The 144179-nt window shown below is 39.5% G+C and overlaps 3 protein-coding genes across 3 annotated transcripts; 2 read left to right on the forward strand and 1 right to left on the reverse strand.

The window, feature by feature from the left end:
- The first annotated feature begins 2454 nt into the window (after nucleotides 1-2454).
- On the forward strand, nucleotides 2455-7227 carry LOC131696398 (uncharacterized). Its single transcript, XM_058984943.1, has one exon. It carries the CDS (start codon nucleotides 2455-2457, stop codon nucleotides 7225-7227), a length of 4773 nt encoding a protein of 1590 aa, XP_058840926.1.
- Nucleotides 7228-13880: 6653 nt separating this feature from the next.
- On the reverse strand, nucleotides 13881-15092 carry LOC131696399 (homeobox protein 2-like). Its single transcript, XM_058984944.1, has one exon. It carries the CDS (start codon nucleotides 15090-15092, stop codon nucleotides 13881-13883), a length of 1212 nt encoding a protein of 403 aa, XP_058840927.1.
- Nucleotides 15093-51134: 36042 nt separating this feature from the next.
- Nucleotides 51135-113649, forward strand: LOC131696400 (uncharacterized). The gene is made up of 2 exons (XM_058984945.1): nucleotides 51135-53494; nucleotides 113433-113649. The coding sequence occupies exons 1-2, from the start codon at nucleotides 51135-51137 to the stop codon at nucleotides 113647-113649; spliced, it is 2577 nt and encodes an 858-aa protein (XP_058840928.1).
- The last annotated feature ends 30530 nt before the right edge of the window (nucleotides 113650-144179 follow it).

Here is a 144179-nt window from a genome sequence, read left to right on the forward strand (position 1 = left end):
CAGGTTTCTCTGATTCTGACCATTTCTTGTATTCTATTTTATTATCACTGTTTTGCAACCTTCCTTCTGATTGCACTTTTTCCATGTCTTCAATTTTATACTTGTATTTGACGTTCTTAAATTTTTTTTTATTATATCCCATATTTTGTACTACAATCTTCTTGACTTGTAATAAAAAAAGTCCCGTTTCCTGGCTTTATATCTTCTGTCATTTTAAATTGTTTATTTCGACAGGCACTGCTTATTTTATTTTAAACTTCTCATTTTTTCCTGAATTAACATTCTTTTTTTTCTTGAATAAGACATCGTGTCTCCGTATTATATGTTACTCTTCCTTCTGTATTCCGTTCTTTATTTTTTTCTTTCGTTTCGTTGTTCGTAGGCATGATTATTCTTGGTTCCTATTTTAGTATAGCGTATTATAGCGAACTTTTCGTCATGTATTCCATAACTCAATTATTTTTGAATGCTGACTAGTATATACATATTGATTTAATAGCTATTTGTCTCTATATTTAGAGTAGTTTAATAAGGTGAATATGTACATATGTATTTACCATTAGGTACCGTATTCTTAGGTCTATGTTTCGGTTTATCGTTGATATCCTTTTTCTCTCGTCTTCTTTTTCATTGTATTGTAATATTTGAGGTGTTTCTAATCCGCGGTTTGTCGGAAGCTTGTACCTTCTTGTGTACATGTGTAAGTTTATTATTCGTTCCGAAAATTTTCGCAGTTATATCCACGTCACTACACTGCGGTTCCGCAGTTTTTTCCTTGTCTGGCAGTATCGACCGGGGTTCTAGATACTCGTGTTCCTCTTCGTGAATGTCGACTTCCCTGACTCGCGGAGTTGCTGTGCTGACGTTTCTCCTTTTATTTGTTGCTTCTCTGGTGCCGGAAGGTGTTCCCGCGTTTTGGTCCCAACGGACCTTCTTCTTCAATGCAGTTACCTCCTGCGCGCTTTCCGATAGTGTTGCAGGATTACTGTTTACCGGAACCGTATTTGTACTACTGTTTCGCCCGGTATCGCTTACTGTACATGTAGTGCTGTTTCCGCGCTCGGCTCGCACTGGAACAGGGGAAGATATCTCCAGCTATCCGATCCTCTCCTCACCGCTTTCGGGGCTCCTCCTTTCCTGGGTCATAGTAGTCATAACGGTCATTGGTATTGGTTGCGATATCATGAATCGCGGGGGGCGTCGTTCTTCACTCCTGTTCTCTCTGTTCGTTATCGTTTTCTTATACCGTCCTACAGTGCGGGGGCAGCATGTTATTTTACCACGTAGGCAACACACCCCCATGGCTGTCACCCCGACACAAATGGTGGCTAGTGTATTCCAACCCACCCAAGGGTGTTCTAACGGTGCGTATATTAAATTCTCCAACGTGGTTCTATCCGCTGTTAGGTCTTTGACGTCCACCCCTAAGTCGAACAGGCGCTTGTTGTCCAGGAATGAGTATATTTTGTTGTCCTTGCCTAATGTTGGGATAGTCTCTTTATTCCATTGTTCTAACATGGGCAGTCGGAAATCCGACCTGCAATTTACGAGGTTGGCCTTTAGTCCGAAATCGATCACTTCTATATGTACGATTCTTACATCGTCTGTGGTTACCACCATTCCCGGCACCACATGCACCGTGCCCGTTCCTAGTACCGACATGCTGGTGTAATTTCCTCCGTAGCTAATTGTTCGGGCCGTCACGTCACGTCACGAATGAAAATTTTGTGTATAACTTTTAAACACAGCCTGCCTAGATAATATGGCAACACGCACCGCTGCGCCACGTCAGCGTAACAAACGCAACGCAAACGAAGCGCGCGAAAGGGAAGAAAAATGCTACCTGTCTTGGAGAATAAAGGGCATAAGGTATCGTACTTTCGTCGTGTGAAGACATGCAGTCGAAGATTAGCTATTTGAGTGAAGTGAATTAAAACAAAGTTAATCATGTAAATAGACGGAAATACATTATTAAAACTAAACGCAAGTGTTTCTATCCGGTTTCCGAATTACGTGGTGGAAAGTTCGCGGAGTTCGTCGGTTCGCCTATAGTCACCAAGTTACAGTCCACTCTCGAACATAATTTTGGTCCATCGAACCGAATCTGAGGTTGTGAAGTGCTCCGACGGCTCCGACTGTTACGGAACCGGAAGAAAATCAGCATAGTGAAAAGTGGTTACGCAAAACGTGGTTTGGAAAATGGCCGCCATATTGGAATAGTACCAGCGCCATTTTGTTATGAGCTTGCAGACTGGTGTGCGGTAGCCATTTATAGTGTTTTTGTGAGTGTTGAAAAAGCAAGCATTGAGCGCTCTGAGAAACAAAGTGGATTTCTTCGTGCTTTCGATTTGACCATCTGTGCCTTTGAGTTACCGGTTGCGTGAGCATAGACTTGGCTGTGTTCCCAACCATCGTCGAGCATAGGGCTTGACCTGATGTGGTGTTTACGGTGGCATGTCGAAAAGAAGTGATCCAAAGCATAAAGAAGCAACGAAATTTGGAGCTAGTTCTGCACTTGGGCAGTCTACTCTAGATTTTTCGACTCCTCGCATCAAGAAGAAAAAGAAGAAGGTTAAGTTGACGGAGAAGTTGGTCTCCGGAGAGAACATGGATAAGCTCGTCCACCGCCGTGGCGTAGCCAAAGGTAAGGTTACTCGTATCCTCCATACTATATGCCCCGATGAACAGGAAGTGGCTCAGCTGACAGAAACTGAGGTTAAGGTGTATCTGCGGAAATTAGAAGCAGCTCAAAAGGATTACAACGATGTTCACGAGCGAATAATGGAACTAACGGCGGTCGAGGACTACGAGCAACATGACCAGCAGTATGAAGAGTTCGACATCCTGTACGATAATGTTTCTATTATGTTGGAGGAACAGCTCACCAGGATCAACGCAACCGCGGCGGCTGCTGCTGCTACCACAGAGCTCACAAGGAATGGCAATAACCAGCAAGCACCAGTTGTGATTCACCAACCGCTTCGCATGCCGATTCCCACATTCGATGGTCGGTACGAAAGCTGGCCAAAGTTCAAGGCCATGTTCAAGGACCTCGTGGACAGAGGTCCAGATCCACCAGCTGTCAAGCTATACCATCTGGAAAAAGCTCTGGTCGGTAGTGCAGCTGGTCTTATTGATGCAAAAACAATCAATGAGGGCAACTATGCCCATGCGTGGCAAATCCTGGAAGAGCGGTACGAGAACAAGCGTCATGCCATAGATTCCCACATTCACGGTTTGCTGAATCTTAAGCGCATGATTAAGAAGAGTCATTTGGAGCTACGCAATCTGGTGGATGAATGCAGCAAACATGTCGAAGGGCTGAAATTTCTTGAACGACAGTTCGAAGGTGTTGGAGAGGATTTCGTGATTCAGCTTTTGGCCGTAGCGTTGCACTCTGACGTTCGTCATCTGTGGGAGTCATCGGTTAATCATGGAGAGCTCCCCGAATACAAAAAAATGCTGGCGTTCCTGAAGGAACAGACTTTCATTCTGGAGAGAATTGAAATCAGCTACCAGAAGGCTACAATTCCCGTTAAATCTGTTTATGCACCTAGCAAACCGCCGGGTCAAAAGGTACATGCAACGGTTTCGTCGAGCGAGACGGAAATAAAGTGCGATTTCTGCGGTAAGGTACACGCAAATCATAACTGCGCTGATTTCAAATCTCTACCGGTTCCGCAAAGATTGGTGAAGGTACGTGAGAGAAACGTTTGCTTCAACTGCCTAAGAAGAGGCCATCGAAGTATCGACTGTTCGTCGGACAAATCGTGCCAGAAGTGCAAGCGTCGGCACCATAGCCTGTTGCACGCAGAGGACAAACCTAAGGTGGCTCCGGAACCACCTGTAATAGAGCAAGAGAATGCACCATCAGCAACGGTTCCGACAGTAGCAACATGCAACAACTTGGCTACTCATTCGCAGCAAGTGCTGTTGCTCACGGCGGTAGTGGATGTTTTTGATAAAAACTACAAGCCCCACCCGTGTAGAATATTATTGGACAGTGGTTCCCAAGTAAATTTGATTTCACGTTCAGCGGCTGATCTGCTGGGATTGATGCTGAATGCTTCAAAGGTCACGTTGTTCGGAGTCAATAGCGCGAAAATAGAATCCGCTAGTGATTGTGTGGTGCATCTGTCTTCAAGGTACGCTGATTTCCACGCAAAAATCAAATGCCTTGTCACCGACAAGGTCACTGCAGATCTCCCTACGTCGGCTATGAACAGTGCATTAGAGATTCCCGTTGGTGTTCAATTGGCTGACCCGAAGTTCTTGCATCCTAGCAAAGTGGATATGCTCTTGGGTAACGAATGGTTCCTGAAGTTGTTGCTACCTGGTGAGATTATGTTGGCTGAGGGTCTACCCATTTTGCGCGAGACCCAATTTGGCTGGGTTGTTGGTGGCGTATATAATGATGGTGCGGCATCAGATGGAGCAGTTCACTCGCATACAATCACGATGGACGATTTAAGCCAGTCCATTCAACGGTTTTGGGAAGTCGAAGATGTTGCTAGTGCTGATAAATCGTGCAATGATGAGGATGAGTGTGAAGAGCATTTTAAGGTTACCCATCGTAGAGATGCGTCCGGGCGATACATAGTCCAGCTGCCTCTGAAGGAGTCCGTCAGCGAGCTGGGAGATTCTAGGTCGATGGCATTAAAAAGGTTCCATGGATTGGAACGAAAATTGTTACGGTATTCGGACTTGATGAAGCAGTACCAGGAATTTATGGACGAGTACGAGAGTCTTGGCCACTGTGAAGAAGTTGATGTAAACAAGGATCCAGTAGACACCATTAAGTGGTACTTACCACATCATGCTGTTCTGCGACCTTCAAATACCACTACTAAGTGTCGTGTAGTGTTCGATGCGTCCGCTAAGGTATCTGGTCGATCGCTCAACGACGTAATGAGGATTGGTGCTATCATCCAGAGCGATTTACAGTCCATTTCACTTCGATTCCGTATTCCGCTTCATGTGTTGGCTACTGATGTGAACAAAATGTATAGGCAAGTCTTAGTCGATCGGCGGCATACGCCGCTATCTCGTATATTCTGGAGGAAAAATCCTTCCGATCCCCTTCGCGTCCTAGAGCTGACAACTGTCACCTACGGCACGGCTTCTGCCCCGTTTTTAGCAACGCGGGCACTCTTGCAGCTGGCTATCGACGAAAGCTCCAAGTACCCGCTAGCTGCAGATATAGTGAAGAACAGTTTTTATGTCGATAACGCGTTGTTCGGATTCAACAAGTTGGATGAAGCAAGTGAAGCTCAGGTGCAGTTGATTCATCTCCTTCAGGCTGGTGGATTTCATTTGCACAAATGGGCATCAAACAATCCGATACTGCTGGAGCGTATTCCGGAAAAGGACCGGGACGAACTGGTCAGTATTGATGAAAGCGGAACAAGTGAGGTGATCAAAACATTAGGGCTAATGTGGAACCCTGCTTTGGACGTTCTCCAGTACATCTCCCTTCCAGTAGTGAGTGAAAAGGACGTAACCAAGCGACAAGCGCTCTCACTGGTATCGAGAATGTTTGATCCGTTGGGACTTGTGGCACCAGTTATCGTTGTCGGCAAACTTCTAATGAAGAATATCTGGAAAGAAGAAGTGGAATGGGATGAAGAGCTCACGGGTGATTTGAGGAAGAAATTTGATTATTTTTTTAGTGCATTGTGTGGTATTACACGCCTTCGCATCCCTCGTCATGTGATGGTGACTGGAGCTGCTGCTTTCGAGCTTCATGGATTTGGTGACGCAAGTATGGAGGCATACGGGGCTTGCGTGTATATCAGGTCAATCGTGTCTGGTCAAGCTACGGTAGTACGGTTGCTGTGTGCCAAGTCGAAGATTATTCCGAAGACAGTGTTGACCATTCCAAGAAAGGAGCTTCTAGCTGCGCTTTTGCTGCACAGATTGGTGAGTGCAGTGATTTCAGCATTAGAACTGTCTTTTCGTGACATTACACTATGGTCGGATAGTCAAGTGGTGCTAGCATGGCTTGCTAAGAATCCGGACCATTTAGAAGTTTTTGTACGCAATCGAATTAGTGAAATTACTGCGACAGGAATGAAATTCAAATGGAAATATGTTCACACGCTGGATAATCCGGCCGATGTAGTGTCACGCGGTCAAACTGCTGATGGTCTTGAGAACAACGACCTTTGGTGGAATGGACCGTTGTTCCTGCGCAATGAAGAATATCAGGTAGTTGATCCAGAACCGCTGTCCGATGACGATGTACCTGAGTTGCGGCGATCCACTATTGTTTCTACAACAATGAAATCGGAGCCGTTACCGATTTTCCAGAAGTTCGAGTCCTTCAGGAAGCTCCAGCGAATCCTTGCCTACGTCTTACGATTTTGCTGGAACGCGAAGGAAAAGGTGAAGAAGAAGCGAATCATACAGCCGTTCCCAACTGTGTTTGAAATGCGCCACTCCTTGAAGGTGATTGTACGGGTGGTTCAATTGCAACATTTTGGTAAGGAAGCAGCCATCATTGAGTCCGGTGAGTACTGCAAGAGATTTTCTATGTTGAACCCTTTTATGGACGATGGAATGATTCGTGTCGGCGGGCGTCTTCGGCATTCAAATCTGCCGTACGGCGTGAAGCATCAGTGGGTCTTACCAAAGGATGATGTGATTGTGAAACGATTAATTGAAGCTGTACATCGTGAGAACCTACACATTGGACCGTCGGCTCTTCTAGCCCAGCTTCGTCGTCACTTTTGGATTTTGGGAGCTCGCTCTGCTGTACGTAAGGTGACAAGAAATTGCGTGCGGTGTTTCAAATTAAAACCTCCGTGTGCAAGCCAATTCATGGGTGACCTGCCGTTAGCAAGATGCGACAAAGCTCCCGCTTTCACCAAGGTGGGCGTCGACTTTGCAGGTCCAATGTTAATTAAGCAGACTGGTAGAAAGGTAGCACCTGTAAAGGGATATGTGAGCGTATTTGTGTGTTTGGTTACTAAGGGAATTCACCTGGAGCTGGTTGAAGACCTGTCTGCTGATGCATTTATTGCCGCATTGTTGCGATTTGTCTCTCGTCGTGGCGTCCCTGAGCAAATATTTTCCGATAACGGGACAAACTTTATCGGAGCCCGAAACGACTTAATCGAACTGCACCGCCTTTTCAAGGATCGAACCACCAATTTGAAATTAGAAGAATTCTGTCAATCCCGACAGATTGAATGGAAAATGATTCCTCCAAATGCACCACACATGTGAGGAATTTGGGAGGCAGGGGTTAAAAGCATGAAGGCAATCTTGAAAAGAAATTTGAATTCATGCCTACTTACAATGTCTGAATTTTCGACATTACTCTGCCAGATTGAGGCTCAGCTCAATTCTCGGCCATTATATGCGTCCTCCGACGACCCATCAGAGCTTGAACCCTTGACTCCGGGACATTTCATGATCGACAGACCTTTAGTTGCTATTCCGGAGCCAAGCTACGACGGAATTCCTGTTAGTCGGCTTTCCAGGTGGCAGTATGTCCAGCATTTGCGTGAGGAGTTCTGGAAACGCTGGTCTCTAGAATATCTGCAGGAGATGCAGATACGACAAAAATGGAACAAGAGAAAGGAGAACATTAAAGCTGGAATGGTGGTAATCATTCGAGACGACAACTTACCACCGCAGCATTGGAAACTAGGAAGAGTAGAAAAAACTTACTCAGGATCGGATGGATTGATCCGTGTTGTCGATGTCCGAACCAGGGTTGGTATGTTGAAGCGCCCAATTCACAAGCTGGCTCCTTTACCTATATTGGACAACCAGCTTCTCGCGGGGGAGGATGTTCGGGCCGTTTAAACGTCACGAATGAAAATTTTGTGTATAACTTTTAAACACAGCCTGCCTAGATAATATGGCAACACGCACCGCTGCGCCACGTCAGCGTAACAAACGCAACGCAAACGAAGCGCGCGAAAGGGAAGAAAAATGCTACCTGTCTTGGAGAATAAAGGGCATAAGGTATCGTACTTTCGTCGTGTGAAGACATGCAGTCGAAGATTAGCTATTTGAGTGAAGTGAATTAAAACAAAGTTAATCATGTAAATAGACGGAAATACATTATTAAAACTAAACGCAAGTGTTTCTATCCGGTTTCCGAATTACGTGGTGGAAAGTTCGCGGAGTTCGTCGGTTCGCCTATAGTCACCAAGTTACAGTCCACTCTCGAACACTAATATTGACTTTGGTGGTTGTAGGGGCCGTATACAGCCATACGTTGGGTTTTTCTGTTTCAAACCACATTGTGTGGTCAAGTTTGATGATGCGCTGGTCACAGGCGCCCTGATTGTTTTTGTACAATAAATTGGTTAGGCATTCGCCCCCATGCTCTAAGTTCTTCTCTAAATCCGGTATGCTGCATAGCCGCAGACTACGAGTCTTCACGCATTTTTCGTATGTCTGCGTGTCTATGACGTATCCCCATTTCCTGGTGCGCTCGATTAATATGATGTTTTCACGCAGATGCACGAAAGTCACTACGTGGTCCCTAAGATGGGGAGTTACAAACCCTCTGGATACCTCGAAGGTAACTTGTTTAACTACCGGTATCTTGAAGTTTAGGTCGATCTAGCCGCCTTTGCCCACCGCTCGCGACAACTTCATAAGTTGAAATATTTCGGGGATTATGTCCCCATTCGTCCCTCGTGGGAGCGAGATCCCTTTTGGTAACAGATCTTTTTGCGTTTCTAGTTTCGCTAGTAACTCGTTAGGTTCTATTAGTTCTAGTATTACATCGGCCATATTGCCTTCGTTCAGTAGCACTTTCACAACTAATGCTTGTCTGTGTCGTAGTTTAGTGTTTATGTTTTGAATCAAAAACCCGATTTCGATTATTTCGGCCTCTAGGGCCAGTATTTATTTGATGCCGTTTGAGTACTCCTGCCCCTTTCTGACTTGGTTTTTAACCCTTAAATGCGCAATGTTGTTTTAAAACAACATTGTAAAAACCATCTCAAATTATTATTATCGTAGCAACGTATTAAAACCGTGAGACAATTTACAGAGAATTTGATAAAAATTGGTTTGCGCCTTTAAGGGATAAGTTCGTCGAACTTGTTGTTGATGGATACCGTCTTCTGATCGATGGTCAGCATCGAGTAGTTGACGTATTCGTACATAGAAGTAATTACTGTTGTTTGGTGGCTTGACAGCTGTTTCAGTTTCTCCTCGTTCCCACGTAGTTTGTCCATATTTTCATCGACTCGTGTCCTATCGGCTGAGTCCATAACGCTTAACACATTCCAAATCCCTCTTGGATGTCTTTGGGGGAAGAATGACGCAGTAAAATCCTCTAACTCTTTGTTACGAAGGTTCTCTGCTTTAAGCCCGTCACTTAGGGGTTTACATGAACTCCTCCCTAGTCCCTCAGTGAGGTTCCCGCAGATTAACTGATATGCTGCCGTGGCCTTATCCACGTTTATTCGCCCTATTGATATATCTCGTGTGTCTACACTCACCCTCATGCTGTAGTATCCTTGGGTGATGAGCGCATCACCGATTCTCTCAAGGATGACCTTAGACGTCCCGCTCCCTCCAGCCAGGCATAACATCAATAGTAGTACCAGCATTCTGCAAGTAAACAGTTATACATCATCAGTCATCGTTGAGTGTCGTATAGTTAGCTGCGTATGTGTACGATGACCCTTAATTGTGCTTTGCTCCCTACCTCTTAATCTGAATATTTTTTTAGTCGGTTATTGTGAACCTTTTCTAACCTGTTTCCATCTTTGACCACGGTCGTGTGCTCACTCGGGAGTTCAACGACTTCGTATGGTCCTCTCCAAAGAGGTTGCAATTTTTGTCCGGTACCTGCGGGGTTGGCTTTAACTAACACCAAATCGCCCCACATAGGTTGCCATGCGTTCGTGTTTCTATCGTACAATTCTTTCCTTTTTTGTTTCGATAGAATTAGATTTTCGCGTGCTTGAGTATGCATGTTCTTGAATGTAGATCGCATCTCATTCACGTAATCCTCATAATATACGCCCTCATTGTCCCATTTGTAAACTAAATTAGGGATGTTGGCGCTTTTGCCAAATACTAATTCAAATGGTTTGAAACCTGTTGATGAATTAGTTGTTGTATTATATTCAAACGCAAAGAAGGGTAAAAAATTGATCCCAAGTTTTCGGATCGCTTCCTACGTATTGTCGCAAATAGATTTTCAGTTCTCTATTTGACCTTTCCACCAAATTTGCTTGTGAATGATAAGTACTTGATGTAATTTTCTTTATTTTTAAAATTCTGCAGACGTTTTTCATTAGGGAGCTTACAAAATTAGTCCCATTATCTGTTTGCGCGACCGTTGCGCTTTCTTGATTTTCCATCGGTGCTGCAATCAAGTATCTTGTTAGGTCGTCTTGCATAACTAGACCGTATTTGTTACCCCAATCGGATTCTGGTAATACCACAATGTCCATATATAACTTTTCAAATGGTTCGGACGATGTGGTTGTTATTTTCATTGGAATTTTGTTGGATCGTCCAATCTTGTTCTTTTGGCACGAATCACATTGTTTGACGTAGTTCTCTACATCTCGTCGCATATTTTCCACTCGAATAGTGGACTTATGCGTTTCAACATTCTTTTACTGCCGACATGTCCGCCCAGCGGAGAATCATGAAACTCTCTTTCTCTTTCTTCTACTGGTACATGCATTCGGTCTTTTTCTGGCGCAAAGAGGGTGAATACCTTATTAAATTTTCCTGCTATAAATCGTAGGATGTTTGTTTCTGGTGGCGTTTGTATGTTTCTAAAGGAGATAATTTGAATATTCTTATCTTCTTTCATGTGTTCGGGACAGTTCCCGAACGCGTCAACTAATCCTTGGAAAAATACTTTTGTATCAGCTCTTGATCGGCTTGACCCATTTAGAATCATACCCCATATTTTTCTGTTTGGGATGGCAAATATTCTACCATTTAAAAAATCTTTCAACCCATGAGGGAGATCGACCAATTCGCTCAGCTCTTTATAGGCTGACCTACTATTAACGATAACGAATGTGGCGTCTGTTTCGCTCTCGTCGATCTTACTTTTTGAAAACTTTAATAGTTTGAAATCTATACGTCCCTGCTCTAGATCATTTTCAAAATCTTCGTGTGTGATTGTTACTTCTAGATCATCTTTTTCGTCCCATTCCTGTGTCCTTGAATAGCCCAAATCTTCCCGATGTGTCTGTAATCTGTCTCGTGGTCTTTGTTTCGTTTTGCTTGTCTATTTGTTTGGCAAGTTTTTTGTCTTCTTCTTGCTGTTGTTGCAATTTCTGTTGCCGTGTGACTACAGCGACCGTGCGAGATTTTTCATCTACCTCAGCATCAGGATTAAGTCTTGATAGAAAATCTGCTACAACATTATCTTTTCCTTGTTTGTAGCGTATGTCCATTTCCAACCCTTGGAGCTTTAAACGAAGTCGTGTCAGGGTGGGTGATGTTTCCTTTAATTTCCAAATAGAGATTAAAGATCTATGATCTGTGTAGACGATAAATTTCTGATTAAAAATAAAATGTTTAAATCTATTCACTGACCATACAATTGCGAGTAATTCTTTCTCTATCGTATGGTATCTTCTTTCTGCACCTACCAGACCTCTGCTCGTATAGGCTATGGGTCTATCGGAGGACTTTTCATTAGAGAGTACTGCACCAATGGCATACTCGCTTGCATCTGTTGTGATCACAAACGTATCTTTGTAGTTCGGTCTTACCAACAGAGTATTTGAAGTTAAAAAATCTTTCAATTCTTCGAATGCTTTCTGACATTCCTCAGTCCAAATAAATTTTACATTTTTCTTTAGCAGATCGTTCAATGGTTTGCGTTTTTCTGCTATTTGTGGTATGAATTTACCATTAAAATTAACCGTTCCTAAAAACGAACGGACTCCTTTAACTGTTTTTGGCACAGTCATTTCTTTGATGATAATATAAAGTTCTTCCATCGGCCGAATGCCTTCTGAATCAATTGCATGTCGGAGATATTTAATTTCGGTTCTTAAGATTTGGCATTTTCCTGCCTCAATTTTCAAATTGTGTCGGCGCATAGCCTTCAAAACTTTTATGAGGTTTTCATTGTGCTCCTCAATGGTCGACCCGTAAATGATAATATCGTTTAGGTAAACGATAGCTTTCACATTTTCAATTTCTTGTAATATTGTGTCATCAACTTCTGAAATGTTGATGGACTATTTCTAAGGCCCATAGGCATTCTTGTTAATTCAAAATGCCCTTTTGGGGTGGAAAAGGCTGTCTTAGCCGCATCTTTTGGATTGATCGGGACTTGGTAAAATCCAGATTTCAAGTCCAATGTTGAAAAATATTTTGATCCTCCGAGATTGTCGAGTATTTCGTCGATCAGCGGAATTGGATATACGAATGGTTTCGTTACCAAATTCAATGCTCTAAAGTCGACCACGATTCTATACTTTTTGTTCCCGTTTTCATCGTCCTTTTTGGCACGCACAATACCGGTGCATTCCATGGGCTTTTACTAGGTTTTATAACGCCTTGCTTCAGTATTTCATCGATTTCAGCACTTATATGTTTTTTTGTTGCTTCGGGGAATCTATATTGCCTTTTATTTATTGGCAAGTTCGATGTTGTCTCTATTTCATGGATTGCCGCATCTGTGATTGTTAGATGGTCTCCCTTTTGGTAGAACACATCGCTATATCCCGCCATTATTGATTCAATGGCTGCGAAATCTCCCCCTTTTAAATGGCTTAGATTGAGAATCTCGAATAACTTCTCGGTCCGTTCGCTACCACGTAACTTGTATTTCTGATTATCAACGAGGCTGTAGTCTTGGTTATCGTCGAGATTTTCTGGGAATTGTTCCTCCCGACCATAGTAGAGCTCTTCGAGGTATTCATCATTACGGTTGATCATACCGGTGCTTTTAAGCTCAAAATTATTGCTTCCTTCCGTGGTTTCGGGTCCATATTCGAAGATCATACTTTTTCCAGCTCCGTTTCTACTATTGTATAAGATCTCTGCGTTGGCTATAATCGGTTCCGTCTGGCATCCTTTTTCGTTTATTTTCGTCGTGTTCTGGACTCCTTCCTCTGCGAGGGTTGGGCGCGCTTTAGTTTCGCATGCCTTTTTCGATAGTCCTGTGAAGTTTTGTACTATGTCAAATCCTGTATTTCTTGGTTTGCTGGTCTCCCCTCCATTGTCCTTCGCGAGTGAGAGTGTGTTCTCGCTCAGGTACTGTTGCACACTCGGCCGCGGCTCTGCTTCTGGTGCGAATGTTATGGGGTTTTCTTGCATTAGCAGACGCCCTCCTTGGTTGTCGATGGCTATCACGTGTCTGTTTATGAATTCCATGCCGAGGATTCCGTCGAATCCCAGCTCCTCCACCACGTCGAATTTTATTTTAATCTTGCGGCTCTTTATGGTAAAGTCCGCCTCTGTAGTCCCTAGGCTTACTCGGGCGATGTTCATTACTCCCGAGTATTGTATCTTTTCTTCTATGTTGATCTTTGCGGTGGCTATTGTCTCTGCGCCCTTCCTACTTATTAAATTGGAGCTTGCTCCCGTGTCTATAAGGAATCTTGCCCGCGTACCTGGTTCGGACGCACTTTCCAGTTCAATTTCGTATGCATTGAACCAATTCCTAGTTATCTTATGGTCTATGATCCCTTCGTTGTCCTCTTGTTTATTGCGCATTGCGACAACTAAATTGTCGAGCGCTTTAATGTGCATTTTCGTAATATTACCTTTCATATTCATGCTGGCTAAGCGTTGATCGATTTTTGTCAGTTGATTTTGTAATGTGCTTATTGCTGTTTTTGTGCCGAAGGTTCCGGCTTCCTTTGGGAGGTATAGTTCGCTGGGAACTCGGCTATCTGTCAGCCCGAGCTCCCGCATCTTCAGTTTTTTCGGTTATCGTAGTGCTGTTTTCTTTGTCGATAATCGCCATACTGTCCGCTACCCTGATATCCCCGCTGTGGGCTTCTGTCCTGATCTCTAAAGTTGTTTCTGTTTCCCGGCGTCTGCGTCGATGGCTGGTGGAATCTGTCGTGGTCACCGAGGACCGCGTTCTGCCGCGTCCTGCCATAGTCTTGGTTACTCCCGTTTCTGTCGTTGTGCCTGTTAGTATTTCCTCGGATCTCGTCGTTCGTGTATCTATTGTGTCCAACTTGTCGTCTGTCGTGGTAATCGTTTCCCCGTCCAGGTGAATACTCGCGATTCTCGTTACGTGCGTATCTATTATATCCGCTTTGTTGTCTGTCGTTATAATCATTTCTACGCTCAAGAGAATATTCACGATCCCTACTATTCGCGTATCTGTTATATTCGCCTTGCGGCCTATCGTTGTATTCGTCTCTACGCCTAGGTGAGTATTCACGATTACCGTTGCCCGAGTTTCTCGATCTCCCAAAGTTGTTATTGGAGTTTCTGTTACTGAATCTGTTTTGCTCTGAACCGTTTCTGAAGTCCCTGTCGGGACCGTTTCTATTGTCGAATCTTCTTTGCGTTGCGGGAGGTCCCGGATTTCGGTTGTTGTAACCTCTTGTTTGGCCACTTTCGGCCTCCGAATATATCGCGAAGTGGTTATAATTCCCGGGTCTGTTGCCTCGGACCTCTCTACGCGGGCTCTGCCCTAGTCGGCATGATTTCAAGCGTTGTTCTATGTTTTCCAACCGCTCGCACTCCGCACATTCCTCTTTCAGGAACTGTATTAAATCCTTAAACGGTATCCTCTGGTTCCTTGCGGATTGTTTCAGATTTGGGCTTGTTAAACCCCCTATAAAGTGTATTTTGAGCGTCCTCTCCGCGAAGGATACCTGGTCGCCGTTGTTTCCCAGTTGAATTTGTAATTCGTCGATACATTCCTGATCCTGTATTCGTGGTTCTTTATCTGCGTAATTTTCAAAGGATTCATTGTGTCTTTGCTCCAGGGTCTCTATTTTCTGCGAGATTTCCTCTACGGTTGTCCTTTTACTAAATTGACCCCTCAATTTCTGGAGCATTTCCGCCCATGTCTCCGCTTTTACTCGGTTGATGAATGTGGCCGCCTTGCCTTTTAGTGTCATCAATACTATATTTAAAAGTGGTTTTTGGTTTGCGTCTGGTGGCATTTCGTCGGCGAAGTGGCTGACTTGGACCAGGAACGGCTCTAGTTCGTCCACCGATCCAAAAAATTCTGGGATTCATTGTATCGCTATTTGCATCGGGAAGCGGTACGCCTCCACGTTTCTCTGATTCCCCTGCATGATCTCTTCGTCTACACTTACTGTCTCACTTCTACTTTCTGACAAACTCCTTTGTGTTTTTAGTCCGGTGTGTTTTTTTGGTTTTCCGTCGTCCAGAGGTTTGTCTTCTTCCGATGGTTCCGCACTTCCGCCTTCTGACACGCTTCTCTGCGCTTTGAGACCTGTTTTACCTGTCTGTTCGGAAATCACGGTTTCGTCAAGGATCTTTATTGCCGCTCCGTACTTGTTCCTTACTATTTCCAATTGGTCGATTAGTGTATTCTAATCATCGAGTCCTACTCGATTTTCGTAGCTTGCTACCAAGCTCTCAAATTCTATGTATGCTTCCTTTAACGTCTGTTTTTTCGTTAAAATGCCTTGGAGCGTTCTTGATTTCGTTTTGTTTTTGTACAAATTGTCGTATTCCCGTAAAATGTAGTCATTAATTTCCTCGATTCTGCTCAACATTTGCCTTTCCTACCGGATAACCGCCGCCGTTGCTCCGGCGTTTCTCCTGGTTCTCCGTGGTGTCCGCCAGTTTCACTTAACTTAATTCGACTTTTTTTTTATTAATTTCGTTTATTTGATAGGCACAAATGCGTTAGCTTGGCGGTGCCAAATTCTTTTGTTTTTACATTTTGGATATTTTAAAACTAGGAGGTTACAATGTTGAAATATTTTTTTTAAAAGAGAAAAATTTTACAACTATCTTAAGACTAGAAATAAGATTCTATATACAAGAGAGGGGGCAAAAGATTTTTTTAATGAAAAAATTTTAAAACAAGGAATTCAATAGTAATAATTTTTAGGAAATATTTACAGTTATCTTAAAACTAACAATATAGTTTGGCACACAAAAGGGGGAACAAATATTTATGAGAAAATTCGCAGGTGTTTTAAGACTAGGGATACAATTCTATTTACAAGATGGGGGACAATAGTTTTAACAAAGAGGTAAAATTACAACTATCTTAAAACTAGGAATACAGAATACAAATTTGAACTTTTTTACCGGAGACTTATGCTTGGTCAAGATATTCAGAGGGGGGCTGTAGAACTTAATTCGACTTTGACAAGCACCCTACAATTCGTGTGCCGGCTTGACTATTTTATTCGCGGTCAGTGTTGTGCACACTTGACCTTAAACTTGTTATGCCTTTTTGAATACCAGGCATCCAACGTCGCCCAAGTACGGCCGAGTTTTCGTTGGTTTACAAACAACTAACGTAAACGAGTTACTTCCATGGTCTATTCTGCGGTCCTCAAAAACATTTAACCCTGTTCAGTTTGCGAAACCCACCCATTGTCAGGGTCAGCAAAATAAAATATTTCATAGCCGTTTGCTATGCCGTTGCCGTTGATCGGCTTGCTTTGTATGCCAACCTGGAGCGATGGTGGTGAACTTGACCTACGCCAACCGTCTCTGATTCAAGTCCAATTGTACTACCCCTAGTGGTGACAAATTTGGATTGAATTTTTGTGCCGTTTATACTGGCGGTGACCTTCGAGCTCAAGTCTACTGCGTATCTCGTACGCTTTTATTTGTTTATTAATTCGTTAAAAGCAAACACAAACACATATAGTGCTGTGTGCATCATATAAGCGGCATCAAACCTCTGACCGTTTGTTTAGAAAACAACTGCATTGCTTGCGATGGTTTTCATCGTCGCAATGGACAAATTAAGTTGGACAGCTACTTTTTGCGTGTCACCTACAATGTGCTGCTCCGGGTCATGATACCCTGGTAGCGCTTTCAGTGGATCTTTAATCAGTGATCTTTATATCCTTAAGGAGGGTCGGTATTAATAAAACAAACTGACCTGATAGCTTGGACTCGCCATTTCTATCGGTCTGTTAGTGTTAGTATAACAAATTTGTCATCGAGTTAGTTTTGTCATCAATCTGAAAGTTAGTGATTATTTGCTTGAATAATTACTTTAAACCCCGTATATTAGGGTTACCAAATGGGCTGAAAGCGAAATAAGGACATTTTGAATTTTGACCGAGACTAACAAATTTTACTAATCTTTGACTAAATGTGTTTGGTTGAGTGGTGTTAAGAAAAGATTTCCAATATTTTTTTAGAACAGCGCTTTTTTTCCTTCTGGGGCCTAAGAAACTATGCAAAATATTAGGTCGTGGCATACCGTGTTACATTTGAAATTTGTATGGATATTATTGCGAAAAATCCTATATTTTTCATCTTCATTTCCAAAAATTGTCCAACTCTATTGATTAAAGTCCATGAAGTTACTAAGAAATTTGCCGACTGTGCTAAAAAGTGATAGCTGTTTGAAATTCGATGGTTCGAATTAGAGGACAAATCTTTTTTTTCTGTCTGCGCTCAACAAGATGAGAAACATGAAAAGTATTAGTTTGTAACTTTTCTTCAGGCAATAAAATTTTTGGATGAACTAAACTTTTTGAATCATTAATATGAACATAACAAATCAAAAGACTCTAAGGAAGTGAACAACTAAAATGGCGAGTAAAATGTTTCATTCGCTTGAGTGAATTTAATCTAATTGATTTCAAAAATAACATAGATTGAGATTAAAACTAAGGACATTTGAAGTAAAACTAAGGACGCTTTCCCAAATCATCGAAATTAAGGACATGTCCTTTAAAATAAGGACGGTTGGTAACCCTTCGTATATAGCACCCCTATCCTATTTGTATTGAACTGACACAAGTCAACATCTCAGCGGGCGCACAATTCATGAGCCCCACTGACAGTTCAAATTGTTCCGCTTGTCTCGCTCGAAGCTCGATTTTCGCTAGCCAGATTCCGTACGGTATGACTCAATTTTATTAGATATTTGGTAAAAAGCGAGAATATTGGATAGCTAATTGAAGAAATAAAGTAGAAATGGTTCACTTACCCTGTGCCGTGCAATTCTGTTGCTTCCTCCTTTCCAATTGTGAAAATTCAATTCATTCAATCAGCAGTATTTGCATGGGGAGAGAACTTTTCGATTTCAACTTCAGATCACAAGTAACTTCTAAATCTCTTATGAACTGGTTCACTACTTTATCTTCGTTGGTTATGTTAAATTCGCATCACTCGCCACTCCATATTCCGTTAACTAGCGAACTAGTAAAGATTCAATTCAAATCGACACAAGATTCACAGATAAATATCCAACGGAGGATCACCTCGTACGCACCAGCTGGTTTACTATCTTTAATAACTGAAACCGATATAACTACACTTTCACTTTCTCACTGTTAGGCTCCAGCCAGAAATGTTCGCATCCCACCGCTGTCACCACATGAAATGTATTGTTTTCCACAGTTATCCAAGTAACTAGTTAAATGATCTTGTAAATTATAGCTGTTATACTGAGCCTTATGCGGTATCACATTAAATCTGTTCGTACTTAGACATGCATGGCTTAACCTTTGAGACAAACGTATATTACTGGTAGGATCAACCAGAACAAAAACGCGCCACCGTTCTGGATGTGTTCTCCTTATCCTCAGAGCAGTTGAAGGAATAATTCTTCACAGTTACCTTTTCCAACACAGTTTTATTATAATCCTGAAATACTACCGTACCAGCGCCCAAATCACTTTCGCTTCAGAATATTTCGCTTCAGAATAGTAATCTTCGCTCAGAATAATTCCGTTTTAAAACCCTGATTGGCTGAGTACCGACTAACTTACTAATTACCGACTGACCGGCACGCGCACGCCTGCTATCCGTGCGAACACTAACTGACTTATTACGACTGACTTCTTAACTCTGGTTTAAAAGACTTTTTAACAACGCGGGTTTAGATCACTTTCGTGCATCTCTGAGAGAAATGCACGAAGTTTTTGAAAGCATTTCTAAAGCTCTCTCTAGAACTGTCGGTCGCTGGCCGATTCAATTTAAAACAATGGACTGCTCCATGTCCCTGCTTGTTATTAAACATTGCCTCCGCGTATACAAGGCGCAGCGTTAATGAAACTTACTTAGCTTAAGGCTAATTCTTTATGATGCAACTTAACTCATGGAATCGAGCATCCAAGAGATTGTCAAATGATGATTGAATATTACCGGGATTGAAACCGGAGGAAATTAGGGACTCTGCAATAGTTTTTTAGGAAATATTTACAGGTATCTTAAAACTAATAATATAGTTTGGTACACAAAAGGGGGAACAAATATTTATGAAAAATTTCAGAAGTGTTTTAAAACTAGGGATACAATTTTATTTACAAGATGGGGACAATAGTTTTAACAAAGAGTAAAAATTACAACTATCTTAAAACTTGGAATACGGAATACAAATTTGATTTTTTATCGGAGACTTATGCTGGGTCATTTCCAAAATCGGTGTAGAAGTCGTTGTATCAAGGACAGGGGAGAGAAGACGTAGATGGTGACCGGCGAGAAGAGCAAAACTTGCAACTTTCGGGCAAACGGGAGATCAGCGAAACAAATTAGCGCCTCAGTCTAGTAGGTCGGATTGGCGGATGGTATTCTTCGGACCCGCGGAGAATCCTTCAAAAGTCATCGGACCTCGAGTCGCTCTCGCTTCAGTTTCCGTAATGGTAAGGGCGACTGGGGTTACATAGTGGCAGTCTGGAGCTGATCGGTTCCACAAAGCAGGAGGAAACTTCTAAAAACGAGAAATTAAAAGAGAGAGGCTAAATTGGGATATTTATCGTTTTTATGAAAGTATAAATAAGGGAAATATAGGGAAAATCACGATTTGCCAGCATATCTCGGACTGGAACATTGGGTGGTCTACCTCGGGCCCGAAGGGAATCCTTTAACTGAGACCTGGCGTCCAAATACCCGGCGCATACCCAGACAACGTGCTCGATGTCGTGATAGCCCTCGCCACAAGCGCACAGACTACTCTCCGCAAGCCCAATACGCCACAAATGCGCATTTAAGGTGTAGTGGTTGGACATAAGTCGGGACATTACACGAATAAAATCCCGACCCAAGGCTTCGTTGATACCTTTGGGATAATCGAATGTAGTCATCGTCCAAGTTCACCATTGCTCCACTGTTGAGTGTCCTCTGACGACAAATACTAAAAAATTCGTTGAAGCAGATTGGTCTTTCGTATATGTCACCATTTAATGCGCCCACCTTTGCTAATGAGTCGGCCTTTTCATTGCCCGGGATAGAGCAATGAAAGGGGACCCAAACAAAGGTAATCTGATAAGATTTTTCAGATAACGTACCCAAGGACTCCCGTATCTTCCCCAGAAAATAAGGGAATTGCTTTTTAGGCTTCACCGCACGAAGAGCCTCGATAGAGCTGAGCCTGTCCGAAATGATGAAGTAGTGATCTGTGGGCTGTGTCGATCATCCCAAGGGTGTACTGAATTGAAGCTAACTCTGCGACGTAAACGAAGCTGTTAATGATCCCGCTTCAATCATTGAGCTTGAATGAAGCGGTGATAGTATTGTTGAAGATACCGAAGCCAGTGGACCCATCGAGATTTGATCCGTCAGTGTAAAACATTTTGTCACAGTCGACTTCTCGGAATTTATCATAAAATATATTGGGGATCACTTGCGGGCGTATATGGTCCGGGATTCCACGAATCTCTTCCTTCATGGATGTGTCGAAGAATACAGTAGAATCAGAAGTATCTAGGAAACGAACACGGTTGGGAGTATATGAAGAAGGATTAATGCTCTGTGCCATGTAGTCGAAGTACAAGGACATAAATCGGGTTTGAGAATTAAGCTCGACGAGCCTCTCGAAGTTTTCAATCACCAACGGGTTCAGAATGTCGCATCGGATGAGCAATCGATATGAGAGTTGCCAGAATCGATTTTTTAGCGAAGAACGCCCGCCAGCACTTCGAGACTCATCGTATGGGTCGAGTGCATGCAACCCAAGGCAATGCGCAAGCAACGATACTGGATTCTCTCCAGTTTGATGAAGTGTATGTTCGCAGCGGAGCGGAAACAGAAACACCCGTACTCCATCACCGACAATATTATTGTTGGGTATAACCTGATCAGGTCTCCTGGGTGGGCACCCCACCATGTTCCAGTTATTGTCCGGAGAAAATTGATCCTTTGTTGGCATTTATGTTTCAGATACCTAATGTGACATCCCCAGATACCTTTAGAGTCGAACCAGACCCCGAGATATTTAAATGTGAAGACCTGATTGATCGTTTCACCCATTAATAGAAGCTGGAGTTGCGCCGGCTCACGCTTCCTAAAAAAACAACCAACTCAGTTTTCTCCGTGGAGAACTCGATACCCAGCTGAAGAGCCCAAGCAGACAAATTGTCCAAGGTATCTTGTAATGGTCCTTGCAAGTCGGCAGCTTTGGGCCTTGTAACAGAGACCACCCCGTCGTCTGCAAGTTGCCTTAGCGTGCATGAATTGGCAAGACAATCGTCAATGTCATTCATGTAAAAATTGTAGAGCAGGGGACTTAAACATGAGCCCTAGGGAAGACCCATGTAGCTAAATCGCGATGTTGTTAAATCGCGATGCAAAAAGTGCAGGCGAAACAAGATCATTTTCTCGAACAACTTCCGAATACAGGACAGCATTGCAATCGGTCGATACGAGTTGTGGTCGAAAGCTGGTTTTTCAGGTTTTTGGATGGCGATGACCTTCACTTGCCTCCAGTCATGAGGGACAATGTTACCCTCAAGAAACTTGTTAAATAAATTCAACAAGCGCCTTTTTGCAGTGTCAGGCAGATTCTTCAGCAAGTTGAATTTGATTCTGTCTAACCCTGGGGCGTCATTGTTGCATAACAAGAGAGCAAGTGAGAACTCCACCATCGAAAAAAGGTGTTTCGTTCGCGGTATGGTGAGGAGACGCGGCGCGGCACGTTTTCTGTACCGGGACAGAGTTCGGACAGATCTTCTTGGCGAAAGCGAATATCCAACGCTTTGAATATTCCACGTTCTCGTTGGTACTGTTTCGGTTACGCATACGTCGAGCCGTACCCCAAAGAGTGCTCATCGCTGTTTCTCTCGTTAACCCGTCGACGAACTGGCGCCAATAACTGCGTTTTTTGACTTTCATTAGACTCTTCATTCGCCTTTCTAACGACGCGTACTGTTGATAGCTAGCGGGTATCCCGTCTTCCCGGAAGGCCTTACATGCAGTTTTCCGCGTACAGCTCTGAGCACTCTTTATCCCACCACAGGGTGGGAGACCTTAGGTTTAGTCTGAGCTTGATTCGCACTGTCGAGAATCAAGCCAGCCAAAAACCTGTACTCTTCTTCCGGAGGAAGTTCTTGAGTGGATTCGATTTTAACAGATATCACGGTCGCGTAACTCTTCCAATCAATGTTCCGTGTGAGGTCATACGAGACATTGATTGTTTCTGATGGTCTTGAACCGTTAGCAATTGAGATTACGATAGGCAAATGATCGCTACCGTGGGGATCAGGGATCACCTTCCACCTGCAGTCTAACTGTAGCGATGTCGAGCTCAGCGATAAATCCAACGCGCTTGCGCTTGCTGGTGGTGTAGGAATCCGAGTCATTTCTCCCGTGTTTAAGATGGTCATGTTGAAATTGTCGCAAAGATCTTGGATTAATGTTGATCTATTATCGTCATGAAGACATCCCCATCCCGTACCGTGTGAGTCTCCCAGAACTAGCCGCGGTGCCGGTAAGGATTCCGTGATATTACAAAGCGTTCGGTGCCCTACCGAGGCTCTAAGAGGAATGTAGATGGAAGCAATGCAAAGGTTTTTACCTTTGATTATAACTTGACAGGCGACAATTTCAATGCCTGGTGTCGAAGGGAGGTTAAGTCGGTTGAAAGAATAGCACTTTTTAATCCCCAAAAGTACTCCATAAGTATTTTCTCGATCCAGACGAATTATATTAAAGTCGTGGAAGTTGAGATTTATATCGGAAGTTAACCAAGTTTCACATAATGCGAAAACATCACATTTTTTTTGTTTAGTAAAAATTTGAAGGAATCGATTTTCTGGTGGATACTTCTGCTGTTCCACTGTAGGACAATGATCGATTCAGTGACCTCGTTTGATGACTTAGCCATCGAAGGATACGATCGCTGCAAGGAGGGGCCATTTAGCAGTCAACTGCTTCAAAAATATTTGCACATAGGGAGAAAACGTATCAGAAGGCTTTTAAGAGGATCAGTAACATTGAAAGCTGTGAAAATTAGGTCCACCATGTCAGAAAATTTCATTAGTCCATTACTGGATTTAGTGTCTGTTTGAAAAAAGGGGACACGTGGGGTTTTTGGTGTCCCTGGAAGTGGTGGATACTCCTTGTTAGAATTAAAATTTCCAAGTCCTGGAGCAGCTTGCTTCGGCTTTTGGGCACCACTTCCGTTGGATTTATTAAATGTAGTTGGCGCACTCACTGAGGAGGACACTTTGGCACCCTTACGACGTAGTCTAGGGGAGGCTAGCTTTCTCCTCTTCCTAGATTCCCCTGGGTTAACAAAAGGTGTTCCCTCTTGTAGATCGTCAGATTCTTGCTCACCACGAGCCAAAAGAGCAAAGAACTTTTCAGAAGGGACAGATGGCGAAGCATTCTTTAGCATTTCTGCATAAGAGTGCCTCGAGCGATCCTTAAGGGAACGCCTAATTTTATCCCCGCGCTGCTTGTACGCCGGGCATGACTTAAGAGCATGCGGAGGGCCCCCGCAGTAAATACACTTTTCAGTTTCTCCACCGCAAGCGTCATCCTCATGCTCGCCCTCGCATTTTCCGCACCGTTTTTATTGCCACAATAAGTGGCTGTGTGGCCCAGTTGCTTGCAATTGCTGCAGTTCATTACCCGCGGTACAAACAGGCAAACAGGTAGGCGAACCTTATCCAGGAGGACATAGTTGGGAAGAGAAGACCTGGAGAAAGTCACCCGAATCGAGTCTGACGGAGAATAAGTTGTCTTTTCATCTTCAGTTTTTGCGGAATACAGTTGTTTGCATTCCCGAATCTTCACCTGTTGAAGTGAAGGGTCCTTAAAGCAGCCAACCCCGTACTTCAACAGGTCTTCGCACTTCAGACCCGGTTCGGCGACGACCCCATCGATCTCCACTGCCCTACAAGGCACATACACCCTGAATTGCTTCGTAAAACGCTCGCTGCGAGCAATCTGGTTTGCCTGGTCAAGGTCATTTACTATAGCGCGTATCTTATTAGCTCGAACATGTGTTATCTGAGCTACGGACGGGTAGTTAGCAGTCAGCTCCCGTAAGATCTTTAGAATATTAGGCGATTTCGTGTTGGGCCGGAAAAACACCACCCAGGGGCCATTTGAACTGGCTGGGTATGTTTTAATACGGGGAGGACTGGGGGAATCAGAGGAGGGAGTAATTTCGGGTTTATCCGGTAAATCCATGGGAATACCATTCCCATCCAATGCTCCTTCGCCCTCGGCCATATAGGCACGAGGATAGCACGTGGTGTAAACGAGAGATGGAACTTATATTCAGGGGAAAGGGAAAAAGTAGAGACCGATCGGGGAAAGGGAAATGAAAGAATAAAAAATACGTAGCTTATATAGCGGCGTGTCCGGCTATTCTGGTATTCACTTCACTAGCCTGGGCACCGACAAACAAAAACTGCCTCGAACAATGGTTGACCTTCACTGACAATATATATTCTTATTCACTTTATGCACTGCACCAGAAAACGAACTGCTTCGATCGAGAGCTCGGAGAGTTTTGTCATTCCCCTTTCGTAGTTCACACCGAATGAGCACGCTTTGCATCAAGGCGTTCCTATTTATTAATTTTTCGGTGCAGATGAAAGGCTCTCCATTTGTGCGATAAATGAAAATATTTTCATCATTCATTTTGATGTAGCTTTAGCTTAGTGGTAGAGTTGCCAGATTCACTGATTTTCTTGGAAGGATTTGCAAAAAACTTCGGGTTTGTAGATTAATTTGAAAAAAAAATATTTTCTTATGATTCACTGGTAAAAGTACAGAATTAACAAGCGCAAACTTAATGCTAGTTAATAAAAGAAACTTTCTAATTAAATTCTTTTTCCATTTGGCATTCGTCCTAATAAGGACGGTTTGTAGATAACTATGTTGATACAAGACGAGAATCTTTTGAAACAATTCAAACCTTGCCGACGATTGTTTTTACTGCGTACACACATTTGATCATTCCTCTTTCGCAGCTCACACGGAATGAGCACGCTTTGCATCAAGGCGTTCCTATTTATTAACTTTTCGGTGCAGATGAAAGGCCCTCCTTTTGTGCGATAAATGAACATATTTTCATCATTCGTTTTGGTGTATCTTTCGCTTAGTGGTAGAGTTGCCAGATTCATTGATTTTCTTGGAAGGATTTGCAAAAACCTTCGGGTTTGTAGATTAGAAAAACATTTTCTTATGATTCACTGGTAAAAGTACAGAATTAACAAGCACAAACTTAATACTAGTTGATAAAAGAAACTTCTAATTAAATTCTTTTTCCATTTTGCATTCGTCCTAATAAGGACGGTTTGTAGATAACTATGTTGATACAAGATGAGAATGTTTTAAAACGATTTAAACCTTGCCGACGATCGTTTTACTGCGTACACACATATGATAATTCCCCTTTCGCAGCTCATACCGAATGAGCATGCTTTGCATCAAGGCATTCCAATTTATTAACTTTTCGGTGCAGATGAAAGGCCCTCCTTTTGTGCGATAAATGGAAATATTTTCATCATTCATTTTGGTGTAGCTTTCGCTTAGTGGTAGAGTTGTCACATTCACTGATTTTCTTGGAAGGATTTGCAAAAACCTGTTTTTAAGGTTGAAAATGTACGTAACGCTTTCGCTAATATGCACTACTATCGCTTTCTCGCTCGATATCGTGTCGTGCATGAGCCTTTCTTTTCCGTCCGGCTTCTAATAGCATAACCAAAACGAATATGCCGGCTTTCCCCCACCAACTACTCTCGTCAAGCAACCCAATACGAATAATCATAGGAACAAACATGCAGTGGACCTATATTTAAAACTTATCATCATTTTATTGTTCGGTTGGTGCACCATATTGACGGTTTGTGCGGGATTTTCACTTTTCCGAGTCGTTTTCGAAAGATTTTTCAAAACACTATTTTTCCGTTGATAATGGATGTCCTACATATTCCAAAATTTAATACAACATTGGTACAAATATTTTCGACAAAATGCCGAAGAAATTGATTACATCCATTCAGTACAACAAAAGATATAAGCGTTCAAAATCTTACATAATTTTTCTTCCGAAATTTTGAAAAATGGACCCCTATATTGAAAGGTAAGTCGTTAGTCACGACCAAAATCTGTTTTAATCCACCTTAATTGCGCCTTTCTTATTTATCCAAACTATGATTCATTTGCTGGTTTTGTTCAATAGAATTGTGGAAATGTCTATAATATTCTCATTCCACTTAGCACGTATCCCACGACTACCACGAAAGTAGACGTAGACTCACTTTAAACAAAAAAGCATTGGGGAGACCGGGGCTAGTTTGCGGTGTTTTCAGTTTCCATTTTTTACCGTTTTGATTTAGATAGATCTTGCAAAATAGAACATGTAACTGTTGCCAACATCCTTGAATTTTATCAAAGTGTTTCTTGCATGGTCTTTGTTTTTATAGACAAAAATGTGTGACGCGGAAAACCCGTCAATTTACACCAGCCTCGGGGTAAGTTGGCGGTATGTATGAATACATCAGAAAATGGAGATTCAATTATATCAAAGGTTCGTGCTGAATGTCTTTTCAACAAAATGGTATATTAACCGACAATTGCCAATATATTTTAGTCTCAATACCCCGGCATTTCGTTTTGATGCATATTCCATATTCAAAAGCATATTTTAGAAATTCTTCAGGCGATTGGCCGAAGTAAATATCAGCTGCATTGACGAGATACACAAAGTTTTACTTTGGAGTGAATTCCAAAAATAAAAATATTTGATGACTATATTTGCACTGTAAATAGTAGCGCCAACTTGCCCCGCGTGCGTCACCGTCAACTTACTCCAACCGCATATTTTACAAAAAAAACGCTTTTAATCCACCTAACAGTGTGATGAGACATTTCTTATAACTCTTATCACTCTCTTCGGATATTATATCGTTTGAGAACATTTAGAACTTGATGTTTCGCGATGTTTTTGATAACACATACTACATGGGATAGTGGCAGGACTCAGAGAATCGCTCAAATCAGCATAGGACAACATCAGTGCTAGAAATCTCAAACCAAATCAATGGGAAAGCGAAAAAATGTCCCATAAAATAGACATTCCAACGAATTATTGTTAATGCTCTGTTAATAAAATATCCAAATTGTGGTGGGAAAACTGAATTTTCCTAAAGGGGTTATTTATTTATCATTCGGATGTATGAAAAAAGCCTTATGTTTACATTTGTGAATATCGCCCTTTTCACAAAAAAGCGTTGAAATGAAATCGCAGCTCCTGATATCACGTTATCTCTGAAGTGCCTGCGTGCATAGTTCCAAATTTTACTTCGACATCGACTATTTCTAAAGGTGACTTCCCAGTAGTATCCTTGATTTGAATTATTACCGCTAATCCTAATGTCAAAGAACAAATAAAAACCTCTCGAAAACGAACCGTTTGGGGAAATCATCATCATTACTGGAATTTTCATTTTCACGAAACTTTTCGATAGCCTTCCGTCACATGCGTTAATGCACTGGGTGCACAGTGCTCCGAAAATCTAGCGAAATCGTCTTAGGGCACCAGCGGGTCTAATTCAGAGCTATCTGCGCGGCGAGTTAAATCTGTAAAGAACACTAAAAATTATTTTCCATTCCATAATTTTCAGTTCAGCAATTCGAGAGATCGTACTCACCGCAAGCCATGAAAAATAGACTACGTTGTGAAGCGATGGTAACTCTTTATTAAAAAATCACGGTTAAATAAAAAATTAAACTATTAAAAAATTTCAAATAGTTTATAATTTTCACAAACTTATTAGGAAAAATTGTTTAATAAGCTTTCGTAATATTGTGTAGGACAAAAGCTGAAAATTTCAGTATTTTCTGTATCTGCAACATATAAACCCTTAAGTATACCAATTAATTGGTATACGAATTGGAATAGGTTCGCCAAATTTTGGAAGAAGTCTATAAAATAACCTCTTGAAAGCTACCTAAAAATTGTTGTAGTTCGATGCAATAAAAAAATCATATTTGGCAATACATATTTGGCTGATACAATTGGGGTGTCAATGTATTATAATAGATATTCAGCATTCGAAGAAGTTTCTTGTGAACGAGTGTAGAACGACTTTGTTTCTACTTACTTGAAGTCAGCGGCGTAGCCAGAAATTCGGTTTGGCGGGGGTTTGGTGAAAATCGATCTTACTGTCTAAACGGCATAATTCCGAAACCATAATTTTTGAAGTTTTAAAATTATGCAGAATTATTTTCCAGAAAACAGTAACAAGGTTCGTGTCTTTAGCGAATTTGTTGCGACTTTATTGTAGTCCTGAATATTAACCTGAGAAAATTCACCATACATACTTCTTGGACAATATACCGTCAAAATTGTTTTATCAAATGATGCGCTGTTTAACGTTTGTAAAACTCATCGAAGATACTAAACTTTCGAAATTGGCGGTTTCAAAATGATGTTATCTTGACCTTAAATTACTGTTTTTAAACATTTGACCTATACATACAATTGGTCATACAACAAAAATCAAATGCTCATCAAAATCGATCAGAACCTGCTAGAGTCGAATGGAAATCGTAATTTTTCATAAATTTCTCTCTACATTCGGAAAGTGTTATCCTCGTTATTAATCATATTACGTTTTCGTCTCAACTCGACGCATTCCCAAAATAAAAACCTGTTTTAATCCATCTAGTGGTGCAATTGTGCTTGTCTCATTTGTCCAGACTACGATTCCATGGCTGGTTATGTTCAATACAATGGTGGGAATGAATATTACATGTTCAGTACGATTTGCACATACATACAATGGATCGACAGCCACGATCTTGAGATACTATGTGATACTGAAACATCGCTTGAAACCAGCGGCGGATCATGGAGAAAGATCCGAGAGGTCCAGGTGCAGCCGAAAATGACGATTTTTAGAGTGATTGCATAACCTTTCTATATGAGAAAGGCAAAAATGTACCAAAGTCCAAAGAAGTCAATTTTTGTCAAACATCTCAATGTTTCATGCATTTTAAAGTCATTTGGCATCAAAAATACAAATTTGATGTTGAAAATTTTTCATTTCAGTTTATATGAGAATTTGCTGTGTGATTGCACTCTTCAACTCGTAACTCCGGAACCGGAAGTCCAATCAATAAAAAATTCAATAACAGCCAATGGGAAGGTTGTACCTTTCATTTGAGACTAACTTTGTGTAAATCGGTCCTGCCATCTCTGAGAAACTGAGGTCACATTTTTTTCCACATACACACATACATACACACACAGACATTTTCCGATCTCGACAAACTCAGTCGATTGGCATATGACACTCGGTCCTCCGGGTCGGGATTAGATTGACGAATTTTAGAGTGAATGAGAAAGACAAAAACATTTTTGGCAAATGTTGAAAGTTATGCATTTTTTTGGTGAGCAGTTCTATGTTTCATAGACATTAAATCAATTTTAACTTCGCTTCCTATTAAATAAAGAACCTTATTACAATACATTTCTACAAAAACGAGATCAATTTGAATATAAATCTGAGGATTATGATTGATTACAGAACTCTGGAATTTTCTATTGGAATGTTTTCAGGCAGGAATTTGATATTGATGCAATTAGACAACTGTGAAATCAAAACCAATAGATCAGTTACATATCAGGACCCCATTCGGACAATTTATCAAAAGTCCTAATGATGTTAACAACAACAGGTTATCAATCCACGGATCAGATAATTGTTATTGTAATATTGAATTAAATCAGTCTGCATCAATAAATTTTCAACTTCAATCCAATATTTTTTTTGGGTGTTGTGGGGGGGGGGGTGTTGTACGGTGTTAAACCCCAAAACCTTCTCTTGGCTACGCCGTTGCTTGGAGTTATTTTTTTCGCTTTTCATTTTCCGATATGTTTCAGATCGATCCGATGGTTATAAGTTAGAAAAATTGCAGTGAGAAGGTTCGCACAAATGAACATTTTTGTACTGATAAGGTATCAAGTTCCTTCCAGACAACTTGGAAGTGTTCGGTGATTATTTGTAGCGGTTGTAGATAGTAAAATGAAATACAAAAGTCGTTTTATCGAAATAATGTTTAGCTTATTTCAATGGATTATTACTATATTGAACAATAAATGGGCGACAAAGAGTAATCAACAAACAACAAGCCATAACTTTTAAAGTATTCAAAATAGATATTTAAAGTCTTTAGTAAAGTTATTCGCAAAAGTAAGAGCTACAAATTTGCTGAAGACATCATTTCGATATAATCACTTCCAAGAAAATTTGTGAAAATATCTCACTCATAGGGGGATTAATCACCAAAAGCACAATTCCAGAAGAAAGGCCATATTACCTCCATTAAATTCTCCGAAGATACTATTGACCTAAAATAAGCCGTTTTGGCGTTAATAATAGATTATATGTTTTTGGTCATATTTCTGGCTATGGGAAATGATAAAAATCTTTCGTCCGCATTTAATGTTAAATATCTCTTTTGATATTAGTCCGATTTCTACAATCTATAGCTTGTTCAAAAGGTATTCGTTAAAGCTGTCTAAAAACATATAAATTGTTAATCTATATTGTCAATTTCGGCAGATAATTTCAAAAAACTGCAAAAAACGCCATTTTTACGCGTTCAAACATTCATATCTTGGAAACTAAACATCAGAATCAAAAACAAATTAATAGCGTTCATACTGTTTTTTAGTTCTTTCATTTAAAATTGGTTTGGATAAGATCGGTTCAGCCATTGCTGAGAAACACGAATGAGAATTTGTCCGTTACATACACACACACACACACAGACACACACACACACAGACATTGTCCCAAATCGTCGAGCTAAGTCGATTGGTATATAAGACTCGGCCCTCCGGGCCTCGGAAAAAATCTTGAAAGTTTGAGCGAATTCTATACATTTCTTTTATAAGAAATGTAAAAACTATTTAAAAGATAACTTTAATTAATGGGTAGATTTAATATATATTTTAATATCTACTATGGAGTACTTGAAATGCTCAAAAACACAATATCGCCCACAACTTTTACAAAACAAAATGTTTTTTAACAAAAGCACATTGGATAATGGGTTTCACATAACTTGAGGTGCACAATGAGAGGCAGCGCTATACTGCCCATGATCGCATATCAGTCCCATAAAGATAGGAAATCCTATAGAAAACGGGACAACTATGCGATCATGGGTAGTATATGTCTATTAGAAACGAAGACAAAGGGATTCCGCTAACTTACCCCAACCACCAACTAGCCCCGGGCTCTTCTAATATTTAATTAACTTAATCAACATGAGTTCAATGTTATCTTCATGTGATTATATTTTGAAATGATGGTGGAATGGGTTTGGAAGTGGAGCGGGTGGGGGTTTAGTAGAGTGGGAGTGGAGGATGCGTCACAAATCCTGATTCTTATTTCGGTATACGGGGTGGATGAAGGAAATGCGGATGTGATGGTGGTCCAGAGGGAGAGGAGTAATGAAGAAGCGAGATGTGACGGCAATGGTGGGGGGAGGGGGGTGGGTTTCTTAGTGGTGACGCTATATTCAACCGCAAATGTTGCCTTTCATTTGAGACTTAGTTTGAGAACATCGGTTCAGTCATCACCGAAGAACCGATGTGACTTAAATTGTGGAATATGCCCGGAATCCGGGACTTCCGGAATCGTCGATAGTGGACAATATATCCAAAGAATGTTTGATTGGCAATCAGTGATCTAGACGTGCGAATCGAAATAATTTGGTGACTATTTAAATAGTTTTTTGCCTCTGCGGTGTTACGATTGTACCGATTTATATGGGAAATTCCAGTGTAACCTTACTAACCAACCTGTAACTCCGGAACCAAGAGTCAGAACCGAATGAAATTCAGCAGCAGTCAATGGCATTACTGTGTCTTTCATTTGAAATCAAGCTTGTGAAAATCGGTAGAGAATTCGCTGGGTAGTAGGTGTGATATCAGCTTAGGAACTTGGCGAGTTCCCCGGAGGCATCATGAACCGTCATAGGTGGCCAATAAGGTCAAAGCTGCTTTGATTTATCATTAGTGATCCAGACCCGCAAACTAGAGTAATGTTGAACCCATTTTAATATATTTTGCGTCATTTGGACATCATGGTTGTACAAGTTTATATGGGAATTTGCTGTGTGACCGTAACTCCGGAACCGGAAGTCGGATCATCTAAAAATTCAATAGCAGCTTATGGGAGCGTTATACCTTTCAGATGAAACTAAGTTTGCGAAAATCGGTTCAGCCATCTCTGAGAAAATTGTGTGAGTTTAAATGACACACACATACACACACAGACATTTGCCGATCTCAACGAACTGAATTGAATGGTGTATGACACTCGGTCCCCTGGGCCTCGGTTGAAAAGTCGATTTTCTCAGTGATTGCATAGCCTTTCTTTATATGAGAAAGGCAAAAAGGTGCGAAATCGGCAAAGTCCCAAAAAGTCGATCTTTATGAAAAAACCTGTTTTAATCCACCTAATGCTGTAATTGTGCCTTTCTCATTTATCGAATAGCAAGTTATATGCAATATATTTGTGAAAATGTCTATTACATTCTTATTACACTTTGCACATATTTACAAGGGCACGAGTGCCATGAACCTGATGTACAACATGTTGACGATGACGTCCTTGGAACAGAAAATATAATATTTAAGTGGATAAATCAGCATGAATTAAATGTTGTCTTCGTATAACATATTTTGGAATGCAGTGGAAGGGGAAAGGGATTATACCTGTAAAAGAGGATGTGAGAGAGGCCTAGTTGGTGAAAATGAATTCAGTCATCACCGAATTCGATGTGACTTTAATTCTGGAATATGCCCGGTACGTTAGTTCGGTTTAAATTCCTATGTAACCGTAGTAACACCGCAATCAAAAGTCAGATCTGAATGAAATTCAATAGCAGTCAATGGGTGTATTGTATTAATCATTTGAAATCAAGTTTGTAAAAATCAGCTAAGAATTTGCTGAGAAATAGGTGTGATATTATCATACGAACTTTGATGGTTACCCGAGAGTATCAAGAACCGTCATAAGAGGCCAATATTTGTTTTTGTTTCGATTATAAAGGTTTTAACCTTAGGGTCAGTCGCCTCTTTGTCTGGTTGGAGAAATCTCTTTAGACAAATCTCTAACCCTATGTGCGGGGTTGGGAATTGAGCCCAGGTGAGCTGGGTACAAGGCAATCGATTTACCAACTACGCTATCTCCACCCCCTAAGTGGTGGTCAATATGGCCAAAACTACTTTCATTAATCTTTAGGGATCTAGGCCCACTAATCCAATTAATGTTGAGTCTGTTTCAATATGTATTGCATCATTTGGACATCTTCATGTTGCAAGTTTATATTGGAATTTGCTATGTGGCTGCAGTCTTCAGCCCATAATTCCGGAATCGGAAAATACAATACAGCTTGTGGGAGTGTTAGAACCGTTCATTTGAAGTAAGTTTGTGCAAATCGGTTCAGCCATCTCTGGGAAAATTGAGCGGCTTTATTTGATACACATGCACCCATAGACATTTTGCGGTCTCGACGATTTGAATCGAATAGTATGTGACACTTGGCCCTCTAGGACTCAAATGGTAGGTCGATTTTTGAAGTGATTTCCTAATATGTATATAAGAAAGCCAAAAATCATTTATGTTTCCAAACCAAACTAATTTCATATCTGCATTGCAGAGTTGATTTGTTTCGTAATGACGTATTTTATAGGTCGATTGATTTGAGGTATCAACTGATGAAAGTAGTACTGTTCGTGAAATCCTTGTTCAGATTGTAGTTTCGCCAAACGGTTGACTGCTCATCTCATCATTTTAGTTTAGCTGTGTAAATATTTTTTCAAGAACATGGTAAGCATGTTTGGTTATATTCAAGATGATGCTGTTCGAATAATACTTCTAACATTGATAGTGTTAATTTAGCAAAAATCAATAGCTGACAATTAACTAACATATATATTTCGAAATCTGAACGGATCTAACTTTTTCAGATTTGGACTTATCTGAAAGCTGATAAGTCCATACAAGTAATAAATAATGTTATAACTAGTGTATTAGAAAAAGATTGAAGAGTGGACGAAAGGAAACAGAACAAAATCGAATATGATTTTTAATTATTCGAGTTGTTTGAAACACACAAAGAACATCAATTTGAAAGAACAATGTGAACAATGGACTAGTTCGCTATGGACCTGTGCGACAAAGATCTATTTTGCGGAGAGTACAGTCGCAATGAGACGAGAAGGTATTTATGGAACATTATTGTCATGTTGTTGTACCATTACATTGTACGGTTGATAGATTATAGTGAAGACCCGCTTTTATCAGCCCACGATTTTGTTAGCCTCGTATGAAAATTGATAGTTGGTAGTTTGATGAGCTCTAGCAGACGAACCAAGTCGAATTCGAGTAAATTTTTTCTTGAGCATATTTTTCTTATCTTAGAGATCCTTAATATGGAAAAATCCAAATTTCAATTCTATTTTAAATTTTGCGCTGTCTGGCCCTATTAAGCGAAATTTATACTAAATAATCGGAAAGGGTTATGAAGCTATATCTAGGGACTAAAGAAGAATATTGTAAGAGCTTCGGTTTGTTAAAAAGAAAGAAAAATATATGTATGTCCCGATATTGTCAAAATCCCCGTTTTAACAGCCTAAAACTCACCAAAGGTAGGTTGACTATACGTCCTGGTTTCCCAGGACATGTCCTGGTTTTGCGTTGACTGTCCTGGTGTCCTGGGATGTCGAGGAAAATGCTTGATTTGTCCTGGTTTTTCTCCTGGAAGCCCAATAAATTTCTATTTATTAAGTCTTCGCTTTTCAGTTACGACCGACCGCAATCATAACTGCAACGTATACTCATCCTCCATTGGAATGCGACAAACAAAACTTAATACAGTCGAATCTCCCCATTGTAGCTTCCGATGGTTTTTTTAATCTCTCAAGAGTGCCTCGTCAATATCGATGAAACAATGGTTATCAGCGCTTCTTCTCGGCTCAAATCGCCTTTCAATCGGGGACCCGAAGAATTCCCTTTGGTACCTCTGAAAAGACACATCGGCGTTTTGGTGCTTCTGCTTCTACTTGTGTTCACTTATGTTCGTCTTACTGGAAATCCATTCCATAAAAAGAAAAATATCAACTATCGTGGAAAAATTTCATTGAGTGCTCTCTCGAGCTGGGGATCATGGGATTACTACAGGGTCGATACCAGTACCTATTCAGTCGCTCTGCTTGTTAACAGTGCAGTGAATCAAACGAGCGTTTCTACCTAAAGTCCGCTGTCTTTATGTACCGTGCCAGTATTATAAACAAGCAAAGCAATGGAATAATAAAATTTGTCCCAAGCCAGTGTGAACAATAAAGCACCGTTACTTTCATCGGTGCGATATCGATCATTCATTTTAAGATGCTTGAAACTCAACAGAAAAATTCAACAGCAAATTTGCAAATGCAGTTCAGATTAACGGAAGTCGTCGTTATACAAGCCCACCACACTCTCGTTACTGATAACGATTAAAACTTTGGCCATAACGGAAAGCTACGCTATGGAAGACAACATACAATACGTCGTTGAGCATGATAATGTTAGGACCAAGATACCCGTATATATTGACAATGATAAGATTGATGTGCGTCTGCGCGATCTACACCTGGGTACTATTAATAAATTTATTACAACCATCAAGTCGGAATACGTAAGATTTAAGTTTGAAACCAGAAGAAATTTTTTCTAGATATTTCCAACGGTGTTTCTTTCGTGAAAATGCGAGTGACGGAACCTATTCCGTCATATCTAAACTTTCAATTCAAAGCAAAACGCGTGACCGAATCTCAAATTACGCTGTGCACGTATGGAGGACAGACCCCTGCGAGCCCTACGTTGTTACACAAGAAGACACACTACGAGAAACCATGTACACAAACCTCTAACGAAGCAATATCAACTGCAAGCATACCCATCACACAGGCCTTCATCAACATTAACTAAATCACAAATTACTGGAGTTGCAGCTCAGGCACCAACGAATACTGCAACAACAGAACCTACGCACAGCGTGTCCGATCATTGTGATGCTCCTACTACTTCCCAATCAACTGCTAGCACCACCGATAATAAAGTAAATAACAAAGAACACGGATACGCAATCGTGACCCGTAGGCCCCACAAACAACTCAAACCAGGTAATCGTGAAAGCCCATAGAACACTAACAGCGAGGATAGCATGAATGAAAACGATAAACCGAGAGAAAGCGGACGAAGTGATCCACAAGCAACAAGAGGTAATGAAATAAATCGATCTTCAATAAGAAATAAGATCTTTACGCAAAGTAACAAAGCGCGTGCCTAGGGGCAGATCACTTGTGATGCATTTTTAAAAATCAGCGAAATTAAATGCATTTATTTTCATCAAAATAGAAATTCAAAATGTATTTTGCGTTGCGTGCAATGTTGTTTGCGTTGCGTGTAAGACGTCAAAACCCTACAGAAAAACTAGCCCTACATTTAACAAAACGTCGAATAAAGTGAATCAGCGTAGGACGTTTATTAAACAATCTTTTCTGAGGGGCAGTGCAAAGCTGATGCAAAAATGGAAATTAAATGCATTTTTTTAATTTGATGCAAATTTGTTATACATTCTTAGAGTGATCTGCCCCTAGGCGCGTGCACAAGATCCGATGGATACACAATAAAAATCAATTTTTTTTATTTCGATTATAGAGGTTTTAACCTTAAGGTCATTCGCCTCTTCGGGTTAGAAAAATCTCTTATGAAAATTTCTAACCCTATGTGCGGGATCGGGGCTCGAACCCAGGTGCGCCGCGTTCAAGGCAATCGATTTACCAACTACACTACGCCTATCCCCAATTCGAATTATTTATTTTTATTTACACATTGATAATATTAAAAGATCCACGGCTCAGGTAATGTATTGAGGCGTGGCAATGTCGATTGAGAGGTAGCGGGGGGAAGCAGTACTCTTTTGACTGTCCTGGTTTTTTACTCGTCTGATATGGTCACCCTACCAAAGGGCTGTTAAAAACGGATCTTCACTGTATTAGAATTGTCTAAAGTTGATGCAAGTTATTTTGAAAACTCTGCTAGTTAATTTGAGCGCTTATGCTACAGAATTTGCGAAGTTAAAGGCTGATGAAGTACTATCTCTGATAGTCGACACTAAGCTAACAAGGCATCAATACTTATTAATTTGCGCATAAGTAGTAGAAAGGCGTCTGGAGTACTAGGGCTCTAAATTTTCATAACTTTCCCTACCCAGTAATCTCTAGTTAATTAAATGTCGTTAAAATGTAAAAAAGTGTTATACCTATATCGAAAATACAGCTAAGAAATCAACCGAATTAAGGCTAGCCTAAACACACAATTAATAAAATCGTCGATTAAAACCAACAAACGATACCGAGTTGATAGCTGAAAGTCATAGTAAGAATAGTATGAATGTCGACAGATTCTCTCATCTAATAAAAATTTGTAGTAAAAAAGGTTACAGTTCACTAAAGTACGGAGAAATCTAATCTGCAAGAACCGAATTGACGATAATGAAATCGGATAGTTTATTTATGCTCTCATTCGTATTCATTACCAACTATTGGCAAAACTTATATCATAAAATGTGTGACAAAATCAATTTATCACTATAAGATGAATTGATCTGATCTTTTCGATATCAAATTTGAGCTGAGTGACTCCAAATTCACTTATAATATATGGCTATGGGACGAAATTCTCTAGAAATGTATATGGCAGATGAAGAGAATTATTATTACTATATATATTGTCTTCGAATTAATAAATTTTCGTACAGACTGAAATACTATACTAACTTAAACCTATTTTCAATTTGAACATTTCTCTACTTAAGTTAAAGTCAAAAGAATGTAGGTCAAAGGGGTGGGACGGGGGGGGGTTGATGTACAAAGAGATGGTGTGAGAAGAAGCTGACAGGGGGCTGATGGAGTATGCAACACCCAACCGCATATTATACCCACCATTTGAGATTTGGTTTATGAAAATCGGTTCAGTCATCACCGAGTAATCGATGTGACTAATTCTGGAGTACATCCAGAACCCGAAAATTCCGTCGATAGTGGACATTATATTCAAACTGTCGATAGTGGACATTATATTCAAAGAATCTTTGATTGGCCATCAGTGATCTAGTCTTGTAAATAGAAATGATGTTATCTAGACTTGCAAATAGAAATGGATTTTTAACCTTTGAAGTATTACGGTTGTACCGGTTTATATGGGAGATTCCTATGTGGTCGCAATAAACAACATGTAACTCTGGAACCAAATATCAGATACGAATGAAATTCAATAACAGTCCATGGGAGTATTGTATCTTTCATTTGAAACCAAGTTTATAAAAATCGGTCAAGAATTTCCTTAGAAAAACGTGTGAGATTAACTTACGCACTTGGAAAGTACCTAGTGGTATCAAGAACCGTCATAGGTGGCCAATGTGGTCAAAGCTGCTTAGAATGATCATTAGTGATCTAGACCCGCGAATCCGAGTTATTTTGCACCCTTTTTGGTATGTATTACACCATTTGGACATCATGGTGTTACCATTTTATATGGGAATTTGCTGGCTGACCGCACTCTTCAACCTGTAACTCCGGAACCGGAAGTCCGATGGCCAAAAACTTCAATAGCAGCTTATGGGAGCGTTATACCTTTCATTTGAAATCAAGTTTGAGCTATTCGGTTCAGCCATCTCTGAGAAAAGTGAGTGAGATTTGAAAACACACACACATACACACATATACAGACATTTGTCAATTTCGACGAACTGGGACACTTGGTACTCTTGGACTCAAATGGCAGGTCGATTTTTGAAGCGATCCTAATATGTATATAAGAAAGCCAAAAATCATTTATATTTCTAAGCCAAACTAATTTCATATCTGCATTGCAGAGTTGATTTGTTTCGTAATGACGTAGGGTAGATGTACTATAATTCGCCCCCCTAAAGCATTTGTTTTCAAAAATCCCTTGAATTTTTAACAGTATTGAGCTGCTATAATTAATTTGATTTTATCATTCTTTTCAGGTATCATATAATAACAAATAATTCTGATTAAAAACTATTAAAAACATTCAATTAACGGAAAAATAACAATATTCTGAATCAAGATCTGTTTTAATTTTCGTCCCCCCCAAATTTTATCTTCGCCCCCATCTTGCTCTATTGTTTCGCCCCCGTGCATCCAGGCACAATTTCACGAATTCTATCATGCTACAATATCACAGAATAGGCAATAGAGAAAAGATTAGACAAATCCATGTTGTATTGTCAATAGCCAAGTATTAAAGAAATAATATGTTAACTTAAAAGCGCTTGTATTCATTCTATCCATTTACGGTTTTGAATTCAAGATAGCTCCAAGGTCAACAACTCTACAACGGGTGAAAGGGATAAACCATAAATAAAAATGACTAGAAAAATGCTCAAAATACTTGAAAAATCAGGACACCCCAAAGCTTCCCTCTACCAAAATAGTTACAGTGAAGATTGTCTGATTCTACCATGAAATGCATTTGGAAACTGTTTTTTTCTTAAAAGTTATTGCCAGCTGAAATAGCCAGTTATAGAAATACCAGCTGATATTCTTTTTGCAAATCGTGTATGAAACAGTTAGATTTTTTGTAGTAGTAACAAAAGCATTTCACTAGGTTTTCACCTGAATCTAAATAAATCTCTAAAAATGCCTTCAATCCCACAAAAGTCGTTGAGATATAATGTGCAAAGTTATTGTGCGGGTTCATGATTTTTTGCAGAATTTTTAATTTAATTTTTCAAAGGTTTTTCTGTGATATTTTTTTTGGTCAAGTCTCCCCACTGCAGGGAAGAATTTCGAAAAATCATACCAAAAAATAATGACATAAAGCATACCGTAATTATTTTTTTCATATTGTCGAGATCATTAGGTAACAGTAAAAACTATAGAAGGGTTACGTTTCATAAATTTAGATTTTTTAAATGCATTCTTTTTAAGGATTAACTTACTGCATCCATTTCATGTTCACACGTCACGAAATCAGTCATATTACTGCTAACTTTGTTTACTAATACTAAAATATATAGACTGATGTTTGAGGTGAGATTTTTGTGGTGTGATAAACATTAACAGTAGATACCAAAGCATAGTCAATATCAGGAATTTTGTATTTTTCTTCAGCTTATCGCCACTTGGTCAAGTCTCCCCATAAAATCTTGGTGAAGTCTCCCCATAATTGGTTATTTCGTTCAATGCCGTTCAAGTTTTAGTAATAACTATTACCATGTTCAAAATCATTTCACTGCTTCATAAGGAATAAGATGATATATGAGTACTTTAATAGTAATTTTTAGTCGAGTAGATATGTCCATACAAAGTTTGATAAAAAATATATGATTTAATGTAAATTCATTAATTACGGAATATTTTCTATAAAGAAAGGATTTTTCAATCCAATCTTTTAAAATTATCTTAAGGGATCGAAACAAGTACAAAAATATTTTTGAAAACAATTTAAGAACCGAATAGAAGACGTCATAGCCAAAAATAAAATCTTGCGCTTGGTCAAATCTCCCTATGTTCCCCTACTCACTTATATTAATCACAGACAGAAACTCATTTGTACTTGTTTTCAATAACCCTAATAATACCTTCCAAACGAATTAATTTTTGTCTTGTTTCTCTATAAGCTATTAATAAGATGAATGGAGAGGATGTATTTTGATAGGTTTTGTCTTCCTTGCAGAGAACGCTCGAACCTGCTCGATATTTTATATACTTTTTTAGAATGCGCATATCATGAATATATAAGGGAACCCGGGGCTATTAAGACCGTGGAGGACCCCCTCGATTTCTCAGAAAATCATAAGACTTTTTGACTGTCGTATATATTTGTGGAAGCGCCATTCTGAAACATTAATTTTGACAGATGAGTCTCATGAATCTTTGTAAAGAGTTTCTCCATTGTTTAAAAAATTATTGCAAGGGATCTAAAAAAAATAATCGAAGCAGTGCAAATGAATTTTATTGCTCCAAAAATAGCTGAGGTTTCAAACTAACAATTAAGACCTTTGACCGATAAATTATTTTACGTTTACCCACCTATAAGGTCGATTTGCTTAGTTAGGTCCTAATAGCCCCGGATTCCCCTAAATATTTCTGCAACACCAAACAATACGTTTGTGAAATGTTTTAAAAATACTATTAAAGTAGTTTAATTGAATTGTTGATAACATATTTTAGAAATCGAGTGCAACTGCGCGGTATTCGAAAATATGTAGATTGCAGAATCTCATTATCTTCACTACAACTGTTTAGGTAGTTGGCAGTCTTGCAGCGCTCTGATTTTTCCAGCATTTCAAAAAAAAATAGTACTTTCAGTTAGAGATATGAACCTAGAAAGTGAGATTTTTCATTCGAAAAACGCGAATAACTCTGAAAATACAAGCAGGGTAGCGTCTTTTACTGTCTATATAACATTCTAAAACCTTAGAAATCGTTCTAAAAATTTTTTGGTAAAAACACGGTTTGGAGGGACGTTTAGCAAACAGCGCCTTGTATCTCGAAAACCAAAAGTCTCCGAAAGAAATCTTCCTGTTATGTTTTTCTACAACTTTACTGACGTGAGTGTTCTTCTATCTGAATTATTGAAGAAAATAAATTTCGTAACTCACTATTAGGGGGGTCAACCATCGATCTGATAGGATCGGGAAAAAGGGGAGTTTCATTTCAAGAAATTTCGCCAGAGACAGCACATAGCTGAAATCCACAGTTTTGGCGCAATCAAAAAAGCCTCTTTTTTGCTCTGGATCACTGTGGAACGGGGCGAAGATAGAAACCCATAGAAAGAAAAGAATGCTATATGGGATTTCGCCAGGGGCGAAGACTAGAATTGAGTTTTATTTTGCATCAATTTTCGCCACTTTTTTAAATTGTTCAAACTTAATGAAATAATGGTAATAATAGCGGATGTTCGTTGATATGCATTCCTGCGATGCTCAAAATCATTACTATCGAATATTCTAAAACTCAATCATAAAATCTATACATTTTTCCCAGTGATAAAAATCATGACCATTTTAAGTTTTCAAGAAAATTGGTGCTCTACAGGAATGACTCTATTTACGATTAAAAATATGATATGAACTATTCTTATTTAAATTAATGTAGTTTGCATATTTTAATTGTCTTAGTTTGTTTTATAATATTCGTCAAAAAGTAAAGTCCTGATCGTAAAGCAGATAGCATTATTTATAGTTGTTCTATAAGGGGGGCGAAAATTAGAGAGGGGGCGAAGAATGATACGTCTACCCTATTTGATAGATCGATTGATTTGAGATATCAACTAATGAAAGTAGTACTGTTCGTGAAATCTTTGCTCTGGTTGTAGCTTCGCCAAACGGATGACTGCTCATCATTTTAGTTTAGCTGTGTAAATATTTTTTCAAGAACATGGTAAGCATGTTTGGTTATATTCAAGATGATGCTGTTCGAATAATACTTCTAACATTGATAGTATTAATTCAGCAAAAATTATTAGTTGACAATTAACTAACATATATATTTTCGAAATCTGAACGGATCTGTTTTTTTTAAGATTTGGACGAATCTGAAGCTGACAAGTCCATACATGTAACAAATAATGTTATAACTAGTGTATTAGGAAAAGATTGAAGAGTTAAAATATGTAACTCATTTGCTCCTTTTATAAACTGGCTGTCCAGAAATGGACGAAAGCAAACAGTACAAAATCGAATATGATTTTTAATTATTCGCGTTGTTTGAAACACCCAAAGAACATCAATTTGAAAGAACAATGTACTAATTCACTATGGACGTGTGTGTGACAAAGATCTATTGTGCTTTGCAAAATAATCGCTCGATATGCGATTATATGAAAGCTCAATCCAGATAGGCGCGTGACAGCCGCCTATATAAATTCATAGGCAGCTTTTTCTTTGAAGCTTTTGAAAAGCACAAAGCTAGTAGAAAAATAAACAAACATTGCAAGAGAAGATCCTCTACATTCATTTGCAATAGAGACTGATTATCACTCCTATAGTTCGCTTAAGTTCGACTGTCCTTATCTAGTCATTGTCTAGTGGCTCCACTGAAATCGGCTTGCGGAGACTCTGCGGCTATATTTGATACGCCTTTCAGACGCCCTCAATGTGAGATTTTATTATGAGCGCGACAATATTTTGCGGAGAGTACAGTCGCAATGAGACGAGAAGGTATTTATGGAACATTGTTGTGTACCATTACATTGGGCGCGTTCTTAAATCCACCAGCAACTCTTCGGTATTTTGATGACTTTTTGTTGCGGGAGAGTAAAGCGACGCGCTGTGACACCAGTGTGCAACATAAACAAAGCTTGATTATGTTGCGCGAGAGAGAGAGAGAGAGAGAGAGAGAGAGAGAGAGAGAGAGATCATCAGAGCGGTATCGAGAGGAAAGAGACTTTTAACGTACACATACCAATACACCAGTTATTTTGCATGCGCTAGTATTGAATTGCTGGTGAATAAGTTTCACTTCTGTGATTAGCACTGTGTGTCAGTCGAGTGAGCAGTTTAGAAACTGATTGGACTTGCGCCTGTCGTGTTTTCCTATTTTATGCTTGGGCAACTTATGCGCATCTTATGTACATTTTAGTTAATAAATTGCTTATCCCAAACACTAATTGCGCACGCTGAAAATAGGAGAATAAACCAAGAACAAGTTCACTATCTCGCTTTTCAATTGCAATCAGAATACTCTTCCTTGTTTTATGAACTATAATTTAAATGCATTTTTTCAGCTTCCTACAGTTAATTATTTAGCTATTTGAGTGTTTTTCATGTTGAGTCTACTAAAAAGGTCTATATGTACTCGTCTCGATGCTTCAGGCATTAATTGAGATGAAACCGAAACTGTTATTAGCATTTATAATTTAAGTATGATTCGGTGCTAAGTAGTTTCTTCAAAATCGTGCTTTTAAAAATTCAACATTTGAATATCTAATCTTCAGTTCGGTGTTTTCCGCACAGTTGAACGGTCAGTTAATTTTTTCAATTGATAGCTCAGCAATGTGGCTTCAATTTACTGATTTTCAGGGATATATTTTCCGAGTTTCAGCAAAACAAACGTCACTTGTACTGAGATCATGGTTAGCTGAGTGCTCGTCCGCGTAAAGCATGGTAAAAAGTTGCGGGAAAACTGAGAGTCGGTAGAACAAAATTAATGATGTAGCTTCCAATCTGCTTATTTCGTTGACGTTGGAAAATGTCTGTATATTTTTATGAACATATAAGGTAATGAGCAGATTTTCTCCTTGTTTCTATTATCACCCTACCTGTTAGATTAGAAAAGCACCTAAGTCTAAACAAACAGCCATATTTGCTGTTGGAATATAATTCAAACAATAATACGTTCAATGTTGCTGCTGTATACCAATCACTTAAGGGACCATAGATGTTTTTCTACATTTTCTGACCCGTCTTAAAAAAATCATCGAAAACGAGAATGTAAAATATATGGAGGTATCTTGCGTAATTAAAAACACACTTTAGTGTTTAAATACAATATAGGGTTCGCAGTACCGACCCTTTTTGGCGAGAACCGGTACTACGGTACTGAAGCCCTCAGTACCGTAGTACCGGTAAAGTACCGGTACTCGAATATTTTTTTAAAATCGAAAAAAGCTTCAAAGTGAAATTGAATGCTTAAACTGATGATCTTATTCTCAGATGATTGATTTGTGCTGATCAAAAAACCATGTTTATTGTTTTTAATTGCTTCGGTATGGCATGACTCATTTCAGCAAAATATATTTTTCGTATGCAGCACCTTTTTTTATTTCGAAATCTAGGCCACTTTAAAATCAATAACTGCTAAGCGGTGCGACTTTCTTCGATTTCACAGATTGTAAATGTAAGAAACCCTATTAACAACAGTAAATCAAAGCGATCTCCGAGCAGGCTGCTCGCATTTCCCCTCTTGCTTTTCTGTAAATTGGCTTCGACCTTTATGTCGTTTGCCTACTGTTCTCTAATGTATACCAACGCTCCTTGCTTTCCTGTAAACTATGGAGTTTTGCTGTCATCAATAATTACAAATCGCCCCACTTGAAGCAGTTCACCAAGTCTAAAATTGTTAGCTACTAAATCGCTGTTCGTTCTTTTATAGATAAAGGTTTAAGAGCAAACAAAATACAGACATGACTTAGGCCATAGTCTTATTACGCGCCACCCAGTGAATAATGGAAACCAATTAGAATGTCGCTAAAAAAAAATCATAGCAAATTTTTACGTCTCTGACACTAGATGTGAATATTTTGAAATTTAGTACAAGATCGTTAAAATTTAATTTCTTAGCGCATTCGCGAATAGTTTTTTTCTTCTTGTGTTGCCTTTTTTGTCGTTGAGAACTGATGTGTCCACCACCAGGGGGCTCTCTGTGAGAGCCTTTTGGTGTGGGGGTGATAGGCGGGCCTATTTAAAAAAAAGATCGGTTAAATTTAATTTCGACAAAATAGCGCCCGAATTTGAACATTCCGTTTAGTAAAACGGGAGCTAGTAATGTTTAACTTCTAGAATTATTATGATCATGGCCCCACCTCATTCCCCCACAAAGGTGTTAGCTCAACGATATATCTAGAAGGTGATTAATATAATTAAAAGTCATCTTGTAGACCGATATTTTGAAACAGGTCCCCCTAGAGAGACCACATATTTTTCATAAAACAATTGTATGGTACCGAAAATACCGGTACTGGCTTTTGTTCAGTACCGGTATTACGGTACCAAAAATGGGTCGGTATTCCCGGGATTTTCGGTACCGGTATTACCGGTACCACAACCCTAATACAATATTTAGACATGCAAAAACTGCTTTTCTGCCCCTCTTCGGTACCTTGAAGTTGTTTAGGCAAAACAGATGAAAAGCGCAATAATTGCGATGCGAATTTTGAAAATACTTGCGAGAGTCCACAAAGTTCCAGAACAAAGAATAAGCCAGCGGTCACTGCTTGATGAATTTTCGGAAGATCCGGAATATCCGCAGAACTGGTCAATTCACAAATTTTACATTGAATGCGGTGTTGTTTTTGCCGACAGGATTTTTTTAACTTTAATTGGAACGAATTGGAATTTGAATTCGAGTTTGTGTGAAATTAGACAATTCATATCCTAGAACTTATATGGACCTTAATCCAGTCACCAGTATATATTAATGTCAGTAAATCTACTAAAGATGCTTCCGAAAGAACTCTCTGAGCACTGGATTCATGAATTTATCAGTTATACGGATGCTCTGAATCTCCCGGGAGATTCGGATGTAGCTACAGAAGTGAACATTTGAGTGAAAATTGCAATATTATTTTAGTTGTGACTTTCTACATGCTTTAAAAATTATTACAAAGGTTTTGAATCAGTTTTATTGATTGGTCACATTATCTTTGTAAGTACTATTGAGGACACACATTATGCACTTCGGCATCGATTCCTGTTGGCCAACCGCATCAAAGACAGTAATATGAACTCTGAATTTCTAACAAACAATTTGGTTTCAAAAAAATTTAAATATGGCTTAAAATATTTTCGAAATTATTCGTTACAAAAATGTTACACCTAACGAAGGCTAACTGGTCGGTGTTAAGTCAGACCGGACTAAGTGACAAAATATTGATTTCGAGAAAAACGAGTTTAAAGTTTGAATCGCAGCATCCTTTACATTATGATTGGAAATTAATTTTTGCCATAATTCTTGTTTATTGTTACATATCTCAAATCTGGCAAGAGTCGAATGTAGCTGACGAAATTCTTTATCCATTGCTATAATTATCTCATTTTTTGATGTTTTGCGATTTAGTCCGGTCTGACTTAACACCGACCAACTTTTTCTCGTTGTTTCACTTCATATAGTTTCGTAGTAGGTAGGGGAAAGTGGTCGGTTGTAGACAATTGATTCGTAGGTTCTGTACTACAACCAAAATATTTGTTGAACAAGTGAAAACCTGCTTAAAAGTTTTTTTGATCATTTGCTTAATGTTATAGAAAGAAGCAGAACGATCGAAACAGTATGCCCATAGAATATTTACGAAGTGAATTAATTTTATATTGTGGTTCAAAAATTGAATGCCACCGAAACGTTCGCCACAATTATTTTTATTGTTTTTAAAAAGGTTACTAAATTGGTTGTCGGTTCCCAAACATGGTCGGTTATGTGCACCCCGTTTTTGTAGCAAATGCTTAATTCTCTCTAACCTAATCAATATGGGTATTTTCGGAATAGGCTTTACGAGTAGATACCAGAGATTCTGAATTACGCAATTCTGAAAACCAAGATTTTCACTTCCGGTGAACCGTTTTTGATAATTTACATGGGAAAAGCCCATGGGTCGTGTTTTCATCGCTGGGTAGCACTGTATGCACCAAATTGTCACGACCAGAGAGACAAGAGGCCATTCATAAGCCACGTAGACCAAAATTTGAGAATTTGATTGCATTGCTTGAAAATCTCCCATCACGGTATTACACTTAAATGGCAGCAACAAGAGCATGTCTTGCCTGTGAGGCGATCGTAAGCAAAAAGATGGCCGGTCGAGGTTGCTGCGATCAATGAACCCTTTGGCTCGTCGTTGCTAACGCTGGTGTGCGTAAACGAGCAATGCAACGTGAAAGTCAGGTAAAATGATTTTTTCGTTCTCGGAGATTAACTCAAAATTAACGTTTTTCGAAAATCCAAGAATACTTATCTCTTCGTAATTAAATTTTCTACAACTAAGTATGCTTGGAATTTTGAAATTTTCCTTTCTGAAGCCGGGAATGTCTTTTGTAGCAAGAAAATTGCTATAACTTAGCTCTGACAGCATACATCGAAAATTGAAAAACACCGTTCGATGCAGAATTTCATGGGTAATTCCAATATATAATAATATATACAACAATTATTGCGAAAATAGTAGAAATTTTCATTTTCCGCCTCATAGTTTTGGATATTTTTTCCGGTTTTCAATGATTCTTTTCACCTACCGCATCGCTTTGTTTCGCATTGAATTGGTGTGCGAGATGCACGGGTGGTTCGATGGCATAATATTGAAAGAAAAAAATGCATGCAAACAATCCAAACAAACCGATGCAACTTGCCAAGTACAGAAAATGATAACTATTTTGGAATTGCTTGTTACTATATTTCAGAATAGTGTTAAAGTAAAGTACAGTGTAGACTTTATTTACTAAATCGTTTGTTTCACTTTCAATGCCGGTTAGGTTGATAGAAATGCGTATACATATTGTGCGCGTTTCTAATATTTCTGCTGTTTAGAAGCTCGTATATAAGGAAAACCAGCTGAACAAATATTTGTGCTCATTTCAATTTTTGTGTTTATTGTTGGAGAGCAGGTAATATGATTTAGATTTAACTCTTCTGAAAAGTTCTATTAGTTGTAATAAATTGGAGCTGTGGTTCCTGAAGCCGTAAACAATCCGTTCACAAGCAGTCAGGTGTAAAGCCAACCGATAAAGTAAAGCAAAGTCATTTTCGATAGACTTCACAGCGCACAGAAAAAATATTTTGTAATTATACATTGATTATCGTGCACGTATTGGTAGCATGAAAATAGATGTAAAACCAAATCATTCCGCAAATACTCGTGTGTTATTCAACGGATTTTGCATTCATTTTTCACGTCAATTGAAAACTAATGCATTTCTGCTTTTATGTTCGGATGTGTTTGAAAAATACATGGCGTGTAAAAACATATGAATAAAGAGATAAAACTATATGCCTTTTGATGCTCTAAATATGTGCGTTGATTCGAGTTTGATTTTCAATTCAATTTTCGATTCAAACTATGCATGTTTACAACCATGCTTGTTTGCATGTCGTATAAATTTCATCATATTTTATTATGTTGATTTCTAGTGCATAACACAATTGCAGGGCTAATGCTACTGAATATATTGTTCCAATATATTTGTTCTATTGATAGGTTCTATTCGACTTCTCGCTGTATTTGAAGAATTGTGTACAATAAGGTTCAAAGTTATACAAGCTCTTTCAATAATTTTGGGAAAGGTTTCGTGTGAAACGGGCCTGATTCTCACAGATAGGCTGCGGGCCATAGAAGAGTTTGAATTTTCTATACTATTGTTCAAAAGTCTTCCATCACGGTCATGGTAACTGATCCCATGGCTTATTTCTTCCTCATCTTGTTGATCGTCTTGCAAATCTTCCGTGCTACGTTCTTGATAAAGTTTTCCACTGACTCTACGTGTATCTGCTTGTCGCACCCATATTTTTTGCGGCTGTCCTCAGTTCGCCATATCATTTCCTATTATGACTTGTAATTGCTAATAACTGACGTGCAAATCATGTTTCTAACGTGTGTAAGATAAATAACTATTCTTTCCAAATGACAGCAGCAAGTAGCAATTTACCACTAGCCGGCGCTACGATCAGCCGGTAAAATTCCAGCAATCGGTATTTTGAATAGACCGATTATTTTTACAACCCTTCGTCGCTCGAGGTGTTTGTCTATTCTCTGTAGTAAAACTATTCGAAAATGTGTTACCGGGAATCACGTTTTCGTTATGAGAGAATGTGCACTGCAAAGTATGTCATTTGTCAAATAATTAAAACCTAATATTATATTTTATTATTTTTGTTGTCGGATGCCCCGTGTAATAAAATATAATTTCATAGTCAAAATGCCTATAAGAATAATCTTCCAAAATGTAAAAATGTAGTAATTTTCGAGATAATTTAAATTTTGTTGCAGTGATTTACTTTGCCGTCAGACTGATCGCCCTTCTGACCTTTATCTCATAACAGGTAACACGACACCCTTTAGGAATATATCTAACAATTATTTGCTGACGTAATTTTAGAATCTATTCTGTTTGAAGACGACAGCAAGATTTTTCCTAATATGTTTGAAGTATTCATAACGTTTTATAAGTAGAATTGGAAAGTGTTCGAGCCCTTCTACTCAGCTCGAAGAAAATTTTTAAATGACAACTGAACGACCCCCCGATTGCTGCGATCAACAATTTTGTGGATCAACTGTGATATGTCAACAGAGAGTGATTGCGCGCGTTTTTTGCATTTCCGGAAGAGAGAGAGAGCGCACTTTGTGTTTCCGCTGACGACAAGGAAGCCATTTTGTGGGATTTGGTATATAAGGCGTAGAAATAAATTTATCATTCTCATTCAAATTCAAGTCGTGCAATGGATAACAAGTGAACAATATTTTCAGTGAATAAGTGATTAAGATAAATAAAGTAGTGAATAATAGTTGAATAAGAACTTGAAAGTGGTTTAATTATTGTTGCCCGTTACCAGAACGCAAGGAAAGAAATTCCCGTGTTCCGCCATGTTTTTTCCCTTCCACCAAAGTGTATACAGTCCACTTCCGTGTTAATTTATCTCGGGACAGAGTCCCCCACGTGTTCGGTAGCCTTGAGAAATCGGCGCCGACATTTTGGTCCACTCGAACCGGATTGAGTGCAGTACAGTGTTTGGTGGTGGAAGTGGTGACTGGCTTAGGATATCTCGTGAAGTTTGCTTCGGAACGAGCACAATGGAAAAATAAGTGACAATAAACGATTGAAGTAGAAAAGAAGTTAAGTGAGGTGGAAAAGAAGAAGAAGAAGTTAAGCGAGGCTGAAATGAAGAAGAATCGAACAAGCAGTGACGTGTTTGGAAAAGTGGTTCCAGAAGTTAAGTGAAGAGGCTGTTATGATCAGCTCCGGTTACCAATGCCGGGTTTTAGTCGTTCCTCAGTGTCATGCCGCTGAAGCGAACACCCATCAAGCACCAAGAGTCCACGTCATCTGCAGGAAGCAATCCGCCTGCTGCAACACCGATTACCAGTAATTCACCTTCAACTAGCGTTAAGAAGATCAAGAAAGCGCAACGATTGATCATGGAACAGGTAGAAGCATTCGTCCACCAGCGTGGGCTGGCAAAAGGTAAGCTAACTAGAATTTTAAACATATTGCATGAAAACGATGAGCTGCCATCTTCTCAACTGCGAGTCTATGCAAAGAAGATAGACTCGGCGCACAAAGAATACCACGACATACAGGAGAAGATGCTTCCTCTAATTCCATCCTCAAGTAGAGAAGAGCATGATGCACATTTTTTGATATTTGATGAGCTCCACGATCAAGTACTAATGGCTTTGGAAGACCATATGGAGCGTTTAAGTGTTGCTCCAGTAGGTTCCAACCCAAACGTAGCCGCTCCGCTTCGGAACCCAGTGATGGTTCAGCAACCGTTGAAGGTACCGATTCCGACTTTCGACGGTAAGTACGAAAACTGGTCAAAGTTCAAAGTCGTGTTCAGAGACCTGGTAGATAACACAGCCGACCCTCCCGCCATTAAGCTTTACCACCTAGACAAGGCCCTGGTGGGCAGTGCCGCTGGAATTATTGATGCCAAGACGATCAACGATGGCAATTACAAGCATGCCTGGGAGATACTGCAGGAACGGTATGAGAACCTACGACACATGGTAGGAACTCATATCCATGGCCTCTTCAGTCTCAGAAAAATGGCAAATGAAAACGGTAAAGAGTTAAGAGCACTAGTGGACGAGTGCTCGAGGCATGTTGAAAACTTGAAATTCCTCAATCAAGAATTCACTGGCATATCGGAGCAGTTCGTTGTGCACCTGCTCTCCGAAGCCCTAGATAAGGAAACAAGAAGACGATGGGAGACTACCATCAAGCATGGAGAGCTTCCATCATACGATGCAACTATCAAGTTTCTGAAGGAGCAGTGTTTCATCTTGGAGAGATGTGAAACCTCCAATTCAAAGGAGAACCAACCAGCAAAGAAGTCTGTTAAGAGTACTGGTCAGCACTCACTGGTTGCCACGTCCGCCAGCGAGTCAAAGTTCAAGTGCGAGTTCTGCGGTGATTCCCAGCACAAAGGGTTCAGGTGTCCCCAGTTTTTAGCCATGTCCGTTCCCCAGCGACTCGCGAAGGTGCGAGAAAGGAACGTTTGCTTCAACTGTCTTAGGAAGGGACATCGCGGATCAGACTGTCCTTCCAATGGAACGTGCGTTAAGTGTCAGCGTAAGCACCATAGCCTATTGCATGCGGACAGTCAGCCTTTTAAAGCAGCGGAAATTCCCGACGAAACGAAGTCATCCAGACCAGCAGCACAGGTTCAAGCACCGAAAGCGGATGAGCAACGGCCGTCTACTAGTACACAAGTGACGACTGCAGCTTGCTCAACAAACAAGGGACTAGTAGTTCCATCGGTCCTACTGCTAACCGCAGTCGTAAACGTGATGGACAGAAACAATCACCCACACCCCTGTCGTGTTTTATTGGATTCTGCTTCCCAGGTAAATCTGATTTCACAAGGCATGGCAGACCGTCTCGGTTTAGATGGATATCATACAAACGTTAGAATTGCTGCAGTTGATGGAATGCTGTCTCGTACTGACAAGGGCATCGAAGTGCAGATCCGATCCAGATACCTGGACTATCAGCTGAAGCTCAATTGCTTGATAACCAAAAGGCTGACATCAAATCTTCTAGTTTCGAATATAGACATCCGTTCATGGGAGATTCCAGCTGGAGTTCAACTGGCCGATCCATCATTCAATTCTACTGGCGGGATTGACATGCTAATCGGCAATCAATGGTTCTTTAAGTTACTTTTACCAGGGCGCATCATACTTTCCGAAGAGCTTCCTATCATAACTGAAACGAAGTTCGGTTGGGTGGTAGGTGGTACACATTGCAGCGAAGCCATTCAGGATAATGTCGTGTATTCACATTCGGTTACGATCGAGGAACTTTGCGACTCGATTCAGCGATTTTGGGAAGTAGAGAGCGTTCCCCAGCAATTCCAGTCAAGCACCGAAGAGGATGAATGTGAAAGGCACTTCATAGCAACACACCGAAGAGATGAAACAGGAAGATATGTGGTGCAATTGCCATTAAGAGATTCACTGGAGCAGCTCGGAGAATCCAGATCGTTGGCACTCCGACGATTCTTCGGGTTAGAGAAACGTTTTGCCCAACAACCAGAGTTAAAACGGCAATACGTAGACTTCATGCAGGAGTACGAATCCTTGGGTCACTGCAAGGAAGTATATGAGAAGAATGACGCACCAGGGATGAGAAAGTGGTACTTACCTCATCACGCAGTTTTACGACCTTCAAACACAACAACGAAGTGCCGCGTTGTTTTTGAAGCGTCTGCTAAGATATCGTGTTTATCATTGAATGAGATGATGAAGATTGGTCCAATCAGCCAAAGCGATTTGCTTGCTATAGTGCTCAGATTCCGGGAACATCGATTTGTTTTGACGGCTGACATTGCAAAAATGTACAGGCAGATTGTGGTTGCTGATTGTCACACCCCTCTACAAAGAATATTTTGGAGAAAGAATCCTTCTGATCCACTTCGAGTGTTAGAACTAACCACGGTTACCTATGGGACGGCTTTCTGGCAACAAGGGCACTTCTTCAATTGGCAATTGATGAGAAGCACAAATATCCTCTAGCAGCTTCCATTGTCGAGAACAGCTGTTATGTGGACAACGCACTCTTTGGTTACGATAGCCTTCCCCAGGCGTTTGAAGCTCAAAGGCAGCTAATCAGCATGATGGAGGCCGGTGGCTTTCATCTTCATAAATGGTCGTCAAATATTCCAGAGCTGCTAGAATCGTTACCGAGAGAAGATCGTGAAGAGTTAGTAACTTTAAGCGAATATGGAGCAAATGAAGTAATAAAAACCTTGGGTCTTATGTGGAATCCAGATTCAGACGAATTAATGTTTGTATCGATGCCCACCACGAACGTAAAGCAGCCTACAAAGCGTCAGATTTTGTCGCTAGTCTCCCAGATGTTCGACCCTTTGGGACTTGTGGCTCCTGTCGTCATTATTGGGAAAATGTTAATGCAATTGGTCTGGAAGGAGAAACTCGATTGGGACGAGCCAATTGTTGGTGATTTGGTCAAGGGTTGGACAGGTTTCTTTCATGCACTGGAAGGGGTCAATCAACTTCGGATACCAAGAAGAGTGGTAAGCAGCAGTGCTGTGGCATTCGAAATGCATGGGTTTGTGGATGCCTCCGATGTGGCCTACGGAGCTTGTGTATATATACGGTCGATATCCGAAGATGGATCTGCAAGCATGAAAATTATTAGTGGAAAATCGAAAGTGGCTCCCATCGCACCGCTAAGTATACCAAGAAAGGAGTTGTTGGCAGCTCTTCTGCTGCATCGTCTGGTAGTGAAAATTCTTTCTGCTTTGAAAATGTCATTCAATGAAGTGATACTTTGGTCAGACAGTCAGGTAGTATTGGCATGGCTTACTAAGCAACCCGAGTAGTTGGATTTATATGTTCGCAATCGAGTGAGAGAAATAACAGCAACTGGTACTAAGTTTGAGTGGAAATATATTCCAACAAAGGATAATCCCGCTGACATAGTGTCACGAGGGTTATCAGCTAGCAAGGTAGCGAATAGTGATTTGTGGTGGAATGGTCCAGCGGTTTTGAGAGATGCAATTTATCGAATGGAAATTCCCCCACCCTTGCCCATCGAAGAAATCCCAGAGTTAAGGCCAATCGTTTCGGTGAATATAGTTGCGAGGTACGACGAACTTCCAGTGTTCACTAAATTCGAGTCATTTAGAAAACTGCAACGCGTCTTAGCCTATGTGCTACGATTTCGCAACAACGTCAAGAAAAGGAAGGAAAATCGCACTTTAGGAAAACTACCAACAGTGATTGAGCTTCGTGAGGCTATGAAGACAACAATTCGGGTAGTGCAAAACCTGGAGTATAACAGCGAGATCCAGCGTGTTTTAACAGGTGAGCCCTGCAAATATATGCAAAATTTGTGTACTTTATTGGACCATGAAGGTTTACTGCGAGTTGGTGGCCGACTGCGCCATTCCAAGCTACCATTCGACGTGAAGCACCAGTGAATTTTGCCAGCTAATAATCTGGTGGTTCGAAGTCTAATCAAGGCATTGCATCAGGAGAACCTGCATGTAGGTCCGTCAGGACTGATGGCGATTCTTCGACAACAGTTTTGGATCCCTAAGTGTCGCAACACCATACGACTGATTACGAAAAGCTGTGTTCGTTGTTTCAAGGTAAATCCAAAAACATTGAACCAATTTATGGGAGATCTACCTGGATGTCGCTTGGAAAAAGCTCCTGCATTTTTGAAGGTTGGTGTGGATTTCGCCGGGCCCATTATGATAAGGCAGGGCGTCCGTAAAGCAATTCCAGTGAAGGGCTACATTTGCGTTTTCATTTGCATGGTCACCAAGGGAATACATTTGGAGGCGGTAGAAAATCTCTCGACAGTTGCCTTTCTGGCAGCTTTGCAACGTTTCGTGTCTGGACGTGGAATCCCTGAGGAAATTTATTCCGACAACGGAACAAATTTTGTGGGAGCAAAGAATGAGCTAAGGGAACTGTATGAAATGTTCAAGAAGCAAATGACAGAGCAGAAAATTTTTGAGTTTTGTCAGCCAAAACAGATTCAGTGGAAGACCATCCCACCAAATGCTCCGCATTTCGGCGGATTGTGGGAAGCGGGAGTAAAGAGTGTGAAAACCGTGTTAAGGAAAATTTGTAACCCAGCATCACTTACCATCGTTGAATTCAGTACGTTGCTTTGTCAGATCGAGGCCATATTGAATTCGAGGCCGTTGTTTGCACACTCGGATGATCCTCATGACCAGGAAGTCCTGACTCCGGGGCATCTAATGATTGACCGTCCGCTTACAGCGATTCCTAAGCCCACTTGCGAGGGCATACCGCAGAATAGATTGTCGCGATGGCAATACATTCAGGTTCTTCGAGACCATTTCTGGAAGCGATGGTCAAGAGAATATTTAGTTGAGCTTCAAGGTCGAGAAAAATGGACGCGCAAACGTGTCAATGTGCGCCCTGGAATGATAGTGCTAATAAAGGAGGACAACTTATCTGCACAAGTATGGAAAATGGGAAAGGTAGAGCAGACGTATCCAGGCGAAGATGACTTAGTCCGTGTTGTGGACGTTCGCACACGGTCTGGAATTCTCACACGGCCCATTCACAAATTGGCACCATTGCCTATCTTGGAAAACCAGCCAGGGTAATCTTCTTTCTTCTTCTCTGGGCGGAGGATGTTCGAGCCCTTCTACTCAGCTCGAAGAAAATTTTTAAATGACAACTGAACGACCCCCCGATTGCTGCGATCAACAATTTTGTGGATCAACTGTGATATGTCAACAGAGAGTGATTGCGCGCGTTTTTTGCATTTCCGGAAGAGAGAGAGAGAGCGCACTTTGTGTTTCCACTGACGACAAGGAAGCCATTTTGTGGGATTTGGTATATAAGGCGTAGAAATAAATTAATCATTCTCATTCAAATTCAAGTCGTGCAATGGATAACAAGTGAACAATATTTTCAGTGAATAAGTGATTAAGATAAATAAAGTAGTGAATAATAGTTGAATAAGAACTTGAAAGTGGTTTAATTATTGTTGCCCGTTACCAGAACGCAAGGAAAGAAATTCCCGTGTTCCACCATGTTTTTTCCCTTCCACCAAAGTGTATACAGTCCACTTCCGTGTTAATTTATCTCGGGACAGAGTCCCCCACGTGTTCGGTAGCCTTGAGAAATCGGCGCCGACAGAAAGATTTAATCTTTTTTCGGTTTCCAAGAATAATTATATTTTTTAAATATAACATATAACGTTAAAGAGTATTCAGTATTTCTATAGATCTTACATATAACCACAAACAAAAGATATTTTTAATACTTTACTAGTAACGCATTAGGGAATCTTAGCGGTCTAGAACTACAAATGCATGTAATTTTAATAGGTTTTGCATCATCTTGAAACCATGGCGGTACTAGTTTATATGGGAAGTTATCGTTTGACTGCATTGTGCACCCCGCAACTCTGAACCAGGGACTCCAATCGACAAAAACATCAATGTCCTGTGTGAGCGCTATAATGTTTGTCTAAAACTAATTTTGAGGAAAAAAAAAAGTTCAGCCATCTCTGATAAAATATCTAAAATCTAAATTATACATTAGACCGGCAACAATTTCGACATTTTTTCGGAACACTGTTAAATCAAACGGTATCAATCAATGGCCTCACATACCATTTGTCAAATATGAGTTTTTTCCGAAAACTCTAGGTCGCTCACAAGAGTTTTCAAGTTTGTATGTGAGAATATATGAAATATTGGCAAAACAAACAATAAATTCAGTGAAAAATACCTGTATCATCTTATACATCCCCAGTGGCGTAGTAGTGGAGGGGTTGAGTAAACCCCCCCCCCCCCCCCGAAATATTTTGAAGAAATTTGAAAAAATTGAACATTTTAAACAAAAATACGCCGCGTACTGAATCGTCATGACGAAGATGAAGGCTACAGATAACAAATATACCGGGGTAAGCTAAAGAGCATACAGGGGCAGCCACAAAAGATAACCTGAATAGTGGTGGCAGTGGCATAGTTTCCCCTCACAAAAAAGCTAAAGATAATCGTTGAGAGTCTCTTCCCGAAGCGCGATCCAACTACCTGGTTACCGACACCGTACGGTGAAGAAGAAGAAGCTAACACAGCCGAGTGGCAAGCGATTAACGACGAGCTCAAAGGAGCGTCGATACAACTAAAATATAAGTAAGCCCTCGGTCCGGATGTAATACCAAACGTGGCGCTGAAAGCGCGATCCTGGCATATCCGGACATGTTAAGGATGCGACTGCAGAAGTGTTTAGACGATGACAATTTCCCCGAAATGTGGGAGGCACAGAAGCCAGATCCTGAAGAGCTACTTCCAGAGTAGAGTACTGCTGTACGAGACGAACGAAGTCAATGAGAGTCGGAGGGAGCGTTCCTCAGGGCTCCATTATAGGTCCAACTGTTTGGAACGGGATGTACGATGCCCGGGAAAGTGAAAATCGTGCTTTTGGCAGACGACGTATCACTAACGGCGATGAGTGAGACACTTGTAGAAGTAGAGGTGTTGGTGACGGAGACAATAGACGCGATCGAGAGCTGGATGAACGAGGTCAAGCTGCAAATCACCACAAGACGGATGTGTTGTTGGTCAGCAACTGCCAAGCGTTTCAGTGGATACAGATCACCGTCAAAGGGCATGTGATTGCATCGAAGCGTGCACTGATGCAATTGGGAGTAAGTGACCGGTTGAGCTTTACGTTGATTACATCTGCGAAAAGTCGGTTTATTATCTAGCGTTTCGTCATCTATACTGCGATATGGGGTTCCTATCTGGGGTGCGACGCCGAAAACCAAGCGGGAACGCGAAAAGCTGAATACGACGTTCCGGTTGGTGGTCGAAGGAGTTGCGATTGCGTAGTGAATAATTAATTCGATGGTGACCTCGCAGCAGGAATGGGACAATACGTAGAAAGGAAAGTGGACCTACCGGCTCCTCCCAAACCTGTCGACCTGGGTCAATAGAAACCACGGACCTTCCACCTGAAACGGCTTCTGTCGGGCCACGGTTGCTTCAGGAAGTATCTTCATCGGTTCGGGTACGCAACGTCACCATTGTGCCCGGAGTATGAGAACGTCGAGGAGACACCGTAGCATGTGGTCTTCGAATGTCCGAGGGTTGAAGCGACGTGCAGGGAGCTTCTTAAAACGGGAGGACCGGGCATCAACCCGGATAATGTAGCTTACAGAATGACAGCGATGTAAAGACGTGAAACGCAGTCAATATAGTTATGATGTAGATTATGAGCGTCTTAGAGCGGAAACGGCGTGATGAACATCGATCAACGGTTTCGGGAGAGCGATCACCGTCAGGGTACTCTCCGCAGGAATAAGCTAGACCCACCGCCGAGGACTAGTCGAGTAGACTGCAACAGAGCACCGAGTATGGGTCGTCGAAACGCCAGCGAATCGAACGCCACGCTCAATCCGTAAGCGCAAGACCGACCACGCCACCCCAGCGGTTATTCCGATAGAAATATAGCGAAAACCAAAGAAGAATCGGTATTGGGAGAACTTCTTTGGCCAGGGAACTCTCCGTCAGCGTAAGCTAGATTCACCGCTGGCGACTAGATTAAGTAGACTGCGACGGGACACCACTAGTCGCCGATAATCCGGTCACCTATGAACCGGACGCCCTGCTTCACCAGAATCGCCGAACTGACCTCGACACCTAACTGATTGGCTCTTCTCTCGCCGGGGAACTATCTGTCGGAGTAGGTCAGGTCCATCGTTGGGGACTAGAACAAGTCGGGAAGCTGAATGGCTCATCAAGAAAGTACTGCTAAATGGTACAAGAAAAATACTAAAAGGCATAAAGAAGTTGCGGTGCTAAATGGCACCGGGCACGGAGCTAAAGGGCTCAAGAACTTGTTGTACTGAAACCAAAGAAGAATCGGTATCGGGAGAACATCTTTAGCAAAGGAACTCTCCGTCAGCGTACAGTCAGATTTACCGCCGGGACCTAGACTGAGTAGACTGCAACGAGACACCACAGCCGCGCCGGGGCTCCAGCAAACCGGACGCCCTACTCCACCGGAATTGCCGAACTAACTTCGGCACCTGGCTGATTTGCTCGCTTTCGAACTTCTCTCGCCAGGGGAACTCTTCGTCGGAGTAGGATAGATCCATCGTCGGGGACTACACCGAGTAGTTCGCGAACAAGTCGGAAGCTAAACGAGGAAGTGGCACTAAATGGCACAAGGGGGCGAAGGGCTTAGTAACGTAGACAGACTGAATTTTGCCGCCCAGATTGTCCTCGTAGGTTAAGAGCACTAATTCTAGACCCACAGTTAGCTTTCCTACTACCATACAGAAATTGTCACGTTGTGTGGATGGTCGAAAACTGGTAGTGTGTCGAGGATGGGTGCTGTAACCAGAGATGCGAACGGTACCGGTAATTTACTTTTTTTCAGGTACATTTACATTTGCACAAGCCGTACAGCCCGCTACAGCGACGCATCACTACTGCTCTTGCCAGAGCGGTAGCCAAACCGAGTACACTTTTCCGTACAGCAGTAAAATACATTTTTGTTTTGCTGCTATAGTTTGCCCTCTCGCTTTGTACACTTTTCTCTGCATAGTCAAAGGGAGAGGCCCACACACGAAAGCGTTGATGCCGGTCGTGGCTAAAATGAACCGCATTCATTGTCGTCGTTTGTGATTAAAAATATTAAAAAGTGCAAAATTAGGAAAGAGAAGCTTTACCGCTCGCGTCTGGTGGCTGTCCTGGGGGCAGTATTTTTTGTTATGTGTTGCCTCTCTTTCTCGCACATGCTTAGAATTCCTTAATTAATATTTCAAAACAATCGGTTGGTCTTCAAAGTTTAATAACTTTGTCGGGGAACCTCTAATCAATATGCGACCTTCAACAGAGCTGTTCGTTTTAAAATAAGCTATACGACCGAAGTTTTGCGATATGCAGAGTTACTGTGGAATTTTTTATTTGATTTTAAATTTTTATTTCCGAGTTTCCATATGTATTACTATAGAAACTGGAAACCTCTTGTGGGTGAATTAGAGTTATCGGAGAAAGCTCATATTTTGCACATGATTTTTGCATCCAATTACCATTTGAATTAGCAGTGTTCCCAAAAAAATCAAAATTGTTGCCAGTCTATTATACATACACTCATAAATTTTTTGATCACGACGAACCGAACCAAATGGTATATGACTCACAGCGCTCCAGGCCTGGATTATGTTGTCGATTTTCAGAGTGATTGCACAACTTTTCTATAGGAGAAAGGCAAAATGATGCAGGGAAATTCATGTGTGATCAGACTCTTCAACTCTTACCTAAGGAGCCAGAGCTCCAATCCAAATTAAATTCGATTACAATTAATAACGTTAAGAGAGAGAGAGTGGGTACGCTTGATCCCACTTTTGTTTGTGGTACTCCAAACATTGTCGTCCAGAGCACAACACAATTCATCTCCGAAAAATATTGTATAACAATTTGAAGATATTAAGCCCAGCACATAGCGAACCCTGGAAGGTTGGTTTAGGACCTCAGAGATCGCTTGATCCAGCAAGGGCCTCAAGATACTTCTTTCGCAACTGACTATTCAGTCATCGGCACGGAGATACACTTGATGGCTGCTGTTTGCAATCGCCTCCTACGACATGGGGAGCAGAAACCTAATGGATATAATATTGGCCAAGATAGCCTAAACTGCCGGTTTTCCCTCCCATAAACTGCCATCGAAAAAGAAGAAAATAGAAAAAATATTTTTAAGTTGCTAGCTTGTAATACTCCTCTGTATTTGTGAAATTATGTTGTGAAAACCGGAAATAAAAGTTATTAGCAATAAAATCTATAGCTTTCGTGAGCTGGAAGTATATTTTCCAGCTTTCTCATTACAAAAACAATCTACAATAGTATTTTTAAGTAAAAAATAATTTGGGCATCAGAGGGTTAAGGCTCATCACCGCGTACTCCCCGTGATCAATTACATTTCGAACAACTGTGTTACCGTTCTGAGGATGGCAGAAACAAAAAAGTAGGCTGAAACGTAAACGGCAAACTGTATTTCTTTTTAATTAATTATCACAGAAAAATATCAACTGAAGAACGGTATCATTCATGAACGGTAACTAAAACCTGGAAACAATTCGAAGAAGTGGAATTCGTTACACATGATACCTGGATAAATTACATCGCGGGTAACGGTGTTATTGTGGGAAGGATGCTTGCCGAAGGACCTATACCTATTGCTGAGGAGAATGCATCACAACCGATTGACATCATTTACGGAAAACCGATTCGAAACACAATATTCAATACCATCACCTGTACTACAAATGGTTGCCAATTTTGGGGCAGCTGTTCAGGCCATACAAACAACTGTAAAAGAAGCATCCAGCAGCTCAAAATCAACTGCTATCACCAATTACGACGGATTTACGCTGGTGACCGGTAATGCTGTAGGCAAGGAAGAACATCTGATCAGAGGCATCAAGATAACATTAACGGTAATGTCATTGACGTGAATAAGAGAAATTGACCCCCAAGATGCAGTAGATGAGTAGAAAAATCTTTCCACTCCGCGAAAGAAGTATGCAAAGGGGAATTGAAAGTTGCGTGGAAGAGATCCGAAGGACACTCACTAATATTTGTTTTTGTTTTATTTTATTTTCACATATGGTAACTTCTTAAAAGACCCACGGTTCCGTGCTGTTACCGCATTAAGCCGTGTTATATAAACGAATTAGATAATGCAATGAAGAAAGCATTGAATTTATGCTGATTCAGTTAAATAAATGTTTTTTTTTTGTTTCAAGTGTGTCTACGTTTACGTGTTGCTGATCAAGTTAATCGCCTTCGTGTGTTTGTATATACTTGCCAAGTGTAATAAGAATGTAATAAAAATTTCCACAATTATATTGAACATAACCAGCTATCGCATCATAATTTGAATAAAAGAGAAAGGCACAAGTTTGAGAGTATATTAAATTGTTGAAACCTGTTGAAACATTTGCTAGATCACTTGAAAAGTACAGGTTGGGGCAAAATTTTGGTTTCCTTAATAGATAGGATCAGGACACATGATAGTGAACTCGGGTGATTCGTAGTTATTCTGCCTAAGCTCGACCCTCATTATCAGAAGGCAAAAATTAAGCCCGCACGATATTAAGCCTGTTCTAATGACCCTGCCACTTCTAGTTTTCCGATCTGTTTACTTCACATCCTTGCTCTCACTTGAGTACTATGGCTCTAAGTTTCATAATTTTCCCTACCCAGTAATCTCTAGCTGATTGAGTATCGTTAAAACGTAAAAAAGAAAATGTGACTAACATAGTCGAAATAAAAAAGGAAAAAACTTAATAGATAGGTTATATAATTGCTCTGAAGATCGATTTTTTACCGAGGTCCGGATGGCCGAGTTTCATGTTCCTTTCGATTCAGTTTATCGATTTCAGCAAATGTCAGTGTGTGTACTGTGTATGTACTGGGTGACAATAAATAATATCTTTTCTTATAGTATGGTTTAAAAATCTTCAAACGACTTGCCTGTGCAGTATGTGACTCACTTTTGTGTCAAACTTTAGGTCATTTAGATCATCTGTGCACTTGAGCCATTTGACTCAAAAACTCCAATTGGACAGTGACTGGCGGTGAGCTGCCGAGTTATTTAGCTCCCGTCGATATCTGCTCCGATAGGTCCCTGCGATGAATTTACCCTAGTCCGACTGAGAGTTCCTCGTTGGCGGTATTTTTACCGACACCGAAGCGTGGAGGTCAGTCCGACGATTCGGTATGTAACGCAGCTTCCGGTTCGTTAACGCTTCCAACACGTACCGCTAGTACATCGACGCGGATTTAGTCTACTCGACGGGGAACCGGTAGGATGAGTTTATTCAAATTGTCAGCTCCACCCTACTAGTATTTGTGCGACTATGATTTTCTACGCTTAGAGCCGACATGTCGCTTCACACATCCCCGAATCAGGGGTACTCAAAGACCACGTGCTCCGGCGTATCTTCAACACATACATACAAACACATTTTAAGACAGGAGACGGGCATAGCGTAGTTGGTAAATCGATTGGATTGTAGGCAGCTCACCTGGGTTCGGTTCCCAACCCCGCACATAGTGTTAGAGATTTTTCCAAAAGAGATTTCTCTAACCCGGAAAGAGGCGAATGACCCTAAGGTTAAATCCTCTATAATCAAAATAAAAAAAATTTAAGACGTTGGGCTCAAGTTCTCAATGTGGCCAGAAAACGTCTATTACTGCTCCATCACCTAACATCACTCTTGTTTCAGTACACGCATCGATGTGATTGATATGCCTCCAGCTGTGTTTTGAACCAGCTGCAACACTTTGCAGTTGCTGCCAGCACCACCTTATTTTGTGGTTAGCTTGCTGTAACCTAAAACCATTCAGTTTTCTATCGTCTCTCTTGTAATTGTGAGAACGACGTCATCTACGAATCCAACTATTTGGACTACTATAGGCAGCTTTAGCGTTAGAACGCCATTATACATCATGTTCCAAAGTTGTAGGCCAAGTAAAGAGCCTTATTTCACTCCCGTCGATTTCTGTCCCGAATGTGTGTCGTAGACCAGCACTTGGTTCTGAACAGACTACTGCACAGATGTTCGGGTAATCGCATTTTGTGCACAGATTCTGCTATATCTTCCTAGCTGACGCTGAAAAACGCGGTCTTGACGTCTATCGTTACTACGGTGCAGTAACAGCTCCTCCTCTATTTGAGCGTCTCTTCTGCTCTGTCCAACTCGCTTCTCTGTAGATTTTATTTTCCAGATTCCAAATTATCTGTTTGACAGACCGCATTCGCGTTCCGTGCATTTCGTTATCCTGTTGAGGATAACACTTGACAAGAACTTTCCGAGAACATGCACCCGGAATATGGGTCTGAATGATGTTAAATCTCTTGGTGGTTTCCGTTGTTTAGACAGCAGCACAGGCTTTTGAAGTTTTCATCTCACTAAAATCAGTAAGCTGAATAAATTGGCTCGAATTGCACGTTCCCCATGTTATTAGGAGCTATAGCTCTTTACTCCAAAGGGTTAGGAACAATAACATGTTTGGGTTTAATTTCATGTAGATTGGTTCGTCTATATATGAGGAGCAAAATATCCAGAAACGCGATTGGAGTACTGCAGAAATGTTACATATTGAGTCAAACCACGTCAAGTGGTTTTTCCACAAAATCACCGATATTCATGTTCCTATTCAGAGATATGAAATTTTTGCGGCGCATTTCGATGATGCCCACGATAACGCACTAGCCACAGCCCACGTGCGCTCGACCAACCGGCATGTTCAAATTTGCGTTGAGCACCTTGCGGCATCTATCGTTTAACACGTGGCAACTTTTATTGTATAGCACATAGCAACTTCTATTGTTTAGAACGTCGTCAGTTCTATTGTAAAAATTTAGTTTAACATGCGTTAATTAAAATTGTTATCATTATTGAGGTTTTATAGTTGTAACGAGTACGATACACATACAACGTATATGATTTATAGTGCACATATTGTAAGCTTGAATGTTTCATATTCGCATCAAACTTACAAATGTCTTTGCCAATGTACTGTTCGAACTTTTCATTCCACCAAGTTACTGAGAATAAATTGCGACTATTGTGAAATATTTTGCCGCATTCCGCATTTATTCAGCTTATCCATAAATTGAAACTCAAACCACCTCGCAATTCGAAAACGAAAACACCGTAGGTTAACAAAATTTATATCTCTGGATAGGAATAAAAGGACAAAAATATCTTTACAAATTATTGAAGGTGAAAGTTTGCCGCGTCAGTTGACATATTTTTAATTTTTTTTCAGCGCCGAGAAGATAAAAATATTTTAAATTGTTTATTAAAAATGTATGTAAAATGCAGCTATAAAAGCAAATATTCCGTAAATTTATATTTATACGATAGTGTAAACATCATTCTATAAGTGTGCAAAATTTCATTCAAGTATCTGAAGTAGTTTTTGAAATAAAAGAAATTGAAAAAAAAAAACAATTTTACTGTTTTCAAAAGTATAAAAGCCCATAATTTAAACAAAAAAAGCAATTTTGCAAATATATTTATATCAAAAATTACTTTCCATGTCCGCTACACAAAAAAAAAAAAATGTTCATGAAAATCGGTGATTTTGTAGAAATTTCGAGGCCCACTTGACGTGGTTTGACTCTATTAGATAATATGTAGTTCCGAATTCGAATTCATAAAAATTATACGAATAATATTCAACAGTAGCCATGTGAAGATTGAATGCAGCAATTTTGCTTGGAGAACAAATTCTGTGACACTTTTGGACTCATATCAGGCATAAATATTTTTGTTTGAGCGCAAGTTTGCAAGCTACGCCCATGACTGACAAGTTGGACAGATGGAGTTCAAGAGCAAATTTTGTTTTTATCCGTAGTTCCCAGTCTTATACGAGGGCGCAATTTGATTTTATCTACGAGCAAATGCCCACGCATTACAACTACCTGAAAAGAACTCAGGGGCAGTCGCTTTTGTTTGGTCGATACACCCTGAAAAGTGTGTGTTCAAAAGAAGTTCAGTTCTTCACTTTCGTCAGTCGAGTATTCACTAATAGCAATTCCAATTGCACTGACATTGTTTTGTATAAAATAGAGATAGAATATCAAGATGTTCAGTGGAGTTATTACAAAATGCCTGTTCTACAACTTTGTAGAAGACGCTTAATTTAAATCTCTCTCCGTTCAAAAATTAGTGTTTGCGCCCTCTATGTAGTCACACTTGAAACATACATTTTCTAACCAAAACATAATTCGTATTATGTACCAAAACTCTTCTGAACATACCATTGAGCTAAATCTAACCATTATTTCACAAAAATGGATAGTTCATGGGAATGGAGTATTGATACACAACCATGCACAGCTAGTCCCCATGCAAAACTGACTCAGACATAACTTCGTTAAAAGATTAATAACTTCTTTTAACAAAGCCAGATTTTCTAGCAGTCTTTAACAAAGTTGTAGACAATTAAATCATCTTTCTTATTTTCACTTACGGTGATATAGCATGCATACAGTGCCACCTAGCGGCGAAAATACGAGCTAGTGGGTTTTCTCCATGTAGTTTGTCGAAAAATCCCATACAAACTTCAGGTCGTTGGTCCGGTAGCTAGACTTGCCCGATTTGCTTCAAATTCGGAGCAAATACTCCTGGTGGGACTATAAATCGACTCCGGGGTGGGCCGATAGGGGTCATTTTTTTGTCACTCTATTGCATAAGTTTCTATATTAAAATGGTTTCTGCAATATTTACGAACAACAAATCCTACAACATTTTTGTTACATTATAATTGTATAGTTAAACACATAACCTAGTTAAAAATATGAGTCTATATTAGTACTTTGAAAACTGTCACTATTACTATAGACGCTGACCAACACTAATAGTTGAACCTATACGAAAATTTGTTATATTAAAAGTATAATAATTATTTACAATTCCGTCAATCACATTAATTTTTGACTCTAACGGATAAAATCAATTATCTATAATATCCTACATACAGATACTGACAACCCAGCTTCTAGTTTGAATTTACACTGAGGGAATATTTTTTAAATCTGCTGCGAATAGGTTTCGTACAGAAAACTTTCGTAAAACAAACGAATTTTTCGCACATATGATGAATCATTCGTAATTCTACGGAAGCACTTTTATTTTTATAACCAGTTTTTCGTAAATACCACGGAACGACTTTCGTAGGCTTATTACGAATGTAATTCATTAGCCTAACGAATTGTTTGATGAAATATAGGAAAGCCTTTCTAATATTTACGAGCATCTTTCATAATATAAACAATTTTTTGGAGGAATCCTTAAAATTATTATGCACAGAAAATCTATTCGCTGAACGAATTTATTCGTAAATCTGCTACAAATAGGTCCAACCACGGATCCGAGCATTTTCGTGCATTGTAAATAGTTGGTTTCGTTCATTTCACGAACTAAAACATGGTGACTTGAACAACATTTTTTTTGTAATTTTTCGTATTTAGTGTTCGCAGAAAAAATTTATAGAATGAAAATAGATGTAAAATTAAATCATTCCACAAATACATGTACTTTTTCAACGGATTTTTAAATAATTTTACACATTGATTGAAAATTACAGTTTGATTAACTGAATGACCAATTAATTTTATTTCAATATGATTGAAAAATATGTTACCTGGAATATTATACGGATAAAAGTGAAAAATCATATGTTTTTATGCTTTATTTATGTGCATTGATTTTAATTTGATTTTCAATCATATTTTCGATCAAGCAATATTTGTTTACAACCAAGGCGGTTTACAGGTTGTGTAAATTTCATCATTTTTTGTGTGTATATTACACGAAATTTATCGTCGAAGACGAAACTATTTCTCGTGATTGAAAAAAAAGATGGGTGGGTAATGTCAGAGACATAACCGGAGTGAAGTAGAATACACTTTAGACCGGTAAATTCTGCTCTGGAATAAGCAATTTCTATGCGATTTTGTCGACTTTAGCACATTCATAGTTTATTTGGAGTATTTTTGGAATTATCAAGTTGACAATTTGCAACATTCTTTGAAAATATTGTTGAACTTTTATGAATGAAGGCACGCATTCGAGCGTTTGACCGTCGTCCTACTACCAGCATCAGAGAAGTAGCAGATCAGCATTTTTCGTTACATGGCCTGTACCAAACAAACCGCTCGTAAGTCCACCGGAGGAAAGGCTCCCCGCAAGCAGTTGGCAACAGCCCCCTTGCAACCCTATACCATCATATGGAGTTTGACAGCGACCGACATATATGGGGCGTTATAAAGCCCCAAACAAAGAATTATGTTCGGCACTATGCTCGATATTCAAGCATTCCACACGACGTTTTGCATCTTGTGGGATGATTTAATATCATATCATTCAGAAAATCGACATTTTGTAACTAAATACAGCTTCTAATCATTCGGTTCAAAATCAATGTTTTGCCTTTCGTGGCAGTGATGCTGGCTGTACAGAGACGTCGTCCTTGACAGGGGGCTGGTTGGCAACGAAGGCCGTGTAAAAGTGCCCCAGTCACGGTTGGCGTTAAGAAGCCTCATCGCTACCGAACAGAAACTGTCGCCCTGCGAAAAATTCACAGCTATCAGAAATCGAGCGGGCTTAAATTGTGACCCAAAATAAACCACAAACCAACAAGTTGTTTTCAGGACCAGCCAATTATAAAGTATTATTATTATAAATGAAATTTTCCCTTTCCACCCGGCTTGAATAACTATCAATCTTGATGATGCTGTGCAGCGGGGGCACTAGTTTTTATTATAGTGGAAAATTTAGGTTTGCGCGTTTTTCCCAAAAGTTTTTTAGCTGTGCTGTTTTCAAGGAAGTTGTAGTTGAATTCAAAATAAAATAGTTTATTTCTATTGTCAGAGATGGACCTTCCAACGAAAACTAGTCTGGCTCGCTTTGAATCGAATTGTATGGACCAACCACTGCTTTCACAAAATCTGTTATTTTCAGTAATTGAACATTCTACACAACTAGTCACAACTATTTCCAATCAGCGCAAAAATCGAAGGTTTTCATTCAGTACAATAGCAGATTTTCACTTTTAGAAAAACAGGCAACATTCTGGCCGAAAATTTTGAAACGGAGCACCTATATCGAAACGTTAAAAAACGTTCGATTTTTGTAAACAACCTGTCTACAAATCACACAAATAACATTTTTTATTTTGTGCCATTCTACTTGAAACCAACGATATTGTTCACAAGTGGCTCACTTACCATCCAACGCTCTTGGCAAGCCACTTTCTGATGCTTGTAATAACAAAACTTCAATTCGATTCTTTGTCGATAAATTGATGGCCCTGAAAAGGGCCTGTTGTTTGGGCAGTGTTCGAAATTTACTTGGAGCTGGTGTATATGGTAATAGTTTTGGTGCCATCTGAGACGGCGTGCTTGGCCAACTCTTCTGACAGCAGCAAAAGGACGGTGGTTTGAATTTTGCGGGAGATGCTGCAAACGAACTGCTGCATGCTGATGCTGCAAAGGAACTGATCGTGAACAACAGCATGCTAAGTTTTTATACCTGACTACAGCACAATGTAAGCTCGTCCTTTTTTGTGTTGTCCTCAATATGTGTTCTTCGTAGCTCCAGCCCTTCGTTGGTCGACCACATATTTTTGATAAAGAACAAAATTGAAATTGTGTTTCCAATACGGAAATTATCGAACACTCAGGGTAAAAAGAGTAATGTAATACGGCACCTTGGTAAAATGTTTGAGAATTGAAACTTTTTTTGAATGCGCCTAGTAAAAATGTTTTCCACTTCACTCCAGTTTGTTTCTGACCATATTTGCAATTTGCGCACTGAAATAAATCATAATTTAGGGTTTAACCCAAATTGCTCTCCAGGGAGAAACAGTCCATGAAACAGAAAATGCAAACTTATTCTTTGAAATGATTTTGGCGGCCCTGAAAAGGGCCTTTTTATAATGATACAAGTGAGTTCTACCCTTTCAACTTCCAAATCCATACAAAGTGCGTCCCTGCCGCTTCAGAGTATAGACGACATTCATTGCGGTTTTGCGCTTGGCGTGTTCAGTGTAGGTCACGGCATCTCGGATGACATTTTCCTGCACACCATCAGCATTCGTAGATTAAATCGGAGATGCATTTTACACCACCACGACGAGCCAGACGCCGAATGGCAGATTTGGCGATTCCCTGGATTTTATCACGAAGAACCTTGCGATGACGCTTGGTACGGGAACGTAAACATGATACCGCTCATTGTAGCGTCCGGACGAGCATGTTGCTGATACAAAACAAGCTCGCGTGACCTGTATATATAACTTTCCCGTATGTAATGAAACGCTTACATGCTCCTTTTTGACGGCTCTGCGTGGGATATGCTGGCAAATTGCGCATTTTCCTCGCTGTTTCCGAAGGATTTTCTGAAAATCCTTATTTTGGTTTATTTATAGTAATAGCAGTAATTCCGAAATTTAATACGTGCACAAATTTCCGATCAGATAGTGCAAAAATATTGCGATTTCGTCCAGTAGAACGGAAGATATTCGCATTTCAAACCTGGGAAAATTTCTCAACTGAAATTTTTGAAACGGGACCCCATATTGAAACGTTAGAAGTATTCTACTTCAAAATGTCCGATCTCGAAGTCGGTTTGTATACGATACGCGGCCCTCCAGACCAGGATTAGGTTGACGATTTCCAGAGTTATTGCAAAACGTTTCTATATGAGAAAGGCAAAATGATTGTTCCGGCTTATATGGAAGTTTCATATGTAACCGGACGATTCAGTCTATATTTCCGGAACAATATAACCGATCCGTACAAAATTTTGCGGCAGTCTTTGAAGGTATATCATTTGAGACTAATTTTCTGAAAATCGGCCCAACCATATTCGAGAAACTGACATGAGTTTGGTAATTTTGAGAAATGGTCTTTTTCCAGGGACTGCAAGGACCTTTTATAATCGTCAATATGACCAACGAGATTTCGAGATGGAGGTGAAGGTATGACCTGGGGTGCACCAGCCATATTTTATGCTTCTATTTCATGCTTGGTTTGTGATGTGAAAATCGGTTCAACTATCGCCGAATAGCTGGTATGGGTTTAGTTTTGGAATATGCCCGATACCTGGGACTTCCGGAATTGTCGATAGTGGGCAATAACTTCAAAGAATCTTTGATTGGTCATCACTGGTCTAGAACTGCAGATCGAAGTTTGTGAAAGTTTGTTTGTAAAAAGTTTGTAAAAATCGATCAATAGGTGTGACATTAACTTGCAAGTAAGCAAGTTCCCTGGGGCATCAAGAACAGAGCTTAAAAACATTGACCTCCCTGCCTGAACTTGAAACAGAAACGAAATTCAATTCATGCCCGCCGCGATTTCCTTCGTCATTCGTTTTCCCGATACAGCGCATTCTGGTTCGGATATGTCCGGTTTCAGAAGCAAACTGAATTTTGTTTCTATGATAGCGACGAGAGGGATTATATTGAGCAAAAGTGCACCAGATATAGATTACGCAGTTCACTTAGGCTTCGAAAATGTAGAAGATGTCATCTTCTGTCTTCAAACTGTCCACATAATAACAAATAAATGCTTCGGTTTGTTGTATTTCCCTTGCACTCGAGTGTTCGATTTTGCATGAAATTTCAATCAAGTGGAAAGTCAATGAATGAGGGAGGCGGTGAATCTGAATGTTGGTTTCGGTAAATACAAGCAGAATTAGGAAACTGATTTTAAAATTCCGCAGCACTGATCAAGAAGCGTCATAAGTGGTCATTGTGATCAAAGCTACTTCGATTGGTCATTAGGGATGTAGACTCGCAAATTCAAGTAATGTCGCACATATTTTAATGTGTATTACAACGTTTGGACTTCATGGTGGACTCTTTTATATGAGAATATGATGTGTTACAGCTTTCTTCAACCCGTAACCCAGGGACCGCAATTCCGATTCAACACAACCGCTCGGAAGGTTGTACCTTTCATTTGTGTGAATAGGTCCAGGCATCAATGAGAATCAAAGGTGACATTATTTTCCTCATGCACACATACATACACATATGGACATTTTCCGATCTCGTCGAACTGAGTTGATAGGTTTATGAGTCTCGACCCTCCGGGCCTTTGTTAAAACTTCAGTGTTTAGAGCGATTGCATACACGAGAATGGCAAAAATATCACAATCATTCTAGTACTCAATTGTTCTGAGCTCTTTAAAATAAAATCGATTTTGTTAGATTGATCTCTTACATATTAAACCTTTTTAAATCCACCTAGTGGTGCAATTGTGCCTTTCTCATATCACCAAACTCTGATTCCATGGCTGGTTATGTTAAATAAAATTGTAGAAATGTCCATTAAATTCTTAGTACACCTTGCACCTATATTCAATGGCTCGCCAGCCACGAATTTGATAAACTAAATGTCGACGCTGTAACATTCGAAACAAAAAATATCATAGTTAATTAGCCTAATTAGCATTACCGTCAAACGGGGTAACTTGCAACAGCGGAGCAACATGTTTCTGTTCCGATGGACAGCCCTAGTAACAATTCAATAACAATACCGTAAAGGGTAGTTTTATAGCCACCGATAAAACATAGATTGCATATGTAGCATGCTATAAAACTATAAATGTAACTTGGGAGACAACGCTAATAATAATGTTTACAATTTAGCTCCACTTCAATGGTAAGAGCATATCATTAGTATCCCTTACGTACAGATCGAGTATACAACAGTAAACGTTACCGTTAGATATATGATTGCTAACCAACTCAAATATACGCAAGATAACGATTTAACTATATAAACGATTCATGTGGGGTAACATGCAACAGTAATTTGTGTTATTACCAATACACCTTGAGTCTGCTGACTGATACAGCGATTAAAATAATCGAATTTATATTGTTGTAAATCACATTTTGAACGTTTAAACTGTAGAACTAGAATAAGGGGCTTACTAACTGCCAAAACTCTGTTAAAGGATTCTATAACATTTTCCCGAAAACCATCTCTCAACAAATACAATTTCGAAGCTTTTTCCTTAGAAATACATTTACCAGAATACATCAATTCCCAGAAAACTAATTTCCAGAAAGTACCAAAGCCCAGAAAATTACTTGACTGAAAATTCAATTTTCTCAACTAAATTTCTAACAAACGTTTCGTTTAGATTTTATTCACTTAAATGCTTATTGTGATTACAAAAGTAATGAGAATTTAAACAAAGTACACACACCTAAATATTTGAATTGTTATTATTCTTTTGATTGAGTTATTTTAAGAATTGTTCAGTTGGCACTTATATATAAATGTGGTGGTTATGTTTTCGCTAATTCTCAATGTGCTATTCAGAAAGAGCTTTTCTATGGCTGAATAGTTCCTCGGGTTCGTAGCTTTTTTAGTGAGGAATTTTTAACACCCCCCTACCCCATCGTAGCATTTCGTCACAAAATTCTAAATACCCCCTGGTAATTACGTAGCTTGACGGTAACTCTCCCCCCACCCCTTGTCGCCGTAAAAAATAAAAAAAGTAAAGAACGATGTTAGTTAGATGAAACGGGTAAGGTTGTCGTGACATCAGGTTAACACATTCCTCTTTAAAAAAGCTACGTAGCATGACATGACCACCTACCCCCCTGTCGTCACACATCATCACAAAATACAAAACTCTCCCCTCCCCCATATAATGTTAAGTCATTTATGGATGGTTTATAGGAGTGTGCAGAATTTTACCCCTATTCGATTTTACCGTTTGCTCTTCAGTTATAAAAATGGTCTTCAAGCAAGAGGAGCAAAGTTTTGCTCGAGCATTGCGAAAATCCGACCAATTTGCACGAAATTGGGGAGATCGTAAAAGTATACATATGTATCAACAGTCACCAACGTATTCATGTGTTTGAGAAATGTTTGTTGATAGCCAAAATGTGTAGATTGGGGGGAAGTTAGAAATTGCAAACATTTTCAAACAAATGAAATTGTCCAAGATCAATAAGAAATGTCTGGTTTGGCAGCCTATCTGCACCTGTTGTTTGAAAGGCAGCATTTTGAATGCGAGGGCAACCGTCAGCTAGGAATTTCTGGGGAATCAATATCTGGTTATTTGTTAAATTTGGGTAATACTTTTCTGCGAAAGGAAATATTGTTTTCTAAGAATTGGTACTTTCCAGGTAATGGTTTGTTGGAGAATAGTTCTTTCTGCGGAACAACTTCGGTGTTTTAGTTTCTTGATGAAAACTGACTTATAGAATTTCCGGTGCTCTTTCTGCATTAGTACTACAATACTTTGCCGAATTTTTATTCTGATACGACATACTTCAGCGCCATATTTCTATATAGAAAAACCCAGAGCCAATTCGAAGGGTTTTCAATGTTCATTTGTTTACTCTTTTTAATTTGGATAGATCGAGCAAAATTGACAGACAAGTGCAGACTATTGCATACAACTCATTGTTTTTTATTTTTGATGTATTGCCTTCAGTTTTACAGATATAAATGTATGATGCGAGAATTCGGTCATCTTACCTATTATCGTATGTGAGGACTTCCACGAAGATCCGTCCGAAAATCTCCAAAATCGTGACGACTATTTTATATTCCGATGAAACATTTTCAACAACCAATAAGCTTATTTTGACTCAAGCGCAATTTTTTAAAAGGGCGTAGATGTTTCTACGTGCATTAATTTCAAAAATTTTTGTTCAGTTACTCTATTTTATACAGCAAAACGAGTTACAGGGAATGAATACTCCTTCACGAAAAAAATCACACCGAAAAAAAATTGTGTCATTTTTCACAAAACCAGAAAATTATATTAAAAATTTAAAATGCAAAAAACCCATTTTTTAATTTTTTTTATATTTTGTCAACAAAAATTTAAAGAGAAAAGAAACATTTTGAATGTGATTGCATGATGGAGAACTTTTCAGTGAAAACTTTACACATGTTTTCAAATTTCATACTAATTGCCATAGAAAAAAACTGTAATTTTATTACAGAATTATAATTTTTGTCATGAGCTTTTTAATTTATTTTTTTTTTCCTATTTAAAAAATTATTTTGGCGGCAAATAGTATGAATTATAAAAATATGTCGAAAGTTTTAGTTAGGAAAACATTGTTTATTAAAAGCTTCTCCATGATCCAAAGACACTGAAAATTTTTTGTTTACGTCTTTAAAACGACAAACATTAGAATGTTGATATTCTAAAAAGGCATAATTACACAAATTTATTGTTTTTGTTGGAGCAAAATTCCAAATATCTCGAAAACTATTCCATTTTGGAAGATTTTTGTTAAATGAATTTTGATTTAAAATGATACTTAGAATTATATTCTGTAATAAAATCACAATTTTGTACGTCAATTAGGACGAAATTTAAATACATGTATAAAGTTATTGTTTGAAAAACATTTTTAATCGATAAGTTCTCCTTCATGCAATTACATTCGAAATGTTTATTTTCTCTTTAGGTTTTTGTAGACAAAATTTAAAAAACAGAAAAAAATGTTTTTTTTGGAATTTAAATTTTTAATATAAATTTTCGGTTTTGTGAAAAATGACACAACATTTATTTCAGTGCATATTTTTTTTCTTATAGAAGTATTCTTTCCCTGTAACTCGTTCTCAGATAGTTTTGTTGTATAAAATAGGGTAATCGACCAAAAAAATTTGGAAGTTATTGCACGTAGAAACATCTACGCCCTTTTGAAAAATTACTCTTGCATCCAAATATTGGAATTGCCAGAAAATGTATGGAGATTCATAAACCGAACACAGCTGTAAAGATGCGTTCGAATCGATTTTGAGGTCGGCCGGTCTCTCATGGAATCCCCCAGGAAGAACCTCATGAAATTTCAGTATTTTTGATGCCAAACATCTTTGAAATGTATGAAACGTCGAGATTTTATGTTATCTAAAAAAAATTGTTTGATGAAAATCGATTTTTTGGGACTTTGCCGATTTCGCACCTTTTGTCTTTCTCTTAAAAAGAAAAGCTATGCAATCAATGCAAAAATCAATTTTTTAAACGAGACCCGGAGGGCTGAGTGTCATTTACCATTCGATTCAGTTCGTCGAGATCGGAAAATGTCTGTGTGCAGATATATGTGAGTGTGTCATTTGAACTCACACAATTTTCTCAGAGATGGCTGAACCGATTTTCACAAACTTAATTTCATCTTAAAGGTATAACACTCCCATAAGTTGCTATTGAATTTTGAGTTGGTCCGACTTCCGGTTTCGGAGTTACGGGTTGAAGATTGCGGTCACATAGCAAATTCCCATATAAACTGGTACAACTATGATGTAAAACATATTAAAGTGGGTTGCGGGTCTGAATCACTATTGATTAATCAAGACAGCTTTGACCACATTGACCTCCGGTGGAACTCGCCAAGTTCCTAACCCAAGTAACAATTGAAGTTTTATAGCACGCTGCAAGTCCAATCTATATTTTATCAGTGCCTATAAAGCTATCACAAAACTACATTTGTTACTAGGGTAAGCTAATATCACACCAGCAAATTTTCTACCGATTTTTGCAAATTTATTTTCAAATGAAAGATACAGTAACACTTTTGACAGCAGCTGAGTTTCATTCGGCTGTGATTCTTGGTTCCGAAATTACAGGTTGATTAATAAGGTTACACTGGAATTTCCCATATAAATCGTTACAATCGTAATACCTCAGAGGCTAAAAACTATTGAAATGGTCACCAAATTACTTCGATTCACACGTCTAGGTTAATGATTGGCAATCAAAAATTCTTGGAATATATTGTTCACTGTCGACGACTCCGGAAGTCCAAGATTCCTGGCATATTGCACAATTGAAGTCACTGAAGTGACGACTGAATCGATTTTCTCATACCAAGTCTCAAATGGAAGGCAAAATTTGCAGTTGAGTATTGTGTCGCCATCCATCCTTCCCTCCCCTTGCCCTTACACCTCTCTCCGTCATCACTCCTCTCCCTGTGGACCACCCTCATACGCGAATTTCCTTCGTCCACCCCATATACCGAAATAAGATGAAGGATTTCTGGCGCATCATCCACTCCCACTCTACCAACCCCCTACCTCCATCACTTCCAAACATATTCCATCAACATTTCAAAATATAATCACATGAAGATAACATTGAACTCATGCTGATTAAGCTAATTAAATATTATACTTTGTTGTTGCTAAGTATAATAAGAATGTAATACACATTTCCACAATTTTCTTGAACAAAACCAGCTAAGTTTGGATAAATGAGATAGGATCAATCGTACCACTAGGTGGATTAATACAGGTTTTCTTCTAAATTATTCATGTTACCCCATCATAAAAAGTTAATAATCTAATTTTTATCACTTTAAAAGCGTAGAAATTTTGTGTATTCATGGAGAAGCTTTCAATAACAATGTTTTCATAACAACTTTCGACATATTTCTATAATTGATACTATTTGCAGTCAAAAATACAATTTTCTTTTGAATATAATTTTAAACGCCATTTTAAATCAAAATGCCCATAACAAAAATTTTCTGAAATGTAATAGTTCTCGAAATACTTTAAATTTTGTTTAAACAAAACAATTAATTTATTTTATTACGACCTTTTCAAAAGTTATTTGCATTTTTATATCAACAACAATTGGTTTTTCTAAAGGCTTGAAAAATTTCCTGTAACTTTCTCTTTGACATCACAACGATTTTGTAAACCATTTGCAAGTTATAGGAAAACAACCAAAATATTATTCAACTATATAGTTAATGGTTGAAAAATATACTGATTGTTTTCGAATAACTTTCAAATGGTTTACAATATCGCCTTGACGTTGATGAGAAAGTTATAGGAAATATGATGCATCTTTTTTAAAACTTATTGTTGTAGATGTAGAAACGCAAATAACTTATGAAAAGGTCGAAATTAAATAAAACAACTGTGTTGTTAAAACAAAATTTTAAATATCTCGAGAACTACCACATTTTAAAAAAATGTTTGTTATTAAAATTTTGATTTAAAATGACGTATATAACCAAATTCAGAAAGAAAATTGTATTTTTGACTGCAAATAGTATGAATGATAAAAATATGTCAAATGTTGTAAGGAAAACTTTTTTTATTGAAAACTTTATTGAAAATTTAAAACAATAAACATTAGCTTATTGACATATTGTAATGAGGTAACGTGAATAACAACAATAAAATTACACGAATTAATTGTTTTTGTTTGAGCAAAATTCAAAATATCTCAACAACTATCGCATTTTGAAAGAATTTGGCATTTTGATTTAAAATGACATTTAGAAATGTATTGAACTTGAGCTTGTGCGACCACCCCTGGCTGCTACTCCGTTATCGATCGGGACTAGCTGAAGTTGCACAGGGAATCAGTAGATAAATATGCTAGGGATTAGCGAAACATCTTTCAATGTGCAACTCCTGGTAATCCTAAAGTGTTTCTGATCAATACCGGCGCCGGCCAGGCCCGAACGTAGATCGCGGAAGAAAAGGGAAGGAATTGTTAGTCCGATATTTGCTTTTGCTAGAGGCCGTATATACTACTGCGCACTCCACAAGTATCACGGGAGGAGGATATTTTTGTTAGTAGAGTATAGAAGTTGGATATACTTCTTCTTTACCGACGCCAGAGAGGTGATTCCACTACCTGGACTAGATATCGATCCACCAATTTCATAGACCGGGGACCAACGGCTTTACTTCCCTTCCGAAGGAAGACGTGACCACAGATTTTTTCACCTCAGAAAAATCTCAACGACCTCGGCTGGAATTGAACCCAGGCCAACTGGAATGAGTGGCGGTCACGCTTACCACTCAACCACCGGCGCCGTCAAAAAATGACATTGAGAATTGTATTCTGTAAAAAACTACAGTTTTGTATGTCAATTAATTGAAATTAAAAAAACATGCATAAAGTCATTGTTAGAAAAAAAAATTACCAATAAGATCTCCATCATGCAATAGCATTCAAAATGTTTCTTCACTCTTTAGATTTTTGTTAGCAAAATATAAAAAATTTAAAAATGGGATGTTTTTGCAATTTAAATTTTTAGTATAAATTTTTGTTTTACTGAAAACTGGCAACATTTTTTCACTGTAATTTTTTTTCGTACAGAAGTATTCATTCCCTGTAACTCGTTCTCAGATTGCTTTGCTGTATAAAATAGAGTAGTCGAATTTCTTTTTGAAACTAATGCACCTAGAAACGTCTACGCCCTATTGAAAAATTGCTCTCGTATCAAAATGCTGCAATTGACAGAGAAAATTATGGAGATTCATAAACCGAACACAACTGCAAAATATCGTTTGAATCGAAGAAGATAACATTTTGCGGTCGACTGGTTTCTCATGTCTAGAACACATTAAAATTGCTGAAGGAGTCCGTATAGAACACGTTCCATGTGTTTTCAATTATACTTAATTCCAATCGACTCCATGCTACTCCTTTCCAGACAACAATGATCAACATTCTCAGTTTATTAGTTCTAGGTCATTTATAGTCACGAAATATGCATTTGTTTTAAATGCTTACTCCTATCAGCTTCTGAACCTTGGAGCGAAGTGACCATAATTCAAGATAAATCAAATACTACCGGAATATGGATATGGGTACCAAATTACCTATTTTCGTAAACCTTTATTACTTGTAGCAAAAAATAGTAATGTGGGTCGAGACTTCATTCGTGTAATGTCCCGGCATATGTTCAACCGCTACACGTTCGATGAGCATGTGCGACTTATTGGGCTTGCAGAGAGTAGTCTGTGCGCTTGTGACGAGGGCTATCACGACATCGACAATTTAAATGTATTTTCTAGATTCGTTTACTTAATCCAATAATATCTCTTGATAAAATCTGAATTACCAGGTCCAAATAATATATATGGGCCATTTTGCGCGAAGTGATCTTGAAGTCGACCTTCACAGATTTAAACCAATTTTGGAGAAATTATTCATCTAGGGCCAATATATAGAAATCGAAATGTTTGTGTTAATTAAATCACCCCTCGGTCCATGGGAGCTACCCCGTTTTGATAAATAGCTAAAACTCTCGATTTTCTTTTGATTATATCTCCGGTTCTATTTACTCTACAACCGTAAGATGCTTTTAGAAGGAAATCGTTCATGGAGTCTAGGAAAAATATTATTTTAGCAGCAGTACTATGCTATTTTCCAGGTAAAAATTAATAGTTTATTTTACTCGCTACAAGGATATTTCAATTTTGAAAATTCTAATTTCATCGTATTCCTCAGATCAATTCTAATATCAATATAATTAAAGTCAATCCCAAGATTCACCGCTTTGAAAGAAATCCGTTACAGGAGGTAGGATCAAATTGAAATTCAATAACAGCCAATGTGAATAATGAAACCGATATAAATGTCCACACATACCCACACACATGCATACACACAGACATTTTACGATTCGTAAAGTATATGCAACTCGGATGGTTTTGTAGCATAACCTTTATATATTGGAAAGGTAAACAAGTTGCAAAGTTCAATAACATTTTTTTTTGGGATTACATCAAATCTCAACGTTTCATGGATTTTAAAGTCATTTGGCATCCAAAATACAAATTCGATTTTGAAATTTTCCCTTCCTCCCCCCTTTGAGAATTTTTCATTTCAGTTTATATAAGAATTTGCTGTGTGGTCGCACTCTTCAACCCGTAATTCCGGGACCAGAAGTCCAATTAACCGAAAATCCAATAGCAGCTGATGGGAAGGTTGTACCTTTTATTTGAGACTAAGTTTGTGCAAATCGATCCAGCCATCTCTGAGAAAAAGAGGTGACATTTTTTTTCCTCATACACACATGCAAACATACACACACATGCATACACACACAGACATTTTCCGATCTCGACGAACTGAGTCGAATGGCATATGACAATAGGCCCTCCGGGCCGGGATTGGGTTTGCGATTTTTAGAGCGATTGCATAACCTTTACATATGAGAAAGGCAATATTCCAGCACTGTAATCTACTTGTTTTAATATATTCAAAATGTGAAAAAATAAATTGACACTGTCAAGCTAACGCATTTGAGCCTATAAAATAAGCGAACTGATTAGGAAAAAATAATGATTCAACATTTTTAAAAAAAGCATACTTCCGAAATATTTTGAGGAACTATATTGTTCGGCACAAAATGAACATCGTTTACTTTGTACCAATTAATTTTAACACATGCACAAATAGCTTGAATTGAGGTACTATCAACATTTTCCTCTTGAGAATGTGTTTTGCTATGGGAATAAAAGGAGCATCGTCTTATTCGTATTACGGCTAGTCTGACTTGAAGTGCGTCTCGTTGTACACCAAAAACGCAATACATTAGGTGTAAAGCTCTTTAGACGGTTTTGCAGCGTTATTTATTCCGTTTTTACTTGAAGCGAAACTGAGCCAGGTTCTAACCCCAGCTGCTGTCAAAATGTTCGAAATGACAGCGATTGGGGTCGCAACCTGACGCAGGTTCGTGGTCAAGCTAAAGCAGCATTAATTTATTGGCGATTCTACGTTGAAACCGCTCGCAGATAGCGCTGGAGGGAAAGTGTTGCTGATTTTATTCTGTTCTGTCATAGTGCATATATTTTATGTAAACATTGGTAAAAAATGACTTTTAAACACCAAATTACCGATCAATTTGTTGATAATTGTTTATGAAAATGAAGGAAAACCATCATTTTATAAGATGATGAGTAAACATCTTGCGAAAAGAGTGTAAAACATAGTGGTTTCTAACATTATTCGCAGAGCTATATGCGCGCTGTTTCGAAATGTAATTTGTTGAGCACCGTAGCCGCCGCAACAGCATTTCCCGTTCGTCCTAAGTTAAGCTAAACCTTCATGAGATGGTGTAAATTCATGAAACTTTCCAGATCAGGCGAGGAAAGAATATATCCGGCTAATAGGAAAGTGTCAGCTTTGTATCATGCACAGCCGATCCTTCTCTCCGATAGTCTTCACTGAATCTCCTACGTAGTTCAAAATATGAAGGAGTTTGACATTGGTACTGATTGGGTCTCGGTTTCGAGTTGAAACTTTATTTATGGAACAATTTTTTATAACCACAATAATACCCCGATTACATTTCGAAGAAATATATGAGTGAAATAGTTGCAAATGGCTGTAATTTCAGAATAATTGCAAATAAAACTAAATTTCTTACTCGTTTCATTCATATTTTGGCAGTGGTAAGCTTTTTCCGAGCAGATAATGAAGATTTTGTTGTAAGCTACGACTCACTTACGGGTGAAAAAAAGCAAACTGTATCACTTTGCCAGTTCATGAGCTGAATCATAGGTGTCGCATGACTAATTTTGGCTTTGCCGCAAATCGCCAATCGCCGAGAGATCCATAAAGTTTAATTGTTATCTGAATGAAATAACCTAAAATATTCATCCTTTTTCATACATATCAAATCAATAAATTTGAACGATATTAGAAATCGTTCTGTTCCTTTTTAACCATTATCGAAACAACTTAATCACATTTTCTGCCACAATCAACCTCCGGATTTGTGCTGCCGATAACTTTTCACCGATCAACATAAATGTAGCCGGTTTCTCTCCAGCATTCGCACTAGATTTCATTCTGGTCGTGGTAGTTCAAATTTCCTTCGCGCACATTTTTGCGATAACATAAAAACCAATAGTTTCTTCCAAAATTCTAATCATTCTACTACATGTTTTCGAATACAGTCGTTAGGAGTATTGACACTAATGATCCGTCCTATCCCAGGTACGAAGGGTGTCTTACCGTTTGCACCACAGGATAAAGAAAATGATTCATACTTATTTATAGCCATGCTAATAATTACGTACAGTCGCAATAATTGATATGATGCAAGACATTATCATACTATCATATTGGTTTACTTATGCTAACTAATTTGCTAACCTTCGTTTTCATGAAAGAAAGAATAAAAGCCATCATCAATAGAAACATAGCTTTACATTATGATCATCGAAAACGAGCGCTAGACCCACTGCGTACCATTTGTGTAGTGATCATGTAGGATATATCAGAGTGTATGTAAGGAGAGTGAAGACAACTGTCATGATTATCTGTCAGTAATATTCCAAACGAACAAATGATCTCTCAAAATACATGGATTTGTCTCGTTTGGAATGACATTGACAAATAATCATTGTTCCAATTTTGACAGTGTCGTCACTCTCCTTATATGCACTCAGGGATATATGTGTCGGTTTTTCATTTTGCGCTTTGTGCGGAGGTTCGTCACCCCAACTCGGTTGATTTTTTGCGCGCGCTTTTTCGACCTGAATTTCACCTTAAGGAGGCACCTCGACGAACTGCGGTGTAAATCATATCTCAAATTGTTTTGGACCAATCGTTCTGAACTTTGCACAGTTCTTCTTCTACACATCAATTCCCAGGCAACTTCAAGAGCCTTTTGCAAACTGCTTCATATTATTATTTTACAATAACATTGTTTTAGCAATAATCGGACTTTGGTTTCAAAGTGCTACGAAAAAATCGAAAATCGGCCAAAAAATAAAAGCTCCTTTAATTACTTGTGAAATGCTGTGAAAAACAATTGTCTCAACGTTTGGTCCAGTAGATTTTGAGTTATGGTGTATACCGCAAAACAAGTTTTCGATGGGGCGCCTGACTGAAGACAAACAATCAACTTTTTGCGTCATTTTGCCAAATCATCTGTCTAGTTTCAGCTTTCACAACTTTTTCACACCCTGTGCATATCTGTTCTAACATTAAGAATTAATCGAAAATTTGTACTACAGCGCAAATGCAAATCGTTCAAGATATGCTAGAAAATAATAAAAACAATATAAGCAAGCTCCGATAACATTTAAATGACGATCAAAATGAGAATATTTGTAGCAGCTTGTTTGCCGTAATATTTAAAAGTGTTACTTGAGCTATATGACATGTCTTCATTTACAATTTTTTATTCAATCTTAGCTTTGAACTCTTCAAAATGTAAATAAACTTCCACTTGCTTATTGTGTTCTTTGTGAGAATATATAACTAGAAAAGGGTACAAATTTTGATTATATATTCTTTACATTTCCTCTTGTTAAAATAACTAAAAAATTGTGAGCAAATTAAACTTCACTCATATTGATAGCCACTAACAAACGAAAACAATTTTCATCTCTGAATCCAATTATAAAATTTCGTTCGATGGTTTGTTTCAAAATGATTCGACTTCTGTTAACCTGCAATATAACTCTTCGATGTGGCGTTTTGAAATGAGCGTGTAGCACTTGCTAGATATAGGACGACAAAGAATATTAAAAAATTGCATTTAAAATTCGATTACATCTATTTTTCGTACGGGATAAAACTTGCTTACTTGTCCTCATTTGGTTTCTGTGCAACATGGGCCATAATATTGCACATGAAGGTCAAAAAGTTGATTCAAATTATTGAGATGTATGCAAGAGGAACATGGCGGCCTTTTACACTGTTTTCGTTTGGCTTCAGGATACAGCCATTTCTGCAATGACAGGTACTAACAGTTACAAGGAAGTTACAAGTTACAAGGAAGTTTTTCTAACAATAACTATAAATGTTTTACATTTCTTACAAAAGAAATGTATAGGATTCGCTCAAACTTTGAAAACTTTTTCCGAGGCCCGGAGGGCCGATTCTCATATACCAATCGACTCAGATCGACAAATTGAGACAATGTCTGTATGTGTGTATGTATGTATGTACAAAATGTCATGTAATTATCTCAGCAATGGCTGAACCGATCTTAATTAAATTAGTTTCAAATGAAAGGCCTAACGTTGCCATTTGACACTATTATTTTTGATATTCGATATGTTGTTTACTTTCTGAGATATGGGCGATTTTATCGAAACACAGCAGGTTTTTTGCAACTAACTTTCGAGCAATACAATATTGTCCCCCAACTGCACACAAATAGAAAGCTTGTAAAAATACCATTCTAACAAGCTATAGATTGTCTAAATCCGTGCACGAGCGGCGGAGATATTGAACATTTTGTATTTTTAGTCCTCGCTTACCAATTTCCACTAACTAAAAATGAGATTGTTTCATACAGAGTATTTCTTTACTGGTGTTTTAGGGGCAAAACTAAACAGATTTTGAATATCGGGGTATGAAAACACATCTACGTGATTCAAGGAATTCGATGTAGAGAACATTTTGTAAATTACTTTTATAATAAATTACCTATTTCTCAAAAATCAATATATAAGTTCATTTCAAAGACAAAATAATGTGTTGATAAAGAAACAGTGAGTTCTAGTATTTATCCCTTGGATTATGCAATGCGTTCAATCATAAGGTAAATGTTGGATGGTATATCAATACACAGATCAACAAGTAATTCACCTAGTAGTGAGATAAAAGATTTCTCATATAATTATACTCGTGGCTTCACCGAAAGCAACTGTATGTTTGAAGCCCAAAAATCTAGCGGAAATTTAGCTCTTTTACAAGATTTAGGTTATACTGGTTATGGCGCAAAAATTACTACTTACATTATTTATGATAAGAATGTAAGAAATCAATATATCATAATAATATACCTATAAAAATAATGTCACTGCATTAACCATCATTTGCAATTCCTCACATGCCCCCCCCCCCCCATCTCTCTCTCTGTCTCTCTTCTATCGCATCTATCTCGCTATTTCTGTATCCATTTCTAAGTTGTGTGATAAGATCTTCTGCCAATCTGAAATATTTATTAATTGTAATTGCGAAGGTTTGAGAAAACAAAACTATTTTTTGTCAGCTGCTACATCAACTCAACTTTAATTCAATTGTATTCAAAGCCTGTATCTATACTATAATTAAGGAAAATCATGGCTATATCAGAAAAATATTTGGATTAACTGGGTAATATGAAAGTTTGACGATAAAAATTTTCAAAAGAGACATTCCACGTGCGATATTTAAACTATTCGTATCTCTATTGAATTTTGAATGAAATATATGCTCAAAGACTGAAAGCTGAATCCAGCTGGATTGGACTTGCCATCAACGTTTCGAAGACAAAATACATGAGAGGAAGAGGTTCTAGAGACGACAATGTTAAACTCCCACCCGAGTTCGGATTGACGGTGACGAAATCGAGGTGGTCGACGAATTCATGTATTTGGGCTCACTGCTAACCGACGACAATGATAACAGCAGAGAAATTCAGAGACGGATCTTAGCGGGAAATCGTGCCTACTTTGGACTCCAGAGGACGCTCCGGTCGAACAAAATTCGCCGCCGCACGAAGTTGATTATCTTCAAGACGCTGATTAGATCGGTGGTCCTCTACGGCCACGAGACCTGGGCTATGCTTGTGGAGGACCAACGCGCCCTTGGAGTTTTCGAACGAAAGGTGTTGCGTACCATCTATGCTAGCGTGCAGATGGAAGACGGAACGTTGCGCAAGCGAATGAACCATGAGTTGTATCAGCTGCACAATCGTTGTATTGGTACGAACTTTCATGAAGAATAACGGATCAAAGACAAAAAATATCCACAAATTAGATCCAGGAAAAGAAGTCCCCCAAAGTACCCACTCTCGATGGGGGATGCAACTACAATGTGTCTTCTAACTTATCGTCGTCCGTATCTGGATATACTGAGTAGTTTGAACCATTTCTTTTTCACAGTATTGGTCTGTATAGGACTTATTTATCCATATTTCCTGCACGAGAGTTCCGAACGAAACAATATGAAAGCTATAATGATGAATGGAAAGAGACTGCATTGCAATCAACTGAATGCACGGCTTTTATGCTCTCGACATAGCCTAGACATTTCACACTGCTTACTTCAATGTAAATAAAAACTTTGAAATATCTACCTGTCTCATTCACTGTCTCTGTTCAAAGGGCTTGAAAGCACATGTGACCTTGTCTCACTTTACTATATTCAATTGCGCGTTAAAATACTGGACCAGTAAATTCTATTCTGTACATAAATCTTTTTTTTTCGGAATATGTGACCAAAAAGTAAACCTCCGAATTCCAAAGCAAATTGAACGTTACAGGTTCCTGATAACTAATTAAGGTCCAACAATAAAGTAGAAACACCAGATTATCTTAAAACGACGCCGTCAAGAAGCATGAAAACAAAAAGAATAAAACCAAAAAAAAGATGGAAGCCCTAGAAAGTCCATTGCATATTTATTAGCCTTTTCTCAGAAGATGGGATTTTCAAAAACATTTCAAAACTTTCTGATGCAATGGTTCTCAAATTCGTACAATCCGGTTTATTCATTTTCTTTATTCAAAAATGTTTTTAGCTTCAAATATATGACCATTTCATTTTAATTAATTATTTCATTCCGCATCTTTTTATTCGTTTTGTTCATCTGCGTTCATTTTACTTATTTTATTCGTTTCATTCTTTGGATTTACTCTGATCAGTTTATTTTTTTGTGCATTTTACTCATATCATTCATTTAACTTATTTAATTCATTGTTTTCATTGTATGCATTTTATTCATTTTTTTTCCAGTTTATTCATTTTAATAATCTGAACACTTTTTCAGTTTCAATCATTTCATCCAAATAATTTATTTAATTCAATTTATTTCTTTATATAAATTTATAACCTTTTACCATTGTTCAATTTTTCATTTTAATCAATGCATTTAATTCTGCTCATTTTCTTCTTTTTATTCATTTTATCACTTCAGCTCATTTTGTTTATTTGATTCGTTTGTTTTATTTATGCATTTGATTTATTTTTTACTTTATTCATTTTGTTCGTCCATTCTTTTTATTCGTTTGATCCATTTCATTAATTTGATTCATTGTATTCACTGGATGAATTCATTTAATTCATTTGATTAATTTGATTTTTTTGATTGTGATTGATTTGATTGATTTGATTCATTTGATTAATTTGATCCATTTGATTCATTTGATCATTTGATTCATTTGATTCATTTGATTCATTTGATTCATTTGATTCATTTGATTCATTTTATTCATTTGATTCATTTGATTCATATCTTTAATTTTATGCATTTCATGTTCAGTCATTCGTTTTATTTCATTCAATTTGTTAGTATGAGTCAATTTATTTTATTAGCATAAGCATAAGCATAAGAGATCGCCCGTAGTTGCTACTCCGTTATTGACCAGAACCAAATTAGGTTGCAAAATGTTCATTGGAACAACATGCTTGGGAATAACATGATGAGCCACATTGTACAATCTATTCTGATCCCTGCATGCTGATCAATACCGACGCCGGCCACGTCCGAATGCAGATCTTCTGGGAAAGGAAGGAATGTTAGTCCGATACATGTTGCTACTAGAGACCGAGGAATCCTCTGCATCTCCACATGTATCACGGGAATGGGAGAGTTCTTAGTAAGTGTGCCAGTAGCGTTATCATGTAATAATTGCTCTGGGCAGCCGGCTGCCGAGAATGTGGGAAATTTATCATTTATTGTATTAATACGATTAGCAAAATAAGCAACTTGAACTCCGGAAAGCCGGCTATAAGGAGCACTGCTAATATTTCTTAATAACATTCAATCACGCGACGAATTTTTTCGTGTTTTCTATCGTGTCGGTGCTGATTTTACCCGGCGATCGCTTGAATAAAATGAGGAATCTTATACAGAAGGTTCATCACACTCTTCCATAGGTGTCGCGAAGTTGGTGTTCTAGGATTCGCTCCATGCAAGCGATGCGACCTGTACATAGTTCATTAGGTAGTAGTTTAGTAAGTTTTTGAGAACACGATCGCTCGAAAAAGAAGATCATGTTTAGTTTTTGGTTCTTTTGAAACACTGGGTAGCCGGCTACCGAGAGTATCCTATGTTTTCTAAACAAAAGCAATTTCAACTCCACACAGCCGATCGTGGGAGTGTTGCCTAGAAAAGCTAATCTTATCTGCATAATAGGCCGAATCACTATTTATTGCGACATTATTTAGACTAATTTCGCTATACCTTCTCCACAATATGTTTTTTGGGTTGTAAACTACCGAGTGATAACACGTTATACACACAAAGAGTTATGATAGCTCGAGATGTTATAAATCAACGAAAGTATTTCCTATTTCTAATATCGGATTATTTGCGAAATACAAGTATACGAACGATTATATCGAACATTATAGGGAAATACAGAGGCTTGTTAACCTGATGCACGGGCTTGCCACCAATAACGGAACTTGAAATTAGATTCATTAAAACAGACGCGGCGAATTTTCAGTACGTATTGACCCGCGATCATCGATACTAGTCAAATTAAAGTCTTATTGGAGCTGATTTCCCAACAACTATTCATTTGGACGGTATTGTTTTCTCCGCTAGATCTGTTCGCACCCTCTCATTCTGCTACTATTGGCAGAAGGCTGATAGCACCCAGTCGTCGCCGGTCTTATTCTTCGTGCTGACATAACTGAAGGTAATTGCTTACCGGTCCCCGATTCCTCTCGCGAATTGTCAATTCTCAAACCTTATACATGATTGAAGTCATCATTCTACTCAAATAAGGCCATGTGTTTTCCCTAAGCACATTGAATGCTCTTTGGATCAGTTCCCCCGTTGGTAAAACAAACCCTAAAGAAACATAGAAGTTAGTTTGCTCAGTCCGAAGAAAAGTTTACCGACCGGTAGATACGTGTTCCCGAATATTAAAGAATAAAAACCTCTCCTCATACGCAATAAAATAAGAAAGTAAAAAAAAAAAGTTGAATATCCAAGGCGGCTCATTTCCAAAGATAGCACCGCCTATGAAACACCCAATAAAACATAGGTGACAAGGGACACGGACGAAATTAGCTGAGCTGGAGTGGCTGGTTTGCCACCTATTTTTCGGGCGAAGAATTTTGGGGCGACACCTGGTAGTCGCTAGTCGCTGGTGAAACGCCAATTATTTGAATGTGCTAATTTTTCTTATTGCCGTATCTTTTTTCACTTTTCGGATTGAATTTTTTTCTCTGAAAAACCATTTTTCACTATTTTTAGAATATACACTGTGTTTCTAGATGTTTCTGTGCACTTTTATTGTCCTTGCATCGGGAATCGACGGCCCGTAATGCGAGGAAAAGATATTTTTTCATTTGCCGGAATTCGATTTTCACAAACTGTCACCACTCGCGTCACTCAAAAATATGCTTTTATAAGCCACTTAACTTTGTATAATCGTTAAATTGCACCCTTATTGACACTTTCTATAACCGGGAGGCAGTAAACTGCGCCGAAAATAATGAAAATTAACCGACTCGAAGGGAGCTCTACAAGAGTCCTATGAGTCAATTTATTTTATTAATCTTATAACTATTTCTAAATATAATCTTAATTTTTATTTAATATCCTAATCTAATTTGATTCATGTATATTATAATTTTGATTTACATTAATTTTTCTACTTATTTTGTGAACTTAAAAACCTATTATTTCATTTTGACGTAGGACTTACGTCTTTCTTTACTATACTGGGTGTCATTTCAAAATTTTCAAAACGGATGCGTTACGTACACTTTGAACTCTAATAACTTTTCTCCTACTAAAGGAATTACTAATTTTGTTTCATAAATCGAAAGGAAAACGTTCAACGCTTGCTATTGATACCTTGTTTGCTATGTAAAACTTGTTTAAAAAGTTCAAAAACTACTTTTAATGCGAATCAACATTAATGCTAAAACCTATAAATATGGGTGTCACAGTTTTTCTTAAAGCCAGACGTGTGTAAGCCACAGAGCAGAACACACGTACGTGTGCTGCTCAACGAGAAGCTGCATTTTGACCACCAACCAAATCATAGCTACTGCCTTATCGCTGCCAACCAAGAACAGTCGTCGCCCTGCGTGAAATTCATTGCTCTCAGAAGTGGACAGAGTTACTAATTCGCAAGCTGCTCTTCCAGTGCCTGGTCCGTGAGATTGCACAGAATTTCAAAACCTACTCTTCCGGAGCTCAGCCGTAATGGCCCTTTAAGAAGCCAGCGAGGCCTGCCTGGTTAGTTTGTTGGAAAATACCAATCTGTGCGCTATCCATGCCAAGCGAATAATCATCATGCCGAGCGGGAAACGGCGAAATAATATTCACAACAAACGGTCCTTATTAGGACCACAAAATCGTTCTCAGAAGAATTACAATTGAAATTTCCATTTCGTGCTTTGGAAAATAACTTCCCTCTTATCGGGTTAGTTATTTTCTATAATAATATCCGAAAAATGTGCAATAAAACCAATAAACTGACCAATTGGACGGAAGCAATAAAATACCTACAACAATTTGAGTCAGAAAAGTGATATTAACGGAAAAATGCTTCGATCGTTGTGTTTGGCAGCTGAAGTTGCCGATTTGTTTTCCAACGTCAATTATTTGCGCTGTGCTGTACGGAACAGATTTTTGCGCGATTTGTTGGGAAATAATTAAAACAATTGTGTAGTAGATTCCGTAGATTTTACCGTAAATTTTGATAGAAATGATTTTGTAAAAGCATTAATTAGCCGTGCTTTGAATGGTGGTTTTTGCAAATCTTTCTAGAACATTAGTGAATGTGGAAACCCTGCTACTAAGCGAATGCCACGCCAAAAAGAATGATGAAAATATTTTCATTTGTCGCACAAAGGGATGGACTACCATCTGCACTAAGAAGTTTATAAAAGAGATCGCATTCCGATATACAATGCTCATTCGATGTGAGCTGCGAAAGGGGAATGTTCGTGTATGTACGCATCTGGTGTATGTAATCGTCTGGTATCACCAAAAATAGTTATCTGCAAACCGTTCTTATTAGGATGAAAATATAATGGAGAAAGAATTTATTTAGAAAGCTCCTTTTAATAACTTGGATTGAGTTTGCGCCTGTCAAGTCTGCTGTACTTTATCAATGACACATATAAACCAATGTTTATCGAATTAATCTACAATGCAAATCTTTCTAGAACATTAGTGAATGTGGCAACCCTGCTACTAAGCGAATGCCACGCCAAAACGAATGATGAAAATATTTTCATTTGTCGCACAAAGGGATGGACTACCATCTGCACTAAGAAGTTTATAAAAGAGATCGCATTCCGATATACAATGCTCATTCGATGTGAGCTGCGAAAGGGGAATGTTCGTGTATGTACGCAGCAGAAGCGAATTCGGGCAAGGTTCGAATCGTTAGCAAGGATTCTCGTCTGGTATCACCAAACAGTTATCTACAAACCGTTCTTTTTAGGATGAAAACATAATGGAGAAAGAATTGAATTAGAAAGTTCCATTTAATAACTTGAATTGAGTTTGCGCCTATCAATTCTTGTATACATTTACCAGTGATTCATATAAGCAAATGTTTATCAAATTAATCTACAAACCCGAAGGTTTTTGCAAGTCCTAGAAAATCAGTGAATGTGGCAATCTCATTCGACATGAAATTTCCAGTAAACATTCATTCAAAAAGTGCATTGGCTCAAATTATCCATGAATGTCATATGATATGCCCAAGTTTAGTCCTACGTCAACACCGCGGTTACGTCCCGGACATTACCCACTCCTAGTTTTTTGCTTTACTTTTTTATTTCGGTCGTTTTGTTGATTTCTATAATTTATTCAGTTTATTCTAGATTTTATTCGTGCAAGACTAGAAACTGTTTTCATCCCACCTCTAGTTGGGTGCCTACTTCTCGTGAGTTCTGCAAACTAATCCAATAGTGAAATGTGTAAGAAATGTCTCATCTCACTGCTAGGTGGATTAAATCGGTTTTTAAATTTCATACTGAGTGACATACAAAACTGGTATCAGTATCTTGCAGTCAAAAATACAATTTTATTTTTGAATATGATTCTAACCGCCATTTTATATCAAACCCACATAACAAAATTTTTCGGAAATGTAGTAGTTCTCGAGATATTTTAAATTTTTGTTTTAAAAGCACAATTATTTTGTTTTATTACGACCTTTTCATAAGTTATTCACGTTTCTCTATCAAAAGGAATAGGTTTTTCAAAAAGCCCACAACATTTTCTATAACTTTCTCTTTGACATTAAGGCGATATTGTAAACCATTTGAAAGCTACATGAAAACAACCAATATATGATTCAACTACATAGTTTAATCATCGGATCCTACGATTGAATAATATTTTGCCTGTTTTCGTGTAGCTTTCAAATGGTTTACAATATCGCCTTAATGTCAATAAGAAGTTACAGGAAATTTTATGGGCCTTTTAAAAAACCTATTGTTGTTGATGGAGGAACGCAAATAACTTATTAAAAGGTAGCGTGACGAGCCCATTTTCGCCATGTTTCTATTATCACGCTACCCATTTGAAGCCGTTGGTTAGAGCAGCTCAGCTTCTTTGTTCAACGCATTGAGTCAAATGGTAGCGCAACAATAGGGGCTTTCGAGTTTTCGTTGCGCTCAAACACGAGTATTTCATAGGGTGACCATACGTCCTGGTTTCCCAGGACATGTCCTGGTTTTGCATTGACTGTCCTGGTGTCCTGGGAAGTCGATGAAAATGCTTTATTTGTCCTGGTTTTTCTACTGTAAGCCTAATATATTTCTATTTATTCAGTCTTCGATTTTCACTATGCTCCAGATCGCAGTAACGACCGACCACAATCATAACTGCAACGTATACTCATTAGGGTGGGACAAAAAAAGATTCCAGCTCCGAACAGCTTTTTGGGTACCATTTGGGTCCTAGAACATCTGTGCAAATTTTTAGCTTGATCCCTGAAACTATATTTTTGCGCCAACTGTTTAAAGTTTACATGGGATTTTGCATGGGAAAATTAACTTTCACAAAATAATTCCTTCAGGAGTCGCCCATTGCTCCCTAAAAATAAACCGTTATGTTGCTTTTGTAGGAAATTTAACAAAGAAACAAAGTCTCGAAAACTACAAAACGATCTGACGCTTGAGAAAAAAGTTATTACGCAGAAACCGATTGATGCTCTGACGATTAATAAAATATTCATTTTTTCTAGCACCACTGCTGTTGGTTGTCCAATTATACGCAATTTTGTTTTAATCTTCTCTTAATGTGTCTAAATCGTTTATCTATACAATTTGGCCACTTCGCAAGGTTTTGAGGGATAAATTGAGGCTTCTTTTGTACATAATAAGAGAAAGTTCAAAAATTTGTTTATAATTAGACCGTCAGAAGCAGTGATGCTATAAAAAGTGAAATTTTCATCAATCTTCAGGGCATCAATGGGTTTTTGCTTAATAACTTTTTCCACAAGCATCAGATCGTTTTGCAGTCTTCTAGACTTTGTTTCCTTGACAAATTTTCTATAAAAATCAAAAGACAAGAGTTCGTTTTCGCTTTCTCGTCAACAAACCTGAGCTTCTGTATTTACTTCTCGGGGCATAACTCGGGACAAGTCAGTTGCTTTGAACGTTCACATGTGTCGTGCGCACCGTTTGGATTTTCTTGTGTCTAACTAGTGCTAATTTGGGTACTAGTTTAGATACATCGTCTAACTAGACACCCAGACGGTGCTAGTTACTGACGAGATGAATTCGAAACACAAAAAATAAAACTTAATTCAAGTTAGGTTTTGTGCCCTTAATGCACAAAGTGATTCAGTACAATTTTCCCTTGTGGGAATTTAAGATTGCATAATGCCAGGCGTTTGGCTCCCGAGCCAAAAGACAAGAGTTCGTTTTCGCTTTCTCGTCAGCAAACCTGAGCTTCTGTATTTGCTTCTCGGGACATCACTCGGGACAAGTCAGTTCTTTTGAACGTTAACATGTGTCGTGCGAACTGTTTGGATTTTTTTTGTGTCTAAGGGCCGATTTCTTCACCTTCGCTTAACGCTTAAGCCAGGTTTAAATACACTGGTAAACCTGGTTTAAAAGTTAAGCGAGGGTGAAGAAATCGGCCCTAACTAGTGCTAGTTTGGGTACTAGTTTAGATACATCGTCTAGCTAGACACCCAGATGGTGCTAGTTACTGACGAGATGAATTCGAAACACAAAAAATAAAACTTCATTTATTTGTTTTTATGTGGACAGTTTGAAGGCAGAAGCTGGCATCTTCTACATTTTCGAGCATAAGTGAACTGCATGATCTATATCTGGTGCACTTTTGCTCAATAATCCCTCTCATAGGTAGAATGGATCCTGAATACGCTGTGTCGGGAGAACGAATGAAGAGGAAACGAACCAAACATTTCATTCATTGCGACGGGCATGAATTGAATTTTGCTTTCTTTCAAGTTCACGCAGGGATGTCAATTTTTTCAAGCTCGGGCTCAAACTTATATTATTTATACCGAGCTATCCGCCAGTTTTCATATAACAATCGATTAACGGAGAAATTTTTGGTAACAACGATAGGTTTTGCAGCTCTCAAATCGAGAGATAATGGTTGTCAATGGAGATTGCCAGGCATAGCGCATGGAAGCTACTTGGGATCACTGATGTTTCTGATTTACGTCCATGTCGTGTTTTAGTACTAAAAACACCTCGCCGGTCCTGCACAGACCATCTCAGCATGAAACGTTTGCTTATGGTGGTGTAGCAAAAACTGCCCCTGTGGAATTCCGATGAAGGACTTTCTGGAAGGGCTCTTCCTCCCAGACTCCCATAACTTTTTTACTGTCCAAGCTCCGCCTGCCAGACCCCAGAACTTTTTAACTGCCGAAAACATGCGGAAAAGGCAATGTCGATTGAGAGGTAACGGGGGAAGCAGTACCCTTTCGACTGTCCTGGTTTTTTACTCGTCTGATATGGTCACCCTAGTATTTCACTGTTTTCAGCGCATTTGTGTAATTATCTTGGTTCTTAACAACGAAGCAAAGCTGTTGATGTCAATGTTTACGCATTCCATTGATTGTAGGCCAAGAAATTAATGAATTAGTGAGACACCCTGCTTAGTAAGGTGAAAATAGGCACTTTACCCTATATGATTGTGTTATTAAAACAAAATTTGAAATATCTCGAGAACTATCACATTTCAGAAAAAAAAATTTATGAGCATTTCGATTTAAAATTGCGTTTAGAATCATATTAAAAAATAAAATTGTGATTTTGACTGCAAATATTATGGATTACAAAAAAAAAATGTGAAAAGTTGTTGTTAGGAAATCTTTTTTATTGAAAGCTTCTCCATGCTCCAAATTCATCTTTTACCTCTTTAATATGATAAATATTGGATTTTTTACATTTTATGATGGGGTAACGCGAATAACTTTTAAAAAGGGCATAATTACACTATTTAATTGTTTTCGTTGGAGCCAAATTCCAAATATCTCGAAAACTATCACTTTTTAGAAGATTTTGTTAAATACATTTTGATTTAAAATGATACCTAGACTTACGTTCTGTAATAAAATTACAGTTTTGTATATGAATTAGTATGAAATTTGAAAACATGTATAAAGTTATTGTTAGAAAAACTTTTTTACCAATAAGCTCGCCATCATGCAATCACATTCAAAATGTTTTTTTTACTTTAGGTTTTTGTTGGCAAAATATAAAAAAATCTAAAAAATGGGTTTTTTGCAGTTTAAATTTTTAATATAAAGTTTTGTTTTTGGAAAAAACTGACACAATATTTTTTTCAGCGTATATTTTTTTCGTGAAGAAATATTCATTCCCTGTAACTCTTTCTCAGGAAGTTTTACTGTATAAAATAGAGTACTCGACTTAGAGTTTTTGGAAAAGTTCTTTTGAAAAATTGCTCTTGTATCAAAATATTCAAATTGTTAGAGAAAATCATGGAGATTCATAAACTGAACACAACTGCAAAGTTTAGTTCGAATCGATGATGGTCATATTTTGCGGTCGTCCGGTTTCTCATGGAATCCCTCAGGTGCGGAGGTCGGTTCAACGATTCCGTATGTAGCGTAGCTTCCGGATCGTTGACGCCTCCACCGCGTCCCGCCGGCACTTCGACGCGAACTACAAGATGTAGTCCCCTGTAGTGTCATTAGTCTGCTCCACAGGGTGCCGGTAGGATGAGTTTATTCAAACTGTCAGCTCCACCCACCTATTATCTGCGTGACTACGACTTTCTACGCTTAGAGCCGCCATATCGCTTCACATTACCCCGAATCAGGGGTACTCAACGACCACATGTTCCGGCGTATCTTCAGCACACTTTTATACACATACATATAAATACATATAAACACATTTGAAGACGTTGGCCTCATGTCCTCACTATGGCCAGAAAACGCCTTTTACTGCTCCATCACCTATCATCACTCCCAACTGTTTCAATACACATATCGATGTGATTGATATGCCTTCAACGGTGCTTTGATCTGGCTGGACGCTACAATTGCTGCCATAATCACCTCAGTTCTGTGGTTGCCTAGCTGTAACCTAAATACATTCTGTTTTCGATTGTGTTGCGGGTCGTTGTCAGCATTTCCACAATTTCTATCTTCTCTCTCTCGTAATTGTGAGAACGACGACTCCTATAGACAGCTTTAGCGTTAGAATGCCACTATACATCATGTTCCAAAGTTTTAGGCCAAGTATAGAGCCTTATGGCACTCCTGTCGTTACTCTCATCAACTTTTGTCCCGAATGTGTGTCGTAGACCAGCACTTGGTTCTGAACAGGCTGCTGCACAGGTTTTCGGGTACTCTTTGTGAAACGATTCTGGTATATCTTCCTAGCTGACGCTGAAAAACGCGGTCTTGACGTCTATCATTACTACTGTGCAGTAACAGCTCCTTCTCTATTTGAGCGTCTCTTCTGCTCTGTCCAGCTTGCTTCTCTGTCGATCTTACTTTCCGGATTCCATGTTACCTGTTTGACAAACCGCTTTCGCGCTCCGTGCATTTCGTTATTCTGTCGAGGATAACAATTCACAAGAGCTTTCCGAGAACACACACCCGGCATATGGGTCTGAATGATATTAGATCTCTTGACGGTTTCCGTGGTTTAGACAGCAGCACCAGCTATTGAATTTTTCATCTAGCTAGAATCAGTAAGTTGAATAAATTGGCTCGATTGGCACGTTCCCCATGTTATTAGGAGATTTGTTCCTACCAAGTAAGTTGTCTCATCATTTCATTTGAGAAGGGAAAGACAATACAATACATACACAATACAAGTGCAACACTAAACTGTAAACTGTCTGGATTCTTCACACCGAAAGGAAAGATGAACCCTACTGATGAATGCTATAGCTCTTTATCCCAAAGGGTTAGGAAAAATACCATGTTTGGGTTTAATTTTACTGTAGATTGGTTCGTCTATATACGAGGCGAAAAATATCCCGATACGCGATTGGAGTACTGCAGCTCTGCTACATATTAGATAATATGTAGTTCCGAATTCAAATCCATAAAGATTACACGAATACTACTCTGCAGTACTCATGTGCAGATTGAATGCTGCAATTTTGCTTGGAGATTTGATCCACGAACAACTACCTGAAACGAGCTCAGGGGCAGTCGCTATTGATAGATCGATACAGTCTGAAAAGTGTGTTCAGGACAGTTCAGTACTTCACCTTCTTCAGCCGAGTATTCAACATTAGCAGTTCCAATTGATTTCGAAAGTAGCCTTTTGACATTGAAAATGTCTTACTGCACTATCTGGGGCAGGGTGTCATTCTAAAATCTAACATCAAACAATGTCACGTTTTTGCGTCACTATTTTGAACGCTAATAACTTTGTTATTTATGAACGGATTTCCGTCTGGTTATCACCAAACAATTCGGAATTAACTGAAATTATGTTTTTTGCTATAGTGTTTTTGTATTTCAATAGTACACTATTGAAAAATAAGCAAAAATGAACAGATCTCGAAAACGTGAAAACTCCCATACATCAGTCAATCTATCCCCGGCAGCGCCGTCAATAGGGAGCAGCTTAGTGATTCAAACGAACACGAAACGTTATACAGTTAACTCTCTCTATGTCGATATTGTAGAGACCATCGACATAGGGAGAGATCGACATATAGAACACAATGATTTTCTTTGAGACAACTTTTCCTTCAGGACATTATAATACATACCGGGAAATGAATATAGATGCTTGTATTGTTGGTAGTAGGGTTGTAGACGACGAGGTAAAGTGCACTCGCACTGTAAAATATCAATTTTGGGAAGGAATCCCTTATTTGCAGTTTATCATTCTGCCGCACATGTAGGGGAACATGGGAAGACTTGACCAGGTTTTCAGATAAACCTGCACAAATCTCTAAAAAAGTTTTCAATCCTTCCAAAGTCATTGAGATATAATGTATAAAGGTATTATTCGTGTTCATAATTTTTTGCGGAATTTTAACTTACTTTTTCAAAAGTTATAAAAGTTTGTCTGAGATCGTTTTTTTTTGTAAAGTCTCCCCACTGTGGAGAGACTTGACCAAGGCCTGGGGAGACGACCAAGAGAATTTTGAAAAATCAGAACAAAAAATAATGACATAAATAATACTGTAATCCTTTTTTCCATATTGTCGAGGTCATTAGGTAGCAGCAAAAAATATAAAATGGTTGCATTTCATAAATTTCGACTGTGTTTAATGCATTTCCTTTTGCGTTGCGTTGCGTTGTGACGATGATTTTGGCGGATTGCACACTGACTTCATCATGTTTGACTGCTGATTATCTAATAAGAGTTGCTTAGGTAATGGTAAGCAGGAATTCATACCAATCCGATCCATATTGAAACCTCAACAGCATGATAGCCATCATTGCCGGCCGCCCCCATCTCCATCGTTCACGGGGAAGGATAAAGGATAAGGTAGACAGGAAGTGTTGATGCTCCACCTACTTAACGGAAGGACGACGATTCATCAGACTCTTCCATAGGTGTCGCGGAGTTGGTAGTTTGGAAAGGTATCAGGTCTAGGATTCGCTCCAAGCAAGCGATGCGACCTGTAAAGCATATTTTATTAGGTAGTTGTTTAGTTAGTCTTCGAGTGCACGATCACTCGAAAAAGAGAAGATCTTTTTTAGTTTTTGGTTCATTTCAAACTCTGGGCAGCCGGCTACCGAGAGTATACTATGTTCCCTAAACAAAAGCAATTTGAACTCCACACAGCCGACCGTGGAAGTATTGCCTAGAAAAGCTAATCTTATCTGCGTATTGGGCCGGATCACTATTCATTGCACCAGTATTTGGACAGAATTCGCTACTTCTTCTCTACGATATATTTATTGACTTGAAAACTACCGTGTGATAACACATTATACAGGCAAAAATAGCGCGAGATGTCATAAATTAAGAAAAGTATTACTTATTTTCCATATCGGATTGTTTATGGAATACAAGTATACAAGCGATAATAACGAACACTGAAGGGAAATATAAAGGACTGTTAACCTGATGCACGGGCTTGTTAGCAATAGCGGAGCTTGAAATTAGGTTCATAAAAACAGACGCGGCGAATTTTCAATACGTATTGACCCGTGATCATAGATACTAGTCAGATTAGTCGTATTGGGGCTAATTTCCGATCAACTATTCATTTTTACGGCAATGTTTTCTAGACTAGATCTGTTCGCACCCTCTCATTCTGCTACTATCGGCAGAAGGCTGATAGCACCCAGTCGTCGCCGGTCTAAGGACCAAATGTCATCAATAGACTTAGACTCGCGTGGAGGCATGAGATAGGAAACTTGTGGGAATTTTGTTATTCCACCGTTTGACGACCTGTGTTTAATGCATTTCCTTTTAAGGATTAACTGTACTGCTTACATTGCATATTAACACTTCACAAAATCAGCCATATTACTACTAACTTTGTTTACTAGTACAAGAAGATATAGACTGATGTTTGATGTGGGATTTTTTTGTGGCGTGATTAACTAACAGTAGGTACGATAGCATAGTAAATATCAGAAATTTTTTATCTTTCTTCGGCTTATTGCCACTTGGTCATGTCTCCCCATAAAATCTTGGTCAAGTCTCCCCAACATTACAACAATTTCGTTCAATCTAGTGCAAATTTTAGTAATAACTATTTCAATGTTCCGATTTATGGAAAATCATTTCACTAGTTCATAAAGTATAAAATAATGTATGAGTACTTTAGAAGTAATTATTAGGCGAGTAGATATGTCCATACAAAGTTTGATACAAAATTACATCATTTAACGCAAATTTATTAAATACGGAATCTTTTCTATAAGGAAAGCATTTTTCATTCCCAACTTTTAAAATTACCTTGACGGACCGAAACTTGTATAAAAATATTTTTGAATTTTTTTAAGAACCTAATAGAACACGTCATAGCCAATAATAGAATTCTGCGCTTGGTCAAGTCTCTCCATGTTCCCCTAATTTAAAACTTGTTTTGACCACGAAAGAATGATTCCCGTGCTACAGATGGCTGCATTTTAAATATTTTTATAGCACGTTAAAGTTAAAATTTTGAACCTAAAAATGCATAATTTCTAGAAAACCTCAATATATGCAGATTAAGATGAATTCGTTTTACAAAGTCTCGTAGGAAAACATTGAATATCCACTTCACCCCAAATCATGTCTTTACTGTCACTACATGCAGAATACTGATATAGGACTTAGCGCCCTGATCGCCAATTTTCATTTCATTATGTATATGCTTTGTGATGTCCTGAGAGAAAAAAACACATCGACATAGAGAAAGAATAATGGTACGGGTTTGAAAACTTTTCAATTTATTCTTTTGTTTTCATGAGAAACATTCACCTTTCTATTTTTCTTCTGTATTCCCGGGATCCCGGGATTTCCCGGGATATTAATTATTTATTTCCTGAAGCTGAAAACCGTCGGGAAATGGAAGCTCTACTCGATATCTCCCTATCTCGATGTATATAGCTTTATATTTGCCAGCATTATTCTCTCTCTATGTCGATGTGTGATTTTTTTTTCTCTCAGGACATCACAAAGCATATACATTATGAAATGAAAACTTGCGATTAGGGTTCTATATCAATATTCTGCATGTAGGGGCAGTAAAGACATGATTTGGGGTGAAGTGTATATTCAATGTTTTCCTACGAGACTTTGTAAAACGAATACATCTTAATCTGCATATACCAAGGTTTTATAGAAATTATACATTTTTGGGGTCAAAATTTTGACTTTAACGTGCTATAAAAATATTTAAAATGCAGCCTTCTGTAGCACGGAAATCATTCTGGTCAAAACAATTTCAACATGGGGAGACTTGACCAAGCGCAGAATTCTTTTATTGGCAATGACGGTTATTAAAAAATTTTCAAAAATATTTTTATACTTGTTTCGGTCCGTTAAGGTAATTTTAAAAGTTTGGAATGAAAAATTATTTCCTTATAGAAAAGATTCCGTATTAAATAAATTTGCGTTAAATGATGTAGTTTTTATCAAACTTTGTGTGGATATATCTACTCGCCTAATAATTACTTCTAAAGTACTCATACATTATTTTATACTTTATGAACTAGTGAAATGATTTTACATAAATCGGAACATTAAAATAATTATTACTAAAACTTGTACGAGATTGAACGCAATAACTAATGTTGGGGAGACATGACCAAGTGGCAATAAGCCGAGGAAAGATAAAATTTTTCTGATATTTACTATGCTATCTACTGTTAGTGTTAATCATGTCACAAAAAAATCCCACATCAAACATCAGTCAAGATGTTTACTAGATGTACTAGTAAACAAAATTAGTAGTAATATGGCTGATTTCATGACGTGTGAATATGCAATGTCAGCAGTACAGTTAATCCTTAAAAGGAAATGCATTAAACACAGTTGAAATTTATGAAATGCAACCCTTTTATATTTTTTACTGCTACCTAAGGACCTCGACAATATAGAAAAAAAGGTTTACAGTATTATTTATGTCACTATTTTTTGTTCTGATTTTTCAAAATTTTCTTGTTCAGGTCTCCCCAGGCCTTGGCTAAGTCTAGCTCGATCTCGAAAATCTTTTTTTGAAAAAGTAAATTAAAAATTCCGCAAAAAATCATGAACACGAACAATACCTTTTCACACTCAATGACTTTGGAAGGATTGAAAACTTTTTTAGAGATTTATGCAGGTTTAGCTGAAAACCTGGTCAAGTCACCCCATGTTCCCCTACATGTGGGGCAGAATGATAAACCGCAAATAAAGGCTTCCTTCTCAAACAGCAAACCTGATGTTTAGCACTGTGCGTGCACTTTACCTCGTCGTCTACAACCCTACTCCCCCCATAACGAGCATCTATATTCATTTCCTGGTATGTATTATGATGTCCTGAAGGAAAAGTTGTCTCTAAGAAAATCATTGTGTTCTATATGTCGATCTCTCCCTATGTCGATGGTCCCTTCAATATCGACATAGAGAGAGTTAACTGTATAACTACTAGTGGGAGCAAAGCGCTACTGTCTCCATGTATTCACGGACTGAAACATGGGGTCTCGCTCTAACATATTGTATCCCATTACTTTGACATGTGTGTACCCGGGGCAATATGTGTCAAACTATCCCGATCAGAACGACATAACAGAAATATATCAAATTTATATCTCATGTTGATATTTATTACTCACTGTGTTATTTTTGTGATATCCCTATCAGCAAGGCAAGCAAACTTATATCAAGATTATATCTTCTGGTGATATCATTGAACTGCTAATATGATTTTAATGTACGCATATAACGATGATGTTATAATATATTACATATTCTTTCACAATTATCTTTGAACACTAACTGTAAACTGTAAAGCGGGCAAATGACCAGTTGGTTAAAGCCCCAATAAACAAATCAATTGATCAACTGTGAATGATTGTTATATTACACCAATGATCGTCTATTTGCTAATACGCTGAAGCCTCTTTTTATGCGTATTTATTCAACTTTTTGAAGCAAATTTTCGAAGTTTTTGTTGATTTCCTTATATTTGCATTTTCCACATGGACATACAAACTTCCACGATTTTGAGAATAGATAAGTTTTAGATGCAAGAGGTCGGAAAACTTGAAAATAAGGTGTTTAACTTACTTGGTTGTATTTTGATTAAGAGATTACCTATTTTCTGAGACACTCGTTTGACACGCAATTTCGAATATGTGGCTTACGATTTCAATGTTGAAGCCATTATTCAAAAAGTTTTGGAATCGCAAAGTTATCAACAAGTATTCTAAAGAATATAATTTTCATATTAAACTTATTTTAACGAAGATGCAGGAAGTATCAAGCACTCCAGATGAAATAAAGAAACGCGGATTCAAATAAAAAAGCATTTTTAAACTATTTGTTATGGTTTAGTCAAATGATTCTATAAATAATTTTCTATCAATTAATTGTGCATATTGCGAAAACGAATTTTCAGAACTAAAAAACTGTTTGATATATACTGATTTCCACAATACCTTTATGAATTTTGAGGATCTTCGAGGATCTTCAGTCCGAGTTTGTGGGTATCTGATTTTGCGCGTTCTCCGAATTACCAAAGCATTGTAATTTTTTATTTCAACCCCCGCATAAAAAAGTTTGAGTTTGAGATTGTTGTATCTTTTCATTCCACCTAAGATAGTTTGACATTTACAATGAACTGACAATTACTTTGAATGCGCATATGTACTAATGTTTCCGTTGTATTCGATGGTGCTTCGTTCGTCTTAAAAAAACATCCAACTAACAAATTTTCGTAATAATCAAGATACTTCCACAATACCTTTATGAATTTTGAGGATCTTCGAGGATCTTCAGTCCGATTTTTCCAATTTATGCGGGTTTTTCATAAACAACCGAAACTTGTCCAGTTTGTGGGTATCTGATTTTGCGCGTTCTCTGAATATATACACATCCCAGCTGGTATTATTGTTTGCTGTTACAATTTAAATATGTGTTTTAGATAATGCTTGAAATAGCTAAAACTTTAATGTAAAAATATTGAATAGTTTCCTCCTAAATAAATTAAATCGATAATGACTGGGCAGTGCGTAAGCCTCTTGTACCTGAAGGCATAAAATAGACCCCACTTGCGGTCCTTAGCTTCCTGCCCAGTAACTCCTAGCCCTGGCCTCCTCGTGGCGTCGACTGGGATACGAGTAACCTTAGTGAAGATCGGGTAACCAACCCCGGTGGGAACTTTGGTCGTATGCTGGCAGGGAAGGGGGGGTTACCCTTCTTCGGAAGGTGTAAACCTGTCCTGGTGCCCAGGTGGGACCTTAAGCAGTCCTGGCACGATGGCCCACCGGCGAGACAGGTGGTTGGCGTAGGCCCTATAACCCGATCAGAAACACATAACAGAAATATTTCAAGAATTTATCTCACGTTGTTACTTGTTATAAATTTCTGTTATTTTAACTACTAACGAGACCAAATTTATAACACAATATGTTACACAAATTGCGTTCTGTTATAATCTTGTTATTTCATTTTGATCGGGAAGCCGCCCCTTAAAAAACCCACATAACGAACAATACAGAAGAGAATACGACCCAGAACAATCGGCAACGACCCAGGCGACGAATAAAGAATCACGATTGGAAACTCGGAACATGGAACTGCAGATCGCTCGGCTTCGCAGGATGTGACAGGATAATCTACGACGAGCTACACCCCCGCAACATCGATATCGTGGCGCTGCAGGAACTTTGCTGGACGGGACAGAAGGTGTGGAAAAGCGGGCATCGAGCGGCTACCTTCTACCAGAGCTGTGGTACAACCAACAGCTGGGAACCGGCTTCATAGTGCTGGGCAAGATGCGCCAACGTGTGATCGGATGGCAGCCGATCAACGCAAGGATGTGCAAGTTGAAGATCAAAGGCCGTTTCTTCAACTACAGCATCATCAACGTGCACTGCCCACACGAAGGGAGACCCGACGACGAGAAAGAAGCGTTCTACATGCAGCTGGAGCAGACATACGACGGTTGCCCTCTGCGAAACGTGAAAATTGTCATCGGCGACATGAACGCACAGGTAGGAAGGGAGGCAATGTACAGACCGGTGATCGGGTCTAACAGCCTGCATTCCGTATCAAATGACAACGGCCAACGATGTGTGAACTTCGCAGCCTCCCGTGGAATGGTAATCCGAAGCACCTTCTTCCCTCGCAAAGATATCCACAAAGTCACCTGGAGATCACCGGACCAAGTAACAAAAAATCAAATCGACCACGTTCTAATCGACGGTAGATTCTTCTCGGACATCACAAACGTCCGCACTTATCGCAGTGCGAATATAGATTCGGACCACCACCTGGTTGCAGTATGCTTGCGCTCAAAACTTTCGACAGTGCATAGCTCTCGTCGAAGCCGAACGCCACGGCTAAACATCGAGCGGCTACAAGATGGCAGAGTGGCTCAAGAATACGCGCAGCAGTTGGAAGTGGCACTACCAACGGAAGAGCAGCTAGGCGCAGTTGCCCTTGAAGATGGCTGGAGAGATATCCGATCCGCCATAGGTAGCACCGCAGCCACTGCACTAGGTACGGTGGGCCCGGACCGAAGAAGCGACTGATACGACGGCGAATGCGAGCAGTTAGTCGAAGAGAAGAATGCAGCATGGGCGAGAGTGCTGCAACACCGCACGAGGGCGAACGAGGCGCGATATAAACAGGCACGGAACAGGCAGAACTCGGTTTTCCGGACCAAAAAGCGCCAGCAGGAAGACCGAGATCGCGAAGCGATAGAGCAGCTGTACCGCGCTAAAGACACACGGAAATTCTACGAGAAGTTGAACTGCTCGCGCAGGGGCCACGTACCACAGGCCGACATGTGCAGAGATACAAACGGGAATCTTCTCACGGACCAGTATGAGGTGATCCAGAGGTGGCAGCAGACGACGAGGATGGTACGGTAACGCACCTGGGAACACGCGTGGAAGACATTACACTACCGGCTCCGGATCTCCAAGAAATCCAGGAGGAGATTAGCCGGCTCAAAAATAATAAAGCCGCTGGGGTTGACCAAATACCAAGCGGGCTACTAAAACACGGTGGCGAGCCACTGGCTAAAGCGCTGCACTGGGTGATTACCAAGATTTGGAAGGAGGATATTTTACCGGAGGAGTGGATGGAAGGTGTCGTGTATCCTATCTACAAAAAGGGCGACAAGCTGGATTGCTGTAATTACCGAGCAATCACCCTGCTGAACGCCGCCTACAAGGTACTCTCCCAAATACTATGCCGTCGACTATCACCAATTGCAAGAGAGTTCGTGGGGCAGTACCAGGCGGGTTTCATGAGCGAACGATCTACCACGGACCAGGTGTTCGCTCTTCGTCAAGTATTGCAGAAATGCCGCGAGTACAATGTGCCCACACATCATTTGTTCATCGACTTCAAAGCCGCATACGACACTATCGATCGAGATCAGCTATGGCAGATTATGCACGAGTACGGATTCCCGGACAAACTGACGCGATTAGTGAAGGCGACGATGGATCGGGTGATGTGCGTAGTACGTGTCTCAGGGACGCTCTCGAGTCCCTTCGAATCACGCAGAGGGTTACGGCAAGGTGATGGTCTCTCGTGTCTGTTATTCAACATCGCGCTGGAAGGTGTAATAAGAAGAGCAGGTATCGACACGAGTGGTACGATTTTCACAAAGTCCGTTCAGCTACTTGGCTTCGCCGATGACGTTGATATTATTGCACGAAACTTTGAGAAGATGGATGAAGCCTACATCAGACTGAAAAGAGAAGCCAAGCGCGTCGGACTTGCCATCAACACGTCGAAGAAAAAGTACATGATAGGAAGAGGTTCACGAGAAGAGAATGAGAACCGCCCGCTTCGAGTTTGCATCGGTGGGGACGAAATCGAGGTGGTTGAAGAGTTCGTGTACTTGGGCTCACTGGTGACCGCCGACAATGATACCAGCAGAGAGATTCGTAGACGCATCGTGGCAGAAAATCGTGCTTACTTTGGCCTCCGCAAGACACTTCGGTCGAACAGAGTTCGCCGTCGTACGAAGTTGACCATCTACAAGACGCTGATTAGACCGGTAGATCTCTACGGGCACGAGACCTGGACCATGCTCGTGGAGGACCAACGCGCACTTGGTGTCTTCGAACGGAAAGTGCTGCGTACCATCTACGGTGGAGTGCAGATGGAAGACGGCACATGGAGACGGCGAATGAACCATGAGTTGCATCAGCTTTTGGGGGAGCCGCCCATCTGTCATACCGCGAAAATCGGACGACTACGGTAAGCCGGGCACGGAGCCAGAATGTCGGACAATACCCCGGTGAAAACGGTTCTCAACTGCAATCCGACCGGTACAAGAAGACGTGGCGCGCAGCGAGCACGATGGATCGACCAGGTGGAAGACGATTTGCGGACCCTTCGCAGACTGCGTGGCTGGCGACGCGCGGCCATGGACCGAGTGGAATGGAGGAATCTTTTGTATACGGCACAGGCCACTTCGGCCTTAATCTGTTAATAAATAAATAAAATAAATTAAATAAATAAAATTTAGAAAAGAAAATGTATTTTAGAAACCATGAAATGTTCTAAAATACGTCACACCGAAGGATCCTTAACAATTTCTCGAATTTTATGACTATCTGTTATGATATTCGCAGTTGATAGATTGAGCTATTGTAAAAAAAATGTATTTCTGCGAATTTATTAGATGTGAGATAATTGTACTGGTTTGCTTAATCTTCCCCATTTTAAAAATGCCAATAACCAAATCCCAAAAGCGACTTTACTTGAAATCTCAAAATGCAAGCCTCAAAACTTTGGTATTTGTTTCTTTGAATTTATTCGGAATCATAAGTATCATTTGTCGTATTCTCCGTAAAATAATGTAGGTAAATTATCCGCTAAATGTTATATCGCACCATATCGCATCGACATTATTCCTAAAAATCGTGTAAATCATGTTAACGTACAAGAAAGGCACCGAAGCGCACTATTTAGAATCTAAAAATAGCCCCACTTTCCTAATCTGAAAAGTTATTATAAAGTTATTCAGTCTACCGTAATATAGGCAGCTGTAGTAGTGAGCAAAACTGTATGAAAACAAAGCGTAATATACAAGGAAAACAAACAGTCCTTTGCTTTGGCAAAGTTCAATGTGTGCGTTCTGGAAACATCTCCTGCATCTATAATTATTTTGCCCTTGACGAATGCGGAGAATATTAAACATCGGTCGAAAGCAACGTCGTTGGTTCATGCAGGAGACATCCACATAAAACTCAGAATACCCAGGTTCAAATCGCTATATCCACTAATAACAATCAGCGTGTCATATATTCATAATAACAATCAGCCAGTATGTATGCAATCATTTGACAAAACTATAAAAAGCTTTTGCTGCATGAAGCTTTTTGCTTCCAAACGAAAAACGCCTTAATGTATGCTATATTTTTCTATTTTATTCTATTTTTAGACCTGCACGCTAAATTCGTTGATACTATATAATAGGTAATAAAAGCTATTTTGGCCGTGGGAGAACCTAACAAATTTTGTTATAATTCTGATAGAAGCCTATCACAGGTTGTATTTATGATATATACTAGAAGAATTTCTGTTATGTTTTCTGTTATTTTACCAACTAACGAGACCAAAGTTATAACACAACTTGTTATCATAACAAAGTAACTCAGTCTGTAATAATTTTGTTACTTCTTTCTGATCGGGTAATGGGCCTAGCATATGTAAGAGCGAGATGATAAATTTTCAGTGTTAACAGCGACATGCGTCCTCTAGTAGTTATAATCTCTTTTGCTCTAATGGATGCTTTATTTTTTTCGTATTCTATTTTTAGACGTGCAAGCTAAAATCGTTGACATTATACAATAAGTAATACAAGCTATCTTGGGGTCAACTAAGCTATCTCAAGTTGTTATGATCGTGTTATATTGCTTTCAATGTTTGTTATAAATGTGATATTCGTAGAGAATTTTATGTTAGAATCTTTGTTATTTTAACACCTAACGGTTTCTACTTTATAGCAAAATTTGATAGGAAATTTTTCGTAACAAAACATCAGCATGAGTTATAATTGTGATATTTCCTTCTGGTCGGTGGGGGGGGGGTTGAGAGAGGGGGATGAGGAAGGAGGGGGAAGGGGTGGATGGGGTATCCAACACCCAACTTATGTTATAACTTCCATTTGAGACTGGTTAGTCAAAATTGGTTCAGTCATGATCGATCAGTTCTGCACTGATAGAATATATTCGTAAACCGCTATGTATTAGTTTCGTACAGATAATTTTCATAAAATATACGATTTTTTCGTGCATACGATGAATCATTCGTAGTTCTATGGAAACACATTTATTTTTTATTACGCTTGCAGTTGATCCAGAATCCGGAGCAGTACGGATTCAGTTGAGCCATCGCATGCTCGTTGGTTTTGTATGAATAAGGTTGAGTTTTTCTCTGCCGGAGCAATGTCAAAAAAATATGCTATTAAATACGAAAACTTCTCTTAGATGAACGAAATGAATTCGTGCGACCAACGAGATTGTTCGTAATATACATAGACGTTTATTAAAATAAACAAAACATTTCGTTTCATTCACGAAAATTAATGTCGTTTTCAACGATAACATTCGTGCAATGTATACTAAATAAATAAAATTTACGAAAACTTTCGTTCATCAAGCGACCATTTCTTCATACCACAATAAAATCGATTTTGCCAGTAATGTTTTTTAACTAAAAAAAATCGGTGTTGTCAAACATCGATCCCAAAAGATCGAACGAAAAAATAAGAGGATAATAAATACGAAAACTTTTCTAAGATGAACGACATAAATTCGTGCGACCAACGAAGTCGTTCGTAATATACACAAACATTTATTGAAATAAAGGAATCATTTCGTTTCATTCGCGAAAAATAATGTCGTTAACAACATTCGTGCCATGTACACTAGATAAGTAAAAGTTACTAGAACTTTAGTTCATCAAGCGTCCATTTCTTCACACCACAATCTTTCTAGTCCTCAATAATGATAAGCAAGTTGAAATAGAATCGAATTTGCCAGATCGATATTTTTAATTAATAAAAAATCGGTGCTGCCAAACATTGATCCTAAAAGATCGAATGCCACAAACGAAATCGTTTGTAATATACATAAACGTTTATTAAAATACACGAAACATTTCGTTTCATTCATGAAAAATAATGTCGTTATCAACGATTACATTCGTGCAATGTAAACTAAATAAGTAAAATTTACGAAAACATTCGTTCATCAAGCGGCCATTTCTACGTATCACAATAGAATCGATTTGGCCATATCGATTTTTTAAATTAAAAAAGAATCGATGTTGTCACACATCGATCTCAAAATATCAACTGAAAACAATAAGAGGATAATAAATACGAACACTTTTCTAAGATAAACGAAATGAATTCGTGCGAGCAACGAAATCGTTCGTAATATACACACATGTTTACTAAAATAAACAACACATTTCGCTTCATTCATGAAAAATAATGTCGTTATCAACGTTCAACATTCGTGCAGTATACATTAAACGTGTAAAATTTACGAAAGCTTTCGTTTACCAAGCGGCCATTCCTGTTCATGAAATGAACGAAACCTACTATGTAGAATGCACGCAAATGCTTCGTTGCAGAAAACGACGAATGAATTCGTGCATTGCATGATCGATTTCATTATATTTACGAATTTATATTATCAGTGTGCAATATGCCCAGAACCCGGGACGGAATTATCGATAGTGGACAATGTATTCCAATAATGTTTGATTCGCCATCAGTTATCTAGGCCTGCGAATCGAAGTAATTTTATATTCATTTCAATAGACTTTTAACCTATGAGGCATTACGATTGTACCGGTTTATATGAGAAATTCCTATGTGATCGAAATAACTAAACTGTAACACAGGAACCATAAATCAGAACCGAATGAAATTCAATAGCATTCAATTGGAGTATTCTACCTATCATTAGAACTCAAGTTTGTAAAAATCGGTTAAGAGTTTGCTAGAAATATGTGTGACATTAGCTTATGAACTTGGCGAGTTCCCCAAGTGCATCAAGAATCGTCATAGGTGGCAAATGTGGTCAAACCTTTTTAGATGGTCATTAGTGATCTGGATCCGCAAATCCAAGTTATTTTGAACGTATTTGAATGCGTATAACATCATTCGGACATCATAGGGGTACCAGTTTATATGGGACAATGCTGTGTGATCACACACAGTTCCCGTAACTCCGAAACAGGAAGTCCGATCATCAAAAAATTCAATAGCGTCTTATGGGAGTGTTATACCGTTCATTTGAAACTAAGTGCAAATCGGTTCAGCCATCTCTGAGAAAATTGAGTGACTTTATTTGACACACACATACATACACACATACATACGCACACGCACACAGTGGGGGGGCAGCAGGGACAGGAGGACAGAAGTTCAGGGGCTTAACGACCCCTCCCCCCCGGAGCTACTGCGAGTTGGGGAGTCTTGCTTGGATATGGTGGGGCAAGGCAATGTTGGGCTCTGCCAAACCTCTAGAAAAAGCCATATAAATCCGAATGCAGCTCCGACAAAGCGAGTCGGTGCCGCTTCCGCTAAGGTTTTACCCAAGACTTTAGCATAAAGCACCCTTACCCAACGGGAGTGCCAACCGGCACATTAGGATCGACACCAGTAAGATCCTAATTACGGCATACTGGCGGCAGAATACGGATGTGAATAAGGATTTCATCGAAATTATCTACGGACCGACAGCCACGCCATTCCACTACCCTAGTAAGGATGGGTGACACTTCCCCGATACGGCGAGTGGGCTGATGGTGCTGGCTGTCCCTCGTCCCAGTAAAACTTTGGTAGGTCTCCAAGTACGTTCGAAACCCGCCACCTTAGCTGGTGCAAGTAGGCTCCGTTGAAGGCTCCTGACTAGCGCTGATCCGGCTCTGAACGCGGTACACCATGAAGGACCGCGTCAACCCTTGCATGCGACCTCGCTGCTCGCAAAGGTAACCATGGGATCATGTGAGGCGGCTACTTATTACGGGCGTAGATAGCGGCTTGGAGTTGGGACCCAAAAAGCATGCAAGAAGACAAAATCAACAAAAACAACAAACCAACTGGACGCCAAGGAAGGCTAGGATTTCAGGTGCGCACACCGAAACCAAGCGTTACCCAAGAAGACCAGCAGTCTGGGTTACCTAAAGTGACGAAGTTGAGGAAAAAAAATTGAAGAACTCTACGAATTCGTGAAAAGCAAGGGCAACGTGCACGGACATATCAAGGATCTAGTGATTACCATCAAATCCGCCGTAGCAGCAGCCGAATGCGAACATATGGCGTTACTAGAGCGAGCTGAAAACGCCGAAAAGGCGCTGAAGTCCACAGTGATAGAAGAAGCAGAAGCCTGTGAAAAGAATAAGGGAAACGCCAGGAGAGGAGGAGGAACCGAAGAGGCCCAGGAAGGTCGGTGAAGGACAGCAAAAAAGCCGACAATCGCAGAGTGAATGGCGTACCGTAGAAACCGCAGAAGAGAGGAGGAAAAAACAGAAAGAAAAGGAGGAAAAGAAGAAAAAGAAGAAAGAAGACCTTCGGCCACGCCAAAGTAAACGAAAGCGTGACGTATGCTGCGATCCTCAAAAGGGTGAGAGAGGATCACAAGTTGAAGGAGCTGGGGAGAACGTAATAAGAACCAGGCGTACTCAGAAAGGCGAAATGCTGTTCGAGCTGAAGAAAGATCCATTGATCAAGAGCTCGGCCTACCGGGAACTCGTGGCAGAAGCGGTGGGAGGAGAAGCGAATGTGAGAGCATTAGTTCAGGAAGCCGAACGAAAGACGAAGTGAGAAGCGCGCTAATAGAGCAAGGAAACCTGGAGAGGGAGCAGATATCAATAAGATTGAGGAAGGCGTACAGTGGCACACAGATAGCAGTGATACGCTTATCGCCAACCGCAGCCAACAAGCTTATGTCGACCGGTAAGATCAAAATCGGGTGGTCGGTGTGCTCGTTCCGATTGATCCATAGAGCCACTAAACAAATGGAGAGGTGTTTCAGATGCCTGGGTTTTGGCCATCAGGCAAGAAACTGTAGAGGCCCGGATAGATCTGATCTGTGCAGAAAATGTGGGGAGAAGGGACACATTGCTAGAGACTGCACAAAGCAACCGAAGTGCTTGCTCTGCACAAATGAGGTCGGAAAAGACCACATGTCGGGACGCTTCTTATGCCCAGAGTACAAAAAGGCGAAGGCAGGCCAATAAAGATGGTGTTTACCCAGCTCAATCTCAATCATTGTAACATTGCACAGCAACTGTGGTGGCAGTCAACAACAGAAATGAAGTGCGACGTTGGAATTATTGCAGAGCCGTATCGCGTCCCTCCCGATAACGGTAACTGGGTGGTGGATAGTGCAGGAATGGCGGCAATCCAAGTGATGGGCGGTTTCCCTGTTCAAGAAGTGGTGGATAGCACACACGATGGTTTCGTGATCGCCAGGATAAACGGCGTATTCTTGTGTAGCTGTTATGCTCCTCCACGGTGGACACCAGAGCAATACAACCGAATGCTGGACGCATTAACCGACTCGTTAATCGGTTGTTATAGGAGGAGATTTCAACGCTTGGGTCGTGGAGTGGGGTAGCAGGCTGACCAACGCACGAGGTTACAGCCTATTGGAAGCACTGGCGAAACTGGACGTAAAGCTGTGCAATGAAGTAGAGCTTCCATCCCGGGAATTTATTTCCCGGGAATCCCGGGATTTTTGGATTTCCCGGGATTTCCGATTCCCGGGAAATTGTGTTTTCTCATTCCCGGGATTCGGGAATCCCGGGAAAAAGATTTTTAATTTATTCCATAAGACTTAGATTCTCCAAATGAAATTCTTTAGGAAATATCTTTACCGGCAAACATTTGGAGTGAGTAGTGAATGCAGATTGTGCTTTTCCAACTGATTTGCAGATCAATGGACTATATATCTTTAGGCTCACTGATATGTTTTCGTGATTTTTTTAGGTATATAGTCCACGCCATACTCAAAACAATGGTAAAGAATGTTGCCTTCATTCAAATTTTCATTCAAAAATGGATTAATTTGCGGCCGTTATACCGAACCATTTCCGTACAGTAGCGTTAGTGATGCGCACGATATCTCTGCCACCGATGAACCGATTGATCAGATTTTCAACAGTTCTTTTAATAGTTTATTTTAATAGTTAGATCTTGAATGAAAGGGCTTGCAATCAAATTAATAATGGAAATTGCGTTACTTTCTTAAAAAATCGATGTGTGTTCGTTTCAAAGCTTGGGATGGTTTGTAGTGATATCATGCTTAACGCAAACGCTATTTAAAATAAAGAATGTTCCTAGAACGTCTGCAGAAATATTTGGTCGGTTCATCGAATGCATATTTCGTTTTATTTGTTATACTGTAACTGTAATATCTGTAAATTCTTGGATGTATGAAAAGAAATACATAACGTTGTATCTGTCCAATATCATGCGAATTCAAACTCTTTGAATGCTTTCAAGGATGCAGGCAGGATTTTTGAAGGGATACGATCAAGCAATCCAGATACTTGCCCGTAACAGGAAATCGATAATAGGCTTCATCCATCGCTGCACAATTCGTCCATTATCTGCTTGATTTTGATTCACACTTAATTCGAAATGATGCTGATCCCACTGTGACGGAATTGGATTCCATTTATAAACTTTCCTCTTTTGATCGGAAGTAACTGCACACTACCCTGAAGCAGCTCAATATTTTCAAAGAAGGTGCTTTGCATTAAATTGATCACATTCCATCGTACCAGAACAACGAATTCTAATTTTGGACAGAAACTCCAGCAGCTGCGTTTAGTATATCGTCCCAATCGTAATCGTAATTACCAAAATTTAGGCATACATATTAGGGTGGGGCATTGTTATATGGAAAAACGTAATCATAGCCACATCAACCGAGCACAGCACTTTTTTGGTTCCTTTTGGGGTCCCAAAAAACTGTGCAAAATTTGGGGTCGATTGGTGTTGACTCGGCGTAGCGCATTGCGTTTGAAATTTGTATGGAGATTATTATGGGAAAACCTACATTTTTGCATTTTTTATTCTACAGACTACAATTATTCCTGTAGTGTGCCAACAAATAGATAGATGTGTAGTCCAGGATATGCTGAACAACATTGCCGAAGGATGTATGGTGTTAGAATGTCTCTAAGCCAAATTATAGCTGTTCAAAGTTCGATACATCGAATTAAATGCCAAAAATCATTTTTATTGCCAACACTGCCGGTGTACCAATGGTATTTCATATAGCATTCCAAAATAACATCATATATTTTAGTTTTACCACATTGGTATGTTTGGATGAATTATTCAAAAGCCTTAGCTCAATTTCATGAGCGTAGGTAGTTGAGCAACAGGGCGTAGTGAGGGGGGATGGGGGGGACTTTAATATGTAGAAATTCGAACTGAAATGTTGTCGAGCTGGAATGTTCAGATGAATTCTTTCAAAACAATTACACAATGTCTTACGCATAATAGTAACGATGAAATAAAACATACTGTATCCCTTTGCCTTGACTTTTATCAATAAAAGTTACGTTACAGACTGAATCAACTGATGTCGAGTTGATATGTCAGAGGATTGCATTGATTATATTTCAGTTTAATAGGCACTATGATTTGATGGGATGCTCATTTCGATGCTGTTCGACCACCTGAAGCAAAAATTGTTGTAGGGATCTGGTGGATTTCATGTTGAAATCCAGAAATCAGCTCACGCCTCGTGATTGAACAGCATAGAAATGAGCATGCTATCAAATCATAATGCGTATTAAACCGAAATATAATCCTCTGACATATCAACTCGACATCAGTTGATTCAGTCTGTAACGTAACTTCTATTGATAAAAGTCAAGGCAAAGGGATACAGTATGTTTTATTTCATCGTTACTATTATGCGTAAGACATTGTGTAATTGTTTTGAAATAATTCATCTGAACATTCCAACTCGACAACATTTCAGTTCGAATTTCTACATATTCAAGTCTCCCCCCATCCCCCCTCACCCCTCACTACGCCCTATTGCTCAACTACCTACGCTCATGAAATTGATCTAAGGCTTTTGAATAATTCATTCAAACATACCAATGTGGTAAAACTAAAATATATAATGTTATTTCGGAATGCTATATGAAATACTATTGATACACCCGCAGTGTTGGCAATAAAAATGATTTTTGGCATTTAATTCGATGTATCGAACTTTGAACAGCTATAACATGGCTTAGAGACATTCTAACACCATACATCCTTCGACAAAGTTGTTCAGCATATCCTGGACTACACTTCTATCTATTTGTTTGCATACTAAAGGAATAATTGTAGTCTGTAGAATTAAAAATGCAAAAATGTAGGTTTTCCCATACTAATCTCCATACAAATTTTAAACGCAATGCGCTACGCCGGATTAACACCAATCGACCCCAAATTTTGCACAGTTGTTTGGGACCCCAAAAGGAACTAAAAAAGTGCTGTGCTGAAAAAACGATCATTTTGCCCCGCCCTAATACATATAGCCAAATAAAAGTTGATGTTGCGTAAACTTATTGACGAGTTATCAAATGATTGAATGATGTGTAGGCCACCAAATCGCCATCTTCTAAAAACTGCTTTAGAGCAGATATACATGCAATCAAACGGGTTTTAAAACTTTTCAATTTATTCTTTTGTTTTCATGAGAAACATTCACCTTTCTATTTTTCTTCTGTATTCCCGAGATCCCGGAATTTCCCGGGATATTTATTATTTATTTCCCGAATCCCGGGAAGCTGAAAACCGTCGGGAAATGGTAGCTCTACAATGAAGGTTCCGCTAGCACATTCCATAAAGACGGTCGGGAATCCATCATCGACGTAACATTCTGCAACGCGTCGCCGATGGATGACATGAATTGGCGAGTTAGTGAGCAGTACACACATAGTGATCACCAAGTCATCCACTACACCATTGGTCGGCGAAATCGTAGGGTGATGCAGAGAGTGAGGACTGGCGAGCGGAAGTGGAAAATAAAGGAATTCGACAAGGACCTTTTTGTCGAAGCACTTCGTGCGGACAGCATCACTCCAATTCCGAGTGCCGATGAGCTGTCGGAAACAATAACTAGGACATGCGATATAACAATGCCGAGGAAAATGGAGCCGAGGAACTACCGGCGTCCGGCGTACTGGTGGAACGAAAGGCTAAGCATCCTCCGGGCTACTTGCCTAAAAGCCAGAAGACGCGTTCAGAGAGCAAGATCCGAGGCAGTCAGAGAAGAGTGTAAGGTAACATTAGGGGGGGGGGGCAGGGCCGCTTTTAAACGTGAGATAGTGCTAAGCAAGTCCACCTGCTACAAGGAGCTGTGCAGAGAAGTAGACGCTAACCCCTGGGGCAATGCTTACCGTGTCGTTATGGCCAGGATCAAGGGTCCAATGACGCCAGTCGAAATGTGAGGCGACAAGCTGAAAATTACCGTGGAGGGCCTTTTCCCGAAGCACGACCCAACCGCATGGCCGCCTACACCGTACGCTGATGCAGATGGTGGAAATGCAGGTGACAATCGGGTTTCCAACGACGAGCTCCTTATAGTGGCAAAAGGGCTGAAAGCGAAGAAAGCTCCCGGACCGGGTGGTATCCCCAACGTGGCACTGAAGACTGGCGTTTCCGGACATGTTCAGGATAGTCCTACAGAAATGCCTGGACGATGGCTACTTTCCGGATAGATGGAAGATCCAGAAGCTGGTGTTACTGCCAAAACCAGGGAAACCACCAGGAGATCCAGCATCGTATCGGCCTATATGCCTGCTGGATACTCTCGGTAAACTCCTGGAACGAGTCATCCTCAACAGGCTGACGACCTACGCTGAAAGTGAGAACGGACTATCGCAGAGACAGTTCGGGTTCCGAAAAGGAATATCGACGGTGGACGCCATCCGCATTGTCATCGCGAACGCGGAAAAAGCATTATAGCAAAAGAGAAGGGGTAATCGCTACTGTGCCGTGGTAACGATAGACGTGAAGAACGCGTTCAACAGTGCTAGCTTGGGAGCCATCGCCGTAGCGCTGCATAGAATGCGGGTTCCGGACTATCTGTGCAAGGTTCTGAAAAGTTACTTTCAGAACCGAGTACTGATCTACGAAACGAACACGAGGCAGAGGTTGATTACGGTAACGGCGGGAGAACCTCAGGACTCCACCCGGGCCCCGTGGTGGTGGAGGAACGTTACGTGGGAAGCTGAGCTGCAAGCAACCGGGCGGGTCATAGGTGGTGGATAATGCTTAATCGCGATAGCAACTAGTTGTGATTCGCGACCCGAACCAGCAGCGGGGGCTGACTGCGGGTGTGGTAGGACGAGGTAGTGGGCCCTATACGTTCTAGGCCTAAATACCACACGCCCTAGAGCAGCCCTGACAAGGCGAGCCAGCGCCTTTAAATAAGCGCTTAGCCCAAATCCCTCTCCTCCCGTTATCCTTTCTTCCATCTGCGGCTGTTCGCCCATCTAAATATGGAAGCTGTTCTTCAATGTCAGCTTCTTTCACCGAACAGCCTAGATAAGCCGTATAGTGTCGGTAGTGGTTGTTTCAACCGGCTAAGAATTACACTACGGACTACCTGTTTCAGTGGTAAAAATCTACCAAACAGGGAACCCCAATTCCATAGTGTCATGCGACCCGTGCTATGGGCAAAATTGTTGAGGGGGTTTAAAACATTCTCAATGGCGAACGGAGCCTGGGAAGAGTTGGGCGAACTCCCCAGGGTCTAAAATATGCCAGTCGCGTACGGAGCATTTTGGGTTTTGCCCTTACTGTGTTATGCGAATCTCTGACACAGTGGACCATTATTTTCTTCGCAAATCGTGGGAATCAAATGAACATGTCCCATTTAAACCTTATATGGCTCGCTATATGCGTTAACATCCCAACTCGCTTGGTGTCCTCTAGTTGTTGTGCAATTTGTGTTGGAGATGAAATGTATCAACAATGGTTAGAATAGCACAAATCAATCTCCAACATAAACGTACAGCAACTATGAACTTATCTCGACTCATGCAGGAAGGTAAAGCTTCCATAGCATTGGTTCAAGAACCGTATTTCCATAAAGGAAACTTCTATTTTGGAAAGTTACTTAACACTGCCTTCATTGCTTACAACAAGACAGGCATGACTAACCCACGTGAAATGCCTCGTGCTTGCATTCTTGCAAATAAGGCTATTGACGCGTGTCTCATATCGGAGCTCACAACTCGCGATATCTGTGTTGTCACAGTTACACTGACTGTCGGAAACGTAGACAAAAAATATATATATTGCTCAGCATACCTACCGCATAACAAATCATCTCCTTCTGATCATTTCAAAAGCGTTGTATCATATTGTAGCCGAAATGGGCTTCCGCTCATTATCGGCAGTGATGCGAATGCTCATCACATCATTTGGGGCAGCTCAGACATCAATCTGAGAGGCTCTGAACTGATGGAGTACATAAGTAGTACAAATCTCCATATTCTGAATGTGGGAAACCGACCAACTTTTGCGAGGTCTGGGAGGGAGGAGGTGTTAGACATAACACTTTGCTCTGAAAGAATTTTGCATGAACTGGGAAATTGGCAGGTTCCAAATGAAACTGAACCGTCTCTATCCGATCATAAATATAATTTTTCGATCATTTTGAAGTCACTTTCAATGTGGTGACATATCGTAATCCTAAATCTACAAACTAAAACCTCTTTTTGGAAAACTTGGCGACTAAATTTCATGGTTATTTTCCAACAATTAGTCAACTAGACGACTTAGATGACGTCGTGGCTACGACAAACTCATTCATATTAGCATCCTACGAAGAAGCTTGTCCACTTCGTACTGTTAAATCGACTAGGGGAACCCCTTGGTGGAGGGCTGAGCTTGAAAGAATGAAGAAAGTTATGAGAAGAGCTTGGGACCGGCGTCAGCGTGATGACTCCAGGGCTTTTAGGTCAGCTCGTAGTGCATATAAGAAATGTCTTAGATCTACAGAACGGGCTGGCTGGCAAAGCCTATGCACTAATGTCTCTAGTCTGAACGAGGCTAGCAGATTAAATAAAATTCTCTCCAAATCGAATGATTTTCAGATGAACTCCTTAAAAACCAGAGATGGTGTTTATATGACGAACGAAAAAGATGTTCTTAATTGTCTCTTCGACACATTGGGTGTTAGCACGCACATTGGTTTCCACTGAATCGATCAAGTGGGCAGTTGACAGCTTTGCTCCATACAAATCACCCGGAAAAGATGGAATACTTCCCGTGCTACTGCAAAAGGGATTGGATTTGATATTCTTAAACATGTCTTGAAAAAGATTTTGCTTTCCAGTCTTGCTACCGGGTATATCCCGAAAGCATGGCGAGAAATCACTGTTAGATATATTCCCAAAGGGGGGCGCTCAAGCTATGAAGAAGCCAAGAGTTTTAGGCCTATCAGCTTAAGTTCTTTTCTTCTGAAAGCTTTGGAACGGATAATCGATCATCACATCAGGAACGTTAGTTTAGTTGAATATCCACTGCACAAAATGCAACATGCATATCAGTGAGGGAAATCCACGATCACTCTGCTTCACGATGTTGTTTACAACATTGAGAAAGCCTTCTCGCTCAAGCAATCTAGCTTGGGTGTATTCCTAGATATTGAGGGTGCTTTTGACAATGTGTCCTTCCAGTCTATTCTGGAAGCGACGCGCGGTCATGGGATACCTGCATGTATCTCAGGTTGGATAAACGCAATGCTTAGTAACCGCATACTTTGCTCGTCACTGCGACAGGCTGAGATACGGAAGTTGAGTATTTGCGGTTGTCCTCAGGGCGGCGTTCTGTCACCTTTGTTATAGAACTTAGTAGCTGACGGCTTGTTGAAGAAACTCAATGAGCTTGGATTTCCAACCTACGGGTTTGCTGACGATTACCAAATACTAATTACTGGATTTTGCATCGAAACAATCTTTGACTTAATGCAACAGGCATTAAGAGCTGTCAAACAGTGGTGTCGACAAGTTAAACTTAGAGCTTCCATCCCGGGAATTTATTTCCCGGGATTTTTGGATTTCCCGGGATTCCCGATTCCCGGGAAATTGTGTTTTCTCATTCCCGGGATTCGGGAATCCCGGGAAAAAGATTTTTAATTTATTCCATAAGACTTAGATTCTCCAAATGAAATTCTTTAGGAAATATCTTTACCGGCAAACATTTGGAGTGAGTAGTGAATGCAGATTGTGCTTTTCCAACTGATTTGCAGATCAATGGACTATATATCTTTAGGCTCACTGATATGTTTTCGTGATTTTTTTAGGTATATAGTCCACGCCATACTCAAAACAATGGTAAAGAATGTTGCATGATTCATTCAAATTTTCATTCAAAATGGATTAATTTGCGGCCGTTATACCAAACCATTTCCTTACAGTAGCGTTAGTGATGCGCACGATATCTCTGCCACCGATGAACCGATTGATCAGATTTTCAACAGTTCTTTTAATAGTTTATTTTAATAGTTAGATCTTGAATGAAAGGGCTTGCAATCAAATTAGTAATGGAAATTGCGTTACTTTCTTATAAAATCGATGTGTGTTCGTTTCAAAGCTTGGGATGGTTTGTAGTGATATCATGCTTAACGCAAACGCTATTTAAAATAAAGAATGTTCCTAGAACGTCTGCAGAAATATTTGGTCGGTTCATCGAATGCATATTTCGTTTTATTTGTTATACCGTAACTGTAATATCTGTAAATTCTTGGATGTATGAAAAGAAATACATAACGTTGTATCTGTCCAATATCATGCGAATTCAAACTCTTTGAATGCTTTCAAGGATGCAGGCAGGATTTTTGAAGGGATACGATCAAGCAATCCAGATACTTGCCCGTAACAGGGAATCGATAATAGGCTTCATCCATCGCTGCACAATTCGTCCATTATCTGCTTGATTTTGATTCACACTTAATTCGAAATTATGCTGATCCTACTGTGACGGAATTGGATTCCATGTATAAACTTTACTCTTTTGATCAGAAGTAACTGCACACTACCCTGAAGCAGCTCAATCTTTTCAAAGAAGGTGCTTTGCATTAAATTGATCACATTCCATCGTATCAGAACAACGAAATCCAATTTTGGACAGAAGCTGCGTTTAGTATATCGTCTCAATCGTAATCGTAATTACCAAAATTTAGGCTATACATATAGCCAAATAAAAGTTGAGGTTGCGTAAACTTATTGACGAGTTATCAAATGATTGAATGATGTGTAGGCCACCAAATCGCCATCTTCTGACAACTGCTTTAGAGCAGATATACATGCAATCAAACGGGTTTGAAAACTTTTCAATTTATTCTTTTGTTTTCATGAGAAACATTCACCTTTCTATTTTTCTTCTGTATTCCCGAGATCCCGGAATTTCCCGGGATATTTATTATTTATTTCCCGAATCCCGGGAAGCTGAAAACCGTCGGGAAATGGTAGCTCTACAATGAAGGTTCCGCTAGCACATTCCATAAAGACGGTCGGGAATCCATCATCGACGTAACATTCTGCAGCGCGTCGCCGATGGATGACATGAATTGGCGAGTTAGTGAGCAGTACACACATAGTGATCACCAAGTCATCCACTACACCATTGGTCGGCGAAATCGTAGGGTGATGCAGAGAGTGAGGACTGGCGAGCGGAAGTGGAAAATAAAGGAATTCGACAAGGACTTTTTTGTCGAAGCACTTCGTGCGGACAGCGTCACTCCAATTCCGAGTGCCGATGAGCTGTCGGAAACAATAACTAGGGCATGCGATATAACAATGCCGAGGAAAATGGAGCCGAGAAACTACCGGCGTCCGGCGTACTGGTGGAACGAAAGGCTAAGCATCCTCCGGGCTACTTGCCTAAAAGCCAGAAGACGCGTTCAGAGAGCAAGATCCGAGGCAGTCAGAGAAGAGTGTAAGGTAACATTCCGGGCGGCCAGGGCCGCTTTTAAACGTGAGATAGTGCTAAGCAAGTCCACCTGCTACAAGGAGCTGTGCAGAGAAGTAGACGCTAACCCCTGGGACAATGCTTACCGTGTCGTTATGGCCAGGATCAAGGGTCCAATGACGCCAGTCGAAATGTGAGGCGACAAGCTGAAAATTATCGTGGAGGGCCTTTTCCCGAAGCACGACCCAACCGCATGGCCGCCTACACCGTACGCTGATGCAGATGGTGGAAATACAGGTGACAATCGGGTTTCCAACGACGAGCTGCTTATAGTGGCAAAAGGGCTGAAAGCGAAGAAAGCTCCCGGACCGGATGGTATCCCCAACGTGGCACTGAAGACTGGCGTTTACGGACATGTTCAGGATAGTCCTACAGAAATGCCTGGACGATGGCTACTTTCCGGATAGATGGAAGATCCCGAAGCTGGTGTTACTGCCAAAACCAGGGAAACCACCAGGAGATCCAGCATCGTATCGGCCTATATGCCTGCTGGATACTCTCAGTAAACTCCTGGAACGAGTCATCCTACGCTGAAAGTGAGAACGGACTATCGCAGAGACAGTTCGGGTTCCGAAAAGGAATATCGACGGTGGACGCCATCCGCATTGTCATCGCGAACGCGGAAAAAGCATTATAGCAAAAGAGAAGGGGTAATCGCTACTGTGCCGTGGTAACGATAGACGTGAAGAACGCGTTCAACAGTGCTAGCTTGGGAGCCATCGCCGTAGCGCTGCATAGAATGCGGGTTCCGGACTATCTGTGCAAGGTTCTGAAAAGTTACCTTCAGAACCGAGTACTGATCTACGAAACGAACACGAGGCAGAGGTCGATTAGGGTAACGGCGGGAGTACCTCAGGGCTCCACACTCGGCCCAACGCTCTGGAATATTACGTACAACGGAGTGTTAACACTGGAACTGCCCAGGGGAGTGGAGATCGTCGGCTTTGCAGATGATGTTGTCCTGACGATAACGGGTGAGACCCTTGAGGAGGTGGAGATGCTGACGGCAGAGACAATAGGCATCGTGGAAACTGGATGGTTAACGTCAAGTTGCAGCCGGCTCACCACAAGACTGAAGTAGTGCTGGTTAGCAACCGTAAGCAAATCCAGCGTCTCGAGATCAGAGTCGGGGGACAATCCATTCCATCGATGCGCGCGCTAAAGCACCTGGGTGTGATGGTTGACGATCGGTTGAATTACAACTGCCATGTCGACTATGTATGTGAGAAGGCTGCGAGGACAACTAGCGCATTGGCAAGGATCATGCCGAATCACGGAGGGGCAAGAGGCAGCACGAGACGTCTCCTGGCGGGTGTCTCATCCTCAATCCTGAGATATGGCGTACCGGCCTGGGCGCTGAACTCAAAGCGGAACCAGACGAAGTTGACAAGCACTTTTCGCCTAATGGTTGTTCGTGTCGCGAGTGCGTACAGAACGATATCGTCGGAGGCGGTATGCGTAATTGCCAGGATGATTCCCTTCTGCATCACTCTGGCTGAGGGCGTAGAATGCTACCAGCGGAGAAATGAACGTAATGCAAGGAGACTGGTTCGAGCGGACTCGTTGGCTAAGTGGCAGCAAGAGTGGGATTACGCAGAGAAAGGAAGGTGGACCCACCGACTGATCCCAAATGTGTCTACTTGGGTACATAGGAAGCATGGAGAGATGAACTTCCATCTGACGCAGTTTTTTTGTCTGGGCATGGATGCTTCCGGAAATACCTACATCGGTTTGGACACGCTTCCTCACCCCTTTGCCCGGAGTGTGTGAACGTGCAAGAGACACTGGAACACGTGGTCTTCGAATGTCCCAGATTCGAAGAAGTCCGAAGGGGTATGCCTGATATAACAGTGGATAATATCGTCGAAGAGATGTGCCGCGACGAGCATATCTGAGACGCTGTCAACAGAGTTGTTACGAGTATACTCTCCAAGCTGCAAAGGAAGTGGCGAAGGGACCAACAAAGTAACGACATTGGTTAGAATGCCGCAGTGGAAGCACAAATAGGGTTTCGGGAGAAATTACGCCGCCGGGAAACTCACCGACGGTGTAGACTGGGTCCACCGCCGGGGACCAGTTGAGTAGTACGCGATGTAGCACCGGGCTCGTGTCGTCGGGGCGTCAGCGAACTGGACGTCAGGCTCCACCGGAATCGCCGGACCGACCTCGACACTCTACCGGGTAGCTCGTGAGTAGGCTAGATCCACCGTCGGGGATTAGACCGAGTAGACCGCGTCGGATAGCCAGAAGTGGGTCGTTGGGGCGCCAGTGAACCGGAAGCTACGTTCTACCCGGAATCGCTGGATGGACCTCAGCATCTGCTGGCTGGCCGTTGATTAGGCTAGGTCCACCGCCGGGGACTACCCCGAGTAGACGAGGCGGGGAGCTTAATAGCTCACAGAAACGTACATCGGTATCGAGAGCGGTCTGCCGCCGGGGAATTCACGATAGTGCTGATTCGGCGCCGTGGACTACCCGACAGAATCGTGACGAAAAGGGGAGCTAATTGGCTCACGAAACAAACACTGGTAACGAAAGAAATTCCGGGAACTCTCAATCGGAGTGGGATAAGCGGTAAAGCTGGAAGATTTTAGTAGAGCTAAATGGCTCAAGAAAGCGGGTATCGGTGTCGGGGGAAATTCCTCCGTCGGGGAACTATAGGTCGGAGTAGGATGAGTTCACCGTTGAGCACTATCCAAGCGGATCGTGATAAGGTCGGGAGCTGAAAGACTCACGGAAACATGAGCTGAATGGCTCAGGGAATCAGCACCTCAACGGCTCACCACAGGGACGAGAAATAAACGGCGACGTAATGGATGGAGACAAGAAGCAAGAGAGGAACCGAGAGTTAAATCAAAGCTCATAGGTCGTGCTACTCCATGAACCAAACGAGGCTCCGAGATAGGTGCGACGAAAGCGCAACGAACCCCCCCCCCTCCCCCCTCGAAGTAATACGATGACGTAGTTCCGTGGGGAAGAAGGGCGTAAAAAGTAAGGAATGTTTCTATTGGTTAGGCACGAACGTGAGTCGTGAGTCCCACACAGTGCCAATACACTACAGGCCAGGCTTTTGAAGCTTTTTTAACCTTACTATAAAAAAACACACACACACAGACATTTTGCAATCCGGACGAACTGAATCGAATAGTATATGACACTCGGCCCTCCGGGCCTCGGTTGGAAAATAGATTTTTGGAGTGATTGCATAGCCTTTCTTTATATGAGAAAGGCAAAACAGATTATAAAAAAAAGTTTTCTGACTAATTTAAATTTTGTGACAAATCATCCTAACAAACAAACTACTTTATACAAAATAACTTCTTTTTAACGAAGAAATTTCTAATCCATTTTTTCTCAGGCTACATTCAACTCTAAAGAGCCACGGACTGGGTGGTTGAAGGAAATATCTCTGGTTCTTCATGGCACAAAGGATCCACCGTACAGAATGTTATCTCCTGCTTCGCCACATTCCAAATTGGCGATCGTAAAGAAGGCTCACGAAGATCAGATCAAAATATAAGCGTTAATTTCTATCGGTGAAAATGCATCGGTGACAATTTCGCTACGTTTTCGATTTGTTGGTATTTTTTGTTATTTCATCGTGACTTTGTCGAAAAATATCTATGAAATTTCAATTCACATTTGTTTTTATACGAATAACGGCAGCATACTTTCTAGCAAAAACTAAATAAAGATGGCTTTGTAAACAGTAGTCAGGTAAATTTTGTTTCAAACTTGCCGATATAACATCCGAAAACTGCAATAACGAATAGGTATTAAAACACCTGTTATTTCATAAGAGACTCTTAAATAATTTGGCTAGTTAATCTTAATAGCGAACATTAGTGGAGCCAAAAATTTGGTTTGGTGGGAGAGGTTTTGTTTAATTATTATTTCTCAGAATTTCCGTATTTCTCAGAAAATGCTAAAAACCCTACAATTCCGAAGAATATATAGAGTAAAGTGGGGTCAAGTAGGTCAGTTTTTTATGGAGCTCGCGCGAGTGTATGTTTGCACTAATTTCGACAAACAAGCACTCGTTGTTCTACATCTGGGAGCGTTTTGGCAAACAATAATTTTACGCCTGACTAAATATTTTTCAAGCCAAATCCAATAAGGCAAAGGCACTTAGGATGTTTTTAAAATCCGGGGGTACGATAGACAGTGGCTTAGCAAGAAAATTTTTCGGGGGGGGGGGATCTATATGAATATTTTTTGTATATTTATACAATATATGTGTGTATGTATATATGTTTTTAGAGGGCAAAAAAAGTTCAAAAACAGCCTGAGCAGGAAAACAGTGTACAAAAACCAACAACTCAAGAAACGAATTTGGGTAACCACCTGACCCGCTAATACAACTACTCTTGCACGAAATCTGATTCTTTACGGCATTACTTCGGGAAGAGGTTTTTTATGTGAACAGCACACACTCCCATCCTCGACACACTACCAGTTTTCGACCATCTTCACAACGTGGTAATTTCTGTATAGTAGTGGAAGAGCTAGCTGTGGGACAAGAATTAGTGCTCTTCCCCTACGAGGACAATCCAGGCAGTAAACTTCAGACTATCTAATTTACTGAGCCCTTCGGTTCTCTAAGTGCCATTTAGTATCATTTCCTCGTTGAGCTTCCGGCTTCTTCGCGAGCTACTCGGCCTAGCCCCCGACGATGGATCTAGCCTATTCCGACGAAAAGTTCCCCGGCGAGGTAAGTTCCAAAGCGAGCCAACCAGCTAGGTACCGAGATCAGTTCGCCGATTCCGGTGGAGTAGGGCGTCCGGGTTGCTGGAGCCACGGCGCGTCTGGTGGTGTCCCGTCGCGATGTACTCAATCTAGTTCCCGGCGATGAATCTGACTGTAGGCTGACAGAGAGTTCCCCGAAGTTCTCCCGATACCGATTCTTGTTTCGTTTCATTACCACAACTTCTTGGGTTCTTTAGCTCCGTGTCTGATGCCATTTAGCACCGCAACTCCTTTAAGACCTTTAGTTTGCTTCTTGTGCCATTTAGCACAACTTCCTTGATGAGCCGTTCAGCTCCCCGATTTGTTCACGAATTACTCGATCAAGTCCCCGACGATGGCCCTGACCTACTCCGACGGAGATTTCCCCGGCGAGAGAAGTTCTACCGAAACCGCGCTAATCAGCTGGGTGCCGTGGTCAGTTTGGCGATTGCGGTGAAGCAGGGCGTTCGGTCCACTGGTACCACGATCACCCACGACTGGTGGTGTCTCGTCGAGGTCTACTCAGTCTAGTCCCCAGCGGTGAATCTAGTTTACGCTAATGGAGAGGTGCGGTGGTCGGTCTGGAGATTCTGGATGGAGCGTAGCGTCCGGTTTGCTGGCGTTTCGACGACCCATACTCAGAGCTCTGTTGCAGTCTACTCATGATTTACCGTCATCGGAGCTACTTTACGCCAAAATTAAAGAATGATACTTGAGCTTCTAGTTCAAATTTACTGTTATATTTTGACAAAAGCAAAACATAGTAAAATTCGCTGATTCAACACAAACCAGGCCCGTGCGCACGGAAGGGGGGGTTGCGGGTTCAAACCCCTCATGAGCGTTTTGAATTACTTTTAAAAATTTATTATTTTCCTGTCCAGGAAAAAAAATATACTGCAAACCGTTTGGACACATAAAATGTCATTTGAGTTCGGTCACTCTAGAAACAAGCCAATGAAGAAACCAAGGACGAAACTTTGCGAGGGCGGCTGGAAAGGGATGTATGTCAAGTTGGACGGCTTCTCTGAAGGATCGGTTAACAACGTTTCGACAAGCTTCTATATTAGCAAAAGTAGTGAGTATACAGCAAATGTCGGTCAGTGGGCTAGCAACGGCAGTTAAGGAGGAAAAACACGAAGTTGGAGAAAATCGAGATATCGCTGTCTAGAGAAATTTTACCGCCGATGATTATTCCGTTAGAGTGGCAGCGAAATGGATCGCGAAAATGGGCATCAGTGTAGGGTGAAATACTGCCACCAAGAAGTTCACAGCACCAGCTAGCAGATAAATAGGAACGACTAGCACCAAGAAAGATAAGAAACGGCGAAGGTGGTTGTAAACAGATGTAAATCATTATGGTCGACACCCCCGGAACGGTTCATGTACCAACAGGGTATATTTGCAGCAGACCTGAGCAGGTGAGATATATCGCGAAGGTTTGACAGCAAGTAAGGAAAAGTAGCTATGGATAAAAACATGACGATTAACACAAAACAAAATAAGCAAGAACACAATCCTTACTAAAGCAGTACTTAACAGTTGCCCCGGATGGATGAGGATTACGGGATACAAGAGGTTTAAGTTTAGTCGGTTGGCTTAACAACTACTACAAACCAATCCGAATCCCCCACGAGCCAGCAGGCAACGCACAGTGGTCGGAAATGCCAAAAACGTCACTAGAGGCCAAACCATTGAATATATTCATAGGGTATCTTTGGAGGAATTGTTCGTAAGAATATTCCCCACAATCTGATAAAAATTAAATTGAGGCATGGCTTACTATGATTGAACTAGAAAAATCAACTTTTCATACTGGCGAGGTAGAAAGTTGGTGTCTTCAACAAAGTTTTCGGAATGCTCATAATGAAGAATTTTGTTCAACAACTTGAGCTTGTAGGACTTAATGTTATCGATTTATAAAGCGTTTTCTAAGGCAAACCCCTTAAATTTAGCTATTTAAAGGGCGAACGCGAAATTATTGCGACACATTCAACAGGGCATAACTTTTACCATAGGGTAAAAATCAACCAAATTTTGCACAATTTCTCATTGATGTGTATTGTTTACATGCCGTCAAACTCGAAGTCGTGTTTTTCGATTAAACGAAAATGGAGGTGAACCAACGCGAGTCGAGAGAACAAATTCTTTCCAAACACCTGGAATTTCCTGACGCACCGGCAGTTGGGAAAAATGTTGAAAATTCACCATTCAACCGTCTCCAGAGTGTTGAAGCGGTTCCAGGAGCGGTTGACGTTGGACCACGACAAAGGAGCTGGAAGAAAACCGGGACCGGAGAACAAAAAGACGGAGGGAAAGGTGAAGCGGATGATTAAAGCAAATCCCAACGTCTCAAGCCCTGATTTGGCTAAAAAGATCGGCATGTCGCAGAGCTACGTCCAGAATGCAAAGAAGAGAGCTGGACTACAAGGTACAGATCTTCCCAAACCGCGATGAGCGGCAACAATCGACGGCTAAAACTCGGGCACGGAAGCTCTACGAGCAGATGTTGACAAAATATGGCTGCTGTGTGCTGGAGGACGAAACGCATATAAAAGCCGATTTTAAGCAAATTCCGGGGTTGGAGTTTTTCACCGGCAAGAGCAATTTCTATGTGGACGACAAATTTAAGAAGAAGAAAATGTCGAAGTTCGCCTCCAAATATCTCATTTGGCAGGCCGTCTGCTCTTGCGGACTGAGGAGTGAGCCTTTCGTGACAAAGGGCGCAGTAAATGGCGAGATCTACAAATCTGAGTACCTCGAGAGGCGCCTTTTGACGTTCTTGCAGCAGCACGACGAAGCTCCGCTATTTTGGCCAGATTTGGCATCATGCCACTATTCTAAAAGTGTCCTGGAGTGGTATGAGGCCAATTCTGTCCATTTTGTTCCAAAGGACATGAATCCGCCAAACTGTCCGGAGCTGCGCCCGGTGGAGCAGTACTGGGCAATGATGAAGCGAGAACTTCGGAAGAGCAAGAAGACAGTCAAAGATGTGAAGGACATGTTAAGAAAATGGAAAAAAAAACTGAGAAACTGGTACCGGATGACACTGTAAAGACATTGATGGAGAGCATCAAGCGAAAATGCGTTCAATTTTACACTCAAGGCTCCATCGATTAGCTTTTCTTTAGATTTTTGAAGTAAATATATGTATAAAACTACCCTAAAATTTTGGATTGATTTTAAACATTATAAGACATGGCATGACATTTTCGGTGTCGCAATAATTTCGTGTTCGCCCTTTAAAGCTTTTTTCGCTGTGACTTTTCATGCAAACGATGTTCCAGACAAATGTTGAGGTATTAAAACCACATAATATTGTTGAAGACTGCATGTAAAATATCGTTGAATAAATTATTGTTGAAGACTGCATCTAAAAATATTGTTGAATACTACATATAAAAATTTGAAATGAAATCGGCGGCGCGGCGCCACCCCTTGTAAAAATACTCATTCGTTTTCGAGTTATTGCAGAATTTTAATTTTTTTTACACTAAGTTCAACTGCGTATAAGAGAGAAAGGTGCAAACCAAAATGGACGAGCAGTCACTATTTTCAATGCCCGGACTACGCATAATAAAGTTAAGAAGGTTTTAAGGTCATTTTGTAATTTTTTTACTTGGGTATTTTTACTTACAGTCTTCAACAATATTATGTGGTTTTAATGCCTCCACATTTGTCTGGAGCACGAGGAAAAAGTTATATTAAAAAACTAAATTTGAGAGTGTTTCCATAGAAAACGCTTTACAAATCGATAACCTTAAATCCTACAAGTTCAACTAGTTCAACAAAATTCTTTATTACGAGCATTTCTAAAACCTTGTCGAGGACACTGACTTTCTACCTCGTCAGCATAAAAAGTTAATTTTTTTGAATTTGATCGTAGTAAGCCATGCCTAATTTTAATTTTTATCAGGTTGTGGGGAATATTCTTACGAACAATTCGTCCAAAGATACCCTGTGAATATATTCAATGGTTTGGCTTCTAGTGAATTTAGTTCACGTTTTTGGGGTTTCCAACCACTATGCAGCGCGGTGTCTTTTGATGACTCCTTCTCGATAACAAACATTTACCCAATTTGTTACTATGTTTTAATTGCCGCAAGGTTCTACTGTATCGATTTTGTTGGCTATTTTCGGCAAACTTGAGACTAAGAGAAACGAAAGCAATGAAATTGAAAGACGGATAGGTATTCTAGAGCGAATCAGTTATAAACTTAGAACGGAAAACTAGAACTAGGCAGGCTCATATGGGCATGATCGAAAGGAAATGTGAAGAATTCTTTGCCTTCTGCAGAGTAGGAGTTGGGCGTTGTACCCAAGTCTACCGCATGGTCTATGGTAGAACATAACTCATCATCATGTTTCACCGCCGACGCCGGCAAAAAATTCTTCACAAATCCTCGCCTAGAACGACCATGCGATCATTCTTCTCCCTTTCTGCTAGCATCAAGCCGTGACGTATGCATTCAATCGACACCAAGCTATCGTGATTGAACTACTTATTGATTTTTTCGTTCCGCACACACGGATGGCTGATAGCAATTGACGATACAGCTCAGCTAGCAGAAATCGAATTTTTATCTACTTTTTTATCAACTAGTTTATATGTTACTATTTTTTAAGTGGTTCAATCACAATAAGATCGGTGCGACACCGATAGCTTGGTGTCGATTGAATGCATACGTCACGGCTTGATGCTAGCAGAAAGGGAGAAGAATGATCGCATGGTCGTTCTAGGCGAGGATTTGTGAAGAATTTTTTGCCGGCGTCGGCGGTAAAACATGATGATGAGTTATGTTCTACCATAGACCATGGGGTAGACTTGGGTACAACGCCCAACTCCTACTCTGCAGAAGGCAAAGAATTCTTCACATTTCCTTTCGATCATGCCCATATGAGCTTGCCTAGTTCTAGTTTTCCGTTCTAAGTTTATAACTGATTCGCTCTAGAATACCTATCCGTCTTTCAATTTCATTGCTTTCGTTTCTCTTAGTCTCAAGTTTGCCAAAAAAGGCCAACAAAATCGATACAGTAGAACCTTGCGGCAATTAAAACATAGTATCATATAAACTAGTTGGTAAAAAAGTAGATAAAAATTCGATTTCTGCTAGCTGAGTTGTGTCATCAATTGCTATCAGCCATCCGTGTGTGCGGAACGAAAAAATCAATAAGTAGTTCAATCACAATAGGATCGGTGCGACACCGATAGCTTGGTGTCGATTGAATGCATACGTCACGGCTTGATGCTAGCAGAAAGGGAGAAGAATGATCGCATGGTCGTTCTAGGCGAGGATTTGTGAAGAATTTTTTGCCGGCGTCGGCGGTAAAACGTGATGATGACTTATGTTCTACCATAGACCATGCGGTAGACTTGGGTGCAACGCCCAACTCCTACTCTGCAGAAGGCAAAGAATTCTTCCCATTCCCTATCGTTCATGCCCATATGAGCCTGCCTAGTTCTAGTTTTCCGTTCTAAGTTTATAACTGATTCGCTCTGGAATACCTATCCGTCTTTCAATTTCATTGCTTTCGTTTCTCTTAGTCTCAAGTTTGCCGAAAATAGCCAACAAAATCGATACAGCATTTACCCAATTTGTTGAGCAGAGTCGTTTGGTTCACAAGACTAGGTTCAGGCCTCTGAAAAAATCTTCAAAGTTTGAGGGTTTCTGTACGTTTTTTTTTTAAATAAACTTCAAAGTTTGAGGGTTTCTGTACGTTTCTTTTAAAATAAACGTTAAAAAATAAACACCACCCCCCCACCCCCTTGAGAATTTCCTGCGCGCGGGCCTGACACAAATATATAAATTAGATATAGGCAGGGGAGAGTGGGCACACTTGATCCCACTTTTGTTTTTTTCTCATAACTTTTCAATGAAATATAAATTTTAATTGAAACATTCGCCATTTTGTAGTCAATTCGAATTGTAAGAGCTATAAATAATGTGTAAATCCAAATGCTATGTCCTGTCAGCAATATGAAAAGTTTTGAAAAACATGCCAAAACGAGGTTTTTGTAAAAACGTGTGGTAACTTGATCCCCCGCCTACTAGGACTAACGAAACAAAGCACACTATGACCTATAGACACGAAAGTTTAGCCGGATAGATTAATTAATAAGACTACCTTTTTAGACACACGACAAATTTTTACCACAGCAGTAATCAAGACAAGTATTTGCGGTAAATCAGTGCTGTTTAGTTGGATTTTCCAATCTTTAATACCATGATTTGTTCACGTAAAAAACATTTTTGATCAAATAATAATGCCAGGTACTTTATAAAAATGATGTTTTTCTCTTCCTATACAGTTTGAAAGTGTTTGAGAAAACTAATGATAGGGACTACCCATTGTTACAGGGATCAAAGACACCTGTTGTATGAGGCGAACAAAATTTAATTTGTTATACGTGTTGCGAAGCTTTTTATTCGAAAAACGTGTTTTTCTAGACAAAAGCCTTTAGAAAGTAATCGTACTTGAAAATATTCATAAATAGTTAGTTCGGCGATCTCATACAACCGTTCAAAAAATTGGTAAGAAGATCTTCGAGATGGATTTAAACACAAATTTTCTAAAATATTACACAACTTTTCCAAACCAAATATAATACATCAGATTTGTTTTTAAACATCATAAACGAGCAAATACTTCATTTTCCTTTTTTATATTTTGATAACTTTATGCAAATAGATTATGAGGTATGGCCAGGGAATCAAATATCCCCAAGGATCAAGTGGCCTCACTCTCCACTATAAGAAAATGCTTGCAAGTAATCGTAGTAGGCCATGAAAATGAAACATAAAATATACACAAAAAAACATTGTAACTTAAATTTTCTTGTGAAAATGTAATATAGTAGTCAAATTACACTAGTTTACAAATTAAAAATGAAAGTCTGAAATTTAACATTCGAGCACCTTTAAAAAAATTTAAAAAATTTACCTTTAAAAAAATTTTTAAAAAATTTAATTTGTTATACGTGTTGCGAAGCTTTTTATTCGAAAAACGTGTTTTTCTAGACAAAAGCCTTTAGAAAGTAATCGTACTTGAAAATATTCATAAATAGTTAGTTCGGCGATCTCATACAACCGTTCAAAAAATTGGTAAGAAGATCTTCGAGATGGATTTAAACACAAATTTTCTAAAATATTACACAACTTTTCCAAACCAAATATAATACATCAGATTTGTTTTTAAACATCATAAACGAGCAAATACTTCATTTTCCTTTTTTATATTTTGATAACTTTATGCAAATAGATTATGAGGTATGGCCAGGGAATCAAATATCCCCAAGGATCAAGTGGCCTCACTCTCCACTATAAGAAAATGCTTGCAAGTAATCGTAGTAGGCCATGAAAATGAAACATAAAATATACACAAAAAACATTGTAACTTAAATTTTCTTGTGAAAATGTAATATAGTAGTCAAATTACACTAGTTTACAAATTAAAAATGAAAGTCTGAAATTTAACATTCGAGCACCATTTCTGATGTAAAATTGTGTTCTGATTTCGAAAATGAACTCCAAACAAATAACAGTAGAATCGTTTTCGAGTTACAGTAAAAATGAATTTCACTTTCAAAATAAAAAGTACATTCAGTAAAATCCAAGTATTTTCGGTTGTAGTGCATCGATATGAAATATTATTATGTTGATTTAAAGATAATTGAATGCACTTTCGGCCGTTTGAACAATTTGTTTTAGTGCGACTACTGGTTCTGGCGTTATATACGAGTTTATTTAACTTTTTCTTAATTTTTCCTCATTTTTTAAAGAAAAATGAGCGTTTGGTGAAGATTTTGGGCAAGATAAAGCAATCTTAAAAATTATATTGTAATCGGAAATTAAAACCTGCTAATAACCAACGAAAATGAGCACTTATTAGGCTTTGCGGTACTAACATAGTAAAAACATTATCTTTTATCCTTTAATCGGCTCTAACTCGGTCAAATTTCAACCGATTTTGATGTACCAGGTTTCATTGGATCGAGAATTTATTGTAGTTTTAGTGGCCAAAATGTAGTTCGGATAGTTTTACAATTTCCGGAATTATTCCGGATTCCGTTGGGGTTATAGATTATTTTGGAACTAAGAAAAATAATTATTTTGGACAAATTAGTGATTTAGCAACATTCTGACAGCATTTTTTCAAATAAAAGGCGTCAAATGACTAAACAAAAGTCCTAAGAATTACTTGGATAGAATCTGGCAATGTTCCGGATCAGATGACTACCCTAAAATTTTGGTTTGATTTTAAACATTATAAGAAAATTGGCTGACATTTTCGGTGTCGCAATAATTTCGTGTTCGCCCTTTATAGCTTTTTTCGCTGTGACTTTTCATGCAAACGATGTTCCAGACAAATGTTGAGGTATTAAAACCACATAATATTGTTGAAGACGGCATGTAAAAATATCGTTGAATAAATTATTGTTGAAGACTGCATCTAAAAATATTGTTGAATACTACATATAAAAATTTGAGATGAAATCGGCGGCACGGCGCCACCCCTTGTAAAAATACTCATTCGTTTTCGAGTTATTGCAGAATTTTAATTTTTTTTACACTAAGTTCAACTGCGTATAAGAGAGAAAGGTGCAAACCAAAATGGACGAGCAGTCACTATTTTCAATGTCCGGACTACGCATAATAAAGTTAAGAAGGTTTTAAGGTCATTTTGTAATTTTTTTACTTGGGTATTTTTACTTACAGTCTTCAACAATATTATGTGGTTTTAATGCCTCCACATTTGTCTGGAGCACGAGGAAAAAGTTATATTAAAAAACTAAATTTGAGGGTGTTTCCATAGAAAACGCTTTACAAATCGATAACATTAAATCCTACAAGTTCAACTAGTTCAACAAAATTCTTTATTACGAGCATTTCTAAAACCTTGTCGAGGACACTGACTTTCTACCTCGTCAGCATAAAAAGTTAATTTTTTTGAATTTGATCGTAAAAAGCCATGCCTAATTTTAATTTTTATCAGGTTGTGGGGAATATTCTTACGAACAATTCGTCCAAAGATACCCTGTGAATATATTCAATGGTTTGGCCTCTAGTGAATTTAGTTCACGTTTTTGGGGTTTCCAACCACTATGCAGCGCGGTGTCTTTTGATGACTCCTTCTCGATAACAAACATTTACCCAATTTGTTACTATGTTTTAATTGCCGCAAGGTTCTACTGTATCGATTTTTTTGGCTATTTTCGGCAAACTTGAGACTAAGAGAAACGAAAGCAATGAAATTGAAAGACGGATAGGTATTCTAGAGCGAATCAGTTATAAACTTAGAACGGAAAACTAGAACTAGGCAGGCTCATATGGGCATGATCGAAAGGAAATGTGAAGAATTCTTTGCCTTCTGCAGAGTAGGAGTTGGGCGTTGTACCCTAGTCTACCGCATGGTCTATGGTAGAACATAACTCATCATCACGTTTTACCGCCGACGCCGGCAAAAAATTCTTCACAAATCCTAGCCTAGAACGACCATGCGATCATTCTTCTCCCTTTCTGCTAGCATCAAGCCGTGACGTATGCATTCAATCGACACCAAGCTATCAAACAAACCATACTAAGCAAGGTGCCTCACTAATTCGGTAATTTCTTGCCTTACAATCAATGGAATGCTTAAAAATTGACATCAACCGCTTTGCTTCTTTATTAAGAACCAATATAATAACCCAAATGCGTTGAAAACAGTAAAATTCTCGTGTTTGAGCACAATGAAACCTCGAATCGAGTGCCCCTATTGTTGCGCTACCATTTGACTCAATGCGTTGAACAAAGATGGCAGACACTGCTCTAACCAACGGCTTCAAATGGGTAGGGTGATAATAGAAACATGGCGCAAATAGGCTCATCACCCTACGTGTTGCGAAACTTTTTATTCGAAAAACGTGTTTTTCTAGACAATAGCCTTTAGAAAGTAATCGTACTTGAAAATATTCATAAATAGTCGGCGATCTCATACAACCGTTCAAAAAATTGATAAGAAGATCTTCGAGATGGATTTAAACACAAATTTTCTAAAATATTACACAACTTTTCCAAACCATCAGATTTGTTTTTTAAACATCATAAACGAGCAAATACTTCATTTTCCTTTTTTATATTTTGATAACTTTATGCAAATAGATTATGAAATATGGCCAGGGAATCAAATATCCCCAAGGATCAAGTGGCCTCACTCTCCACTATAAGAAAATGCTTGCAAGTAATCGTAGTAGGCCATGAAAATGAAACATAAAATATACACAAAAAAACATTGTAACTTAAATTTTCTTGTGAAAGTGTAATATAATAGTCAAATTACACTAGTTTACAAATTAAAAATGAAAGTCTGAAATTTAACATTCGAGCACCATTTCTGATGTAAAATTGTGTTCTGATTTCGAAAATGAACTTCAAACAAATTACAGTAGAACAGTTTTCGAGTTACAGTAAAAATGAATTTCACTTTCAAAATAAAAAGTAAATTCAGTAGAATCCAAGTATTTTCGGTTGTAGTGCATCGATATGAAATATTATTATGTTGATTTAAAGATAATTGAATGCACTTTCGGCCGTTTGAACAATTTGTTTTAGTGCGACTACTGGTTCTGGCGTTATATACGAGTTTATTTAACTTTTTCTTAATTTTTCCTCATTTTTTAAAGAAAAATGAGCGTTTGGTGAAGATTTTGGGCAAGATAAAGCAATCTTAAAAATTATATTTTAATCGGAAATTAAAACCTGCTAATAACCAACGAAAATGAGCTCTTATTAGGCTTTGCGGTACTAACATAGTTTTTGGCATTATCTTTTATCCTTTAATCGGCTCTAACTCGGTCAAATTTCAACCGATTTTGATGTACCAGGTTTCATTGAATCGAGAATTTATTGTAGTTTTAGTGGCCAAAATGTAGTTCGGATAGTTTTACAATTTCCGGAATTATTCCGGATTCCGTTGGGGTAATAGATTATTTGGAACTAAGAAAAATAATTATTTTGGACAAATTAGTGATTTAGCAACATTCTGACAGCATTTTTCAAATAAAAGGCGTCAAATGACTAAATAAAAGTCCTAAGAACCACTTGGATAGAATCTGGCAATGTTCCGGATCAGATGACCCGGACAATGTGGCCACTTATCGACCTGAACCAAACCCAGTCATGTGACATATCAAACTTCATGTTTTTTCTGCAAGAGTTCATTGGTTGGCCATGTCAATACTATCTTCTATGTTTGGAAACATCTGGTTATGTTCCGGACCAGGTGCCCTGGAAAAGGTGGCCACTTACCGACCTGAACCAAACCCCACCTTGCGACGTAAAAATTATCGAAAGTCACACGCCGGTTGGTATTATAAAATGACTCCAATAACTGGGTGACTACACGTTTTCCTTGTTGTTGCTCGCCTTGTTATTGATTTTTCCTGAAAAAGTCTGTATGACATTTCCACGTAACAGATAGTTAGGGGCCATACACAAATGACGTAGCTTTTTTCGGCGTTTTTTGACCTCTCCCCTCGTAGCATTTTGTCACAAAACTCTAACCCCTTTGTAAATAACGTAGCATTTCTGACAACCCCCCACCCCCACCTTCTCAACGCGACCGAGGGATGAAAAAAAATTAAATATGTTTTAAAATTGTTTTAAATCCATGTAGTTACAAAATGTTTGACGGCTTTTATCGACAATTTCATTTTAATAGCAAATTGCGAGCAAAATAAGCCCATTTGATAACTAATATCGCGTTAATAATTTTGTTTTAAGTTTTATATGTCATGGAACATGAACAAAAGATCTCTCAGTTCACGATGCTGCCGCTGCCCATGATTCTAGGAAGCATACATTCAGCAAAATTACTAAATTTTATTTTTTTTTCATAAAACGTTTATTTGACACGGCATTTGCAAAAGCTTTTTTACGCCGGGGTTTTTTTACATAACATGTTACAAAGGTTCTTAAGATTATCACGTTATAAAAAAAATTCACTTTCTAATGCTAACACTGAGGATAATCATCATTTTGAATATTTTTAATTATACTCTATTATCTTGACTTTCATTGTAAACCTATTGATAGTTTTTCTGTAATCTTTGTTCATTTTTTTCTTTATTTATATCGTTTTATCTAACTTAACTAACTGCGAAGAAATCTAAATTGTTTGTGGGTAGCAAGGGAAAAAACTAGAAACATTGTGGGGATAATTATATTTGAATATTTATTGTTTTCAGGAAATGATAGATATGGCTCATGTATGTAAGATCTCGTAAAGCGAGGATATCACGAACAGGTACATAGGGTGGTTTTCTTCTGGCTCGTAAGGAGTCTATTAATTGGGATCTGGCTTCACGATATTCAGTGCAAGACCAAACAACATGTTACTAAATTTTATTTGGTTGAATCCGAAGACAAAACTTATATAACTTTTGAGACTGAGGAGACTTGATCCCCTTTTTTATTTTTCAGTCCAACTCCGTGGAATGATAAAAAACTATGTATTTTTTGTAGTTTTATATTGTTTCTAGGGATGACTAATAATCATAAAAAAATTACATGGAAATATTATACTGGACATGAGCTATGAGCATTTCTGGAAAACAACAAAAAAATGGAAAATTCTTAGATTAGTGGAGACTCGATCCCTAATTTGGGGACACTTGATTCCTTTATGAAAACGTGTTTAAAAGAGGATGTAGGGTAATAAGCCTATTTTTGCCCTGTTTCTACTATCATTCTACCCATCTGAAGCCTTTGGTTAGAGCAGCGTCTGCCATCTTTGCTCAACGCATTGACTCAAATGGTATTGCGATAATGGGGGTACTCGATTAGAGATTTTGCTGCGCTCAAACAGAAGATTTTCACCATTCTCAAGACAATTTTGTTATTATATTGGCTCTTAATAAGAGGCGAATGACCTTAACGTTAAAACCTCTATAATCGAAATAAAACATGGACCTTAATAACAAATCAAAGAAGCTGAAATAATAAAATTATTGTAGTAATAATGTGGTACCCTTCTTAATAGGGCAAAAACGGGTACATTACCCCATTCAATTTTATAAATGGATTGTAGTATTGATTAAATTGTTATGATTGGATATTGTTATATCTCACCTGATTTTTTTACGAATTCCCCAAATCTCCGTGCAATTATTTGAAAGCTGTCTTTATTATGGTTGAGGAACGTCAAATGTGGGATGAATTGTTGCTATGTATACTGTAGTAAACAATTACAGTTATGTTTCTTTACGATGAAGCGTTCATTTTTGGCATTTTTATGACAACAATGACTTCAATTGTTCTGGTGTGAATTTGGTTATTTTCAGTAGAGCACTCTAGTTAGAGTGTGGCCAAGAGGCCATGACGTATCCAAACGAACATGAAATTTGACGTATTTCTATTGTGTATACGTCAAATTCCATGTTCGTTTGGATACGTCATGGCCTCTTGGCCACACTCTAACTAGAGTGCTCTAATTTTCAGTGGTGGGTATGAAGTATGGCGAAGGGGATCAAATCTCCACGAATTTGAAGGGATCAAGTGAACCCATAGCATCTATTTCAGCAAACTTTAGTAAAAATATAGTTGAACAAAAGAATCAGCTCAATCATAACGTATTCATATAATTGACATTCTCCTGTAATTCTGTATGCAAAAGCAGAGTATGTAGTGGGTGATTTTATCAATTTTATAAAAGTTTGAAAATTTGAAAAATAAATCTTCTTCAGTTCTTCTGAGACTTTTTTTTTAAATCGGTAAAAATTCGGATACACAAAAGTCCAATTTCTTTTTTCTGTGTTAATGAAATTTATGTTTAGATAAAACTACGCAACTTTATAATACATTCGATTAATGTATTCTCATCCGCCTTTGAGTTACAATGATGGGATCAAGTCTCCCCGGGTATCAAGTCTCCTCAGTCTCCCCTATTATTTTCTATTTGATCATATTGTTTTGTTTGCATTACATTTCTAATTTAGTATATTGGGTGTTCAGCCACAAGTGGTGACATTTCATCCCTATTGTTTACACGATTCAGTTAATTATTATTAAGTTATAATATGCTTTCGCAGTTAAGTATTTTTTTTTCAGTAGGATGTTTTAAACCTACTTGTCTTCTGAATAAGGAGTTAAACAAATCGTTAACTGCCAACACTGTTTGACAAAGTTTAGTTTGTTTTCCGCGCTCCTCAATTTTTGTTTATATCATTGTAATTATTGCCTCGATATCCTGCAAAACCGTTCAAACTTGTTATCCAGCCTCCGTGTTCACTTGTGAATGACGGTGTTTTGCTCACACGCAAGTTTACAAAAGTGTCACCATCCTGAACAAAATATCAACATAACACACCACCAAATACCGCCCATCAATTTGCTAATTCATCATCCAGCAGAAATAAACATCATCGCCGCTGCTGTGTTTTATTTCTGCCAACCGAAAGAACATAACATCCATCAGTTGTCGTCCGCCTTCCTGAACTCCAGGTGCCAGAACGAGAAAGGTGAGAAGTAATTCGTAGTTGTTTTGGTTAGTACTTTCTTGCGCTCCTTCGATCTTGTACCTAAGTGAATTTCGTACCCAAAAACATACCTGTCATCATCTTGTAGAGTGTAAGTGGCGCCATCTGTTACTGAGCATTTCAATTAGTAACCCTTACACCACCGCATATCGTAAAATGCCTGGATTTTGTGAGAGTTGTACTGATAAATTTTCCGATGGTCGTAATGCTGTAATATATGGCGGTTTTTGCTCTTCGTCATTTTGCGCAAAATGTTGCGGACTAAACGACGAATTATTTGCCGCTGTTGTTAACAAGTCTAACTTATTCTGGATGTGTAACACCTGCCAAAATATCATGGACAAAGCACGTTTTCGTAACGCATTGGTGTCCGTTGAGTCCGCAAACCAAATGGTGATCGAGGAGCTTAAAAATTCAATTCGCAACGACATACTGGAGGAATTAAAGGTAGAAATTCGGACCAACTTCAAAACGTTGATCGACGCTGTACCAAAAACGCCGATTCCTGGACCGCGACAATTTTCCTTTAATTCTGCTAAAAGAAAGAGAGACAACGACGATACAGGCTCCAATCCTTCTAAGCTGCTACGTGGTACTGATGCCGCCGGTTCATTGACACCATCCATCGCTGTGAATCGTGAAGATGAAAAGTTTTGGTTGTACCTGTCAGGAATTTCGCCCGATGTCCCTGATGAAAGCGTCACCAAGCTAGCTGCGGATAAACTCGGAAATTCGAACATCACT

Source organism: Topomyia yanbarensis, chromosome 1, assembly GCF_030247195.1.
Source record: "Topomyia yanbarensis strain Yona2022 chromosome 1, ASM3024719v1, whole genome shotgun sequence".
Lineage (NCBI taxonomy): Eukaryota > Metazoa > Arthropoda > Insecta > Diptera > Culicidae > Topomyia > Topomyia yanbarensis.

What these genes read in the sequence shown, in the direction of transcription:
- LOC131696398 (XM_058984943.1), top strand. Translation starts at nt 2,455, where the DNA reads ATGTCGAAAAGAAGTGATCCAAAGCATAAAGAAGCAACGAAATTTGGA.
- LOC131696399 (XM_058984944.1), bottom strand. Translation starts at nt 15,092, where the DNA reads ATGCCACCAGACGCAAACCAAAAACCACTTTTAAATATAGTATTGATG.
- LOC131696400 (XM_058984945.1), top strand. Translation starts at nt 51,135, where the DNA reads ATGCCGCTGAAGCGAACACCCATCAAGCACCAAGAGTCCACGTCATCT. An exon ending in GCACCAGGGATGAGAAAGTG is followed by an intron (nt 53,495 to 113,432) that starts GTACTTACCTCA and finishes ATTCGTGAAAAG; the next exon opens with CAAGGGCAACGTGCACGGAC.